A 130,405-nucleotide genomic window follows, 5' to 3' on the forward strand; every position below is an offset into this window, starting at 1 on the left:
GCAGCCCATAGGATACAGCAGCGTCTGCTGCCGATGCTCCTATTCAACGGAGCGACGGCAGCAGATCGTTGCTGTATCTGTTGCTTGTTTTTCAACATGTTGAAAAAACAAGCGACTGCAACGATCAGCCGACATGAACGATGTCGGCTGATCGTTGCACTCTATTCCACGGGACGATTATTGTTGACGACTTTCGTTCCGTGGAATAGGGCCTTTAGACGAACCCGAGCGTGCGTAAAGATTCTGTTACCCAGGGCTTAAAGTTCCCGTTACCCGGGGACAACCAGACATTCAAACATCCAAAAGAAAAAGGTTTCCAGCACTTAAATCCTTTTAAAAAATGTTTCTTTATTCAGAAAGAATTTATTGCTTTTAAAGACATACAAAGTGCTTTCTTGCTAGTTTTTCAAAAGCATTTTGGCTATCTTGTAGCCTTGATTAAGATAGCCAAAACGCATTTAGCAAACAAGCAAGAACACAATTTGTATGTCTTTTAATATAATGGTTGGAGTACTGGAAATCCTCTAGTTTTAAAGAGAACCTGGAGATACCAAGAAGATGAACAGACCAAGAATGGGGTCCAGGAATATGTCAGGATCAAAACCATGGAATATCATGAGTTCTGTTTACACTGGGGTGCAGAGTCTATGAGATCCCTCGTCTTCACAGTTAACCTCCACAAGGATGATTCCCAGGTTGTGGTCCCCAGGATTGTCACAAATTGGCACTCCGTTGCAATGGTGATGACAGAACAGCAACAAGACCAAACTAGAGGTGGAGACAGCTAGGAGTCAGGGCAGGGATAGTATGAGGACAATTCAACAGACAAGGCAGGACCAAGGCCAAAAAAAATAAAGCGGACCAGGAACGAGGGAACTTGGGCAGCATCCACAGGAAAAGGGCATTCAAAACTCGATTAGGAACTTTTATTGGCTGACACTAGGTCAAGGAATAAGAGAAGTTGTTGGGTTTAAATAGCAGACAATGACAATATCACAAGAGACAGCTCAATGCTCAGAAGCAGTAGAAGTTAACCATTACCCTGCTAGAGTCTATATGAGAATGGAGACAGAACAGGTGTTAATAAAAAAAAAAAAGATCATTCCAAACCAGGATAAAATGGCATCCCGCCAGTGACATGAATGTTAACTGCCAGTTGCCTAGCAATGTGGCGCAACTGCCAAAAGGATTCCGCAGGAGAAACTGGAGCATGAAGCAGTGAGAAAAACAGCTCCAAAAGCGCTGTTTATGGCACTTTGATCCTAATTTTTCTAATATTACAATCAAATCTGAAAAATAAAAAATACTCATAAAGAATTGTTTCATGTTTCAGCCATATCTTTGCTCTTCCTTGTTTGGCTGTAAGACAATTGACTGCAGAAGGAACCTATTCCCCCTGCACTGTGTGCAATGAGAGAATAATGATGGTAAGTCCTACCCACTGACTAAGGGCCCTATTACATTGAGCAATAATCAGCCGAAGCACGGCGATTTGGCCAATTATCGCTCTGTGTAATGAAGAAAACGATCAGCTGATGAAATGATCATCAAAACTGATCATTTCTACCTTCCTCTCTACGCTCCCTGACGTTCTGCTAGGTTCCACCCGCTACTTGCACTGCCTGAAGGCCGCTCAGCTAATCACCGGGATAGCAACCCGACACTGTCCTGGTGATTGGCTGAGTGCCCTGTGACTTCACACAATGCCAGGAGCAGGCCGAAGCTAGAAGGATGTCAAGGAGTGTTGAGAGGTATGTAGAAGTTTTATTTTTACAAGGGCTGCATAGACATTGCCACTGATGTATTTGAAAAAATATTTAGTGAGATAAGCCCTACAAGCCTAACCATGTTAGTAAAGATGAAAATACCCCTTTAACAATTAAAGGAGAAGTCCAGCAAAATTTTTTATTAAAGTATTGTATTGCCCTCCAAAAGTTATACAAATCACCAATATACACTTGTTACGGGAAATTCTTATAAAGTGCTTTTTTCCCTGCACTTACCACTGCATCAAGGCTTCACTTCCTGGATAACAAGGTGATGTCACAACCCGACTCCCAGAGCTGCTGGAGAGGATGATGGCAGGGGGACACTGAGGGACACAGGGCAGTGGAGGGACACTGAGCATCCCTCTGCCATCATCCTCTCCAGCAGTCACAGCCAGCACAGCTCTGGAAGTCGGGTCATGACATCACCATTTTATCCAGGAAGTAAAGCTCAAGGAAGCGACCGGGGGACCGGGAACCAGAGCAGAGGACAGCAGACCCCAGTGCTGGAGCCGGGGAGGTAAGTGCCTGTTGTATGTTCAGCCACCTCCTCTCTGGCTATTTAAAAAAAAAAAATAATAATAATATATTTTAGCATGGCCTAAAGAAGGGTACAATGTAGAGTTATAAGAAAAGATGTTTTGTCACTATTACTTTATGTATCATAAACAATTTCTTACACACATCGGCAGAAGTGACAGTTCTTTTTTAATTCCTCATATAGCTGAATAAAGAACATATTATTGTATTGTTTTTTTTTTACAATGTTAAGAGTTACTGAGTGTCAGGTTGTTGTCTTAAATATGTACTACCCCCTTTCAGAAATAACATTTCCACAATGTACTGTAAAGCATGCTGAACAATTACAATAAGATTTATTATATAGAAAAAAGTAATCGCCCCTCGGGCTGGATATGGTTAAACTATTTCTCCACATACTGGATTATTATTGATGCGATGTTGTATCTATACACAAGCTCAGGCTCAGGTTGTATAACAAAAGGCCCCATTGTTGTTAGAAGTAGGTGAATGACAGAACAACAGTTCTCATTGTTTTGTGCAAAGAACACTTTGTCAGGTGATCTGTGCTGGATTGTCACATAGGAACATCCTTTAGAAGAGGAATGAATTTCTTTGGCAATGCTAAGTTTTGGGATTGGCACTATTTATATTGCAGAAATGCTGGAAGCATAATGACACATTACTATATGTATAACCCTTACATTAAAGCTGCCCCATAGACCTCATCAACAACATTTACAGAATACAAAAAACACCAAACGGGTCAAGGCAAAAAAATCAGTGCTTGTATTCTGTATTTTCATGTATGTCTATAATTCTTTTTCTTCTTTCAATGCTTCACCCATTGTAGCTTTCAGTAACACCTTTATAAGAAGTCAGATGACCAACTGCTGTTGACAAGCCGCTATGAAGGCTCCTACTTAGAAATAAAAAAAAGTTAGGATGACACAGATATCTAAAGCCATAGATAGATAAGATTTTTAAGAATTTTAATACCTCCCAATGATTCACAACTGATAATGCCCTTCTATATGTAGTAGCATAACCTTTGTAACAAGATAGACAGGTGTAGTGAGCCTACTAGGTCATTTACAAATGTAACTTGAAGTTTACCTGTCGTTGTAACTTTCAAAATCTAAATCAATAGTAGATTTGATATATAGCAAGTTTGCAATTTACATTCATTATTATTTTTTTTTAGTTATGATGGAAAACACGGCACTTCCTGTTTTCTGACTGTTTTTGTCAGGATGGTATCTCTGCAGAGCATTATGCGTCCCTCTGCTCGTGCTGTTCGGCCGAGAAGGCACTGATTTTCTTGTATCCTGTTTCTGTGTTTTGTTTTGCTGTGTGTGAACTCTGGTTTATTGCTCACCTGGGTTGGGAGACACACCCGACTTCACCTGCTGAGTTCTGTCTGGCCATGTCATGGTTAATCTGTGTTTTGGTTCTGCTGTGACTGACAGGTCTTCCTGCCAGTGGATCTGTTTTGTTCTCAGCTGTCTGTGCTTGGAGATCAGGGGGATGGTCCAATTATTTTCTGGATCAGAGCCCTGGTCTCCTATATAACTACCTCAGTCTTGGATATCATTGCTGGTTATTGACTTAGTCTCTGCCTGCTTGTGGATTCTGTTTCTTTGCATCTCCTGACTACTGCTTTGTGTTCTGACTATCCTTGCTAGCCGCCTGCCCCTGACCATATCGCTTGTTTGTTGACTCTGATTATAGGATTGTGATTTTGTACTGTGCTGCCTGATTGTTGTGACCCGGACTGTCGACTATTCTTTATTGTGTTTTGTCTGTCTGTCTTGTCTTTGTGTCCCACCTAGCCAGTGCAGGGACTGCCGCCCAGTTGCTCGCCGCCATCTTAGGGCGGATTGTGGCAAGTAGGTAGAGGACAGTGGGCGGGGCTGAGCTTAGGGCTCACTGTCTTGTCTTGTCCTGCTGTCCGGATCCTAACAGTTTTTTTCTCAAAGAGACAGAAAACAGGACGTCCTGTGTATCCCAGACCAACTGAGCACCCACAGAGAGAAGGCAGTCATGTGACTAATGGACACTGAGCCGTGACTCTGTACTGGCCAGAATTCCTGTGTTTAGTCTGTTTTTTTTCAACCAGCACAAGTCCGAAAATCTGCCTTCAGGAGACTGGACCTGGATTTCTGGTAAGTATAGCTTTGTTTTACAGCATGCTAACAACAACAAAAAATAATAATAAATGTATATTGCAAACTTGCTTTATATCACATCTAGTGTCAATTTTGATTTTGAAAGTTATAATGACGGAGTAGTCATACCAAAGATTGGCACTTAAATAGAGACTAGACCAAATTATGCATGCATCAAGGCAGGTGGATTCAGTCATTAAAAAAATAGCTGGACGGAGGTCAGGACAGGCAGCAAATAGTAAAGAACTGTGAAATATTTAAGCCAGGTCAGTAACAGTAGCATCATCAGCATAAGCATAAGGTACCTTGGGATTTTTGGGGTCAGTTTCATTCAGTGTACATGGCCCTTTAGGAGTCTGGGAGCAGGCACATATGCGCTATCCACAACCAGAGTAGTGGCAATGTAGGATGAGAGCAGAAGCTAGAAGGAGAAGGAGCTAGTGCTTCATTCCTATCTGCATTCGGCTCATCAGGCTGTAGGCTTTGAAGTCTGCTCCGCTCCCTGCCATCCCTTCCCGGGTGCTGGGAAAAGATAGATCCAGTCCTGGGGAACAGGGAGAAGTTTCCCAGGACCTGGGGAGGAACAGCAGGGAGCGGAGCAGACTTTAAAGAACTTTGTTCCTACCGTAGCTTTGCTCATCTCTAATGTCAGAGGTATACACTCCTTTTCTGTAGAATTATGAATTCTGCACTTACTGTAAAGGATGTTCATGTGGTTAGATTAATTGAGATATTACAGATCAGTTGCCTTGCAAAATAAATGAAGCAATAAACACACTTCCCATTTCAAATAAAAGTGGAAGTCTACAGAATGTGCAGAATTGATATACTTTGTATCAGCTAGTACAGTCGTGGGAAAAGTCATTATCTAGAGGTAACAAAAAAACACATGATACGTTTCAATTTGGAGAGAGAAAAAAAAGGAAATTTGCACAAAACAGATGAACATTTCCAAATGTTTCCAATGTATCTTTTGCATGCCATCAGAACAGAATTGAAGATGACTCTAGGTATTGATTGGTCGATCTGAAAGGTGATGATGCATGCAAGTGTGTTACAGACATACCATAAACTGGTATTACCCTCCAGATCTTCTTAGATGGGAGACACACACACATAATAGTGTTAAGCAAACTTGCTGATCTGTTCGGGTTTGGCAACGTTCTCCAAAATCTTAGGGCTTGGAGTTTCAGTGACCTATGGTTGTATCCATGTTTTTCAAGACTCCCTAAGATGGCATCCAACTTCTTCAGCCACCAGGAGTGAAATGCCAGGCATTCAGGTTCAGAAAACGTTCAGTTCAACAAGTCCGCTCAACACTAGTCCTGAACTGTACTGCTATCCTCACTTAACCCCTTTGGGCACTTGCCGATTTTGTTGGACAGAAGAAGCTTGCTGTTGGCCTTCAGTTAATGGATGGTTTTGTTTTTTTCTCACATGGAACGTCTCCCAATATCAATACTTTGCTTTCTGTTCTTTTACACACCATTAATCTAATAATGTGATTATAGATGACTGGCAACTCTAGGCCATTGATGTATCATTAGTAATATATTAGGGTTTCTAGGTATAATCCCATTACCCTCGCATGTAGAACCTATGGAAAGGGGTCCCTGCACAGGTTTTCAACACCCATACTGCAATGGATGCAGACAACCTGGTCTATCAAAGTCCTTATTTGAGCCATATGATCCACCTCTATGGTACATATGCTTCTGTTGCCATAAGGTATGTTCACTCTTTTACTGATTTTAGTGTTTAGTGACAATTTAGAAACTTTTTCTTATACTATTATTAACATTTAGGGATATTTATGCCTACATCCTCACATTGTTACTAAGGAAACTTTGTTGAACATGAGAAGTGGTCTAAGTAGGTCACTATTAAAGGGGTTATCCAGCGAAAATAATTTTCTTTCAAATTACCTGGTTTCAGAAAGTTATATAGATTTGTATTTAGTTCTATTTAAAAATCTCCAGTCTTCCCATACTTATCAGCTGCTGGATGTCCTCCAGGAAGTGGTGGATTCTTTTCAGTCTGACACAGTGCTCTCTGCTGACATCTCTGTCCGATACAGGAACTGACCAGAGCAGCCAATCCCAATAGAAAACCCCTACTGCTCTGGGCAGTTCCTGTCTGGGACAGAAGTGGCAGCAAAGAGCACTGAACCAGACTGAAAAGAACTGGAGAGTACTGGAAGAGATTTTTAAATCAAAGTAAATTACAAATCTATATAACTTTCTGAAAACCAGTTGATTTAAAAGAAAAAGTTTTTTTGCTGGATAATGACTTTAAATGTTTCAAAACTTAAAAAAAACCCCACACATGTGCAAAGATAGTTCACCATGAATAAATTATTTTAAAGATGATAACTAAATAGATCATTATTGTGGTCTTTTTATACAAGGTCTTTTTATACAAGGTTGTGTCAGTAGCATATACAATGATACCGTTATACAGGTATATGTGTATTATTATTTTCATGTATCCTTTATTTGCTGTAGCTTGTTACTAGTATATGTGCCTCATGCTAAGCGATCAGCTATGGTGTAGTCCTCATGCTGCCTGATATATATTAGACAGATAGAAATGTGATAGATAGATAGATAGATAGATAGATAGATAGATAGATAGATTAGATTTTGAAAGAAAAAGACCACTGGGTCCATCTAGTTTGCCCTTTTAGTATTTCCCTTCTTCTTATGTTAGAATGGATATATGTTTATCCCAGGCAGGTTTACATTCAGTTATTGTAGATTTACCAACCACATCTGCTGGAACTGTGTTCCAAGCATCTACTACTCTTTTAGTAAAGTAATATTCTCTCATGTTGCTTCTAATCTTTCCCCCAACTTATCTCTGACTGTCCTCTTGTTCTTGAGTTCAGTTTTTTTTCCCCTAAAAACACTTTCCTCCTTATTTAGTCTTAAATGACAAATAGATTTTTACACATCACTGCCATTAAATGAAATTTCTTGAAAGTTTTTTTTTTGTTAAATACTAAATACTGTTTACCAATCACTCTCCCAATGAATGAAGTACTATAACAAGTAGTAAAATAAGCATAATGCATATCAAAATCATTGTGCAGCTTGTGAATACTGCTTGTACATGGGATATTGTGGGCTATTGATTTTGATTCATGTTTCCTTAGCAGTGAGTTAATTATTCTTTACAGAAAACGATTATACTAAGATCTGACAGAATTCATGGCCCTGGAGGTTCTAATGAGGGCAAGGGCAATATACAACTATATTATTTCTTAACCATTTTTATGGAATGTTATTGATCATAATCATGTAGTTAGCAATCTGAAAATCTGAATCAGGGCCGTTTCTAGCACCGTGCAGGCCGGGCCACTGCACGGGGCGCTGACAGCTAGGGGGCGCCCTCCCCCTCCTCACTCAGCAGCAGTTACATTGTGCACAGGGAAGCAGGCCCGGACTTCAGAGCGCCCCCACACACAGTACCTGGCTCCTGGGGGCTCCTTTGTGGCCTGTGACTAAAGGGAAGAGGATAGAGGCAGCAAGGACTCCTCCACATTCCCCCACGGCTCTACAGAGCATCCAGCACAGGCAGCAGCTCCTGTGTGATGGCGTCTCCTCCCCCGACCCGGCCTGGACACAGATGAAGAGAAGCTTCCTATAAGTGCTGCTGCTGTCTGGAAGGAGGGGGGGGTCACTGTGGGGGATCAGCAGTGCAGTGTTGGGGTGTATGTGATTGTGGGGGAGCAGGGTGATGGGCAGCTTCATACCTCACAGTCTGTACTTTATCTATCTTCCTTCTAACTTCCTTTCCCCTTAGCTCACAAGGCTCTGCAGCTTCAATCAGGAGGAGGGGGTGGGGAGGGTTAGTGGCATAGGACCTCTGCCTGGTGATTTAACCCTTCCTAGACTGCACCCTGCTACAAAAAGTTACTCCACTATATTTGTGTGTAAAGAGTCCACTGTGCAAAGGTATGTGTGATGAGCTATGGTATGTATAGTGTGCTGTGTATGTGTGATGAGCTATGGTATGTATAGTGTGCTGTGTATGTGTAATGAGCTATGGTATGTATAGTGTGCTGTGTATGTGTGATAAACTATGGTATGTATAGTGTGCTGTGTATGTGTGATGAGCTATGGTATGTATAGTGTGCTGTGTATGTGTGATAAACTATGGTATGTATAGTGTGCTGTGTATGTGTGATGAGCTATGGTATGTATAGTGTGCTATGTATGTGTGATGAGCTATGGTATGTATAGTGTGCTGTGTATGTGTGATGAGCTATGGTATGTATAGTGTGCTGTGTATGTGTGATATCCTATGTTATGTATAGTGTGCTGTGTATGTTCTATGTATGTGTGATATCCTATGGTATGTATAGTGTGCTGTGTATGCTGTATGTATGTGTGATATCCTATGTTATGTATAGTGTGCTGTGTATGTGTGATATCCTATGGTATGTATAGTGTGCTGCTATGCTCTACATACTGCCTCCCAGAGGGTCACACAATAATATATACCGCCTCACAGAGGGTCACACAATAATATATACCGCCTCCCAGAGGGTCACACAATAATATATACCGCCTCCCAGAGGGTCATACAGTAATATATACCGCCTCACAGAGGGTCACACAATAATATATACCGCCTCCCAGAGGGTCACACAATAATATATACCGCCTCCCAGAGGGTCACACAATAATATATACCGCCTCACAGAGGGTCACACAATAATATATACCGCCTCACAAAGGGTCACACAGTAATATATACCGCCTCCCAGAGGGTCATATAGTAATATATACCGCCTCACAGAGGGTCACACAGTAATATATACCGCCTCCCAGAGGGCAATACAGTAATATATACCGCCTCCCAGAGGGTCACACAGTAATATATACCGCCTCCCAGAGGGTCACACAGTAATATATACCGCCTCACAGAGGGTCACACAATAATATATACTGCCTCCCAGAGGGTCACACAGTAATATATACCGCCTCACAGAGGGTCACACAATAATATATACCGCCTCACAGAGGGTCACACAGTAATATATACCGCCTCCCAGAGGGTCATACAGTAATATATACCGCCTCCCAGAGGGTCACACAATAATATATACCGCCTCACAGAGGGTCACACAATAATATATACCGCCTCCCAGAGGGTCACACAATAATATATACCGCCTCCCAGAGGGTCACACAGTAATATATACCGCCTCCCAGAGGGTCATACAGTAATACACAAGATATACCGCCTCACAGAGGGTCACACAGTAATATATACCACCTCACAGAGGGTCACACAGTAATACACAAGATATACCGCCTCACAGAGAGTCACACAATAGTATATACCGCCTCACAGAGAGTCACACAATAGTATATACCGCCTCACAGAGGGTCACACAACAGTATATATCGCCTCACAGAGGGTCACACAACAGTATATACAGCCTCACAGAGGGTCACACAATAATATACAAGATATACCGGGGGGGGGGGGGGGGGCGCTATATTTCAGAGTCGCCCTGTTGCCAAAATGGCCTAGAAACTGCCCTGGTCTGAATATCTTTTTGTACACCTTGGTCTAGAATTTTTCAAGGCATTTGGGTTGTTTGGAATAGTAGTTGTGGTTAGTGATTTGCTGAGTTCTGCGGTTGGTTTGTGCAGCTGATTTGTTGTACTAATTTCTGTGCCAGAAATCTTCTCCTGAGGCTGTGTTCACACCTAGCGTTTAATTGGCGTTAATTAGCACTATTTTTCTTTAAATTTGCAAACAGGTAACACAGGCATACTGTGGGAATGTTACAAATGCTTGAGTTGTGAATAATATTTTAAGGGGCTTTTCACTGCCAAACAATGGCACCTGCATCGTTCCTGAAAATGTTTTAGGGTGGGTTCACACATAACAGATCTGCAGCAGAATTCACGCTGCGAGTTTGCAGCAAAATCCGCTGAGGAGCCTTCCCTGTCACTTTCAATGAGCTTAAATACTCGCAGCAGGACTGTCATCCCTCTGTGAGTATGTAAAAGTCAGCCCCCTTAACCCCCAAGACCCAGTACATACATTACCTGCTCCATGCTCCGGCTTGCTTCAGGGGCTCCCAACGTCGTAACGTCCCGCTCAGCCAATTAATGTGCTGCGGTGGGGGCAGCGCACTGATCGGCTGAGTGCCAAGAAACGCCAGAAGCCCCCGAAGCAAGCCGGAGCGCAGATCCGGTAATGTATGTACTGGGTCTTTGGGGTTTAGGGGGCTGACAATCCTGCTGCGAGTACAGTATGTAAGCTCAATGAAAGTGACAGGGAAGGATCCGCAGCCGATTTAGCTGTGAACTCGCTGCGTGAAATCTGCTGCAAATTTGTTACATGTGAACCCACCCTAAAGAGGTATTTGGGTATCAGAAAAAACAGATTTAAATAAAACTATTACCCCACACTAATATAGTGTTGTCACGAACTGTGCTTCAGCACATTTTTTCTTAAACTTCCCTTGTCAGGATGTTGTATAGTCCTTTTATATTCAATGTGCTAGTGTCTCAGCTGCTCCCCAGATTCTTCTTATCCCCTGAGACAACACATTTGGGGGGGGTGGAATTTATCAAATTGTTTTAAATGGAAGATGGTTTATATTATGCCTTTTGCCATTAGAGAGCTTTACCCTGCACTAAATTTATCGAAATTGCACATAAATTTTAAGTAAGCGAGTGGCTGTGCTATTTCACCCTGCAACGCATTTAGGTAAGAGCAGTTAATGCCACGAATTCTGCTGCACTGTTCTAGGTTTCCTTAGGGGTCTCCCTGATGCCTTTACCCACTAAGTTAGGCCTGTGTTTCTGACACTAATAGGCTGATTGGAATAGCCACGGGTGCAGATACTTCTCAGTTGAGTACCTAAGCGTTCTCACCTCTCACCTCGCTCCCCAGCAGCTTCTTCCTCAGCCCGGTTCTTCAGTACACAGCAGCTACTTCCTGCTGCTGCGCGGCGGCGACGCCTCCACTCTCTTTCCTCCCAGGTCCTCACAGGCGCATCACGGAAGTGACGTCAGCCGCTGGGGGCCTGGCATAGGTTTCTGCAGACGTGCCTGCGCGCGACACATCTGCTGTGCACCGTGGGGCAAAGAGACCTCAAAGGACGCAGCTCTTGGGGGGATCAGGCGGCCATGGTGGCACATGCTCCCCTGCCCACCCCTCACATGGAAGAGGCTGAGAGAATAGCGCGGTGGCCGGCCGCCGCAGAGGGCCGACCTACTGATTGGTAATCTGGACAGCCCACCGGGCATTTGCCCGGTGAGCCGGGTTACCGAACTGGGCCTGGCAGGGGACAGCGAAGCCAGGCAGGTAGGTGCATGTTGTTATGTTCAGCCACCTCCTCCCCAGCTGTTTTGAAAAAAAAAGTCAGAGCCCACTCTTCTCCTTTAATCCTTTAACCCATTTAAAATTATTTATTCAAATAGGCAAAACATTGCTGTCTGCCACTTTGATGCCAGTTTTTGTATCCAAAACCAGTTAAAACCAGGCTGGACTCCATTGGGTTTACTGATGGATGCCTCTCTGTGTGCTGGCAGTGTGTGATTAGTGACCTAAAGTCAATTATCCTTCAAAATCACAATATTAGGTGCCACTTTGATGCCCACTTCTGTGCCCACTGTTTGGATTTTTAGGCTGATTTCACATGCATTCCCCTCAGGGCACTTATAGTCAGTTTAGAACTTGTATTCAGTTTATCAATACAACTTGTCGTTTGCAAGGAGATAGAAAGCAAAAAAAGTTTTCCTGTGAAAAAAAACCTGATGAATAAGAAACCAACTTTAGCCCTGAATTAAAAAAAAAACTTGGCAAATAAGAAATCAACTTGTTTCCAAAATCCTGTAAAGGATGTTCATGTGGTTAGATTAATTGAGATATTACAGATCAGTTGCCTTGCAAAATAAATGAAGCAATAAACACACTTCCCATTTCAAATAAAAGTGGAAGTCTACAGAATGTGCAGAATTGATATACTTTGTATCAGCTAGTACAGTCGTGGGAAAAGTCATTATCTAGAGGTAACAAAAAAACACATGATACGTTTCAATTTGGAGAGAGAAAAAAAAGGAAATTTGCACAAAACAGATGAACATTTCCAAATGTTTCCAATGTATCTTTTGCATGCCATCAGAACAGAATTGAAGATGACTCTAGGTATTGATTGGTCGATCTGAAAGGTGATGATGCATGCAAGTGTGTTACAGACATACCATAAACTGGTATTACCCTCCAGATCTTCTTAGATGGGAGACACACACACATAATAGTGTTAAGCAAACTTGCTGATCTGTTCGGGTTTGGCAACGTTCTCCAAAATCTTAGGGCTTGGAGTTTCAGTGACCTATGGTTGTATCCATGTTTTTCAAGACTCCCTAAGATGGCATCCAACTTCTTCAGCCACCAGGAGTGAAATGCCAGGCATTCAGGTTCAGAAAACGTTCAGTTCAACAAGTCCGCTCAACACTAGTCCTGAACTGTACTGCTATCCTCACTTAACCCCTTTGGGCACTTGCCGATTTTGTTGGACAGAAGAAGCTTGCTGTTGGCCTTCAGTTAATGGATGGTTTTGTTTTTTTCTCACATGGAACGTCTCCCAATATCAATACTTTGCTTTCTGTTCTTTTACACACCATTAATCTAATAATGTGATTATAGATGACTGGCAACTCTAGGCCATTGATGTATCATTAGTAATATATTAGGGTTTCTAGGTATAATCCCATTACCCTCGCATGTAGAACCTATGGAAAGGGGTCCCTGCACAGGTTTTCAACACCCATACTGCAATGGATGCAGACAACCTGGTCTATCAAAGTCCTTATTTGAGCCATATGATCCACCTCTATGGTACATATGCTTCTGTTGCCATAAGGTATGTTCACTCTTTTACTGATTTTAGTGTTTAGTGACAATTTAGAAACTTTTTCTTATACTATTATTAACATTTAGGGATATTTTATGCCTACATCCTCACATTGTTACTAAGGAAACTTTGTTGAACATGAGAAGTGGTCTAAGTAGGTCACTATTAAAGGGGTTATCCAGCGAAAATAATTTTCTTTCAAATTACCTGGTTTCAGAAAGTTATATAGATTTGTATTTAGTTCTATTTAAAAATCTCCAGTCTTCCCATACTTATCAGCTGCTGGATGTCCTCCAGGAAGTGGTGGATTCTTTTCAGTCTGACACAGTGCTCTCTGCTGACATCTCTGTCCGATACAGGAACTGACCAGAGCAGCCAATCCCAATAGAAAACCCCTACTGCTCTGGGCAGTTCCTGTCTGGGACAGAAGTGGCAGCAAAGAGCACTGAACCAGACTGAAAAGAACTGGAGAGTACTGGAAGAGATTTTTAAATCAAAGTAAATTACAAATCTATATAACTTTCTGAAAACCAGTTGATTTAAAAGAAAAAGTTTTTTTGCTGGATAATGACTTTAAATGTTTCAAAACTTTAAAAAAAAAACACACATGTGCAAAGATAGTTCACCATGAATAAATTATTTTAAAGATGATAACTAAATAGATCATTATTGTGGTCTTTTTATACAAGGTCTTTTTATACAAGGTTGTGTCAGTAGCATATACAATGATACCGTTATACAGGTATATGTGTATTATTATTTTCATGTATCCTTTATTTGCTGTAGCTTGTTACTAGTATATGTGCCTCATGCTAAGCGATCAGCTATGGTGTAGTCCTCATGCTGCCTGATATATATTAGACAGATAGAAATGTGATAGATAGATAGATAGATAGATAGATAGATAGATAGATTAGATTTTGAAAGAAAAAGACCACTGGGTCCATCTAGTTTGCCCTTTTAGTATTTCCCTTCTTCTTATGTTAGAATGGATATATGTTTATCCCAGGCAGGTTTACATTCAGTTATTGTAGATTTACCAACCACATCTGCTGGAACTGTGTTCCAAGCATCTACTACTCTTTTAGTAAAGTAATATTCTCTCATGTTGCTTCTAATCTTTCCCCCAACTTATCTCTGACTGTCCTCTTGTTCTTGAGTTCAGTTTTTTTTCCCCTAAAAACACTTTCCTCCTTATTTAGTCTTAAATGACAAATAGATTTTTACACATCACTGCCATTAAATGAAATTTCTTGAAAGTTTTTTTTTTTGTTAAATACTAAATACTGTTTACCAATCACTCTCCCAATGAATGAAGTACTATAACAAGTAGTAAAATAAGCATAATGCATATCAAAATCATTGTGCAGCTTGTGAATACTGCTTGTACATGGGATATTGTGGGCTATTGATTTTGATTCATGTTTCCTTAGCAGTGAGTTAATTATTCTTTACAGAAAACGATTATACTAAGATCTGACAGAATTCATGGCCCTGGAGGTTCTAATGAGGGCAAGGGCAATATACAACTATATTATTTCTTAACCATTTTTATGGAATGTTATTGATCATAATCATGTAGTTAGCAATCTGAAAATCTGAATCAGGGCCGTTTCTAGCACCGTGCAGGCCGGGCCACTGCACGGGGCGCTGACAGCTAGGGGGCGCCCTCCCCCTCCTCACTCAGCAGCAGTTACATTGTGCACAGGGAAGCAGGCCCGGACTTCAGAGCGCCCCCACACACAGTACCTGGCTCCTGGGGGCTCCTTTGTGGCCTGTGACTAAAGGGAAGAGGATAGAGGCAGCAAGGACTCCTCCACATTCCCCCACGGCTCTACAGAGCATCCAGCACAGGCAGCAGCTCCTGTGTGATGGCGTCTCCTCCCCCGACCCGGCCTGGACACAGATGAAGAGAAGCTTCCTATAAGTGCTGCTGCTGTCTGGAAGGAGGGGGGGGTCACTGTGGGGGATCAGCAGTGCAGTGTTGGGGTGTATGTGATTGTGGGGGAGCAGGGTGATGGGCAGCTTCATACCTCACAGTCTGTACTTTATCTATCTTCCTTCTAACTTCCTTTCCCCTTAGCTCACAAGGCTCTGCAGCTTCAATCAGGAGGAGGGGGTGGGGAGGGTTAGTGGCATAGGACCTCTGCCTGGTGATTTAACCCTTCCTAGACTGCACCCTGCTACAAAAAGTTACTCCACTATATTTGTGTGTAAAGAGTCCACTGTGCAAAGGTATGTGTGATGAGCTATGGTATGTATAGTGTGCTGTGTATGTGTGATGAGCTATGGTATGTATAGTGTGCTGTGTATGTGTAATGAGCTATGGTATGTATAGTGTGCTGTGTATGTGTGATAAACTATGGTATGTATAGTGTGCTGTGTATGTGTGATGAGCTATGGTATGTATAGTGTGCTGTGTATGTGTGATAAACTATGGTATGTATAGTGTGCTGTGTATGTGTGATGAGCTATGGTATGTATAGTGTGCTATGTATGTGTGATGAGCTATGGTATGTATAGTGTGCTGTGTATGTGTGATGAGCTATGGTATGTATAGTGTGCTGTGTATGTGTGATATCCTATGTTATGTATAGTGTGCTGTGTATGTTCTATGTATGTGTGATATCCTATGGTATGTATAGTGTGCTGTGTATGCTGTATGTATGTGTGATATCCTATGTTATGTATAGTGTGCTGTGTATGTGTGATATCCTATGGTATGTATAGTGTGCTGCTATGCTCTACATACTGCCTCCCAGAGGGTCACACAATAATATATACCGCCTCACAGAGGGTCACACAATAATATATACCGCCTCCCAGAGGGTCACACAATAATATATACCGCCTCCCAGAGGGTCATACAGTAATATATACCGCCTCACAGAGGGTCACACAATAATATATACCGCCTCCCAGAGGGTCACACATTAATATATACCGCCTCACAGAGGGTCACACAATAATATATACCGCCTCACAGAGGGTCACACAATAATATATACCGCCTCACAAAGGGTCACACAGTAATATATACCGCCTCCCAGAGGGTCATATAGTAATATATACCGCCTCACAGAGGGTCACACAGTAATATATACCGCCTCCCAGAGGGCAATACAGTAATATATACCGCCTCCCAGAGGGTCACACAGTAATATATACCGCCTCCCAGAGGGTCACACAGTAATATATACCGCCTCACAGAGGGTCACACAATAATATATACTGCCTCCCAGAGGGTCACACAGTAATATATACCGCCTCACAGAGGGTCACACAATAATATATACCGCCTCACAGAGGGTCACACAGTAATATATACCGCCTCCCAGAGGGTCATACAGTAATATATACCGCCTCCCAGAGGGTCACACAATAATATATACCGCCTCACAGAGGGTCACACAATAATATATACCGCCTCCCAGAGGGTCACACAATAATATATACCGCCTCCCAGAGGGTCACACAGTAATATATACCGCCTCCCAGAGGGTCATACAGTAATACACAAGATATACCGCCTCACAGAGGGTCACACAGTAATATATACCACCTCACAGAGGGTCACACAGTAATACACAAGATATACCGCCTCACAGAGAGTCACACAATAGTATATACCGCCTCACAGAGAGTCACACAATAGTATATACCGCCTCACAGAGGGTCACACAACAGTATATATCGCCTCACAGAGGGTCACACAACAGTATATACAGCCTCACAGAGGGTCACACAATAATATACAAGATATACCGGGGGGGGGGGGGGGGGGCGCTATATTTCAGAGTCGCCCTGTTGCCAAAATGGCCTAGAAACTGCCCTGGTCTGAATATCTTTTTGTACACCTTGGTCTAGAATTTTTCAAGGCATTTGGGTTGTTTGGAATAGTAGTTGTGGTTAGTGATTTGCTGAGTTCTGCGGTTGGTTTGTGCAGCTGATTTGTTGTACTAATTTCTGTGCCAGAAATCTTCTCCTGAGGCTGTGTTCACACCTAGCGTTTAATTGGCGTTAATTAGCACTATTTTTCTTTAAATTTGCAAACAGGTAACACAGGCATACTGTGGGAATGTTACAAATGCTTGAGTTGTGAATAATATTTTAAGGGGCTTTTCACTGCCAAACAATGGCACCTGCATCGTTCCTGAAAATGTTTTAGGGTGGGTTCACACATAACAGATCTGCAGCAGAATTCACGCTGCGAGTTTGCAGCAAAATCCGCTGAGGAGCCTTCCCTGTCACTTTCAATGAGCTTAAATACTCGCAGCAGGACTGTCATCCCTCTGTGAGTATGTAAAAGTCAGCCCCCTTAACCCCCAAGACCCAGTACATACATTACCTGCTCCATGCTCCGGCTTGCTTCAGGGGCTCCCAACGTCGTAACGTCCCGCTCAGCCAATTAATGTGCTGCGGTGGGGCAGCGCACTGATCGGCTGAGTGCCAAGAAACGCCAGAAGCCCCCGAAGCAAGCCGGAGCGCAGATCCGGTAATGTATGTACTGGGTCTTTGGGGTTTAGGGGGCTGACAATCCTGCTGCGAGTACAGTATGTAAGCTCAATGAAAGTGACAGGGAAGGATCCGCAGCCGATTTAGCTGTGAACTCGCTGCGTGAAATCTGCTGCAAATTTGTTACATGTGAACCCACCCTAAAGAGGTATTTGGGTATCAGAAAAAACAGATTTAAATAAAACTATTACCCCACACTAATATAGTGTTGTCACGAACTGTGCTTCAGCACATTTTTTCTTAAACTTCCCTTGTCAGGATGTTGTATAGTCCTTTTATATTCAATGTGCTAGTGTCTCAGCTGCTCCCCAGATTCTTCTTATCCCCTGAGACAACACATTTGGGGGGGGTGGAATTTATCAAAATTGTTTTAAATGGAAGATGGTTTATATTATGCCTTTTGCCATTAGAGAGCTTTACCCTGCACTAAATTTATCGAAATTGCACATAAATTTTAAGTAAGCGAGTGGCTGTGCTATTTCACCCTGCAACGCATTTAGGTAAGAGCAGTTAATGCCACGAATTCTGCTGCACTGTTCTAGGTTTCCTTAGGGGTCTCCCTGATGCCTTTACCCACTAAGTTAGGCCTGTGTTTCTGACACTAATAGGCTGATTGGAATAGCCACGGGTGCAGATACTTCTCAGTTGAGTACCTAAGCGTTCTCACCTCTCACCTCGCTCCCCAGCAGCTTCTTCCTCAGCCCGGTTCTTCAGTACACAGCAGCTACTTCCTGCTGCTGCGCGGCGGCGACGCCTCCACTCTCTTTCCTCCCAGGTCCTCACAGGCGCATCACGGAAGTGACGTCAGCCGCTGGGGGCCTGGCATAGGTTTCTGCAGACGTGCCTGCGCGCGACACATCTGCTGTGCACCGTGGGGCAAAGAGACCTCAAAGGACGCAGCTCTTGGGGGGATCAGGCGGCCATGGTGGCACATGCTCCCCTGCCCACCCCTCACATGGAAGAGGCTGAGAGAATAGCGCGGTGGCCGGCCGCCGCAGAGGGCCGACCTACTGATTGGTAATCTGGACAGCCCACCGGGCATTTGCCCGGTGAGCCGGGTTACCGAACTGGGCCTGGCAGGGGACAGCGAAGCCAGGCAGGTAGGTGCATGTTGTTATGTTCAGCCACCTCCTCCCCAGCTGTTTTGAAAAAAAAAGTCAGAGCCCACTCTTCTCCTTTAATCCTTTAACCCATTTAAAATTATTTATTCAAATAGGCAAAACATTGCTGTCTGCCACTTTGATGCCAGTTTTTGTATCCAAAACCAGTTAAAACCAGGCTGGACTCCATTGGGTTTACTGATGGATGCCTCTCTGTGTGCTGGCAGTGTGTGATTAGTGACCTAAAGTCAATTATCCTTCAAAATCACAATATTAGGTGCCACTTTGATGCCCACTTCTGTGCCCACTGTTTGGATTTTTAGGCTGATTTCACATGCATTCCCCTCAGGGCACTTATAGTCAGTTTAGAACTTGTATTCAGTTTATCAATACAACTTGTCGTTTGCAAGGAGATAGAAAGCAAAAAAAGTTTTCCTGTGAAAAAAAACCTGATGAATAAGAAACCAACTTTAGCCCTGAATTAAAAAAAAAACTTGGCAAATAAGAAATCAACTTGTTTCCAAAATCCTTTTCTTGTATTCTACTTGTGCCTAAGACATCCCAGAGGTACTGAGAGGGTTAATGTGGGCTCTCCAGCTGACAGGAGGAGGCAGCCTTGCAGGCAGGGTTACTGTCAGTGTGGGACGTGCTGCAGTTACATTGCCACTCACTACAGTGTGTAAGTGAAGTCACTCAGCAAAAGCAGGAAAGGAGGCAGCTCATAGAAAGAAAGGGGCAAGAAGATTAGAGAAAGTGCCCCCGGATCTGAGGAGACAGCCCACAGCTGCCCTACAATCAGGAGACACACCGAAGCAAGGCTCTGACCAGTACGGGATGTAACTCCAGGAACAGCTATGGCTTATACCAGGAGCAGGGCATAGTGCCAGCCTGTGGGACTACAACACAGGTGAGTGTATACCATAGTGACGGGGCTGGGCAGCACACTGCAGCTGGGGGGCAGTAACAGGCTAGGAGGGGTAGAAGTGACAATATGAGATATCCAGAGACTAAACGCACGCTATCTCCCTATTCCTAGTACTGCCCTACCCGGAATTCAACAGGACACAGAGCTGGAACCTGTATAGCAGCCTTTCCAGAAACTACACCGTCCTGTCAGGTACACTGGGGCGAAACTGTGCCACCAAAGTAGTGCCCTTGTAGTGGGTGCAGGTGCCAAACTAAAGAGCGGCATAGTCTAAGGGTCTATTTACACAGAAAGATTATCTGACAGATTATCTGCCAAAGATTTGAAGCCAAAGCCAGGAACAGACTATAATCAGAGAACAGGTCATAAAAAAAATACCTGAGATTTCTTCTCTTTTTAAATCCATTCCTGGTTTTGGCTTCAAATCTTTGGCAGATAATCTGTCAGATAGTCTTTCTGTGTAAATGGACCCTTATATACTGTAGGTGCAGGAAGAGCTCTCCTAGTGAAACCAACTTACAACTTTGTGTAACTTAATAAAACAGATGGCAAACTATGGACGGTGAGATATGGCGTCCCTATTGTAACACCACAAATCGTTTTATTCTCAATCATTAATCTAAAGGCAGCTACCAGTCTGTAATATGTTGACAGCTGTGGATTATCACCTGTAGCGTGAGATACTGGACATATCATGGTTAGGCACTACTGCCGGCGGGGGATATCATATGTGCAGGTGCACAGGAGCCCAGTGTTAGACGGATAAGTTCACCACTATCTAGACAGTAACCAAGCTTCCTATTGTCTATTAGATTACCTGTTAATGATTGTCTAGCAGCGACGACAGGTAAAGTCTGCCAGAGGAAATTGTCTGGAATATGGCGCAAGGACTATGGCTGGAAGGGACCTCCCACCTCATTCTCCTCTATACTAATACATAACAGGGGGGGTCACATACATTCACCTTTGCTGCCTTCTATTCTACTATAATATATATAAATATTAATGACCAGAGAGATTGGAACATGTAACATCCATGTTTGTTTTACCCCATACCGACATAGAGTCTGTTGTTTACTCCATAACTACAGTCTGAAAAGAAAAAGAAAAAAGAATACATTACTTCCTCATTGCAAGACAAAGGGGTCAACATTTTCAACTTAAATGGTTACAAAAGGTTAGATTCTTATTTTATCAGACCTGTGAGAAAAATGTAAGTCAGTGGCATTTTAGTGATCAGAGGGGATCCTGGCACCTAGACCGCCACCGCTTAGAACTTCTATCATGTAACTATGACTTTTGAAAATGTTTTGAAAAAATAATAGTTACCATTATGCATAAGATAATTGGTTTAGTGTGAGCTACAAAAGAAGAGCAATTAAATACTGTCCTTCTATATCTATTATAGTCATTGTGCCTCATAGCCAAATAATGTACATGTCAAACCGTTATCAATAATAATATAGAAATACAGTGGTGCCTTGGATTACGAGCATAATTCGTTCCGGGACCGTGCTTGTAATTCAAATCCACTCTTAAACCAAAGCAAATTCTCCCATAAGAAATCACTGATATGTAGACAATTGGTTCCACAATTCAAAAATAATGATTTTATATTCTGAACAACATGTAGAACAGATGAAACAAACATTTAGAAACAGCTGAATATGTGATATTATAAGTTACTGTACAGTATAGCAATCAGCATGTGAAGTATAATGTATAGTAAGTGCATAAACCTGAAAAACAGCCGCAGGTTGTAGATACAGGATGGAGCTGCAGATCCCCATAATGCAGTAGTGTAGTACAACAGGCTAGAATAAAGAATCAGGGCTGCTGTCAGAGGACTGTGTGGTCACATGACAGCAATGGGGAAGGGGGTGTGTTCAGCATGGACCAATCAGGAAGTGAGAATCACAGAGCTGTACAGGAGGACAGAGACAGTGTGAATGGCAGGTACATTATAGCAGCAGTGTGGATGGCTGAGTGTAAGTGCAGGCATATTATAGCAGCAGTGTGTATAGCTGCATGTAAGAACAGGCAAATTATAGCAGCAGTGTGTATAGCTGAGTGTAAGTGCAGGCACATTATAGCAGCAGTGTGTATAGCTAAGTGTAAGTGCAGGCACGTTATAGCAGGAATAGAGGGGATGGGAAACACATGGCCTCATAGAGATTGCAGGAAGCATGGCATATGTGGGCACATAAATGCAGCACTCTCTGGCCGGGGAGAGAGGGGTTACAGCTATGGAGAGATCACCTCCACAGTCCTGTCCCCTGATGCAAGCCCCAGCCTGAAGTGGATCTGCTATGATGTGGAAGGTGAGGGAGACTTCCTGGGTCAGAGTACAGGGCTGTAGACCACACTATGCAGACCATGCCCCTCCCCCACTCCTGCTCCCACCCAGTACAGGGAGCTCTTAAACCAAAGCAATGCTCTTAAACCAAGTCACAATTTTGAAAAACTGTGAGCTCTTCTTGCAAAACGCTCTCAATCCAAGTTACTCTTAAACCAAGGTACCACTGTATGTCCGATAGTATTGTAAATGGCCATTTATAGAAAGGTACCAGTCGAAACTTTTTGAATGGTTTCCCAGTTAATAGTAGGCCTGTCACTGAAAAAATGTGACTAAAATCCTTCAGCTTTTATATAGTTTCAAGTCTATGCAAATTTATCAGATACATGTTCAACACAGTTCTAAGAAGCTTTATCATACTCGAGGCAACTTATTCTTACAATCATGTATCAGAAAGTGGATTTTCTAAAACTGGGTGTACAGGGATCTGGGTGTACAGAGGCTAAGGGTCCTATTGGACGAACTGATTTTTCATTTTTGCCGATTAATGTTAAATGATTGCAAACACGCACTTTTGGGAACGACCCGAAATCTTTCACTATAATACATGGAACTATAGTCCCGAGGTACAAACGTAATAACAATTGTTTACTCCTCCTGATCGCTGGTCTTTTTACACGGGTCAATTATCAGGTAAATCCGCGCTTTTAGGAAAGCTACTTAACGATAATCGTCCCACATAAAAGAGCCTTAACGGCATAATGTGGTCATAAAGAAAATATATTAAACATCCTATGTTTACCAGTCTGAGCTCCCCTGGTGTCCTGCTGGGGTGTCGCCAGCTGTCCCCTGCTACCTGCAGTCACGCCACTTCCGAGACAGACTAATCTCCAGAGTGACAGCCGGCTCAGCCAATGACTGATTAAGATGGGACAGCACAGAGGTCTGTGATTGGCTAAGCAGGCTGTCACTGCCAAGTAAAGTTTGTCTCAGAAGTAGAGTGTCTGTAGTCAGCTGGATACACCGCAGCAGGACACCGTGGGAGTGCAGAGAGGTAAGAATAAGATGTTTTTTATTTTCTATATGACCGCAGCTATGCAGGAAATATTTACAAACACCAGACAACCCCTTTAAGGAACACCCTGCTCTTTATCCTTTACTGCACAAGTAGGTTTACTAAAGGACCATTCCTATGTGACAGTCCCCAGAATAGTCACATTTTGGGGACAGTAGTGCTGGTCAGGAATGGACCCAAAAGAGGTCAATCAAACACAATGAGTCAGAAGCAGAACCCCAGTTACAGACAGACTGTTGGACAGGGCAGGAGCAAGGTCAGGAACAAAGGCAAGGTCAGGGTAAGGATCAGTCAGGAACAGTAGCAAAGGAAACAAGAGCCAGGACAGAAATAAGCCTAAACAACAGACAAGGAAGCCTCCTATTAAATAGGTTGCAAGGTTGGACATCATCTTTAGCCATTGGCAACCTCAGCAACTGAGCGCTCAAGTGGATTTCAAACAGCAGAGCTGCACTGCAAACCAGCATGATTGTGGTGGAGACCTTGAGCTGTAGAAAAAGAGGAAATGTCTGGTTACCCATCAGAATGTGGCAGTGGAACCAAGCAAGGGAAGCACAACCGTTGTATCACTGCCTGCTGCAGATGGCAATAGAGTAAAAAAAAAAAAAAAAAAAAAAGCCTCTTGCTAATTTCTGGCATTTGTAAAGTGAAGAACTAAGTATTATTCCGCCAGGGGCAGTAGCTCTTGAGGTAGAAGTGCAAAAAAGTATGCATAAAATGCATCAGATATGGAAAGCAGGGTAAGAGTATGCACCTTTTTTTACCGCTAGTGTGAACTGGGTTTTTCTTGTCTTAGTCCACCCTTCTGAAGGATTACAACCTCCTCCCCCCTCCCCCAACACGCTCAATAGGGAAATGTTTGCTTTTGCTGATACTATGAAAACCATGTTTACCTTACATTACCTTGGTTATTGAAGCTGACATTGCTTACGTTGGGGATGTAGATCTGAGTTTGTGTTTATAAAGCACAAAATATTAAGAAAACTATTTTTTCATACACTCTGAGTATTCTTTATTAGTTATAAGAGTATCAGAAACAACTAGATGTGCATTTCCAGGAGAAAATATACAGTGCTCGAAAAGTGCGTCCTTTTAACAATAAACTTCCCTTTAAGAGAAACTAGAGTCACTGTCGTATTTTTTTTTTTTGGCAGAAATCAATAGTACAGGCGATTTTAAGAAACTTTGTAATTGGGTTTATTAGCCAAATCTGCCATTATCTGCATGTAAAAAGCCTTTTCCCAGGTCCCCCCCTCCTTCCTCTTTTTCATCCACTCTGAAAAATCTGAAAATTGTGACTTGTTGCAGGAGTCGTCCCCTGTCTGCTCTAGGGAGAGGGGAGGGGGCAGGAGGAAGGAGGGAGTTAGCCGGCAGCAGAAAGCAGATAACAGAGGATTACAGGCACGGAGCTGGGTGACAGCTGTAATCTGAGCTCAGACAGGTCACTGGTGACTGTCACAGGAGATATCCCGTGAGGGATTTGTAGATTAACTCTTTGTTGTCCTGTTTTGGTCTTTTCTTTAGCTCTCCCCATAGGAGAACAATGAAGACAGGGGGGAGAGCTTCAAACTGCTTTTTCATGATAAAAATGCATTTTTCGGATAATAAACCCAATTACAAAGTTTCTTAAAATCGCCTGGACTATTGATTTCTGCAAAAAAAAATTTCACGACAGTGACACTTTAACCCTTGATAGCCTCCCTTTAAAAGCAACATTGGTACCATCCCTTCAAGAGCAACATTAGTGCTGTCCATTTAAGAGCAACTTACAGTATGTACTATTCCTTTAAAAGCGACTAATTAACTGTCATTTTAAGAGCAACTTATGTACCATCCCTTTAAGAGTGACTTTGGTACTGCCCCTTGAAGAGTGACTTTGGTACTGTCTCTTTAAGAGCTACTTTGGTACTCTCTCTCTTTAAGAGTGACTTCGGTATAATCACTCTAAGAGCAAATTTGGTACCGACCCCTTGACAGTGACATCCATAGAGGCATAATAATGGTAAAGAAAATTTTAGATTTTTTGAAAATGTTTGAATTATGGAAATCTGTATTTATGTCAGTGAGGCAAAAATATAAGGATCTGCCATCTTCTATTGGCCAATAGGGCACATGTCAGTGTGTGGATGTTGTCAGGCATTGAATAAAAGACCTGCGAGTTACTATTGGCTGCTATTCAGCTATTCAGCTATTTGCATATGTGCTATAATTGGCTGGTTAGGGCTGCTGTGTGCTATTTGAATTTTTCCATTTATTTCCAAGGGAAATATTTCGTTTTTAAACATACATTTCTTAAAAATTACAAATCTGGTCAAAACAAAAAATACTTAGCACACCTGTTACAGCCGAGGGCTTCAAAACACAGTTTGAATGGAGTCTGGGTACAAAGTGGTTCGGGCTGTATTCATTGCAGGAAATTAGCTGTAAGAAGAAGAAAAAGAAAGAATATGGATTACAATATAGTGCTTTTTAAAGCACTAGGTTTTTGAGGTTTCTATGACATATTCTATTGTAGCAAAAACAGCTCTACAAAATCTGTACTGGAAGGTGGAGGATAAGACTTGCATCCATGTTACCACCAAAAGTCTCAGCCCAACCTTGATGACTTTACACAATGTAGACCTTCCCTCTACACTGGTAAATGAGAGCTACCACCTGACTGAAGCCATGGTTTTATTATATAAAATTTTTTTTGTCTGTTGTTAACCTCTTATGTAACCTCCTGTAATAAGTTGGATTACATTAGGAGGACCGTTATGTTTGTCATGGTAGGTGACTATTGCCTTTTCTTTTATCTAGTTCCAACATTTTTGCCCTGCGGCAACCAACTCAATATGCAACATAACTGACATAGTTTAGTTTCTGTTTAGTGATGTACTGAAAAGAATTACAGGGCATGCAGAGGCATGTGAATGGGGAGCTTTAAGAAAACTGGTGCCAGTAATGGTGGTAATCTAATAATACTATTTAGAGTTGTGTATATTGCTGTCCTGCAGTCTGCACATTTAGTTAAAGCAATAATGTAATTTAACAAAACTTTTGACGTGTCAGGATTTGGGTGTTCAGACCCCTTGCTTAAAAGACCGGGAGGAAGCACCCAGCTTGCTGTCCTCCCTAACTGGACTTACTATAAAATCTGTCCCCTACATGAAGAGCAGCAAGCTGGGGAGAGAAACACTCAGTCTAGCACTTCTCCCAACCTAATCTAGAGATCAGTGAAGGTCAGAACACCCAGACACCAACTAATCAAAACTTTTGAGTGCAAGTGTTATTGCCTTTCCATTGAACTCTATTGAGTTTAGCTACTTTGGTCACAAGACCAATTTTCCCAAAAGGTAAATCTTGTTGTGACTGTTAAAGGGGTACTCCAGGGAAAAGCTTTTTCCCAGTAATTGAAGCACATTACAAAGTTATATAACTTTGTAATATGCTTCAATCACCTATCTGCTCTCCTTCCCTATCTTTTCCACCCTCAACCCCCCACCAGGAAATGAAGTAAACTATTTCTTATCTAATGACTGTTGTCCCCAGGCTGCTCTGTGGCAGCCATTTTGTGACAATGACATCATCAAAAGGGAGGCGGGTCTAAGCCCTGTTAAGCCAGCCTCCCTTTGTCAGATGACTCAGGTTGCTCAGCTCTGATTGGCTGAACAAGCTGTAAGCCATCTAATAGTTTTACAGAGTCAGACATCACAGGAGACAAAGTGCCTCATGGGAAAGCCCAAACCAGGAATTAAAGAAAATGAAGACACAAACTGGGGGTTCAGGGAGCTGCAAACAGCGGGAAATTCAAACAGAGAGAGACTCCGGAGGGATGGTAAATGTAAAAACTATGGTTGATTGATATTTTTTTTTTTTATCAGCGCCGGAGTACCCCTTTTAGGTCCTATACACTTTACACTTATGTTGGCCAAACCTGGAGTAGGCCCCTTTATTCTCAAAGAGATACAGTAAGTCACCACATAGTTACATGGAAACATTGCTGTTCATTCCATCCTAAATATTGTTACTAAACAAGTTAAACAGAAGGGGGCCCAGTACTGACCCTTGGGGTGCACCACTTATTACCAGGGACCATTCGGAGTAGGAATCATTGTCCACCACTCTCTGGGTACGATTATTAAGCCAGTTTTCAATCCAGTTACACACTAAACTTTCCAAACCCATATACCTTAACTTACCCATCAGACGCCCATAAGAGACTGTGTCAAATACTTTCGCAAAATCCAGGAACACTACAGTATATCCACAGCCGAGCCCCCATCCAGGCTTCTACTCACCTCTTCATAGAAACATATTAGGTTGGTTTGACAGCTTCGATCCTTAGTAAAACCATGCAGGCAATCACTTATAAAACTATTACCCACTACATATTCCTGGATGTAGTCCCTTATAAGCCCCTCAAATAGTTTGCCTACCATGGACGTTAAGCTTACCGGTCCATAGTTACCTGGGGAAGACCTAGAGCCCTTTTTGAATATTGGCACTACATTTGCCTTATGCCAGTCCCTCAGTACAATACAATACCAGTCTCAAAAGAATTGCTGAATATTTCGTACAAGGGTAAAAAGAAAAAAAAACCCCAGAACTGAGTTCTTTTATCCTCCACTTATCCTGTGCATACATAATAAATGCTTTTAGTGGGGAAATCCCTGTAGGATGTATCACTATTTACAGCAAATCTACAATATAGTTCAATATTTTTTGTTTGCTCAATATAATAAATGCAAGATTACCCATCTACCCCAGTGTATGTAGGTAATGTCACAAAGATATTTTCTGTTTAGACAAAAATTGAAAATGCCATGTATTTGTTGTAACTTATACAAATGCATTGATTGCCACATTACATGCAACTCCGTGCAGATGGTACATGGGATTTCTTGGCTGTTACAACATAAAATGTTGGATCACTGTAGCCCAAGCCTTACAAAAGGTGTCTCAAGAGTGATATATGGATAATCGTGGCCAGTAGTTGGACAAGGTATAGAGAGTTCTACAATATAAATAGTTATAATTAGTTTTTAGTTTGTATAGTATATGTATGTATGTATGTAGTAATAATAATAATAATAATAATAATTTAGGCATCATAATACAAGTCTAAGTGTTGACCCATAATTACATTTATTGTCAGTAGTCGCCACTATAATTGCATACAGTGCTTATCGAGCACTCAAGTCACCTTCATAAAGTGCAAACTGTCTGTGGCTTTTTTTTATCATGAAAAATTAGGATTTGAAGATGAGAAAACAGAAATGTGACAAGAAAATAGTTGCAATTGTTCTGTTGAATTCTACAGGAAGTATTAAAATAAATGTGAGAAAAAGCCATTCTGTGCAGGGGCAGACAATGAACAAAAAGGTGAGAACCTCTGTATAACCACAGTCATTTACACTTCATATCATATATTTAATACAATATTGTGAATGATAGTTGAGAAGAAGACTAGCAGCACTGTAAGAATATTTTAGGGAAACAAAAGAAATCTATGGGACGTCTCTTGAAATTAGTCACGTTTGGAAACTACAAATAGATTGCATCATGGGTTTGCATAATAGAGTACAACACATTAAGAAATGCCTGTACTAGTTTCCTTCTGTATCTACGTGACATGAAAGCCACAAATTCCTGGAAGCCCACTCATCATCACCCCTATAGTGTCTTTTCATTTCAGCATCTAGTAAAATGATGGTGGATTTGCCATCCTACAATAGAGAATTGTTCTTTGGTTGTGCTGAATTAGGAAAGTCAGTAGAAAATTAAGAATGTTGTAATATAAAGAAATGAAAAAGCTGAATTTTGGCCTGGCCTAATCTTAAGGAGGTTGCCCATCAAGAGAAAACTTTTTCTATATAGCTGTAGCTATATAGAAAATAATAGAGCATATGCTTACTTCTCTGCACTAACTACCCCCCCCCCCCCCTTTTTTTTTTTTTTTTCCTGCTGTGGCAGCTCCGGTGTCCCCACAGACTGCAGCCACCACAACTTCCGAGATGAACTCATCTCAGCAGTGACAGCCCGCTCAGCCAATCAATGATTGGGATGGGACTAAGCCACGTGATTGGCTGAGCGGGCTGTCACTGCTAAGATGTGTCCGTCTCAGAAGTAGTAGCAGCTGCAGTCAATGGAGGACACCAGAGATGCCGCAGCAGGATACTGGGGGAGTGCACAGAGGTAAGTGTTTTGCAGTTTTAGTGAAGGGCTCTCACAGACACTTGGCCTTAGCTCTTTTCCCCAGGGAGAGAGAGAGACATCTGAGCACCTAGCAGACTTTTATAAGGCCATCGCACCTGAGTCCTGATTACTCTGCCTCAGAACTCTAAAACCTGGACTGTCTAGCACCAGACCTTGCATACATTCTGATAAAACTTGGAGAAATATATACTCCATCTACAACCTCTGCACCTTGTCTGTTACAATAGAAAAACATTTCTCTCGCTGAACAACTCCTTTAAAAACAGTAAATCTATAGTTAATGCGTGCTGTATGTATGCTGTCCACTTTGATTTTAATATTATCGATCCAGCGATCCGTTTAGTTTCCCATTGCGCTGCTCATGCTTCCGCATTTCAGAAAGTGGGTGGGCCTTTTTTTTATTAACATCATTTGCCTTAGATCAGTTAGATTACTTAGCTGCAGCAGTGTACAGGGGCGTGTACAGGAGCATAAACAGGGGCGTGTATGGCCTCTGGCCAATCAGCATTCATCTACCCTGGGCCAGTCGGTGCAGAGCAGAGGGACAACTGACATCTCTTCCTGTATTTGGTCTCATTATTTCTGTTATTAAAGACCAAATGGCCTTAGTGACGAAGCCTCAACTGCAGTTTTTCATTGAGTGAGACACCTAGTGGCTGAATTTATAGCAATGTATTTCATATAGAAAACAGGCAAAACAATTTATAAATTGATAAGGTGACTAGATACGAGCGGGGAAGTAGTCATGGTGGGCGGCTCCCCGCTCGTATCTAGTCACTGCGCTCTGCCTGTCAGCGCGCTCGGCGGGATGATTGGCAGGCAGAGAGGCCAGTAACGGACCTCTCTGCCTGTCAATCATCCCCTCTAAGCGCGCTGACAGGCAGAGCGCAGTGACTAGATACGAGCGGGGAGCCGCCCACCATGACTACTTCCCCGCTCGTATCTAGTCACGAGCCGGGGAATAAAAGTCATTTTCTCCGTTATAAAGCACCTGCTGCGGCCGCGGATGGTACGTGTCGGGGCCGCTCCAGGTGCTTTATACAACGCTCAAGGGAACCATATCAGCCCAAACGGGCTGATTGGTTCCCTTTAACATTGGCTTCTTTGTTACTTTTCTATATGGCCCGTACTGGATCTAACAGATCCTTGCGATTTATGCTGGATTCTCATCACATGTGAGGTATCAGTCAGTGATATGTAATTTTGCTCCTAAAAACTTAAAGGGGTTATCCAGCCCTACAAAAACATGGCCACTTTTCCCCCTACTGTTGTCTCCAGTTCAGGTGCGGTTTGCAATTAAGCTCTATTTACTTCAATGGAACTGAGTTTCAAAACCTCACCCAATCTCCCTATGTACCTTGCAGTGCGGATACTGGCCACCTCTCCTCCATGCTGTGCCATCCTGCATTGTATGCTGAACAGTGATTCTTTCCATAAGATGGCCAAGCATGGTGAAACAGGTGACCATGTCCCTCCGTTTTGATTGTGTCACGGCCGCGGCGGCGTCCCGTGCTCCGGGCCGCCGCCGCGACCTCCCTCCATCCCATGCAGCTGCCGGGGTCCCGGTGCAAGGACCCGGCGCTGCTACATGTTCGGCCCCGGGGGGCGCCTTACCTGGTCCCGCTCCTGCCTCTGTCTGTGCCGGCCGGCGCGCGCGTCCCCGCCTCCTAGGGCGCGTGCGCGCCGGCTGTCTCAGATTTAAAGGGCCAGTCCGCACCTAATTGGTAGTTGCACCCAATCACTCCCCTATAAATCCCAGCATGCCCTGTCCCTGGTGTTGGAGCCTCTACATGCTTCCCATAGCGTTTGGCCCAGCTCCCTGTTGTTCCTGATTCCCGTCCGTTACCTGGTTCCTAGTCCCTGTTCCTGATTCCTATCCGCCACCTTGTCCCTAGTCCTTGTTCCTGGTTCCTGTTCCCCTGCATCACCATTGCTCCTGTGTATTGCCTGTCACCTGCGGTTACGTCCACTGACCTCTGCAGCACCATCTCCTGCCTACTGCTCCTGCCACGCCTCGCCTGCCGTCACCAGCAACCAAGCCAGGGGTAGCGACCTGGGGGTCGCCTGCCGCAGCAAGTCCATCCCGCCTTGCGGCGGGCTCTGGTGAAAACCAGCGGCCCCTTAGACTCCGCTCCCTGGGGAGGTTAGTGCCATCGCTGGTGACGGTCCAGTGGATCCACTAGTCCAGGCGTTACAGTAGGCTCCAACCATGGATCCCGGCGAGGTGCCTGATATCCGCGAGGTAGCCCGAGTGGTCGCCCTACAGGCTCAACAGATTCAGCAACAGTCACAGCTGATTCAACAACTGACTGCAGCCGTTCAGCAGCATACCACAGCTCAGCAGTCATCACCTCCGGCAGCCTCTTCAAAACTACGACTGGCTCTCCCAAGTAAATATGGAGGTGACCCCAAGTTGTGCAGAGGATTCCTGACCCAATGCACTATGTATATCGAACTTTTAAGCAGTCAGTTTGCCACCGAGCGCTCTAAAGTGGCTTTCATTATCAGCCTATTGGAGGGATGAGCTCTGGCCTGGGCCACGCCACTATGGGACCGTAATGATCCGGTTGCTGCCAATTTTCGAATCTTCCTGGACGAGTTCCGCTCTGACTTTGAGGAACCTGCCCGTGCGTCTTCGGCTGAGACTGCTATTCTCAATCTATCCCAAGGTACTTCCTCCGTTGGTGATTACGCCATCCAGTTCCGCACCCTGGCTGCGGAACTAGACTGGAATGAGGCCGCTCTGATTGCCACCTTTAAAAAGGGCCTGTCCAGCCAAGTGAAGGATGTGCTCGCTGCCCGGGACCTGCCTACCTCCTTGAACGAACTTATCCTACTGGCTACCAGAGTCTACACCAGGTTTTCCGAGAGAGAGGAGGAGGTCCGGCAAGGACGGCGTCTGAGTCTGCTCCGTCGCCATCCTCGGCTGGCACCGGTGTTCCAGAATCCCGTTGCTCCTATGTCCCAGCCGCTTCCAGAAGTTCCTATGCAGGTGGAACGTGTTCGCCTGACGACTGATGAGAGGAACCGTCGTCTGGACCAGAATCTCTGCCTCTATTGCGGTGGCGCGGATCACTATCGGCAGAGATGTCCCCAACGCCCTCAGCGTCCGGGAAACGCTCGCACCTAGGTCCGGTGGGAGAGGCCTCCCTAGGTGTGAATGCCACCTCTCCAAGGTTGACTATGCCCGTCTCCATCCAGACACCCTCTGGGCAAGTTTTCCAGACTACTGCCCTCATCGACTCTGGCTCTGCTGGCAGTTTCATCTCTGCTTCGTTGGTCCAAAGATGGCGGCTACCCGTGACCCAGCTAGCCCAACCCCGGTCTATCTCTTCGGTTACGGGGGAGGTTCTTACCGAAGCGGTGTACAGCCAGACGGCACCCTTAGTCCTCCAGGTGGGAGCCTTACATCAGGAGAGGATCTCCTTCTATGTCTTGCGCCATTCCTCTTCCAACCTCCTGCTGGGTCTTCCTTGGCTGCAACTCCATACCCCTAGGCTGGACTGGAGAACTGGGGAGGTTCTCAGCTGGGGCCAGGACTGTCATAACCGGTGTCTGAGATCTCCTCAATCCAAGTGCTCTACAAGGTCACCTGCTAATGTCAAGCCTCTATCCGGGCTACCAGAGGACTACCAAGACTTTGTCGATGTTTTCTCGGCCAAAGAGGCGGACTCACTACCACCTCATCGAGCCTATGATTGCCCTATAGACCTTCTTCCAGGGGCTTCTCCTCCACGTGGTCGAGTATACCCTCTCTCTGTGCCCGAGACTGAAGCCATGTCCTCCTACATCCAGGAGAACTTACAAAAGGGCTTCATCCGTAAATCCACGTCCCCAGCTGGCGCTGGATTTTTCTTTGTCCAGAAGAAGGACGGTTCCCTCCGCCCATGCATAGACTATCGGGGCTTGAATAAGGTGACTGTTAAGAACCGCTATCCTCTTCCGCTTATTCCTGAACTATTCGACCGTCTTCGTGGAGCTAAGATCTTCTCCAAGCTGGATCTCAGGGGAGCGTATAACTTGGTCCGTATTCGTAAAGGAGACGAATGGAAGACCGCTTTCAACACCAGAGATGGGCACTACGAATATCTGGTCATGCCATTCGGCCTATGCAATGCCCCAGCGGTCTTCCAGGAATTCGTGAACGACATCTTCCGAGACCTCCTCTATGTCTGCGTCATTGTCTATTTGGACGACATTTTGGTCTTCTCCCCGGACCAGCAGACTCATGTGGCACAAGTGCGTCAGGTCCTACGAAGACTACGGGCCAACCATCTATACGCCAAGCTAGAGAAGTGTGTTTTTCATCAGCACAGTCTTCCATTTCTTGGCTATATCGTTTCCGACCAGGGTCTACAAATGGATCCAGCCAAGCTCGCAGCTGTCCTTCAATGGCCACGCCCTGTGGGACTTAGAGCCATCCAACGTTTCCTTGGCTTCGCCAACTATTATCGGCAATTCATCCGTCACTTCTCTACCCTGGTCGCACCCATAGTGGCTCTCACAAAAAAGAAGGCGGACCCCAGAAGTTGGCCTCCAGAGGCCGAACAAGCCTCCAATAGCCTCAAGTCTGCCTTTGCCTCTGCTCCTGCTCTGGTCCGCCCGGATGTCTCCAGGCCGTTTTCTCTCGAGGTCGACGCTTCTTCTGTGGGCGCAGGAGCCGTTCTCTCGCAAAGGGACACATCTGGCAAGACCAGAACCTGCGGGTTCTTCTCTAAGACTTTCTCCCCTGCCGAGAGGAACTATACCATTGGGGACCGTGAACTCCTGGCCATTAAGTTGGCACTGGAGGAGTGGCGTCATCTATTAGAGGGGGCTAAACACCCTGTTAACATCTACACGGACCACAAGAACCTCCTCTACCTCCAATCGGCTCAACGCCTCAATCCCAGGCAGGCTCGGTGGTCCCTCTTCTTCTCTCGGTTCAACTATACCATCCACTTCCGTCCAGCCGAGAAGAATCTGAAGGCCGATGCATTATCCCGAGCATCCGATGTCATGGGGCAAGAGGAATCTCCTCGTCACATAATACCTCCCGACCGCCTAGTGCCAGTTGCCACTTCTGCTCTGCAGAGACTGCCTCCCGGGAAGACTTATGTGCGCCCCGCACTCCGTAAACGCATCTTGAAGTGGGGGCATTCCTCTTTGGTAGCCGGGCATCCAGGAGTCCAAAAGACCGGGCAATTGATCTCCCGTCACTACTGGTGGCCCAATCTCCTCCAGGATGTCAAGGATTTTGTGGCTTCCTGTGCAGTCTGTGCCAGGAATAAATCTCCCCGTCTAAGACCTGCCGGCCTACTATTGCCCTTGCCAGTCCCGGATCATCCCTGGCACCACATTGGGATGGATTTCATCACAGACCTACCTCCATCTGCGGGCAATACTGTTATTTGGGTGGTGACGGACCGCTTCTCTAAAATGGCTCACTTCGTGGCCCTTCCTGGTCTGCCCTCTGCTCCTCGTCTGGCTCAGTTGTTCTTCCGACACATCTTTCGCCTGCATGGACTTCCTCTTCACATTGTGTCCGACCGAGGCTCTCAATTTGTCTCTAAATTTTGGCGTGCCCTATGCTCGCAACTCCAAGTGAAGCTGGACTTCTCATCGGCCTATCATCCTCAAACTAACGGGCAAGTGGAGAGAGTCAATCAGATTCTGGGTAACTACCTACGCCATTTTGTTTCCAGCCGCCAAGACAACTGGTCCGATCTACTCCCATGGGCAGAATTCTCATATAACCATTTGGACTCGACTTCCACAGGCAAGTCCCCTTTCTATGTGGTCTACGGGCATCATCCTCGTCCTCCTCTGCCTCTCTCTCCATCCTCTGAAGTCCCAGCCGTGGAGGAGTTGTTATCTGACCTGCAATCGATCTGGGAACAAACTCGACAGTCCTTACTCAAAGCCTCCGAGCGCATGAAGGACCAGGCTGATAAGAAGAGGAGACCTGCCACGAATTTTCTCCCAGGTGACAAAGTCTGGCTCTCGGCCAAATATGTCCGACTCAAGATCCCCAGCTACAAGTTGGGCCCTCGATTCCTCGGTCCTTTCTCGGTGCTAAGACGCATCAACCCTGTCACCTACAAACTCCGCCTACCCCCCACTATGCGGATTCCGAACTCCTTCCATGTTTCCCTCTTAAAACCAGTGGTCCTGAACCGGTTCTCCGATAGGTCTTCATTCTCTGCTCCACAAGCCGTCTCTGACGACGTCTACGCTGTTAAGGACATTCTGGCCATGAAGACTGTCAGAGGGAGAAGGTTCTTCCTGGTGGACTGGAAAGGATTTGGTCCTGAGGAGAGGTCCTGGGAACCCGAGGCTAACATCCTGGACCAAGATCTCATCAAGAGGTTCCTGCAGGTTAGAAAGAGGGGGAGGCCAAAGGGGGGGGGGGGGGTACTATCACGGCCGCGGCGGCGTCCCGTGCTCCGGGCCGCCGCCGCGACCTCCCTCCATCCCATGCAGCTGCCGGGGTCCCGGTGCAGGGACCCGGCGCTGCTACATGTTCGGCCCCGGGGGGCGCCTTACCTGGTCCCGCTCCTGCCTCCGTCTGTGCCGGCCGGCGCGCGCGTCCCCGCCGCCGAGGGCGCGCGCGCGCCGGCTGTCTCAGGTTTAAAGGGCCAGTCCGCACCTAATTGGTAGTTGCACCCAATCACTCCCCTATAAATCCCAGCATGACCTGTCCCTGGTGTTGGAGCCTCTACATGCTTCCCATAGCGTTTGGCCCAGCTCCCTGTTGTTCCTGATTCCCGTCCGTTACCTGGTTCCTAGTCCCTGTTCCTGATTCCTATCCGCCACCTTGTCCCTAGTCCTTGTTCCTGGTTCCTGTTCCCCTGCATCACCATTGCTCCTGTGTATTGCCTGTCACCTGCGGTTACGTCCACTGACCTCTGCAGCACCATCTCCTGCCTACTGCTCCTGCCACGCCTCGCCTGCCGTCACCAGCAACCAAGCCAGGGGTAGCGACCTGGGGGTCGCCTGCCGCAGCAAGTCGATCCCGCCTTGCGGCGGGCTCTGGTGAAAACCAGCGGCCCCTTAGACTCCGCTCCCTGGGGAGGTTAGTGCCATCGCTGGTGACGGTCCAGTGGATCCACTAGTCCAGGCGTTACAGATTGTAGCTCTATGAGTTACACAAAGAGCTAATGTCAGTATATACAGTGAGTACACTTACTAATACTGTACACTGAGCAATTTTACTAGAAAGTGGCCAATAACTAATAACATGTCAGACATGTTTTTTGTGTATGGTTTTTCAGCCATGCATTAAAGCAATATAATATTTGCAGTAACAGTATGGCAAAACATACTGATTGGCTGAGCGGGATGTGAAAATGCCAGGAGCCCCGAAGCAAGCCGGAGCGGGGAGCAGGTGATGTATACGCTCCGGCGGCGGGGGGTTAACAGGGCGGGCTGCGGACATACTCACAGCAGGATGTGCATCCCGAGTAATGTGTAATGTGCGAGTTTGTCTGCCCATAAGTGTACAGGGATCCGCAGCGGATCCGTTACGTGTAAACGCACCCTAAAGAGTTTACTGACATTTTTCCTGAAACATTTCTGTGTCCTTGATCAGTTTCCTGGCTTACATAAAACATGAACGTACTGCACGTGCCATGTCCACAGCATTGTTGTGGACATGGCATTGTCATATACAGTAGTGTACTATCACTATGGATGCAGCATCATTGCATATAGTATAAGGAACAGCAGAGATCACTTGAAGAGGACAGAAGAAGTATTTAGAAAAAAAAAATATTGCAAAGCATTCTAATGTATATTATTACTATGTTAGCTGGGTTCTTGACAATTGGCAAGATCCTAAATCCTAGATGAGAAAAGTTAGAAAAATGGCATAGAAATATGTGTTATAATACTCATCATTATTAATAAAAGCATACCCTATAGAGGAGGGTCTAGTGTGTAATTCTAGAGATCTCTCCTTCCTCTAAATATATTCTGTAGTGTCTATAAATCATTTAGTTGGGGATTTTAAAGTGTCTTCTCCGGTTCTTTAATCAGACCAGTAAATTGTCCCAAAAAATGAGTCATTGTAAGAGGAAACAGACTTCCAGTGATGGATAATCCTTTGCAGCCAAACGCCTATCATGCACTAAAAATACCATAAATCTACAGGCCTGCAATGAAGGTGGAATTCCCCAATCTTTTGCTCCCTTTCTCCTTTTTATCAAGATAAAAGCAATGATTTGTATATACTTCACTCTTCTACATCCACTGACTACACCTGCAGCTGAACTTTCAGACAAACATTGTGGCTTTACATGAAGTCTTAAGTAGGTGAGATACTACTTTTAGCTCATGGGAAACCGAACAGGTTACACTGCATTCCTCAAGTGTCAGTCAGCAGACCAGTGATCATGGCGTCTTGTGGTAATGCTCTGCCTTATTGTATTTGTAGACATTCACTGGTAGTTTAGCGCAGTGCTTCTCAATCTGTGGGCAGGTCTCACTACTGTGGTGCCCCCTAGTTAGAGGTGATGGACAACTGGGGAAGGAGATTTCACAAAAATGACTGTATACTGCACAGGGCACAGGCCTTTCGCTGGCTTCAACAAACTCTGATTTAGGAGACAAATGAAAGGAGTGAGCAATAAAAATTGACGCAGAGATGATGGTGCTGCGGTCCTTTTTTTGAACCGTAGCCCGCTTCCCGTACACGGTGTCGGTCTATACCTGGGCACCGGCCCGTCCAGAAGCACTGGAGGCAGTCCCACCCGCCCCCAGTGTAACGAAACCCCCTCACAGAGGGGAGGTTTTTTTTTGTCAAACTGGGGGTGGGCGGGCCCTCCTCAAGTGTTCCCACCCTCCTCCAGTGTTCAAGGCTGGGCCAATGCCGGGAAAAGACCAACGGCGTGCATGAGAATCGGGCAGCAGTTCACAACGGACTGTGACACCGGCATCCCTTTGCCGGCACTGGTCTATTCATATCAGCGATGTAGCTGATGGTATATTCGCTTTAAAATTTGGGATGGTCTTCCACTATGATGGTGGGCTCCAGGCTTTTCCTTGATCGGTCTGTTGAGGCCCAGGCATCACTTTGGTCTGTTTGTTGTGGCTCCAGTACATAAATCTCTGGTTTAGAATTGGTGCCCACCTTTGTGAAGCATATTTGGGGAAACAATTGGGGAAGCAGAATTGACAGAAATTATATGAAAAACAAACTTGTCTATGTTTGCACTAATTCAACAGGTAGGCAATTTTTTAAGTCAAGCAAAAACTCCATTCTAAAACATTGTAGAATTTCCAGGAAACCAGTTATTAAACCAACTGGGAACAGGAAAACTAGTCAAGTGGGCGGTCTCAGATGGCTGCTTCCTGGGGATCATTGACAGGTCTCTTGCAAGAATCACTATATCAATCAAGACCGGTAGGGCAGGGAACAGTAATGTTCCAGAGTTTGTTGGGATACGGTTTCTGTTTCATGATGAGCGTGGTTCTGGCAGCGAGACACAACTGACAGGTTTCGATTAACTAAGTGTTTCTCAATGCATGGTGCATTAACTCGTAGTATACAAGCTTTGCTCTTGTTTGGCAATAGTGATCTGTCACAGATGGGTACTGTGGTGCAGAATTCTGTAGAGACTTACATTAAGAACAGATCGCTGATTTTTAATATTTAATATTTTGTCTGGTCATTGTGACTTCTCATTACAGAATGCTTTGCAATACGTTGATCAGGCATGTTGAACTCTGGCTGCCATGCCAGCATTTTTGGCCCGCTGAGGAAATCAATCGATTTTCTTTAATTGGTCTGCAGGACATTGCAGCAGATTATAATATGGGTGGTCTGGACGTCCACCTGGACCTCCCATATTATAATCTTCTAGGCATCAGGCAGTTTTAAGTCTGCAGCCTAGAAGTAAATGAATCATGTCCCAGCACAGGCAGTGTGGTGACGCCATCACAAGTGGGAAACACAAAAAGTAGGGTGGGCACCACCTATCATCAAAATCAAAATAAATGTGGGTGCAGCCGACTACCCCATATATGAAACAATGAGAATGGAGAGAGGGACAGGAGAAAAATGGGGCAAAAAAGTCCGGCGCACACCAGAAATAACTACAGATCATGTGTCTTGCATCCGATCATGTGACTATACTTACCCGGCGTCTATGTGATCATGTGTTTACAACCCGATCATGTGACCATGCTTACCCGGCGTCAGTATGTTATTATGTCATCACGCCACGGGCTGTTTTTTTCCAGCTACGGGGCGTGCGCAGCCGCAGATTCCACTTCCGGACGCCGTATACTCTGGCGCCATGTCACCCATTGATGGATTAGGACTTCTTGCAGGTATATATACCAGCTATCAGCTACATCGTACTTGACTCCTGACGAAGCCGCAATGTAGCGGCGATACGCGTGAAGAATCTTGTCTGCTACTGGGGGACGTGTTATCGTTGTGGGCATGATACATCCATTATACAGGACCGTATGAGCACTTTCGTATTTTGTGTCATTTCTATACTCCCCGTTTGAGTCCCATATTTTGTGGGTCCATCTGGCCTGCATCATAGTAGCAGTGCGGTTCACCTTTATTATAGGTGCTGCAGTGTTTCTTCCCCCCTATGGGGTTTTAGATGTTTTTAACTTTTGCCGGTTTTCAATAAAGTTTATTATTACTGTAGTTATTTCTGGTGTGCGCCTGACTTTTTTGCCCCATTTTTCTCCTGTCCCTCTCTCCATTCTCACGCCATCACAAGTAGCATCGGTGCATCCTTCAGCCACATGAGCTGCATTGTGAGTGCCAGGATAGGTAAGTTCAGCACAGGCTGGGGTGGGGGGCAAAATTAGGGGAATTAACTGTTTGTAGGGGCACTATTGTGGCACTTTTGGGGGAATTAACTATTTGTGGGAATTTTCTGCCATAGAGGCGCCAGCATACTAGGCCGCAGCCCAGCCATCCCCATAGGATGGTAGTATGTGTGCAATAGGTGGTATGTGCAGCAGTGACGTGAACGCTTCCCTACTTAAACTTTCCTATCCTATACTTGCCCTGTACCATCCTTTCCTTTACTTGTCATGTCATAGCTATTTATGATATAATTTATCATAGTGCATAGCGGCGGAAGACACACACCACTTTGACACTTTGTGCAAGGAACACGATACACCACTCTGACAGTGCCAGGAATGGCGCATGCAATGCTTCAATAAACATGAAGATTGGCCCGCGACTTTGTTTGTAAGGCTGAAAAAAGTTCATGTCCATCCAGCCTATTACCTTATCGTTCTATAGCCAATAATTTTTCTTACTTGATAATTTCCCTGATCCCACATTCTTCTATTTATTTACAGAGAACCAGTAAACCTGTCAGGAGGTGAAGAAGGAATCTGCACGTTATAATTATGGGCTTTGCAACTGAATTTAGTTGTCCCAATGGGCACAGTGCTTTGCTGCGCCTGCAAGACTCTGAACTGAAACTGATGGAATGTATGAGAAAGTGGATGATACAGCGTTCGAAGAGTGACAAAGAGTATGCCTCACAGCTTCACCAGATGTTCACTCTGATCGAGAAGCTGGATCAGTCTCCAGTGTCGGGTTTGTCAGAGAACTCAAGTCAGCTGAGTCAGGTAACATCTACTACAGTGAACGGCCCTTGACTGAACCATAAGCCTTTGCCAAATTGTAAATCAGATCTAAGAAGTGTTAGTGGTGGGAAGCTGTTCAGTTTTAAAACATGACACATTCACTTTTACATTGTCTTGAAAGTAGCTGAAACTTTTTTCATGCTCTGTTCCCATTATTGATATAAGCGTTGTAAGATACAGTATGTCAGTCATTGTGTAACACATGAATGAGCCATTGGTTAACATTGGAATCAGTTCTTATTTAGTGTAATTACTTGAACGTAATGTGTCATCAGAAAATGGGCTATTGTTTATGCTGAACATATTTTTTCTGAATATTTTGTTGTTTTTTTTTGTTTTTGTTTTAATTTTCCTGTCTTTATTCTAAAATAATTCTGAAAATCTTGCAGTCATGGTTCTGACCACAAGGCCTGTAAATAAGCTGATACTTCTTATTCTGTAGACTAATTACTGTCCAGTAGTGTCCTCATTATCATCGCAGTCAGGGTTACAATAAAAGGTGACACTAGTATATAGATAAGATATGACTGGGACATTCACAATAGCTGATGTTCAGATATTCGCACAGGTTACAATGCATGCCTAAAAAAATGTCCCAAACTGTGTCTTTGTTCATAGAGCATGCTGTAATTTATATATCGAAAGGCTGACCCATAATAATGTTCAAAATATGAAATTAAAACATTTACAGTCAGAAAATATTTAGATTTTGGGATAACCCCTATAACACCATGTATATTATATAGCTCATAATGGTGTATTCCAAACTGATGGAATAATGTGGCAGAAAACCAGAGCATTGCTGCAACACAGCATAAATCCACAAGCATTGACTGGGCTGTACAGTGGATTTTTGGCTACAGTGGATTAATGTGGCTACTGTTTGCCATATTCTTCTTCCCCGTGTGAATACACCCTCCAAGGGAAACTATCAGCAGGTTAAAAGAATCTAATGTAATGTTGTCTTCTATATCCTTTATTTGATTGAAATGATATGTAAACTAACTATATAAACTTTAAAATGAAAACAAATATATTCATGCACATGACTGCAGAGGCAGAAACATACTGGAGGGTGGCCATATTGGACACTTAGTTTTTCTGAAGTGGGTGTATAGGCAGTACAGCTGGGTGTGATTTATGGCATCCGCAATAAATCATAGCTAATAGGTGGAGAAAATCTCAATTATTACAGAAGGGATAGATTATAGCCCCTTCCCCGCAGATCAACGAGTTACATGCATTACGCTGACAGGCATTGAACATTGTAATAAAGTAGTATTGCAGTATATTTTTTAAGCAATCAACTGTCTACATCAGTCATGTCAAACTCTGGCCCGTGGTGCTATTATTTTTAGCCCACCAGGCAATTCAGAGTTTGAATTACATCTGGCTCTCCATGGCTACAATATAATAGACTTTGTGGGAGGGCTGGCTACGATATGAGACTATTAGGGAGGGCTTGCTACCATAAAAGAGACTATGGGGTAGGGCTGGCTACTATTTGGCCACTCCCAGGAGGACTGGCTTATATGTCGGGCATTATTGGTTGGGATGGCTACTATATGGGGCAATATTTGGGGGTTGGCTATTACATGGGTTGGGGTTTAATCATATCATAGCAGTTTAACATGTCATTTATCATAGTGCACAGCGCTGGGAGACTTACACCTCTGACAGTGCTAGGCCTGCGCCATTCGCACCTCAATAATTATCAAGGTTGGCTCGCGACTTTGTCCAATATCTGTCAGGGATGCGGCAACTCCTCCTCATGTCAGGCAGCCGCCGGTGTCCGAGTACAGGGACCCGGCGCTGCGGCTAGTTCGGCCTCTGAGGGTGCCTTACCTCGCCCCGCCTTCTGTCTCCATCTGTCCCGGCCGGCGCGCGCGTCCCCACCGGCTGTCTCAGATTTAAAGGGCCAGTCCGCCCCTAATTGGTAGTTGCACATAATCACTCCCTATAAATGCCAGCATGCCCTGTCCTTCGTGTTGGAGCCGCTACATGCTTCCCATAGCGTTTTGGCCCAGCTCCCCATTGTTCCTGCCCGCTGCCCTTGTCCGTTGTTCCTGTCTGTTGCCCTTGTCCATAGTTCCTGTCCATTGTCTCTGGCACCTGCGGTTACACCTAAGACTACTGTCTGCACCTTCTCCTGCCTACTGCTTCTGCTCACCTTGCCCGCCGTCACCAGCAAACCAAGCCAGGGGTAGCGACCTGGGGGTCGCCTGCCGCAGCAAGCCCATGCCGCCTTGCAGCGGGCTCTGGTGAAAACCAGCGGCCCCTTAGACTCCGCTCTCTGGTGCGGTTTATGCCATCGCTGGTGACGGTACAGAGGATCCACTACCCCAGTCGTGACAATATTTAAATTTTGTCCCACTGTGTATTTGAGTTTGACACCCCTATTCTACATGGTCAGGTCACAAAACTCTTTTGAGTTAAAGAACATATTCTATGTACCCCAGAAAGTAAACAATGAAAAATATCTCATATAATAGAAAGGGAAAATATATAATGTTGAATACTGTAAAAACTGTTGAAAACTGTAAAAACTGCAAGAATAGTTGAAGAATTGATTTTTTTTGTTTCTTTTCCTAAAAATTATTGTGTTTTTTTTTTTTAAATAAATTGTATGTACCCCTAAACTTTATGGGGAGATTTATCAAACATGGGGTAAAGTGAAACTGGCTCAGTTGCCCCTAGCAACCAATCAGATTTCACCTTTCATTCCTCACAGACTCTTTGGAAAATGAAAGGTGGAATCTGATGTTTGATAAATCTCCCCCTATATGTCTACAGTGATGGAAAAAATTTAAAAGTTATAATGAGGCCTGACACAGCCACTTCCTGTATGTTCACACTGGCAGAAACTGTAGCAAAAAACTTCCCAAAGACTTCTAAAAAATGCATGGTTTCCTTTGGTATCAATGTGAAATGTTCAAAGAGACCAAGTGGTTTTCAAAAAAAGAAGTGGCATGTTACTTTTTTGAGCAGTTTCACTTCTTCTTCCATGTCCCCTTTTCTCCATGGCCAGTTTCACACATGTGCCATGCTCACCACCTACGGGTCTATGTGCTCATGGATGCACATATACAAACTACCATCTAGAGACGGATATTTGTATGTGAAATGCAAGTACACAGTATGGCTCCCACCTTCAAAATTGTGAACAGATTTATGACACAAATGTCTGGACCACTGGGATGTGTTTGGTTCTGTGGGAGAACTGGCCATACATACATTGTCCCTGTCCATTGACCTCTCTGAGATACACAGAAACAATCAATATACAACCCTGAGCAACTCTGAGTGGAATTGTCACTTGAGATACTGTCACAATCTTTACTCTCACTTCATCAGTGGACAGTGTCACCTAGGTGGGGCTTCACAGCGGTTGGGCCCCATTTCCAGGCTTTTTTTTTAGAGCAGATAGAATGCACAGACAAGTGTTATACAGGTATATATTACATGTGCAGAATTGAAGCTTGTGGTTGGTATGGAGAACCAAACATAGAGTAAGGGGGTGACAATATCACTATAAACCTGTGCTTGAAGCCTCCATCTTTGTTCAAGCCAAACCCATACCCTGCACTGACAGATAGTCCAGTAAGGAAAGAATCTAACTGGGTGACAGGCCAACAGCAGATGTGACCCCCTATATTAATATGGGGGCATTATTGTGGTGATGGAGGGTTGTACATTTTTTTTCTAAATACTGGAGGATATGTTTTTCCTTTGTGTGTTCTTTAATAAAGCCTACAACAAATCTCAAAGTAAGATTATCAAAAAAGTGGAGTGGTGGAGGAGCTCGCAGATGGTTGGTTACATAACCATCTACTTTATCCTCAGTGTGGATGAATCCATTTTTGCCATGTTCTACCGGTAAAATAGCTGGTGACCCTGGTGTCTGTCTATCTGTAGGAAATTTACAGGATGATTCACCATGTTCATAAGTCATCCAAGGTTACCAAACCACCTGAGGCTACAGTGATAGATTGTCTCCAGTCACTTTAGGCTGGTCGTTCATGACATGATTCAGCATCCCGGTCATACAGATGGATAAGAAATGGATGTTTTGTGAAGATCATGCTTCTTTTATAGTATACATAATGGAATAATGCATTGGAAAGTCATCTTTTATGTTTTTTACATAGAAAAGGATGCACCACTAGTGTAATCTATCAGGCCTATGGGTATGACCTTAATGCAGGCCCGCTTCTGCCATGAGGCGGAATGAGCCTTCCACCTCAGGCGGCAGATTTTGCGGTCCTGCAGGGGGCGGCATTATGTCCCCCCTGCTGTCCTTTTTGTTAAGTATCACTTAACAAAAATGACAGCGGCCGCTCACCTGTCCCGTCGCCTGCGCTCTCCGCTGTCTCCACATCCCGTCAGGTCCCGCGTCACCCTGCAGCTGTCATCGAGCTCCAGGCTGTGGTGAGTGCCCGGGGTCGGTGGGGGACGCCCCGCTCACCCCACTCACTCACCACAGCCTGGAGGTCCGTGAGAGCTGCAGGGTGACGTCGCGGAACCTGACGGGATGTGGAGACAGCGGAGAGCGCGGGCTGGCTGGCTGCAGCGTGGGACAGGTGACAGCTGGCTGGGGGTTGGGGGGGGGGGCAGGGAGGTTTGCCTCAGGCGGCAGAGACCCCAGAATCGGCCCTGCCTTAATGAACACTTTATTGACTTCCGTCACTGGATTTGTGTGTTTATTTGTAATGTCTTACACTCTTTGAGGTTTGGCACTATTTCTTCTTTATCCCACAATTCTCTGAAATTGATACTTTGTGTTAGTATACCTTAAATGCTTCTTATGCTGACAATGCAGCTTGTAAACTCATGGAATGCCATGGTTATACTAACGCTTATTTCTTAACTCTTCAGTTAGATGAGGTTACAGGACAGAACCGCTAAATTTAGAAAAATTTCACTCAGCAAAATAAGTGAGGTCAGGATAACAGAGCTGTAGAACACTAGCTGCTTTCCATACTAATGCAAAAATGCAAAGTTAGCATATTAACAAAGTAAAACAAATGGACAGGTATTGCCATGACTGCTATGCAAAAGCAAACACTACAATGTAGCAATACTCTCCAAGAGCTAAGAAACACGTAGATGTGTAATATTTAGGTTTTTACATTGAATTTCTATTAAATTTACTATATTTATAAATATGAGGTTCATAGTGCCTATTTTGATTAAAGAGGAGTGTCAGGTAATCTTTCAGGATAAGCTGTCATGTGTGTAGCAAGTAGACATGAGCGAATCTACAGTAGGAACAAAGCAAAGCGCTTTGTTCCTATCTGCGTTCTGCTCATCAGGCTGTGGGCTTTGAAGTCTGCTCCGCTCTGTGCCGCTCCTCCCCAGGTGCTGTGAAAAGATGGATCCAGTCCTGGGAAACTGGGAGAAGTTTATATCTTTATACATGTTTTAATATGCAGCAGCAGAAGTACAGAGGACTCTATAGAGCACTACTGAATAGGCTAAGCTGTAAATAAAGATATGATGTAAAATCTAATATGCATTGTAAGCCTTTGTATTGTCCATCCAACCACTTCCTCCTCCTCTCCCCATCCCCCCTCCCTCTCCTCTCTATAGACTTTCAGGAATAGCATGTAACCGGAGCCCTTAGATGGATTATTTATTTATTGAAAGTTTGTTCAAACAACAGTAACCGTTTAAACTAGGTGAGCGGACCTGATCCGACAAGGCGACCTCACTCCAATGAGTAAATCTCAATTTCAATATATACAAAGTACTAATGTGTTTGTATTCTGTACTATATATACAATACTATACCGTTTGAGAACAGCACCCAAAATGCCTTGAAAAAGGGGTCACTATGAATAATGGATGGTGGGCTATGTTCCCACTGAGTAAAAATATCGGGTAAGGTGGCCATCTTGTAACATAGATGGCTGCAAATAATGATCATTATCATTATGAGCTGCTGTCTATTTAACGAGACGTCGCCATCCGATGATATTTTTACTTAGTGGACTGAAAATCCATCACAGGAAATCTGGTCTGGATAATGGGTGAAAGGTGGTCTTTCACTATAAATCAGTATAGATAACAATATGTATTCCCCTTCCTCAATTCATAAGGGAAGGCAATGTAGCCAGCTATTGTATTTTGATTGTAAATAAGGTGTCACTATTGAACTTGACTTCCCAGCATTCATTGAGATGGGTGCAAATTAAGCATGCTTGAATCCAATCGTACAGCATTTGAATAACAGTGGCTGCAGCCCTAGGGAGTCCTGGAAAACATGGAACGGCCTATGGCTGTATCAATGCTTTCCATGCAGCCTTAGGGCTGCATCCAACTTTTTTAGCCACTGTTATTTAAACGCAGAACAATCAGACTCAAGCATGCTCCAGTTGTACTCATCTTTAGTCAACAGGTCTCTTGAGGTTGGGAGGGAGACGACTCCTTTACAGTGGTTGACTGCCAGGGTGTCCTAAGAGAGTAAAGTGCGGACACTATAGGATGATCAGATGACATACATTAGTTCTGAGATTTAATATTGATGACAGCAGAAGCTCTTAGGCAGCTGCTTGTTGATCCAGAAAGTGATGGTTGTAAAAGCTTGTACATTAAAGGCTGAACTTACAAGATAAGGCTGGGTTCACACTATGTATATTTGAGGCTGTATTTGGTCCTCATGTCAGGTCCTCATAGCAACCAAAACCAGGAGTGGATTGAAAACACAGAAAGGATCTGTTCACACAATGTTGAAATTGAGTGGATGGCCGCCATATAACAGTAAATAACGGCCATTATTTCAAAACCGTTGTTTTAAAATAACAGCAAATATTTACCGTTATATGGCGGCCATCCACTCAATTACAACATTATGTGAACAGAGCCTTTCTGTGTTTTCAATCCACTCCTGGTTTTGGTTGCTATACAGCCTCACAAATACAGCCTCAAATATACATAGTGTGAACCCAGCCCCCAGGCCGCACACAGGTATTATACATAAGCATTCTTGCGTACAGTTAGGTTTCTTAAATGTGGTGTCTTGTTATATGTAGATGGTTTTACGAGACCAGGCCCAGGGTGTTAATGCTGCATCTGTAACCCCAATAGCTTTGTCCCGGTCATGCTAGGAGCATCACTGTGCAAGGAAATTCAATCAAGGAACTGCAGCACTAAACCAGCCAGGATCTGACCTATCACCAACTGGTAGCATATCCTAGTAATTTGCTACCACTTAATGGGGTGAGAATAATTCTTTAAGTACAGGTCCTCTAATGCATAGAGACTGTTTCATTTCAGTTCAGAACAGCTTGTATGAATTCCTTTACGTAATCTATTTCCTTCTACTGGAAGTTATTTGTAATCACCTATTACTCATCTGCTAGAATAGCTGTTATATTACTGATGAGTTTGCCCTGCCAGTTCAGCGTGACTTTGAATTTTATATTTCACTCTTGAAATGTCCTCTACGCCTCTGTTCAAGTCTTACAATAATTCTTACTGTCTTTTTTTTTCATGTAATACCGAGGCCATATTCATCCTAGATACTGGAGAAAGTTAACAATTATGAGATCAGATGGCATAAGCATGCTTGTTTTCCCCTTTATACGCCTCCCCCCTTCTGATCCATTAACAATTCCAAGTACTTGATGACTACTTAAAAGCATTGTCTGAGGGAACACGAGCACATCGCTGCCAGTGAACGTTGACTCACAAGCACTTGGCACATGAATTCACTGTGACTTACTCTACACTCATCTGTAACTCTTAGTGCTACAATTTTTACTTTTAATGAATGAGCTCTAATTTTTGGATGAAATTGATATTTGTGTTTCCTGCTGAGTCAATGTTATGACCAGTTCTGGTAAAGAATGAGTGTTTCATGGGTTTTAACCCTTTGAGGACCAGGCCCAAAATGACCCAGTGGACCGCGCAAATTTTAATCTTAGTGTTTCTGTTTTTCCCTCCTCCCCTTCTAAGAGCTCTAGCACTTACAGTTTTCTATCTACAAGCCATGTAAGGGCTTATTTGTTACAGGAATAGTTGTACTGTGTAATGGCGTCTTTTATTTTACCATAACATGTATGACGGAATTCCAAATATATTATTTATGAAGATATAAATAGGTGAAATCGCAAAAAAGAATGCAATATGGTAACGTTTGGGGGGTTCCTGTGTCTACGTAATGCACTATATGGTAAAAGCGACATGATACCATTATTCTATAGGTCAGCCTGAACACAACCACATGCAGGTTTACACAGATTCTCTAATGTTATATATATTTTTTAAATGAAATCCTTTTTTTTGGCAATTAATTATAAATAAAATGGGACTATTGTGACGCTTATAACGGTTTTATTTTTTCACCTATGAGGCTGTATGTGGTGTCATTTTTTCCGCCATGATCTCTAGTTTTTATTAATACCATATTTGTGAAGATCGGACGTTTTGATCACTTTTTATAATTTTTTTTTCTATATAATGTAACATAAAATCGGTAATCCGCGCACTTTTTTCCCTCTTTTCGTGTACGCTGTTTACCGTTCGCAATGACGCTTGCTATATTTTAATAGATCGGACAATTACGCACGCTACAGTATATTATATGTTTATTTGTTTATTGATTTTTATATGTTTTATTTATATAATGGAAAGGGGGGTGATTTCAACTTTTATTGGGGGAGGGGTTTTGGGGTAGTGTGTTAGTGTTTTTAACTTTTTTTTTTTTACACATTTGAAGTCCCTTTGGGGGACTTTTACATACACTACTTGGATTTTTACACTGATGATTGCTATGCCATAGGCATAGCATTGATCAGTGTTATCGGCGATCTGCTCATTGAGCCTGCCTGTGCAGGCTCAGTGTAGCAGATCGCCGATCGGACCGCACGGAGGCAGGTAAGAGACCTCCGGCAGTCCGTTTTACTGATCGGGACCCCCGCAGTCACACTGCGGGGTCCCGATCGGTAAGTGACAGGGGACTCCCCCTGTCACTTACACTTAAACGCCGCGATCGCGGCGTTTAAGGAGTTAGTGACACGCGGCAGCGCGATCGCTGCAGCGTGTCATTGCCGGTGAGGTCCCGGCTGCTGATTGCAGCCAGCCCCCACCTGCTATGAAGCGCGCTCCGCTCCGGAGCACGCTTCATAGCGGGAGAAACACCCAGGGCGTACAGTTACGCCCTAGGTCGTCTGGGGACAGACTTCCATGGCGTAACTATACGCCCTGGGTCGTCTAGGGGTTAAAGATTATTTTACTGAAACCTTCAGCGCGCATTAAATGTCTTAAGGTCAAAAGAAAGAAAAGTTCAAATGAAAAGTAAAAGAAAACTTGATTTGCACCTCGTAGTTCATAGTTATATAGTTAATAAGGTTGAATATAGACAAAAGTCCACCAAGTTCAAGCTAGAGAGACCCTACTGTGCTGACCCAGAGGAAGGTAAAAACCCCTATGAGGCAGATAACAATTGCCCCATCACAGGGAGTAAATTTCTTCCCAACTCCAATAGCAATCAGAATAAATCCTTGGATCAGCGTCCTATCACATCTAAAGTCAAGTTTGTTCATTTCCGGCCTCCATGTGTGGCTTCTTTTACAGTCTTCTTCTTTGCTTGGATGTTTTGAGGAATGATCTTTTCTAAACTTTTGGTGGTTTATTGTCTCGTCGACTTCCCCTAAAGTAGGCTATAAGTGCTTCATTGACACATTACAACAAGAAAATTGCTTTGCATTGTTTTTAAAGTGTACCTGTCGTTATAACTTTCAAAATCTTCTGACTGTTTCCTGATTTTTGAGAAAAAAAGAGTCAGAAAACAGGAAGTGCCGTGTTTTCCATGATAACTAAAAAAATAAATAATTAATGTAAATTGCAAACTTGCTTTATATCACATCTACTGTTGGTTTAGATTTTGAAAGTTATAACGACAGTGACACTTCAAGTTATTGTGTAAGCCTTGTCTTGGACTTTGGACTGTGCGGAGGAAAAAATAAAGACTTGTTGCCATTCAGGCCATTGGGATGTTGGTCTGAATTTACCACGATAAAAAGTTGACTTTAAAGCACCAATGTCATTATCGGCCTTTGCGGACGATAATCGTTCTGTGTAATGGAAGGCAATGATCAACCGACATGAACAATGTCGGCTGATCATTGCAGTCATTTGTCTTTCAGCATTGTTGAAAGACAAACAACTCATACAGCAACGATCTGCTGCCGACAATCCGTGCCGTCACTCTAGCGATCACCCGGGCAGCTTTTTTGCAAACTCCAGGCGGGCTTTGATGTGTCTGTTACTTAGGAGAAGCTTCTTTCTGGACACTCTACCATGAAGCTTTGAGTGCTGCAGTGAAGATTGACCTTCTGGAAGATTCTTCATCTGCACACAGAGTCTCTGGAGCTCAACCAGAGTGACCATTTGGTTCTAATATATATATATATATATATATATATATATATATATATATATATATATATATATAATTTCTGCAGCGGAGCTCTCCACCACTGAATCCTGCCTGCCTCAGTGTGCCATAGCCTGTCTGTGAGAGGGCTCGCATGCCTCCGCTCCAATCACTGAGTAAAACCACCCACTAGACTACTTAGCCAGAATGAGCAGATATTTACATTAGGGATAGTCCGAAACTGCCGAGGTTCGGGTTCGTATGAACCCGAATGCTCGGCAGCAGATTCCCGCTGTCTGGCCGCTCCATGCAGCAGGTGGATACAGCGGGAGGACCGCCTGGAAAACTGGGATACAGCCTATGGCTATGGCTGTATCCCAGTTTTCCAGGCGGTCCTCCCACTGTATCCACCCTCTCTACGGAGCGGGCAGACAGCGGGAATCATTCCCGAGAGTTCGGGTTCGTACGAACCCGAACCAAGCTCGGTTCGGACCATCCCTAATTTACATGTATAAATACCAAGTTATCCTGGAACTTTTCACATAAAACTATATATCAGTCTGCTCAGCTCTGCGCTATAGCATACTGCATTTTCAACATGACATGTTCCCTTTATACCAGAAATTAATCACCTGTCTCTATTTTGTCATCTTTTCCAAACTATTTTGCATTTGCAGGCCTGGTCTACAATGGTTACCCAGACAGAGAACCTGAGTCACATATTACGGAACCATTCAGACGCTCTAAATTCCGGACCTCTGAAGAAGCTCACTGATCTCATTCGGGAAAAACAGCAGCTGAAAAAGTCATATACTGAACAGTGGCAACTTCTCAACCAGGATTATTTGAAGGTAACTTATTCCATGTGCTTGGAAATTCATGTCAATATATAGTTGTTATTATCTGATGGGAGAAATGAATTTCCATAGAGTGATTAGTAGGCTGGCATTATACTGGTGTAATGTGCTGGCACCAGGAAAGGCCTGATCCTCTTTCCAGAAGCTTGAATATCAACATCATTCTATTCAAGTGTGTTTTATAAGTCCTATACACATAATGATTGCAGTGTTCCTAATAATCTGGAATTTCCGAAAGGTTCATGTAAAAGAATAGCACTGCAGATAGATACTTGATTCATTGTCAGGTGTAAGGTTGTATACTTTAGTGATCGTAGCTTGCTGTATTAGGGTAAGTGCCCACTGAGGAATCTGGGCTGATCACCTGCCGCAGATTACGCAGCTTGTCCCTGTCTGCATCTTCACCTGGGCCAAATATGGGCCAAATATGCACATTCTGTGCACAGGCAGATTCCACCGTCCGCTCGAAGAATGAGCAGGTTCATTCGTCTATGGCACAGGCGGAGATACGCGTGGCCAAGAGCTGGGGTGAGCTGTGCTATGTGCGGCGGGTGATCCGCCCGGATTCCTCAGTGTGCACTTACCCTTAGCCAGGAGTATTAGAGTAACAATTCACTGGGCTTCCAGATCCTCAGATCTCAATATTATTAAGCATCTTTTGGAATTTTCTGTAAAAACAAGTAGTCTCCAACCAGTGCCTCCATAACAATAAAACAATACCCACCATTAATTTTAGCAGTACCTGAGTTATGTCGTTTAACATACAATATGTAAAATTTATTATGTAGGGTGCATGCACCACTGTGATCAGGAGCTGTAACCAGGGAGAGAGCATGGTTGCAGTCATGCCCATCCACTTAATGCCGATTCTAGATTTTCCACCCCATTGCGAGGCACCATGCTAACCACCCGCCCAAACCTCCCACCCTCCAATCGGGATGACCCCCGCCCACCCCGGGTGCTCACCAAAGGGCAGAGTGGAGGCAGTTGATGAGAGTTGTTGGGTTGGGAGTGAATACTGCATTGCATATTCTTACCATTTTCCAGAGTTGCCTTCCGGGGGTCCCTTTTTTTGTTGTTTGTGGGGTCTCTGTGTTGTGTCTGTGTTGTGTTTATGTTGTGCGTCACTGACCCACTGACCCAACAATGTCTAGGTATTTTATTTTCATGTATTAATAAAGCAATTTATATTTTCCCAAAAATGCATCTCCTTCTGTGTTTTATGTATTTGTTAGCGTTGGAATGATTTATCTATTTATTCATTACCTAATTTATTATGGTTTCAGCCTGAATACAGGTGTACATTTTTACAACCGCTGTGCAGCAGGCGCAGGTTCCCCCGCATTTACTAAGAGAATGTACTGTGTGTTTCTAGATAGAGAGTAAAGCTAGTGTTGTATAAGTTGTGGATGTGTAGGTCATAGTATCATAAAGTGTTGCAGTCATTTCTATACACATGGAGCATCCCAAGGTCCACAGCACAGGGATCAATTATCTGTAATCTGCCTTACAGGACAATGGAAAGGAAGTATTTAACAATTCCATATTACTTGTACACATATAACAGTTATGTCTAGCCAGTTCTTTTCACCAGAGCCAGACAACACTGATGTGTACTTTGTGTACCTCTCCATCCATCTAAAGCCAGACACAGACACAGACATCAGACATGCAACAACACAACTGTTTGTCATTGGAGAAACAAGACGAAGAGACATGAGGGCCAGACACGTGAACAAACCTGAAGACAGTATTCTGAATAATGGTGATTGGGGCTCATTCATATGCTGGGTTTACACAGAGCGATAATTCACCCAATCGTACGATTAACGATTTCGAAGTAACGATTTTTTTTTTATAACGGTCAGCGTTTAGACGGAACAATATATTGTACGGAAAAATCGTTTTGCGAACGTTTTGCACATAGGTAAAATCGGTGAACGACTGTTTACACGGAACGATCTGCAAATTTTTTGCGAACGACGATTTGAGAACATGTTCAAAGATCAAAATGAACGATTTCTCGCTCGTCGTTTGATCGTTCACTGCGTTTACACGTACGATTATTGTTCAAATTCGATTGTTATCGTGCAAATTCGCACGATAATCGTTCCATGTAAACGCAGCAATAGTCAAATCAATTGTGGTTATAAATCATTTTAAAAGTCCACAACATATGGTTTCATTCTTGCAGCAAAATATGATGACTAATTCTCTTTTTAAGCTTTTTAATTTTTAAAAATGGCTTCTAACTATAATACACCTTTGGCTTTTCGTCCCTTAGACAACCCAACAGGAGACTGAAAACCTGAAAAGTCAGTATCGTAGTAAAGTAAAAGATACTGTACAAGCTAAGAAAAAGTACCAGGAGGCAAATAAAGGTAACAATGCTGAAAATGGAAAACATTCAAAACCTATAAGGTATTTATAATTTAGGCTATGTTCAGACTACATAAGTTCTGCAGAAATCACGGTCATTGTTACAATGGCCGTGATTTCTGCGGTACTTACGTATTGCTGCAGGCTGAGGGAATCCCAGACAGAATGTATACACAAAATGCGTACTTTTCGTCTGAAAATGGCCAGATGCAAATAAATCTATTGCAAATGGCCACTTTGCGAATAAATATTTGCATCTGGCCATTTTCCTCCGGGTACGCCAGGGGGGCAGGGAGGGGGTGTGGAGGGGGCAGAACGGGGGGGCGCGGACTCAGGGTCCGCTTAATTCATTATTTTTTTCGCCAAAAAATTGTCAGGAAACCTACTCCAGCTCTGGCATAGGTTTCCTGGCTCGCGCACTGGTGCGCACGAGATTTATGTAGAGGCAGTGCGCCTCTACATAAATCTCCATACTGTCAGAGCCCCATAGTAAACACTCCGGCCTGGATCCCTAGCGGCACCGTAGAAAACTGACATGTCACACAATGGAGCGTGCAGCTCCGGCCGCATGCTCCATTGTGTGCTGTGGGGAGTACTGATGCGGCGCGCACTGATGCGCCCGCATCAGAACTCAGCGGCGCAAAAGATCATTTGGCCGGTACTGCAGTACTGGCCGTGATGATCTTTTCTGACACAGGCCGTTCCGTGACCCCGCCAGGTCACGGAACATCCGGTCTCATACTACGTGTGACCATAGCCTTATACTGTAGACTACATTCACTTTGGCTCCCAGTCTGAACAGGGTCGGTAGGTTAAGATTGAACTCCCCTTTAAAAAATAAGTGTATGTATTCTTAAAGAAAATTTGCTGCAAGGAGTGACATCAGGTGGCATAGCATGTTGTTCACACAGAAGAAACCTTAACCAGAATTCTAATACATGCCCTTAGTTTTATGCCGCAGATGCCAACTAACCTCTTACTGTGTCTTCTTCTTGAGTTCAGTTTTTTACTAAAAACTCTATGCAATTTAGATGACTGGCCAGCCCAGCCGAAAATTGTTGGGTTGACAATAATCAAATATGTATTGCATTTTAAGAATGGCTTATCAATGCAGAATAGAAGAAACAAATCCACAGCCACAGCTATGCAATATCATATCAATTGTGCTCATGTGCAAGACCAGGTAGTAAATGAGCATAATGCAGTTCAGGTACAATGTAAGTACCAGCCTCTTCCACTGAATAGAGCTCATAGCTGTACTGCTGATGTTTATCAGTATTTGATTGTATGCCAAAAGTCCCTTCTGTTAAAGTGTTCCAAAGGTTTTGTTGGAAGCAGAGCTGTATGCATGCACATATGCTCCCATGTCTGCAGTAAAACAATAACCTGGAGTACCAATGCAAAATCGATAACAGTGCTCCTCTGCGTTCCATGTGCCATCTATAACTTGAAGCATGGTTGCAGAATCTGTAGCAACCTCCCCCTCTCCCTGCTTTCCATGTACAAATTATACTACTGGTACAGTGTACAGGGGATCTCTGTGTGTAGCAGGGCACTGGTGTGTGTGGCAGCGAAGATTTGTGCTGCATGCAGATGCCCTGCTACACACAGAGATCCATTGCACAGTCCAAGAAATTGTGTGTGTGTGTGTGTGTGTGTGTGTGTGTGTGTGTGTGTGTTAGTGCTCAAATAGAGTTGAACTGGGCAAATACAGATGTTACGGCAAGCTCTGCTGCCTTGCTGCCAGCTACCTATTATTTGGTGTGTAGCAACTTGTGTCTAAAACAAAGCTTATCTCTAGTGCAGGAGACTAGACATTCACTTTATAGTTGTGATCACAGAAAGAAAAATCTTTGCAGATGATTACTATATTGGAATATCATATAACCAGCAAGCACAATTTAAAGCCTTTCATGTCCCTTCAAGGTATGAGAAGAATTCCTGGAGAGAGAGAAGGGGGGAGAATTCTTTCAGAGAAATGCAAAAAATGTTACTCCTATTGAGCTTTATCTTGCTGGTTATCACAAACCCTTTATTACTGTGTCTTTCCCAGACAAAGATCGAGACAAAACTAAGGAAAAGTATGTGAAGAACACTTGGAAACTACACACTCTCCACAACCAGTATATCTTGGCTATCAACGCAGCAAAACTGCACCATGAGCAGCACTACAATCTGAGCCTGCCCAACCTACATGAGTCCTTGCAGAGCCTCCAGGAGAAGATGGTGTCCATCCTGTAGGCATATATTATTTTATTTTTAAGTTGTGTCAACTTAAAGGAGAAGTCGAACATTTTGAAAAGCCGGCAGGGGCAAGGGGGAATTTAATAACAAGTAGGAACTTAACTTCCTTCGTTCCCGCAGTGAGTGGCGGAATTGGCTTTGGCTCTGCTGCCTACATTACGACCCGGCTGATTGACAGCCCGTTTAGCCAGTCAGTGACTGGGGCAGGATGCTGCTCCATTCACTGATTGGCTGATTGGCCAGTCCATCAGCCGGGCATTTCCCCCTGTCCCCTGAGTCGTGACGTCATTATTAATCGTGGGGAAATTACTTCCAGTGGGGATCCGGAGGCTGGTCCCGCCGCTCATCACAGGCACAGGGAGAGGTACATGTGCACAAATTATAAAATTCACCCCTCCCCATGCCAGCTGCTGAATTTTCAAAGTGGCCGGACTTCTCCTTTGATATTTTAATGGTATAGTATATGTATAGTATAGTATATTTATTTATATGTTTTTCTTGTTTCTACCATTTTGGAATGCCTTACATTAGCGTTATATATAATATAATGCTGCATATAATAACATTTACAATTGGTCTGGAGTGAGTTTATGAGACCACCACAATCCCTTGACCCCTGGCATTATATCAGTGGGTGTAAACCAGGTGGCAGCTGTGTGAAAGTTGTGTCTTGTATCTGTTTTATACGATAGTAGATCTATAGAAAAAGTAAGTAATTCTTTTAAGATGGTTTAGAGAACCTATCTACATTAGTTATGTTGTTAGATGTTATTAGCAATGTTTGTGTCTTTCATTATTTAGCAAAGACATCATGCAAGAATACCACAGAATCACAAGTCTTGTGCAAGAGGAAATAGCAGCCGTTCACCAGGAGATACACAATGCGATAATAAATATCAATCCAAGCAGAGAGTATGACTACTTTATCCAGATGAACAGGTATCTATCCAGACACCAGACAGACCCATCACATATTGTTATTAGACCTGATACTGGGATTGATAGAATATAAGAGCGGTAAAATCAGTGCATTATTTAGTTTTTTAAGGGTGCATTCACATGTAACAAATTCACAGCGGATTTCACGCTGCAAGTTTTGGAGCAAATCCTCTGTGATGCTTGGTATAATTATAGTCTATGGCACTCCATTCTTAAAGGGGAATGATTGCATAGATCTCTATAAACTGTCAGTAAATGGAAACTTTTTGTATTACATTGAAAAGAATGTAAATCTAAATGTAAAGGGAGCGTCTTTCTGTTGATTTCATTCACGTATGTGGTTTAGGCTGAAATACAAGGTTTTGCGTTAGATAAGGTCTGAGGCCATGTTCACATTTAGTATAACACCAGCTGTTCTGGGACCTGGCCGGATCACAGAACAGCCGGTATCAGAGAAGATCATCTCGGCTGGTACTGCAGTACCGTCCGGATGATCTTCATTTCTTATTAACTTGGATGCGGGCGCATACAGGTGCGCCCGCATCTGAATTTACCACTGCACACAATGGAGAGTGTGGCTGAAGCCGTCCGCTCCATTGTGTAAACTGACTGATTCTCTGCGGCCGCTATTCATTGAATAGCAGCCGCAGAAAACTGACACGTCAGTTTTTTGTGTGGCCTCTTGCAATTCCGGTTAAGCCCTTGACGACATTGGGCGTAAGTATACGCCCCCGCAGGGTGTGCTTTAACGCAAACGGGGGTATACTTACGCCCGATGTTTCCCCGATCGCTGTGTGTTCACACACAGCGGTCGGGGAAGATGTATAGCAGGCCATCTCTGCTCGTCGGCACGGGGGGTGATTAACCCCTCCCGTGCCGACGATCGCTGCTATATGCTGATCAATACAGATCAGCATATAGCAGCTAAAAACAGCTTTCCGGGTCATCGGTGACCCGGAAAGCAATGGCGATTGGTGCTGTCCGAGATAGCACCAATTGCCATTAGTGTACTGGGGAAAGATGGCGCCGATGCCACCCCCACGATCACCGTGATAGGCCGGCCAGTACCGGCCGACCCATCATGGCGATCAAACTGTAAAAAAACTGTTTTGTTGGATTCTGCACCCCTCAGCTAGGTAGCTGAGGGGTGCAGAACAGGTGTGTGTGGTGCAGGTGTACCATACTCACCTGATCTGGGCGTCCGGAGCGAAGATCTGCGGTCCGCGCCGTCCTCGCGTCTTCTTCGCTTCACTTCCGGGTTCGGTCGTCCAGTGTCGGAAATCTTTGGAAACGCTTGGGTCCTCGGCGGGTCTCGGCAATCTCCGGCAGAGTCGCTCTACTGCCCCCTAGCGGCTGATCAGTGAATATCATTCACTGATCAGTTGCTTTGGGTTAAAAAGATTTTTTTTTTTTCCCAATTTTTTTTTTTCTTTTTTTGCGCCCTAACGCCGCTGAGTGCTGATCAGCATCGCATGTAAGTGCGCCGCTGATCAGCAACTCCTCCTTTTTGGCGTAGGGGCGTTTTTTCCCCCCTATATCCTACCGCCACTGTCTGCTGATAAGTGCCGCACATAAGTGCGGCATTTATCAGCAGCTCCTTTCTTGGCGTAGGGATATTTTTTCTTACTGTCAAAAAAACACGTAAAAAACACTACACTACACCACACTACATGGAATAAAGTTTTAGACTACACTACACCACTACACATTTACATACCCGATATACCAATCCCCGTATAAAGATGGCCCCCAGGGTGTTTTCGGCGTCGGACGCATACGTTATTATTGCCTCCGACACCGAAACAGCCAGTGAGGATGAATGGGGGGATCCTTCTTTCCTCCATTCATCCTCATCATCCAGTGACGTGTCTGGGGGTAGCGTAGCGTACGCTGCCCCCCAGACACGTCTTTTCCGCCAGTACCGTCCCAATAAGAGATCACGGTATGGCGTGAAATTCTACAAACTCTTTGAGCGTACCTCAGGGTACACTTACAGATTTAGGGTACGTGCACACTGTGGAATGGCGAAGGATAACCCTTTGTGCATTCCGCAGCTGGCACCCGCCGGTGAACTGATGGAGGCGAGCGTCTCCACCCGTGTCATAGACTCCATTCTATGCATGGGCGGATTCCGTCGTCCGTCCAAAGAATGAACACGTTCATTCTTTGGACAGAGGGCAGAATCCGCCCGTGCATATAATGGAGTGTGACACGAGCAGAGACGCGCGCCTCAATCAGTCCGCCGGCGGGTGCCAGCTGCGGAATGCACAAAGGGTTATCCTTCACCATTCCGCAGTGTGCACGTACCCTTAGAGTGTATGAAGGAAGGGACACCCAAATCCAGCCCCCAGATGCCCCCCCCATCCTCCGAGTTAGTGGGGAGATCGTTCGGGAACTGATCTTCCCACTGCTAAATAAAGGTTACCACCCGTACGGGGATAACTTTTATACCAGCACCCCCTCTTCCGGTCCCTCGCTGCCCGAGCTACTGTAGCTTGCGGCACGATCCGAAAATATCAGAAGCAGTAATAGAGCACTAATATTTAGCAGCCAAGGAGCGAACCCAGCGCTTCTGGATATGAAGGACCCCGTATCGCACCAGGGACAACATTTTCCAGGTGACGTCCCCCACACTGGAGAAAGGGAGACCCCAGAAGAAGTGCAGAGTGTGGAGTAACAGGGGGATCAGGAAGGACACCATTTTCCAGTGTGACATCTGTCCTGATCCCCCCGGCCTCTGCATACTGGATCGCTTCAGGGCGTACCACACGTCATCAGAGTTCTACATTATCTAAATTCTGTCCCTTATTCCTATTTCAGGGGTCACGTTGATCCAGGGACTATTCTAATTGCCATTATGGAGTCAGGAAGGAATTTTTCCCCTGTGATGAGGCTACTGTCGTCTGCCTCACGAGGGTTGAATTTGATGGACACCTGTCATTTTCAACCTTATAAACTAATAATTGGCCTAATACCCCCAAATAAATTAATAATTGTCCCTTTTCCCCAGCTAAATAGGTATGGCCGCCATTCCCATTAGAGGATACCATGATGCAATTACAAAGCCTCTGTGCGGCCAGGACAGTAGAAACCCCCCACAAGTGACCCCATTCTTGAAACTACACCCCATAAGGAATCTAACGAGGGGGGCAGTGGGGATATGGCCCCCTGGTGACAGCCACATTTGGGCCGTGAAAATGAAAAAAAATGTATTTTTTATTTTCATGGCACATGTTCCACTTATGTGCCCGTCACCAGTGGGGTCCATATGCTCACTGTACCCCCTTGTTGGATTCCTTATGGGGTGTAGTTTCCAGAATGGGGTCACTTGTGGGGGGTTTCTACTGTCCTTGCAGCACAGGAGCTTTTTAATTGCGACATGGCCTCCATCCTCCATTCCAGCCTCTAAATGGCGCTCTGTCCCTTTGGTGGCTTGCCCTCTGGGCATATGGCACATTATATCCACATGTGGGGTATTTTCGTACTCAGGGGAAATTACCCTACACGTTTTGTGTTCACTTTCTATTTAAATCAAGGCTAGACCAACATTTAGTGTAAAAAATGTTTAATTTTTACACTAAATCATTGATCTTGTCTTGATTTTTTCATTTTCACAAGGGGTTAAAAGATAAAAAAAACACTAAATGTGTAGAGCAATTTCCCCTGAGTACGGAAATACCCCACATGTGGACATAAAGCGCCATGCGGGTGCAGGGTAAGCCTCCAAAGGGAAGGAGCGCCATTTGGCTTTTTGAGGCTGGATTTGGCTGGAATGGATTTCGAGGGGCCATGTTGCATTTAAAAGGCCCCTGTGTTGCCAAGACAGTTGAACCCCCCCCCACAAGTGACCCCATTATGGAAACTACACCCCTCAGGGAATGTAACAAGGGGTGTAGTGAGCATATGGACCCCACTGGTGACGGGCACAAATGTGGAACAATATGGCGTGAAAATGAAATATTACATTTTTTACACTATAATGTTGGTTTAGCCTTAAATTTTTCATTTTCTCAAGGGGTTAAAAGAGAAAAAAACACACAAAATGTGTAGAGCAATTCCCCCTGAGTCCGTAAATACCCCACATGTGGACATAAAGCGCCATGTGGGCGCAGGGCAAGCCTCCGAAGGGAAAGAGCGCCATTTGGATTTTGCAGGCTGGATGTGGCCAGAATGGATGATGAACGCCATGTCGCATTTACAGAGCCCTCGTGCTGCCAAAACACTGGAAACCCCCCACAAGTGACCCCATTCTGGAAACTACACCCCTTAAGGAATCTAACAAGGGGTGCAGTGAAGATATGGACCCCTTGATGACGGCCACATTTGTGTCGTGAAATTTTTCCCTTTCACGTCACATTGTTCCACATTTGTGCCCGTCACCAGTGAGGTCCATATGCTTACTGAACTCCTTGTTAGATTCCTTGAGGGGTGTAGTTTCCAGAATGGGGTCACTTGTGGGGGGTTTCCAGTGTTTTGGCACGAGGGCTCTGTAAATGCGACATGACCCTTGAAATCCATTCCAGTAAAATCCAGCTTGCAAAGGCCAATTGGCGCTCCTTCCCTTTGGAGGCTCGTCCTGCGCCCGCTTGGCACTTTATGTCCACATGTGGGGTATTTCTGTACTCAGGAGAAATTGCGCTACATGTTTGGTGTTTTTTTTTCTTTTATCCCCTTGTAAAAATGAAAAATGAAGGCTAGAACAACATTTTAGTGTAAAAAATAGAATTTTTCCTTTTTTACACCACATTGTTCTGAAAATCTGCGAAGCACCTGTGGGGTCCAAATGCTCACCGCACCCCTAGTTACATTCCTTGAGGGGTGCAGTTTTGTAAATGGTGTCACTTTAGGGGTGTTTTTTAGGTTTTGGCACCCCAGAGCCTCTGCCAACCCGAAGTGGTACGGTCAAAAATGACCAAATATAACGGAGGCGTTGAAATTCACTAGGCGCTCCCTTATATCTGAGGCTTGTGGTTGCGTCAAATAGGGCAATAGGGCCACATATGGGGTATTTCTATAAACTGCAGAAACGGGGCAATCAATATTGGGGTGCATTTCTCTGCTAATAGGTTTATCATTATGAAAGATATTGGATTACAATAAAATCTCTGCACAGAAAATAAAAAATTTCAAATTTCTTACACACTTCGCTTTTATTTCTGTGACTCCCCTAAAGGGTTAAAAAACTTTCTGGATGTGCAGAGATTCTGGATTTGCAGAGTTTGGGGGGTGCAGTTTCAGAAATGGGGTGCTTTGTGAGGCTTTCTAACATACAGGCCCCTCAAATACACTTTGAACCTGAACAGGTCCCTAAAAATATCTGATTTTGAAATTTTACAGAAAATTTGGAAAATTGCTGCTAATGTTTAAAGCTTCCTATTGTCTAAAAAAAATTAAATATAGTTTAATAAATGCCGCCAACATAAAGTAGACATGTTGCTAATGCTATTTAATATATAATTTATGTGGCATAACCATTTTCTGTATAAGCAGAAAGGTTTCAAAGTTGGAAAAATGCATTTTTTCTAAATTTTTCACGTTATTTTGGTGTTTTTCATAAAGATTCGTTATGAGTATCGACTCCATTTTACCAGAAATGTAAAGTACAATATGTCACGAGAAAACAATCTCAGAATCAGCCCGAAGTTATTAATGAATCGAGTGACACTGGTCATATTCATAAAATTTGTCTCTGTCCTTAAGGCCATTTCAGGCTCTGTCCTTAAGGGGTTAAAGCATATACACTGTGTATACACTCCAAACTGGATTCCCTCTAGCTGCAGCACAATGTAAGTTAAGTATGAATCAAATTGGCAACAACGGCCGTGATTAATACTTAACTTATGTTGTGTGAACATAGCCTTAAAGGGTTTTACAGGATAGATGGATAGATAGATAGATAGACAGACAGACAGACAGACAGACAGACATAGATAGATAGATAGATAGATAGATAGATAGATAGATAGATAGATAGATAGATAGATAGATAGATAGGGATGGCCATCCATGTGTGATCAGTGGGAATCTGACCTCTGAGACCACCACCAAATAGCCTCCATGTGCCTGGCCTCTTTGCTGTTTGTACAAGCACTGTATGGGCTTGGGCCTTGTAATGTGGCTCGGCCATCTTCTTTGGAATGAAGACCTTAACCTTATTGATTAAATTAATAAAAACATTAAAGGGGTACTCCAGAGGAGAAAAAAAAATTTCAAAGCAACTGGTGTCAGAAAGTTATACAGGTTTGTAAATTACTTTGCTGTTTGCTGTATGTGTAGAAATAGATTCTGTTGCAACTCCTGCTCTAGTGGGAAGGATTTCTATAGAAAACATGTCTTAATGTACATATGTTGTTACACAGGTCACCTGCCAACCTGCCACCCATGACAACATTTGATACAAGTTTACTAGAGGAGACTGACAACCTTGAGGAAGAAGAACTCCAGCTAAATGATCTGACTATAGAGAATGTTCAGCATACGTATGTATGGGTGGGTTTTGTGTTGGTGTGTGTCTGGGTTTGGGTAAAGATGCATCTCAGTGTACAGTATCTGAATATTTCTTTATTCATGTGTGTGTAAGAACATGTTACCCCTTAGTAACCGCCAATCAGCTTTCTACCGTAAATACTGATGGGTCTTATTCTGATCCCATTGGCTTTTTAAGGTGGGATCAGAATAAGTAAATGCAGCACTCCTGCACAGCATCGCAGGAGATCAGCTGTCAATATGTCAAACACTACCCGAAGCGGAGATCCCCCCCCCCCACACACACAAAAAAAAAACAACAAACAAACAATAAAATGACATTATATTCCCCATTCAAAATAAACTGTTACATGACAGATTAAAAAACACAAACAAATGTACATGTTTGGTATCGTTATGTCCATAACCACCCTAGCTATAAAACTATGCAGCTATTTATACTGCATTGTGCACGCTGTAAAATTAAAAAAAAAACACCAGAATTGCTGTATTTTGTTAATCCCTCTCAGAAAAAAATGTCATAAAAGATATAAAATATTCATATATATGTAAAACTTGGTATCAATAAAAAACATACTTTTTACATTACAAAAAAAGTCCAAAACCAGCTCCATTACCCCAAAGATAAGAACACAATGGATCTATTTTTTGTCAGGAAGATAGTTTTTATTGTGCCAAAGGGGTAATAAATAAATAAAAAAACTGTACTAATCTGTTATCACTGTAATTGTATTGACCCAGAGAAAACATTTATTATGTTATTTTTACTTCTCGCTCAATAGCAGTTTTGATATAAAAAAAAGATATATAAATGATTTTTCCAATTTTTTAGTAAATGTTTAGTTTTTTAGTATGTGTTACAACATCATGGAGCTACAACCACATAAAGTGGGACAGGGCAGATTTTGTAAAAATTAGTTTGGTCATTAGGGCCCAAACTAGCTGCAGCGTAAAGGGATAAAATAAGGGATTTACTGAGATTATACCAATGCACTTAAAAGGAAACTATCAGCAGGTTAGAAATATCTATAGTGCACAGGGCGCTGAGGATAAAGGTAAGTTTCTTACCTCCATCCTTGGTGCCATTTCTGTGATATTAAAAGTTTAATCCCAATATAAATGTCATTTTGATGCACTGGGGGTGGGTCAAATGCCCCCAGTGCACCGATCCTCCCCCAGCTGGCCCATCCCCAGTGCACCAAAATTACATATTTGCTTATGAATCATTCTGTGCCCTATCAACTACCTGCTCATAGTTTCCCTTTAAAGGAAAATGACTCTAACCTACTGATATGTCTCTACTGCACAGGAGACATCGAGGAGGAAGGTATGCGTCTTATCTTCCTCCTCTCCACATCTCCGTTGCAGTCAGTCCCGTGCTCCACAATCTGGTGAGACCATTAGGAGCACTGGTTTTCCCCCATTACGTGCACTGTCCACCCCCATAGCACCGATCTGGCCCGTCCCTGGCCCTCCATTCATTATCATTAGAGAGGGGAGGGTCTGCCAGGGGCGGATCGGCGCTATGGGGATGGGAAGTGCTTCTAACGCTCCATGGTCCAGTGAGACCATGACTAACTGCACCAGAATGACACAGAGGAGGAAGGTAAGACACATACCTTCCTCCTCGGCATCTCCTGTGCAATAGGGACATATCAGCAGGTTAGATTCGTCTTTAACGTAGTTATGAGGTGAAAGCAGAAATTCCCTATAGTAATGTTATGTCTACCCAGTCTACAACCAAAGCAAGGAAGATTTTGTAGTAAATTGCATAAACTTAATTCTCCTATAACGTGTTGGCGATATACACACAGTGTAAACTGCATAATGAACATCCACTGACAAAATGAAATGTTACTCTGTGGCACATGGAAATGTTATTTTCATAATGGATGTTGATGTGCAAGAACAATGACGTATTCATTTTACCCTTACAAGCTGTAGAAACTGTAATTTGCAATGTAACTACTATTATCCCCACACTTCACCACACTCAACATATTACTGTCACACAAAACCAGTGTTTATATGTGCTGCTTGTCTCTCCTACTACATCATATCAGCTTTGCCCGGTCACTTACATCCCATTAGAGCATACCTTACTTTTCTGTGCAAAAGAACAATGACAAGCAGTGTATGTATTTTTGCTGTTTTTATAGGTTGACATCAGTGGAAGAAGAACTTGCAGTGGTCACAGAAACAGTTAATACTAAACAAGAAACCGTAAAAGAGCTGAAAACTGAAATTGCAACAGAAGAAAGAAGTAAAGTAGATCAGTAAGACGTCTCGTCTTGTATTTAGCAAAATCATGTCGTTTCAAAGGCTAGATCCTTGTTTGTAGACTTTATCATTGTCTGAAATCATATAGAAAAGAGGATCCTAGGAGTGCAGGATGAAAGTATAAAGAATGTATTTAATGTCTGTCACCATGGAGATGCTCAGTCTGCAATGGAGCCGGAGAAACAGAAGGATGGGAAATATTTAGGACCTGCTTTATCTTTTATTATAGATTAATTTGGTTATTGAGGGGATCTTTGAGACAATGTATCTTTTAGCTGACCTTCATTTTATACTTAGAATTCTTCATGCAATTTAGTATATGGCAACTCACATATCTGCCTGTCACTATCATGCCTGGAACAGTCATCAGCCAAAGACAGATGATAGACAGTATAAGATAAGTTCTGCAAAGTGTAATCTTTACTTGTGCTTCCCATAGCAAAATGTGAAGTGGGATGCCACTCACTACATAAAAAGCATATGATTATTTTCCTTTCCAATCTGTACCTAATAAATGCACACAGTATAGGTATAATATTCACAGCTTAGGGATAATGCACACAGTATAGGCATAATGTTCACAGCTTAGGGATAATGCACACAGTATAGGCATAATGTTCACAGCTTAGGGATAATGCACACAGTATAGGTATAATATTCACAGCTTAGGGATAATGCACACAGTATAGGCATAATGTTCACAGCTTAGGGATAATGCACACAGTATAGGTATAATATTCACAGCTTAGGGATAATGCACACAGTATAGGCATAATGTTCACAGCTTAGGGATAATGCACACAGTATAGGCATAATGTTCACAGCTTAGGGATAATGCACACAGTATAGGTATAATGTTCACAGCTTAGGGATAATGCACACAGTATAGGTATAATGTTCACAGCTTAGGGATAATGCACACAGTATAGGCATAATGTTAGCAGCTTAGGGATAATGCATCCAGGGAAGTCACTGAACATAGTTAAAGGAAAAGTCCCAAAAGACAGGAAGAGAGGGGTTCGTGAAAATTATATACTCACCTGTCCTTGTGCCTCCATTGTGCTGCACCTGGGTCCCACTGACTGAATTAATTTTCAGCTGGTGTCCCACCCCAGGCACTGATTGGCCAAGTGGGCAATCGCTCAGCCAGGTACATCAAGTTGAAGCTGGAAGAGCTGCAGTTCACCGGCGGCTATCAACGGCTGTGCAGTATTGAGCCCAGGACCTCAGCACTGCAAGGCAACAGTGATAACTATTGAGCCATCATGCCAAGTACATATAGTGCACAGTGGGTCCACCACTGACTATCATCATCTGTCCAAAAGAAAGGTGATGAGCATTGTTAGTGGGAGAACCCCTATGAGCAGGTTAGAGGAATCAGGCCTGCTGATAGCTCCCTAGTGGGAACAGGGCCTTGAGGATGAAGGTATGTCTGTTACCTTCATCCTTGGCACTGTTTCCATGCTGTTTATTCTAAAATTATCTGCCCAGTAAGCTGTTAGGAGCACTGGGGGCGGGGTACCACCCCTGAGCACTGATCCCGCCAACCCCCTCTATTGATATCTATTAGCACATAATCCTGTGCGGTCATCCACACACACACACACACACACAGGCACTGATTATCAATGGAGGGGATGGGCCAGATCGGTGCTTGCCCCCAGTGCTCCTAACAGCTTACTGGGCAGAGGATTTTACAGCTAACAGCACAGGAACAGTGCAGAGGATGAAGATAACAGACATACCTCCATCCTTAGTGCCCTGTGCTATAAGCAGGTTAGATTTGTCTATCCTGCTAATTTATGTGGTGTGGATATAACAGAGTCTGCGTTTGGGAGCTGGACGTTTGGGAGCTGGGACAATATTGTATCACAAGACTTTTTTCTAATTATAAATGTCCTAATGTTGCTCATGCTTAGGATAAGTATTGTATAAGCCAACAGTACATGACAACAATAGTAAGAAAGCTCTGTTCATTGTTTTATTTTTCAACAGAATTAGCCTCCTGGCCAAATGTCAGGCTCTTCAGGATGCCATTTTGCAGTATAACATGTCTCTGTGTAGCAAGGTCAAGCTCCAAGGTCAAAAAGATATACTGAAAAAGAAGATAAGTGAGCTTGGCACCAGAGATCCTCCTCCAGCACTTCAGCTACAGGACGATGGACAATCTATTTGCTCAATTGTGAGTTTTCTCTTTGTTTGTTTGTTTCATCTAATAATAACAATAAAACAAAACAGAAGAAAACTAATGAGCCAAATAAAATCCAAATAGTTTTCATTATAACAGTGCAAAATACAAATCAAGACCCCCCCCCCATCTATGCCCATAGATTTATGTAAGCCATATTCAGGTGTTTGGGACAGTCACATAAATTTCTGCAACAAATCTGCCACATGTATGAAAAGAATAGCTACATTAAGATTTTTATTACCTTCAGCAGCAGACACAAGCTGTTTTATGAAAAAATCTGTAGATGGAGCTAAATACTGCTGTGTAACCACAAAATCCTTTTGCAGCCCTCTATAGTATTATACATACATTTACCAGATCCTGATTTTTGTTTTATCCTTAAAGTGTACCTGTATTTAGGAAAAGCATTTGACATGTCCCAGGGACATGAAAAAAGAGATACAGAGTCCATAGTTTAATCAAATTCCAAGCTTTTATGTACATTTTCAGGTACAGCAAATGCAACATTTTCATCCCAAGGAGGGGGAGGGGTGCTTTATCAAGCACTGTTAACCCTGGTGGACAATTCTTTGGAGCTTCAATGTCACAGAGACTCGTCAAAAGTTTTGATTGGTTGTGGCTTGAGTGTTCAGACCAATCAGGAGAACCAGCGGGGAGACGACCGCACTACTGTGTACTCCTCCCCCCACTCCGTCAGTTGTTTGAGCAAGATAGCTCCATAGGCTTACATTATGTGGCTGCCCAGGTCACATGACACAGAGCCAAACGAGAACAAACAGAGTGCAGACTTCTTTGTTCTTCGTTTTCCTGATTGGTCATGGTTTGACCATTCAAAGCCCAACCGACCGAAACGTTAAAGATGTTTGTGTGACATCACCAAAGCAAGGATCCAACAGCACCTCTGGATCACAGTCCACAGAAATAGATATATTAGAGGATGTATGCAAGCAGGTCAGTTATCCCAGGAACTGACACTATAACATCAGGTCCGACAGCATCCAGGTAAGTATTTCAAAGCTTTATTGGAACATCCAGGTACTTATAGCATGCAACATTTCAACCAGCATACATACAAATGAGCACACAAATTAAACATATATGTATGTATGTGTGATAAAGACCACACTGGTCGAAACTTTGCTTGCTATATGTACCTGAAAGTTCCAATAAAGCCTTAAAATACTTACCTGGATGTTGTCGGACTCTGCCTTCACGCTATGTCTGTGTGACATGTTAAAGGTTTTTCCTAATGACAGGTACGCTTGTCACCGAACTCTCAGCAAACACTAATGTCATTCATAATTGTTGATTTACAGAATGTTATACTTGTTGGAACTTGTTTTGTTTCCTTATAGGACAGGGAGAGTACTCTAAATCAGACTCTGGAAAATATTAAGAATCACATTTCTGGGATATTTCGGCCCAAAATTTCTGTGAGTAATATTGATTTTATTTATATTCTTCTTAATTATAAAGTTACATATACGCTTACAAGTATTGTGTGCTCAGATCAGATCCTGTGCAGAGGACTATGAGGCATTTGGCTTCTATTACTAATATAATTGTAGAATTAAAGTGACACTGTTGTTTAAGAAAACTTTAGACATGTCACAGAGACATGTCAAAAGTTTTGATCATGCAAAAGGACGCTGGTTGACCTCAGGGAGATCAACCAAAACATGGCAGAGACACCATCATGTGTCTCGACATCAGTGTATCTAGGACATTGCCCCCTGGGAAATCAAATATGCAAAAAAACACTGCAGAGACACCATCACGTGTTTCGATGTCAGTGAGCTAGCCAGACCTTCCTCTGGGAAGGAACAACCAAGCCAAGGAATGTCTCCAGTCAAGGAAACCACCTAAGCAAGGTATCCATCCACAGACAGCTGTTTCGGGTGTTTGCCCCTCATCAGTGTGGAGTAGGATTCTGGCTAGTGGGAGCAATGACTAGTAAGTGCATGCAAAAGGACGCTGGTTGAACTCAGGGAGATCACCATCACGTGTCTCAATGTCAGTGTATCTAGGACATTGCCCTTTGGGAAATCAAATATGCAAAAAAAAAAACACTGCAAAGCTAGTTTTGATCAGTCCGGATCGAAAGTTTTTCCAAATGATAGTGACACTTTAAGGTAAATGTGTTATGTACAAATAACAGCTAGGACTGGGGAAAAACATGTGGTCTAAACAGGAATTGGAACTAAACCACATAAGTTTGTGGTAAAAACATGTGTTTTTGCAGTGCACTTCTTAGCCGTGTGGGATGTGACTGCTATGTGTACAGGTACGCTACGGGTGAATGTACTCTAGCGAACTTACAGTTGGTTGAGCCGAACCCAAACCTGCATCCATTTTTTCCGGGCAGCAGTATTTAACGTCCAAGTGATCAGGTTCAGGTTCCGCCAAAGTTACCGTAAGGGTCCATTTACACAGAAAGATTATCTGACAGATTATCTGCCAAAGATTTGAAGCCAAAGCCAGAAACAGACTATAAACAGAGATCAGGTCAAAGGAAAGCCTGAGATGTGTCCACTTTTCAAATCCATTCCTGGCTTTGGCTTCAAATCTTTGGCAGATAATCTGTCAGATAATCTTCCTGTGTAAATGGACCCTAAGTCCACTATAATGCACATGCAGCAGAAAATCTGAGGCAAATTCATTGGATTTTGCAGCAGATCTATAACAGATTTCTCTCCTCTGCTTTGAAAGAGATGAAGTCCACAGTGAAAATCCACAACAGAAATTGACATGTTCTGAATTTTCACATGGGGAAGAACCTCATCCATTGCCGTGTACTCTAATCCACAGCAGATTTTCCATATACAGAGCTGCACAGAAAATCCACATTTTAGCTACAGGTACATGCCAGATTTCCCTTCTTGTGTCAGAACCTCAAACTAGCATAATATATGAAAAATACATATACATACAAAGGTATGTTCTGAATTCTTTCATTGATATTTACCTGACAGTGTCGCCAGCTCGGTAGGCAGTCAGGGGGTGACAGATAAAATGGGCAATTTGTAGTATTTTTTGGGAATTTTTATGCCTATTGCTGGGTTCACACTGCGTTTTTGCAGACCGTTGCATTTGTGTGAATCCATTTTGATCTGTTTTTCCATTGACTTCCATAATAAAAAAAATAAAAAAATTTATCAAAACGCATCCTTTTTTAGCGTACGCAAAAACGTTTTTGTGTGTGCTAAAAAAGTATGCGCTTTGATAGGTTTTTTTTATTATAGAGGTTAATGGGAAAACAGATCAAAATGAATTCACACAAATGCATCCGTTTTTTCATTTTTTTTTTTTTTGCAAAAAGGGATTAAAAAACAGGCTGCAAAAATGCAGTGTGAACCCAGCCTTAGACTGAGCTTACTGTATGTGGATAAGAAATGGCATGTACTCATCTGCCATATGAAGCAAAAACAGCTGCTGAGCAAATGGCTGAATAATATGATGGCCTTTAGACATAACCAGCTATTTCCCTAAGCAGGTCAAGAGCTGCACTATGGCCCTGAAATCATTTGACTTACTTTCACATCTGTTTTTGTTTTGGGTGACTATCAAAATTATCTCATAAACTGAGGGGTTTTCCACGATGACATAAACATCGCTCATATGGAAGGCAATGTAAACCATATCACACATACTCATATACCGAGCACAGGCTTTTAATGTATTTGCAGCAGGAACCACTGTTGTCTAGTATATAACAGGCAGGTCACTAGATGGCTGTCATAGTGCTCTGTCCTTGAGGAGAAAGGTGAACCATGGATGAAACCACTAGGAATAGAAATGAACGGTTCCTTGAGTGCTTGTTGACAGCAATGATTTGGTCAGTGACTGACAGGGTCTTATATTAGGCTAGACAGCTTTCAATGTGCGGTATACGCAGGAAACCCTTGGTGAGGCTTTATTCTCAGAACAAATCTTATAGAGCACTCAATGACATTATTGCTGTTATTACCTGTCTAATAAACTCCTATATACAGTATTTAGGCAATGAAATCAGGAAGAGAAGTATTATGGTGAGCTGCATGCAGAATCTTTCAGCATATGCACTGTTTATTTATATAGGACTCACCCCCAATCTAATGCCTTCAAATAGATTATGTATATAACCCTATTCTTCATACTGCAAAATTAATACAGACCCCAGAGACATACACAAAAATAAATCTAGACTCCAGACCAGGTCAAAATAATAAAGCTAAAATAAGATCAGATTCCAGAGGAAGTATAAAACTAAACAGACCAAGAATTTCTGGCCATTAGATACCTTATATTTGGTGGTTGTTGTTTTTTTTTTTTTTTTTTTTTTTTTTTATATTTTTCCACCTGCAACTTCTGTATGTCATGTTTAGTTGTCTCTGAGCTAGTGGGTGAAGATTCTCCCATACACTACACACTGATCCTGCCTTTCCTCTATATCTATGCCACACCTTCAAAAGCTGCAGCATAAAGGACATTATAGAGCAGTATTAAGCAGTATAAGCATAGGGGTATGGTATAACACTCACTGTAAGTTGTTGCAGCCTCTCCCTATGTTTCTGCTTATTTCTGTCTCACTACAACCTCTCCACCTTATTCCCCTTCCCTCACTATAAACATTTATAGGCAGCTGTAACGTGATAGTTCACTGAGCTGGAGATGGACTTTAGCCGATTTTTTTAGTGTGAATAGTGGCTTTAGGAGAAAAAGAAGAAGAAGGGAACTAGCCTAATCAAGTGGAGATAGGGGGAAATTTCTCTGATAAGATATATTACAAAGCATCTTACGTTCACTTGTACTTCTGGTTTATGCAGTTTGTTGAAAGTGTCTGTTTAAAGGAGTAGCTCACAAAAAAAATCTTTTAAATGAACTAGTGCCAGAGATTTGTAATTTACTTCTATTAAAAAATCTCCCAGTACAGAGTTGGCAGCAGAGAGCACTGTGTCAGACCACTGTGTTATATATATATATATATATATATATATATATATATATATATATACACATATATATATATATATATATATATATATATATATATATATATAACATACCACTGAAAAATATGATATAAAAAACTGCTGGATTCTCAGGGATCAGGGGCTGTTTTTACTATATCTATCCTGTAAGTATAGATGTACTGTAGGTTTTCCTAACCTATAAACATTTGTTAGATTAGAGAAGTTACAATATAAAGTTGCAGTAGTGAAGTTCGGTTGCTTTGATGTTGCTGTTCTGTCACAGCTGCATACAAGCTGCTGTACCTGGCTGTTTCATAATACGGGAATTTCCCTCCAGGATCCAACGTGTCACGCTACTTTTGGCCGTCATTGTATAGTTTTCTATATGTCTAGGCAATCTGTGACTCATGATGCCACTCTAGGCAATTTCCTCATTTTCTTCTCTCCTATACGGCTATTTACTCTTCCTCTAGGGTTTTTGATTAGCAAACTCTAAAGCAGAAGTGGCTGAATGTATATTTTTTTAACAATAACTTGTTGCTCATTGTTATCCGTATTATGTGGATTTATTTGATTTGACTTTGGCCCGTTAAAAGATTATTTTTTTTTATAAAATGGCAAATGAACAGAGAGACACGAAGCTGCTGGGATGAACGGACAGTAAAGATTTTGCACAGTACTGATTGGTTGATGAATTCAAAGTTACTTTTCTTCTAGAGGAAATAGACAGGTATGAGCTGCAAGTAGAACACAGATGGACAGAGGAGAAGAATTCAATACAACGGGAGAGGAACACTGCCATCTAATGGTTATATGAGTGCTTACTACTGATCTCGTTTTATATACAATACAGGGAAATCCAACTCAAAATGCTGAATTCACAATGCCTCCATTACCTTTACACATTTACTTTCTGGGGTCATACATAGTCTGAATAAGCTTCTCGACAGTTTGAATTGAGACTATGTTAACACACCCTTATAATGACAGACATTTCTATTGGACGCACATCACTTAATGATAAATACCGGCTGTTGTTTTAGAATATTTTGCCTTTTTATAATATTATTTTTAAAAGGACAGTTATTTATCGTTAAATACCGGCTGTCCAATAAAAACGGCCATCATTACAACTGTGTGTGAACATAGCCATAGGGCCCCATTCCACGGGACGATTATCGTTCAGATTATCGTTAAATCGTTCGAGTCTAAACGATAATCGTTTGTTTGAATAGCAGTTAACAATTAAAAACCGAACGAAAAATCGTTGATCGTTTAATTAGACCTCGACCTATTTTTATCATTGCTCATTCGCAAATCGTTTGCATTGAATAAGATGTTGTTCGGTCATTCGCAGTAGTGACGAACGCAACAGCGACAACAAGACAACCTCAAGAGCGATCATAAGTAACGATTATCGTTCCATGTAAATGGGTGAACAATTTCAGATCTTTCGCAATAGCGGTCGTTTGGATCGTTTATCGTTAACAATTATGCGAACGATAATCGTCCCGTGGAATAGGGCCCTTAGGGTATGCTGATTCATGCCAGATTTTTTGCTGCAGAAACCTGTTCTTCTCATGTGGATGCAACTGCTTCTGTAGTGCACAGGATTTCCCATCATGGGGAAGGATTTTTAATTTTGGCAACACAAATGTCACCATATCTATTATTGGATTTGTTACATCAGTAAGGAATTCCTCTCATATTGGTGACTTTGGCTCGGCAAGTCACATCTAACAAGTGACAAAATTTTTGTGTGCATTGTCTGCAGTTTGATGTAACACCAATTTGTTATAGGTGTGATATCAGCTGTAAAAAAAATTGCCAAATTGCAGAGCTACTTGCACTATAAGGAGATAACCCCTTCCCCATTCAACTTACCCTATTTGATGCAGAGGAAGAAGCTGTATAAAAAAATAGCCAGATTGCCGAGAGTGATCACAAGCGCGTGGCAGTTGTATGTGCTTACGTTGAGGTTAAAGGGGTTATCCAGCGCTACAAAAACATGGCCACTTTTCCCCCTACTGTTGTCTCCAGTTCAGGTGCAGTTTGCAATTAAGCTCAATTGACTTCAATGGAACTGAGTTTCAAAACCCCACCCAATCTGGAGACAACAGTAGGGGGAAAATGGCCATGTTTTTGTAGCGCTGGATAACCCCTCTAAAGCTGGCAAAATTGCATGCAATGACCTTGTTGTAGTCACAATGCAACATTGCAGGGTTCTGCAACCAAAGTCACTGAGTAGCCAGGTCCTGAATAGCCCTAAAAACGGACTCATCCGGCTCTATCTATATCTGTGCCCCAGAGAAACCATTGTAAGATTTGCAGGAACATAGCTTCTGGCTAAGGGCTGGTGATAAGATTTTATATGCTCTCTCATTTGCATGATGAAACAAAGACACATCACATCTACCCAATACCTGTTCCTCTTCTTACAATAGCTCCTATACTAAATGACCGTAGGTTATCTTCTGTGTGCAAATTCCAAACAAAGGAATTTTTTTTTATAAATGTATATCTGAAGTTGCTCATGTTTTCCTGAAGTTGAAACTCCGACCAACAAGAAGAGCAGACACATGAAATGAAATGACATCTCAGCTGGTCTCCCTTAACACCCAAATTGCTGCTGAGTATCCATATTTTAAAAATTGAATGAGTGACCTCAAGATAGGCCATTAATATTAGATCGACTGGGAACTATCTTTTTGCACCTACCTCGCAAATGAGGGTTGCCAATCATACTTAAATTGTTAAACAGTCCAAAAACTAGGGACTTTCTCCTGTGTCTGAAAAAAATGGATGGATCCATAATTTTAATTGAGTTGAAGGAACAAGTACAGATTATTGTAATTGTCCTAATTTCAATGTTCATAGTAAATGCTATTCGTTTTACTGTTCTAAACAAATATTACTTTATATTCTTTATCATTTTATAAGGGGTTTTTGTTATGTCCGCCAATTGTCCTTAAGGGTACAAACCCACACACCGTATACGCAGCAAATACGCAACAAATACGCAACAAATACGCAGCAGTTTGATGGTGAAGATTTAATGCTGAGTTCAGTTATTTAGATCTAATCTGCTGCGTTTTTGTTGCGTATTTGTTGCGTTTTTGCTGTGTATTCGCTGCGTATCGCAGCAGTAAATACGCTGTGTATACGGTGTGTGGGTTTATACCCTAAAAAGGAAAAAATCAAGTTGCCAACCCAAGTGGCAATCGGTTGTTCCGAGAAGCCGCAACTCTTGCTGAAACCTAGATAACCCCCTTAAGTTAGAAGTTTTGGTAGCAGATTAGATTAGTAGAATAGTGAATTGTTGGTAACACCCATATGCTAGATTTAACTGCATGAATTTTTACTGGATGCATTAGATCCAATGGGGGTCCTACACATTTACGACTTTAATCGTCCTGTGTAATTGCAGGCAACGATCGAAAAATCATTCGTGTATCGTGGATTTAGATCTGACCCTAAAATCATTGTTAACTGTTCGCTAATCGTTCTCTGTCATTCCACATTCGTTCACTGTAATTCCGCATACGTTCACTAATCGTTCAGTGTAATTCCAAATCGTTTGTTCTTTTGCTGGGATCAGATGGAGTAAGCGATCGTAGTAACAATCGTTGTAACGATCGTAACTAACAACTATCATTCTGTGTAATATGGTGAACGAGTTCAGGTTAACAATAAACAATCTCGTTTGCCATCGTTAATCATTATAAATCGCTTCGTCTAATAGGACCTCTATCCAGAACTTCTGGATTAGCAGTGGATTTGAACGCTAATCTAGAAGTGCCCGTTGTGACAGGGACACTTTAGATACCCCTAATTCGTACACTAGGACAATAGCGATTGGGTTAATTTGGCATCAAATTAGGGTACTGGAGGGGACAGACTGCTTTTCATCTATTCCACAGTGCTGGGGAATGATATAGGGAGGGGCAAAGATCATTATCCCTATGTTTAGCAGGGGACTATGGTAAATTATTAATTGGGATATTTTGGCCGCCAAACTTTCTATGGTGACTCCAGAGGGGATACTGATCCTCTGTGAACCTTGGTAAGTTGGGTCAAGTTGGGGGGCGGCTTGATTATATTTCCAAATGGTGGACATCCCCAACCCTCCTCGATGGTGAAGAGCTAATAGAGTAGATGAATTTGTATTATAAATAATGATAAAAGGCACGATTGTGACCCCCAGATAAGCCAATATATACTTGTTCCAAATGAAATAAAAATGTAGTTGGGATAGTTTAACAGGATATTCAAAAGAAGTTTGATGATAAGAACCATTTTAGTGTATCTTAATGTGTTTTTGTGCAATTTACTTTCTGTTGGACTATTTTGTTGGTCATGAAATGCATTTGTGAATGAATAAGAGGTAGACATATTCATAATACTTTCATATCCTTTGTTTTGTACAGCTACCACCTCTTTTACCATTGGTTCCAGAAGTTCAAAAGCCCCTTAGTCAACAGAATTGGTACCATGGTGCCATTCCACGAACTGAGGTCCTAGGATTGTTAACTAACAATGGTGATTTCCTTGTTCGTGAGAGCCAAGGGAAACAAGAATACGTGCTGTCTGTACTGTGGGATGGCACGCCAAGGCATTTCATCATTCAGTGTATAGACGTAAGTCTCGAGGTTTACATAAAATGTCATTTCCCTATTTCTGTGCTTTCACAAGGATTTGTTAACCCTTTCACCTTTTTTACTTTACGTCTGCAGTAATGGAAACAGTTCTGTGCTCATGCATTGTATATAGACCATCATCCTCCCTAAATGTAATTCAATCCTCAGCACCCAGATCCTGACCGAATAAAACTTTTGACTTGTCTCTATGACAAGTCAAACCTTTTTTTTTTTAAAGACAGTAACACTGTCATGACCTTAACTTCGCTAGATGCATTCTGAACTAACTAACTAGTACCCTAGTGAGCTTGTTGACTAATTGATTTATCATGAAGTAGAAAGAAGGTCATCAGTGTAGTCACATTCCCTAATACACAGTAAGGTTTGAAGAGTCGAAAATTGAAAGAGAAAAAAAAACAGTGCTGCCCCTAGCAATTATACCACAGCCATCATTTTTCTAAGGTGGGCTGGGAAAAGAAGCTAGCATTTGATTGATTATACCAATTAATTCCCTGTTCATCTAAAAGTACAGATGTCTCATAATCTGGCACTTGTCCAGGCCCCATAATACAAACTGAATAAAGTTTACTGTATAAGTGTACAAGTTTAATACTTCAACTTTTTACACTTAAAATAAAAAATCTCATATTAGACCACAGTTGCTATAATGTGCGGATCTTATTAAAACAAGGACTGACTTTTTCTTAAATTTGTATTTAAAAGAATCTTTACAGACTCGAAGGAGAAGCCTTTCCTACCATCCCATTGTTAATTGACAATTTTCTGAAGACTAAGCAAGTGGTCACCAAGAAGAGTGGCGTCATATTAAATAAAGCTATTGTAAAGGTAATGTGGAGAAAATAAAGGTAGCCCACAATCATTATGACCAAGCACACAATTTCACTGGAGCAGCCACTGCAGCAGAAAGTTGGTATTACATGGTCAGATCCTTCAGGGTTGAAACAGCCCATTCATAGGGGCTTTCCTCGCTGGCTTGTTCAGGCATATGGACATTTTTGTCAACTTTTTCTCATAAAACATTTTCCTCCCATGGTCTTTTATAGCACATTAGGTCAACAGCTTATTAGAAATCAACAAATGCTTGTTAAAAGAACGGCCACTTAAACATCTATGGGGCCATTCGCTTTTATTATTGTCAACAGCACATCCCCTGTTTCATTTTTAGGCCTACAGAAAAGAAGCAGTGAGCCAACAAATGAGCTTGCTTCGGGCCTTCCACAGTGAGGGTACATGCCCATTACGGATTCTGAGGGGAGAACTTAAAGTGGATTCTGCCACAGACCCTCGCTTGAAGATTCACCCGTCCCATATTCGCTATTCTATGCTCAGGCAGGTTCCGCCATCTACCCAAAGAATGTCAATGGAGTACTCATTTAAGAGTCTCCAATGATTGCCCCCTCAGTGGAGACTCTTAAATAAGTACTCTATTGGATTTTTTTCACTGACCTCCCTGACCTTAGTGATTGCTGTGTTTTGTCGGATGGCGAAATCTGCCTGAGCAGATAGGATGGGTGGAACTTCAAGTGGTTGCGTGCGGCAGAATCCATGTGAAGTTCTCAGCTCGGAATCCGTAGTGTACACATACCCTAATCCTTCTTTTTAACTGATAATTAACCCATATAAAAGGACCTACAACCCCGCCCATGCCCAACTTTGGTGGACATTTTCTAGCTCCATTAGGGCGCTCTACAGCCATATCTCTCTGCCAGCTACACTGAATGTATCTCCTTGGCACTGTGTATGGTATAAGTGGATAGTTCACTAGGCATAACCTTCTTTAAATAAATAAATGAATAGCCATTCTCCTATCACACTTTACATTATATTTTTTATTTTAAATGTGTCCAGGCATTAATGCGATAAATTGTGTTTTCCTAGTTATACCATAGTAACAGCTGTTTCCTCCATTAACTATTTTAGATATCTTTATCCCAGGTTATTCTCTAGCTGTTGCCCAAATTTCCAATGGATCTATTAAAGCAGAGAATGAAGGAACATGCTTTATTTTTTATTTTTCACTTGATATGTTCGATTCACTTGTTCCATTTCACTGACAGCTGTTAGAGCCCTTAACAAATGACCATACAGCTCGGAAACGTCTCATTGTGCTTTAATATGCATGAGATCACTTTCTTCCTACAACTGTGTTTAACATCACCAGCCTGGATATGTCACAAAAATTTACTGGTAGCAAGGGAAAATCTTAAAATGATTTGAAGACATGCAGATGTGCTTAAGTGTGAACTATATTTTACATGTGAGTGAGGCAGATTAGCTTTGGTACGCTGAATTTAGTACAGGCATACATTTATTAATGGCTCCTATTAATATCTTACAATGATTTTTTATGTTCAGTGACAAAAATAAAACTTTAGTATTGGCAGAGAAATACTAGAAATGCAGCATTACTTATAGATACTTTTATTATAGTGATTCATTGTCTTAAGTAAAGCAATTTCTAAATTCTTTATTGCTTTTTTATATTACTATACTAATTTATCGCTTTTGATCCATTGAAAGGTGAAACGACCTACAGTATATGGGTGCAGCTGATTTACTTAGTATCAGACACAGACAACTGTGGCCCCCTGCAAAGTTTTAGCAGACTTCCCAGCTAGGAAATTGTTGGATTGTGTCCAGGAATATCCTTTAGTATCTATTGTCCCCTATTGCATAGGCTGCATAGCGTAACATCCCTGGTAGTCTAGAGTAGTAAAGGTGTTAATAGTACCACCCCTTGTGATCTTCAACTCTAATAGAAGGGAAGAGGTTAGGCCTCTGTATGGTACATCTGATACAGCCAAATAGCAAAAACTAATTATCAAAATGTCATACACCGTATGCCGATTACCACTGAAGACCCATCTGGTCTATGATAATATCAGAGTCAGGTTTTTTCAACATCACCTCTCCTGACTTGGACATTCAACATCACTAGCAGCCATGTGGTGTAAATGTGAGGAGCCACATTGTGTACTATTCAGTGCATGAGCCCAGACTGTCCAAATATAACTATTGCATGCGCAGTCAAACAATAAAACTGGGCACAGCACTCTGTACTGTGCATGTCTGGGGACTACAGTGCAACAGTACATGTGTGATCTTCACAGGAGGCTTCTAGTGATGTAGATAGGCCTGAGGTTGTCAGCCAAGCCTGGAGGGGCAGGTTGAATTCCTGACTCCATGACTCTTCATAATACTGCCTACTCCCAGATTACTTTTATGTCATAATTTGTATACAGCGCATAATGTTTTAAAAGGTCAATTTGCAATTTAGCAGCACCAGATTTATAAATGTTGGTTCAATAAGGCAGGGGGGATTAGACCTCAGGTCCAATATCCCAGGTTATAGGGGATTAGACTTTAGGTCTCAGACCTGCTGTGATCAAGAGATATAGCTAGGCAGAGATCACGGTAGCAGCACGATCCATTCACCAGACGCTCGCTAATTCTGACAATGTAGCCTCTTAGACTATAATGGGGCCAAACTGTCGGAATTGACGAGCGGACAGGGAGTGGATGGCGCTGCTGCCACACTCTCTCCTTGGCTATATAACATGATGAATGAGAATCACCCATATGGATCCCTTTATAGTTTTGTAAGAAAACTGGTATTTTAGGTTTTATAGTCCTTTAAGACGAAAAATGATGCTCGTCTACGATGGCATGTTTTTTTCTTGTGAGGTTACTCAACATTCCTTACATGATATTAATGCGTATTCTGCCATTACTCATAAATCCCATTAGCCTATTCAGAATCATTATATGACTTGTTAATATATTTTTATATGCATTACATTAATAATTCAACCTTCTGATCTCTTCCATGCCCTTGCTAGTGTACAGGAAATTGCTTTCTTGAGTAGAAGCAATTCAAATGTAGAGTTGTGAACTTTTGAATATGCACATTTTATTATATATTTGCATACATTTTACATTGTTCTGATGAAATTCTTCAGAATCATATTTTATACTGCTAATTATCAATCCTCCAACATGAAGGTGATATATGGGAAGAAAATATATAAAATTACTGTCTGGTTGTTTTTCAGCATTAAAGACTACAGCCATTAGATATTGCTTAGACAATTAGCAAGAGATACAGACCTGTTATGGATCGCTCCTGACCTTCCTTTTTCATGGTGGCTATCCATCTTGGATAATTGCCAGCAAATTGGTTACTCTCTGCCTCAGTAGTGTTATCTATAGGCAGCATGGTGGCCCAGGGGTTACCCTGTGCTGCAGCACTGCTGTCCTTTGCTTGAATCCCACCAAGGACAACATCTTACTGGAGTTCTGCATCTTAAACCCACAGGGAGATTGTACAATATGTTCTCCATAGTATCATCCTAGACTAGTAAATGAGCTCTGATCTGCTAGATTGACGCTTGTTTACTGAGTATATTATACAGTCAATACTTGAAAACAAGGGCTGCACGGACATAGTTAGCGATGTCCATGCAGCCCTTATTTTAAAAATGAAGTTTATGCATTACCTCTCTACTCTCCCTGGTGTTTCTATTTGCTTCTCCTTGCTCCCGATGCAACTTCAGAACGTGTCTGGAAAGTGACAGGCCGCTCAGCCAATCACTGGCTGTGGCGCTCCCACCCTAGCCAGTGATTGGCTGAGCCAATCACCAAACAGGTAACGTGGAGTGGACATTGCCTGATTGTTTTTGTCCACTCCGTGTTACCTGTTTGATGAAGGAATAAAGCATCTGAATTTTTGCTACAATTGGTGAGTGCCACATCCATTTTTTCTATGCATTGGATTTTGCAAAAGCACTATTTTATATGTTTAAGCACCGTCAGTAAAATGCTCCATTTGGCCACTATTCATACGTGACTTTCTGATCTTCAAGCGTTTATTGTTGGGAAGGGCCGAGGATTCTCTTTGTGGTGATAATTACCCTACAGATCTACCTATACTATAATGTAAAGGCATAGATAACACATCCTGATGTGTCATGCCACATGACAAGCTCAGCCCCCTACAGTTTTGCCGCTTACATAGGGATTAGCCATGTGGAAATATGGAGTGCTGGTGTCACTCTCATACTCTTAATGAACTATTCCCCTTTACTGAGACAAGCAATGACAGCCAATAGCACTCAGTATCTAGATATAGCAAGAATAGGAATGAGATATTGACTTATCTTTCAGGAGATTTACTTATATATCATTTCATTCTCCCTAATTCATTATCTTTTCGTTTCCTTTAGTCAACCACAAGAAATATTGCTTGATCATCCTTTGTAATGAGTCACGATCTATTGGTTGTTTAGTAGAATCATTAAGCCTCACAATGATAAAATGTGTTTTCCTTCTAAATGCGTTGTTTTCTCTCTCGTCAGTATATAAAATGTTGCAATGTGAAATTAAAATTATAATTTACAACTGCTGGTAGAATGTCAGGGAATTAAAAAAAACCTAAAGATATCAGACCAGAATAAGATAGTAATATTCAGAGATGTAGCTCTACAATGTATCCTCAGATGGCGTTCCGATATAATAATATTTACTCTTATTTTCTTCCAAAACAGGATAAATGGGTGCTGGAGCATGAAGAAGTTATCTTAGGAGAAAGGATTGGACGGGTGTGTAACACAAAGCTTTTTAATTTCGTTCTAACTCATTAGAATACATCATATCAATGGCAGCTACTAATAACGCTGCACTGGAACAAAGCAAACAGCAAAAGAATAAACAAAAGCTTAATTAAAACAACAGGATTCAATTAAATGTGTTATATCAAAAACTTTATCAAGTGTAAAGCTTATTACTGAGCCCATTGTGGAATTAATTATTTGAAAAGTACATCTTCCCATTGGTGCCCAAATATATAAAAATCCTAGAGATATAGGGAGGATTGATCACACTGGCGCTTGGCGTACACTGGCAAAAAGTTGCAGATTTTTGTACAAAGAAGAGCTGGTGTAGATTTCTAAAAGAGTGCAACAGGGCTGCCTCTGATTCACCAGATTTATTGAGAGGCATGCACCTCTGGATCATGAGACTGGGGATAATTCTTCCCTCCCCCATAGTGTATTGCATGCTCCCCATGTTAAAGGAGAAGTCTTTTTTATAAAAGTATTGTATTGCGTTTCTAGCAACACTCCTGGCTCATAATCAGCAAGTGTAAAAGACCCTTTAGAGATATTACAGGGCAATATCCAAGATTCTTTTGTTGTTATTAATTTCTGGTTGTTATTTCTCATACAGGGTAATTTTGGGGAGGTATTCAGTGGACGCCTTCGTGCTGACAACACACCAGTTGCGGTTAAAACTTGTAGGGAAACTTTGCCACCAGACTTAAAGGACAAGTTTCTGTCTGAAGCCAGGTAAGGACAATGATTGCTGTTGTTCTAACTGTATAGAATTTAATTAGATTTTCCTTTATAGACACAAAGCAGTGTTCCAGGCAAGTTGTTCCTTTTCCCTTTTCCACGTCTATTAATTTCCTTCAATTGCTATAGCCTTACTGACACATCCAGGCAGCGCTCATTGATCTGACACAGTAACAGCATGTAGAGTCATTAGGTGCTGAGATTACAGTCACTGGACACTTTAATATTGATTCATTTTTCACCAGTGCCATATAGACTTGAACAGGCTGTCAGGTCTGGGTCTGTACAAAAACACATTGCTGCTCCTGGAAAATGGCATAAGACACATATAACAAAGGTTTCCGCCAGTGTTTGTCATCTAACATCTACTCCTCCTGTCAAGCAAGTTACTATTTAACCAAATGAGAAGAAATAGGGAACCAGAACACATGGCATGTAAATAGCAATCCCAGCAGCTCGCCATGTAATGTATGGAGGAACTAATGCAATATTAGACCCTTATTTTCATATCTTCTAGCACCAGCTTCTGCTTTCCTTTCTGTGCATTTGAAAAGATATTTTTTTGTAACATAAACAAGTTTGACAGATGTCATCCAAAGGTAGATATGTGTTAAAAATTTGATCTGCAGTTATTTATTAGTTAGTATAGTGTACTGAGAGTTGGGTTGTCTTGATGGCAATTTATTGGCTATGTTCCCTTGACATTTTTACATCTGTCATTTATCTGTCTGGCTGCCCGTCAGTGCAATGACGGCTGTTGGTATATTATTCTAGTTTGGGATTACTAATTGCCCTTCGGGTGTGTCTTTAATTGAAAAGTCCATTGAATTTAATAGTAAGAACAGTGAAAAAAGAAAAACTGTGTGTGAGCAATTAAAAAATAACGGTGCAAAAGACATCTGAAAATAATTGGCATGATCATTATTTTGATGGCCACCCAGGCAACATCCGTTCTTTTATACATTGTGTGCATTGGATATCCATCATTCCAATGACGTCAATGCATTGCAGTCATTGAAGTCAATTAAATTGAGGCAATAACGGATGGCTTTTTAAATAGAAAAAGCGGATGCCTTTTCTGTTTTTTGTATATAGTGTGAACATAGTCTCAAAGTGCAGTTTTGGAATTGTTTAGAATTGCACTGTAAAGGGAAACTAACAGCAGGTTAAAACCTGCTATTAGGTTCCCATAAAACTGGGACCATGAGAATGAAGGTAGTTTTCAATCCTGTTTTCTATTAATCTGTAAGTCAGTTTGGTGCATGTGGGAGCTACTACAGGCCTTAGTGCACCGATCCACCCACTGTCAATATCCAGCCCTTTGCAGTGATGAGTAACCAGAGTGCCATCACTGCAGAGCACCACCACTGCAGAGCACCACCACAGTATTCATTCCATAGGCCGGGCTGAGGGGCTGGATTGGTGCACTGAGGGCTAAAGTATTGCCCCCAGTACACCAAACAGACTAATTAACATTTTAATAAAAAACAGGATTGAAAGGACAACTTTGTAATGTGGTTAAATACCCGGTCTGGCCCCCATTCCGCCACTTTCGGACCCCCCCCCCCCCGGAAGTTAAAGAAATTATACTTATTACTTACATGGCTTACAGCTTGCTCAGCCCTGATTGGCTGAGCTTGTTGGAAGCCATGTTATGCGCTCCAGCCAATGAAAAGGCTGCCGGTGCACAAGCGCACTGGCAGCCTTTTCCATCCCCTGGACCCGGAAGACGGCGGACGGCCTTGACGGAGAGGCGGACGGCGGACGATTCGAGTGGCGATCGTCACCGGAGTGATGGTGTCTGTGTGGGTCTGTGTTGTTTTTTTTTTGGGGGGGGGGGGGGGTCCCGCGGGAGTTGTCCTCTAACGAAAACAGGACTAATGGTAAAGGTAAGAAAATTATCTGCATTTTCAGCGAGTAAGATAATTCATTCTCAGCATCTTCGGCCTTATGGGAGCATAATAGCAGGTTAGAGTCTTCTAATCTGCTCTTAGTTTCCCTTTAAAGAGTCTCTCAGGGGCATTAGTGTTACATTGTTTTACAAGCTATGGCAGGAGGTAACAACAAAATGAAATATTCGTATAGACTTTCAATGGGGTGTGAGCTGGACCTTCTGTTATAAATGGGTAGAGTGAAGGTGTATTACCAGTGCACTACCTGGTTTGCACCTAGATACCAGACAATTATAAGGACAATAATGGTAGGCTCTCCCTTCAAGATTGTGTATATACAGTAGTAATATTCATATATATAGTTAGTAAATGTGTGATACCTGACACATATATAATCTTAGCATTAGAGATGAGTGAACCTTGAGCATGCTCGATTTAATACGAACCCGGGCATTCAGCATTTGATTAGCGGTGGCTGCTGAAGTTGGATAAAGCTCTAAGGTTGTCTGGAAAACATGGATATAGTCATTGGCTGTATCCATGTTTTCCAGACAACCTTAGATCTTTAGCTAACTTTAGCAGCCACCGCTAATCAAATGCCGAACACTCGGGTTCGGATAAAATCGAGCATGCTCGAGGTTCGCTCATCTCTACTTAGCATACATTAAAAACATTAAAAACAAATAGATTCAAACCATAAAATGATATAATTTAGTAATATAGTGTATGTAGTGTAGTTTATATTGAACTTTATATTGAACATACATAGAACTTGTCTTTCATATAGTTGTGTGTATTTATACACTTGCGGCTTTGCAGGGCCCTTGCTTTGGTGTCTTATTTTTAACCGTTTGTTGTACATAGTTAATTGTGCATTCCTTATGCTGTGCTTGGAAATGGTTAATCAATACTTGTCCATCTTATAGAATTGGTTCATTATTCGAGATGAGCGAACCTCGAGCATGCTCAAGTCCATCCGAACCCGATCGTTCACCATTTGATTAGCGGTGGCTGCTGAAGTTGGATAAAGCTCCAAGGTTGTCTGGAAAACGTAGATACAGCCAATGACTATATCCATGTTTTCCACATTGCCTAAGGGCTTTATCCAACTTCAGCAGCCACCGCTAATCAAATGCCGAACGACCGGGTTCGGATGGACTGAAGCATGCTCAAGGTTCGCTCATCTTTATTTATTATGTCTGTCTGCGTATCAATCGCAGAAATTTTTTGTCTCCATAGTTTCAAACATGATCCTTGTTGATAATATTAATTGAGATCTTTTATAACTCGTTTTAATAATGATATTTTAGTTGTTACTTAGTATACATAGTAAATGGTGGATATCCACCTCTCACCGGTCCTGTGGTTGGCTTTTTGTTTCCTCCTTGAGGCCCGCTGGGTCTCTGCATCTGCAGAGCCAACCACAAGTTAAGGGAATTTACATAGCTTACTGTCTGGCTGTGTTTGCCCTTACCTCTGTGGTCTTAGCAGCTCTTTCTCTTCCACATATTACTGTATGTACTTCCATGTCAACTTTTACATATTTGTCAGAATGCCCATCAGGGAAGTTTCAAACATGTAAACAAAAAGTGCAGTCTGCTCATATTTTCCATTGTCACGGCCGCGGCGGTGTCCCGTGCTCCGGGCCGCCGCCGCGACCTCCCTCTGCCCCATGCAGCCGCCGGGGTCCTTGTGCAGGGACCCGGCGCTGCTACCTGTTCAGCCCTGGGGGGGCGCCTTACCTCGCCCCGCTCCTGTCTCCATCTGTGCCGGCCGGGGCGCACGTCCCCGCCTCCTAGGGCGCGCGCGCCGGCTGTCTCAGATTTAAAGGGCCAGTCCACCCCTAATTGGTTAGTTGCATTAATCACTCGCTATATATTCCAGCCCTGCCCCACTACAGGTGTTGGAGCCTCTGCATGCTTCCCATAGCGTTTGGCCCAGCTCCCTGTTGTTCCTGTCCTTAGTCCTTGTTCCTTGTTCCTGTCCGCAGTCCTTGTCCCTAGTTCCTGCCCCCTGCCTTCCCATTGTTCCTGAGTCCTGTCTGCCACCTGCGATCACGCCTACAGACCTCAGCCAGCACTATCTCCTGCCTACTGCTCCTGCCACGCCTTGCCTGCCGTCACTAGCAACCAAGCCAGGGGTAGCGACCTGGGGGTCGCCTGCCGCAGCAAGTCCAACCTGCCTTGCAGCGGGCTCTGGTGAAAACCAGCAGCCCCTTAGACTCCGCTCCCTGGTGAGGTTAGTGCCATCGCTAGTGACGGTTCAGTGGATCCACTACTCCAGGCGTTACAGTAGGCTCCAACCATGGATCCCGGCGAGGTGCCTGATCTCCGTGACGTAGCCAGAGTGGTCGCTCAACAGGCTCAACAAATCCAGCAACAGTCGCAGCAGATCCAGCAACTGACTGCCGCCTTACAGCAGCATACTACAGCTCAGCGCTCACCACCTCCTGCAGCCTCTTCGAGACTTCGACTGGCTCTCCCAAGTAAATATGGAAGCGATCCCAAGTTGTGCAGGGGATTCCTGACTCAATGCACCATGCATATTGAACTTTTAAGTAGTCAGTTTCCCACCGAGCACTCTAAAGTGGCTTTCATCATCAGCCTATTGGAGGGTAGAGCTCTGGCCTGGGCCACGCTGCTGTGGGACCGAGATGATCCTGTTGCTGCCAATCTCCGAACCTTCCTGGCCGAGTTTCGCTCCGTCTTTGAGGAACCTGCCCGTGCTTCAGCTGAGACTGCTCTCCTCAACCTCTCTTAAGGGAGCTCCTCTGTTGGTGACTACGCCATCCAGTTCCGCACCCTGGCAGCTGAATCAGACTGGAATGAGGCCCAGGGCCGGCCTTAGGGTAAATGGCGCCCTGTGCGAAACCTTTCTTTCGGCGCCCCCCCCCCCCCCCCCCCCCGACACCTTTAAAGTAACATAAAGCTTCCTGCCCTCCAGACAACACCCATCACCCGACCCCCCTGCCATGCACACAACTACCCACGCCAAAAACACAACTACCTTACCCCTCAGCCATACACACAACTACTCTGCCCCCCAGCCATAAATGCAACTACCCCTCCGCCATTCACACATCTACCCCCTCCAGCCATACACACAATAACCACCCCCAGCCCCCAAACAACTACCACCCTCAGCTCCCCAAACTACCACCCCAGCCCCCCACACAGCTACCCACAAATACACACAGACAGACACACAGTACATGCAGACACACACATAAGCCTCCACGCCAAGGGTCTATTCATACAAGGGCCGGTACACTAAGGATTTTCTGCAGGTTTGAGTGCATAAAATCTGCAGTCTATCAGCAAAGTGGAAATGAAACTTAAAGGGAAACAATCAACCCAATTGGGCGATATGGTTCCCAGGAGCGCTGTATAAAGCTCCTGCAGCAGCCGCGGCACTTACTGGCCGCGGCTGCTGCAAAAGCTTTATACCAGAGAAAAACACGTTTTATTCTCTTGGTGCGTGACAGGCAGAGGCAGGGAGGTAGTCACCTGGGTGGCTCACCGTCTGTGTCTAGTCACCACTCTCTGCCTGTCAGCACGCTCGGAGGGATGATTGACAGGAAGAGAGGTATGTTACTGGCCTCTCCTGCCTCCGCCCAGATGACTACCTTCCCGCTTCTGCCTGTTGTGCGCCTGGGGAATATAACTCATTTTTCTCCAGTATAAATATTCTGCAGCAACTGCGGCCGGTATGTCCTGCGGCTGCTGCAGGAGCTTCATACAGCGCTCCTGGGAACCATATCAGCTCAATTGGGCTAATTGGTTCTCTTTAAATGTCTTCTTCTATGTACACACAGACACACGCCAAAGCTATGCACACACACAGACACATGACAGAGCTATGTACACACACACACACACACACACACACACATGACAGAGCTATCTATACACACACACACACGCCAGAGCTATGTACACACACAGACACATGACAGAGCTATGTACACACACACACACACACACACACACGACAGAGCTATCTATACACACACACACACGCCAGAGCTATGTACACACAAACACACATGACAGAGCTATCTATACAAACACACACACACACATGACAGAGCTATGTACACACACACACATGCCAGAGCTCTGTACACACACAGACACACACACATGACAGAGCTATGTACACACACAGACACACACACATGACAGAGCTATGTACACACACATACACGCCAAAGCTATGTACACACACACACTCATGACAGAGCTATCTATACACACACACACACGACAGAGCTATCTATACACACACAGACACATGACAGAGCTATGTACACAGACACATGACAGAGCTATGTACACACACACACAGACACGCCGGAGCTATGTACACACACACACACGCCAGAGCTATGTACACACACAGACACACACACATGACAGAGCTATGTACACACACACACACAGACACGCCGGAGCTATGTACACACACACACACACCAGAGCTATGTACACACACAGACACACACACATGACAGAGCTATGTATACACACACACACACACACGCCAGAGCTATGTACACACACACACGCCAGAGCTATGTACACACACACACATGACAGAGCTATGTATACACACACACACACGCCAGAGCTATGTACACACACACACACGCCAGAGCTATGTACACACACACACACACATGACAGAGCTATGTACACACACACACACATGACAGAGCTATGTATACACACACACAGACACGCCGGAGCTATGTACACACACACAGACACGACAGAGCTATGTATACACACAGACACACACACGCCAGAGCTATGTACACACACACATGACAGAGCTATGTACACACACACACATGACAGAGCTATGTACACACACACATACACGCCAGAGCTATGTACACACACACACTCATGACAGAGCTATGTATACACACACACACACGCCAGAGCTATGTACACACACACACGACAGAGCTATGTATACACACACACGACAGAGCTATGTATACACACACACACGCCAGAGCTATGTACACACACACATGACAGAGCTATGTATACACACACACACACACACGCCAGAGCTATGTACACACACACACATGACAGAGCTATGTACACACACACACACGACAGAGCTATGTATACACACACACAGACACGCCGGAGCTATGTACACACACACACAGACACGACAGAGCTATGTATACACACAGACACACACACGCCAGAGCTATGTACACACACACATGACAGAGCTATGTACACACACACACACACATACACGCCAGAGCTATGTACACACACGACAGAGCTATGTATACACACACACACGACAGAGCTATATACACACACACGCCAGAGCTATGTACACACACACAGACACGACAGAGCTATGTATACACACAGACACACACACGCCAGAGCTATGTACACACACACATGACAGAGCTATGTACACACACACACATGACAGAGCTATGTACACACACACATACACGCCAGAGCTATGTACACACACACACTCATGACAGAGCTATGTATACACACACACACACGCCAGAGCTATGTACACACACACACATGACAGAGCTATGTATACACACACACACACGCCAGAGCTATGTATACACACACACACACATGACAGAGCTATGTATACACACACACGCCAGAGCTATGTATACACACACACACATGACAGAGCTATGTATACACACACACGCCAGAGCTATGTATACACACACACACACACACACGCCAGAGCTATGTACACACACACACGACAGAGCTATGTATACACACACACACACACGCCAGAGCTATGTACACACACACATGACAGAGCTATGTACACACACACACACATACACGCCAGAGCTATGTACACACACACGACAGAGCTATGTATACACACACACACGACAGAGCTATATACACACACACACGCCAGAGCTATGTACACACACACACACACGCCAGAGCTATGTACACACACACACATGACAGAGCTATGTATACACACACACACACATGACAGAGCTATGTATACACACACACGCCAGAGCTATGTATACACACACACACACATGACAGAGCTATGTATACACACACACGCCAGAGCTATGTACACACACACATGACAGAGCTATGTATACACACACACGCCAGAGCTATGTATACACACACACACATGACAGAGCTATGTATACACACACACGCCAGAGCTATGTATACACACACACACATGACAGAGCTATGTATACACACACACACACGACAGAGCTATGTACACACACACACACACACACGCCAGAGCTATGTACACACACACACATGACAGAGCTATGTATACACACACACGCCAGAGCTATGTATACACACACACACACACACATGACAGAGCTATGTATACACACACACGCCAGAGCTATGTATACACACACACACACATGACAGAGCTATGTATACACACACACGCCAGAGCTATGTACACACACACATGACAGAGCTATGTATACACACACGCCAGAGCTATGTATACACACACACACACATGACAGAGCTATGTATACACACACACGCCAGAGCTATGTATACACACACACACATGACAGAGCTATGTATACACACACACACACACGCCAGAGCTATGTATACACACACACACACACATGACAGAGCTATGTACACACACACACACATGACAGAGCTATGTACACACACACACACATGACAGAGCTATGTACACACACACACACGACAGAGCTATGTACACACACACACACACACACACACATGACAGTGCTATGTACACACACACACACATGCGAAGCTATGTACACACACACACACACACACACACACGACAGAGCTATGTACACACACACACACCGGAGCTATGTACACACACACAGACACGACAGAGCTATGTACACACACACACACAGACACATGACAGAGCTATGTACACACAGACACACACATGACAGAGCTATGTACACACACACAGAGCTATGTACACACAGACACACACACACACACACAGAGCTATGTACACACAGAGACACACACAGAGACAGGCCCATCACACAGACATTCACAGACACTTACTTTTCAAGCTGGCCTCGGCTCCAGGCCTGCACTTATCTCCATCTTCCTCTCCTCATGACTTTGCAGCCTGCAGGCCTTCCCCCTTACCTTCTGCACCGACTGCAGAGCTGTATAAAGGAGGGGGCAGACATCACTGCAGGGGGAGGGGGACCAGGACAGAGAAGAGGGGGCCACAGCTCTTCACTGTATCTTCTGTGGTATGTCCAGCCTGGGAGCTGCTGAGAGGGAGGGGGGGCATCCACGGAGAGTGCAGGAGGGGGAGGGAGGATGGAGCCGGTCTCTTCCCTATGTCTGGCAACTGCTGGAGCCTCCTCAATCCAGCAGGGGCCCTCAGCAAGCCCACCAGGCATGAAAGAGGGCAGGCGGCCAGCTGGAAGGGCGCTCCAGCAGACAGGCAGCACATCTAACGTCCATAGATGTGCAGTGCAGCTCTCTGTCTGCCAGAGCGCCCCCTAGCTGGCCGGGAGTGAGGCGCCCTGTGCAAGTGCACAGGTCGCACACCCCAAAGGCCGGCCCTGATGAGGCCGCTCTAATAGCCACCTTCAAGAAGGGCCTATCCAGTCGGGTGAAAGACGTGCTCTCTGCCCGCGACCTCCCTACATCTCTGAACGATCTAATCCTACTGGCTACCAGAGTCGACAACCGATTTTCGGAGAGAGATGAGGAGGTCCGGCAAGAACAGCGACTAAGCCTGCCCCGTCGCCATCACCGCCTAGCACCGGTTTTCCAGAATCCTGTTGCTCCTGTACCCCAGTCGACTCCTGAGGTTCCAATGCAAGTAGTTCGCCTGACTCCTCATGAGAGGGCTCGCCGGCTGAATCTCTGTCTCTATTGCGGTGACTCTGATCACTTCCGGCAGAGATGTCCCCAACGTCCTCAGTGCCCGGGAAACACTGGCACCTAGGTCCGGTAGGAGAGGCCTCCCTAGGTGTGAATGCCACCTCTCCAAGATTGTCTATGGCAGTTTCCATCCAGACACCCTCAGGACAAATTCACCAGACTACTGCCTTCATCGACTCTGGGTCTGCGGGCAGTTTCATTGCAGCTACCTTGGTCCAAAGATGGCGGCTACCCGTGATCCAGCTAGCCCGACCCCTGTCTATCTCCTCGGTCACGGGCGAGACTCTAGTCCTCCAGGTGGGCGCTTTACATCAGGAGAAGATCTCCTTCTACATCTTGCGCCATTCTTCCGACATCCTGCTGGGTCTACCTTGGCTGCAATTACATACCCCTAAGCTAGACTGGAGAACCGGGGAGATTCTCAGTTGGGGTCTGGACTGTCCTAACCGGTGTCTGAAGCTTCCTCAGCCCAAGTGCTCTGTGACGTCACCTGACTCCGTCAAGCCTCTACCCGGCCTACCGGCAGAATACCAAGACTTGGCTGACTTCTTTTCTGCCAAAGAGGCGGACTCTCTACCCCCTCACCGGACATATGATTGTCCCATAGACCTCCTTCCTGGAACTTCTCCTCCACGATGTCGGGTGTACCCTCTCTCCGTGCCCGAGACTGAGGCTATGTCTTCCTACATCCAGGAGAACCTACAGAAGGGTTTCATTCACAAATCCACGTCCCCTGCTGGCGCAGGATTCTTCTTTGTGCAGAAGAGGGACGGTTCTCTTCGCCCATGCATAGACTACAGGGACCTAAATAAGGTGACAGTCAAGAACCGTTATCCTCTTTCACTTATCCCTGAACTATTCGACCGTCTCTGTGGAGCCAAGATCTTCTCTAAGTTGGACCTCAGGGGAGCGTACAATTTAATCCGTATTCGTGAAGGAGACGAATGGAAGACCGCTTTCAACACCAGAGAATTTTCCAGGAATTCGTTAACGACATCTTCCGAGACCTCCTCTATGTCTGCGTCATTGTGTATCTTGACGACATTTTGGTCTTCTCCCCTGAGCAGCAGACTCACGTGACACAAGTACGTCAGGTCCTACGAAGACTACGGGCCAATCATCTGTACGCCAAGCTAGAGAAGTGCGTTTTCCATCAGCGCAGTCTTCCGTTTCTTGGGAATACCGTCTCCGACCAGGGTCTACAAATGGATCCGGCCAAGCTCTCAGCTGTTCTCCAGTGGCCACGTCCTGTGGGACTTAGAGCTATCCAACGCCTCCAAGGATTTGCCAACCACTATCGGCAGTTCATCCCACACTTCTCTACCCTGGTCGCACTAAGAAGAAGGCGGGTCCCAGGCATTGGCCACCTGAGGCCGAGCAAGCCTTCACTAGCCTAAAGTCAGCCTTTGCTTCTGATTCTGCTCCTGCGCTAGTTCGCCCAGATGCCACCAAGCCCATTGTTCCTGAGTCCTGTCCGCCACCTGCGATCATGCCTACAGACCTCAGCCTGCACCATCTCCTGCCTACTGCTCCTGCCACGCCTCGCCTGCCGTCACTAGCAACCAAGCCAGGGGTAGCGACCTGGGGGTCGCCTGCCGCAGCAAGTCCATCCCGCCTTGCGGCGGGCTCTGGTGAAAACCAGCGGCCCCTTAGACTCCGCTCCCTGGTGAGGTTAGTGCCATCGCTAGTGACGGTTCAGTGGATCCACTACTCCAGGCGTTACATCCACAGAAGCCAAATGTAAGGTAAATGAGAGCAAAAGGAGTAAAATTTTGTAAGACGCACAATGCGCGTCTTAAAAAATGTTGCTCCAATTTACCTTGAACTTGGCTTCTATGGAAAATATGAGCAGATTGGTATAAAACAAGCACTGCCACAGTCAGCAGGTATAGGGAACTCATTTGGCTTGAGTCTGAACACCAAGAGCCCAACTTTTGAAAATTTTTGAGGTCATTAAAGCATGTTACAAGTAAAGTAACAAGGTTGTGTGGATGACCAATAGCAACAATAAAAGAAGAGGTTCTAAAATGTCTACCATGTACTGGGGGTAAGGAAGAAGTTCACTATAAATCCTCCTCCAGTGCCTGATTTATCATGATTTACGCCTGCAGAAATCTATGTCGGCACTGGAGCAGCAGTAGTTTTCTGTGCCTGCCATGCAGCAGCCACAGATCCATTGGATTTACTGCCTCTTACTAAATCAAATGTAGGGTATGGGGGAGAGGTTTTTATGTAAGACTGAGGTACAGCTACACTGCTATTGATAAATTCCCCCCCATATTTTTTTTGTGACTACCATAATAGATTGTGTGAAAACGTTTCCAGCACACTTACATGGCGTCCAAAATGGCTCACTATAGATAAAGGGAACCAATCACCAAAATTTAGGGTAATACAGCATAAAAAAGTTTAGTGCAATGTTTTCTTACAGGTGTCTAAAGTGCTTCACATCCCATGCTTTTGTCCAAAAACATAGTTTAATCGTTACCGGTTCTATGCTTATTAGACCTAACCGGGGTGGTTTGTAGGTGTGATTACCAATGGGGAGCCTGCATTGTCACTGAGGAAGCCATGGGGCGGTGACGCTGCAAGCATGATTACAGAGGATTTCCTTAACAGGTTATTAGCATATAGGGCAGGGAAAGATTAAAACAAATACGCCGCCAGGTACATCACTTTGGGTTTTTTACATAAACAGACCTGCGCCAGCACAGGGATGCCGGTGGCACGGTCCTTTTTTTGAACTGTCCCCGTGTGACAATCTCCCCTCTGTGACACGGTTCCATTAGAATTAATGGAGCCGCGTCACAGAGAGGAGGAGAAATCGTCACACGGGACCCCCAGTGCTTCGGGACAGGATGGTTCTCGGGAATAGACTTGCTCCGTGTGCGGAAACCGCGTGGCAGTTCACCACCGGCATTTCCACACCGCAACTGGTTTGCTCATGTAAAAAAACCAAAGTGATGTACCTGGTGGTGCATTCGCTTTAAACTATTGTTTTGGGGCACAAGCATTGGATGTGAAACACTTAAGACACATGTAAGGAAAATCGTTTCTTTGCTACATTTTTACCCAAATTGTTGTTGATTGGTTCCCTGTCCAGTCTTACGGTAGGATAGGCAACTCTAATGTAACATTTACAGTACAATAAAGAAATGTATACATGTATTTTTTAGATAGATAAACAGGAAATAAAAGTTTCATCAATTTCCTATACTTTGTTTTGCGGACTCTGATATATCGTTCAAGCTCACACTGAAAATAGAAGGCCTGTTAAACTAATATTTCAGATTTGATGCAGAACTTCTGGCTCAGTCCAAGTGTTCTGCTCATGTCCTAGGAAATAGTAAACTTGAAGCATGGAATTATTCTAGACCAGGAATGCTTGAGTCACTTAGGTGAAATTTCCTCTCATGCCAGTGAATTTAAAGTTCTCCTTTGCTTTTATACATATTTTAACACAACAGTTTATTGTGCAATTTGGCAGGGTTTAGATGGAGTCACTATTTCCTTATATCCTGTACACCCTGAAAAGGGAATATTTAAAACAACATAAGTACCTGTCCTCAAAGTTTGGACATTTAACAGTATTAGCATTGCCAGGCAAAGTATATATGTCAGTGTCTTGTCCTGGGTACATTGTAGTATCAGTCCATCAACAATGAACATTAAACAAACACAGTACCCCAAACCTCCCACCTCCCCTATCTCACGGACTGACTCCCCACCCTTCCAAAGCATACTACCATAACCTGCTCTCTGGTCACCTCCTAGTTTGTATGTTCTTTAGGCACAACTGAGGTATATGTGACACAGTAGATTTTTTACTTCAGTCTCAAGTGTAGAACAGATTTACTTTGATCACCAAGTCCAGTAGGCCAGTGGCTTTTATTCTGCATCCACACCTACACACCAGTTCACACTTGGGCTATCCAAACCTCAAACGCAGTGCCTGTTTGTCAGGGGGTGGGTTACAACACCACTCCTTGCCAAGTGACCCTACACCCATGCAGCAGCCACCCCAAGCTACCCCGGGGTACAGCACCAGCAGGGGGCGTAACTAGAAATGGCTGGGCCCCATAGCAAACTTTTGATTGGGCCCCCCGACTGACCACTAAATTGTCAAGTATAGTCATAACTACATAACTGCAAGCGCTGATCAGGCGTGCTTACAGTTAAAGAGACATTTGCAAAACCAGCTCAGCCACTAGGTGCTGCAAATGATGATGGCTCAGGGGGCCCAGTGTATTGCAGGAGCAGGCCATGGGGCCCCCCCTGATGCGGCTGGCCCCATAGCAGCCACTATGGCTGCTATAGGGGTAGTTACGCCCCTGGGCACCAGCACACACTTTCCCCAGCGCATTCTATTGATCATGAGCACATTTAACTGATTAGAAGCATAATAGCCTAAGATCACCATGCACAATGCCAGGCGTCAGCCGGAGTGCTGTACAATAGTGTGGACACTGGAATATTGTATTTGTTCTCCAGAATAATGTTTTGCATTTCACTATTTGGCAGCATAATGCCCTGGGAATGTTACATACCAGCATGCTTTGTGTCTACTCTGAAACTTGGTGGAGGAATAATAATAATAATATTGGTATGAGATTTTTTTTTTTAGGAATTGGGCAAGAGTCCTTATTTCCAGTAAAGAGAAATCTTAATGTTTCAGCATACTAAAATATTTTGGACAATTTCTTGCTTCTAACTTTGTGGCAACAGTTTGGGTTCGTCCCTCTTCTGTTCCATCATGACTGTGCCCCAGTGCACAATGCAAGGGCCGTAAATGCAAGGTTGGGGGAGCTCTGACCTGAACCCAATCCATCACCTTTGGGATGAACAGATGCACTGACTGCAGAACACACCTTCTCATCCAATAAGCGCCCAACTTGTTTGCATTTATTTTTGGACAAATTAACACAAATTCCTATTGACACATTCCAGGATCTTGTGAAAAGCCACAAAGATTCCATATTAACACATAGAATTTGGAAAATTATATTCAACAAGCTCATATAGGTATATAAATGTGTGATAGTTAATGACATATTAGTAAAATATTTTGTTAAAGTGATTTCAAGAACTGTTTCAATTTGCTGTTTTATTTTGTATGAATATCGCTGGTTGTACTTGTCATCTAATCTACATCACAATTTGTCTTTTTTCACAGAATTTTGAAGCAATATAGTCATCCTAACATTGTCAAACTAATAGGAGTTTGTACTCAGAAACATCCAATTTACATTGTCATGGAGTTAGTACAGGGTGAGTATAATGACATTCTTATTTCACAAAAGACGCTGCATGTAAACTAGAAGTTACAGTGCCATCATGTGGCAGAAGGTGGTAATATTCACTATGATAATAGGCGCAGTTTTGGGGATTGTTCAGGCATATTCTCCCCAACAAAAGTGACACCAGACAGGGGAAGAAATACTGGATGGTCAGGTTGCTGAAAAGAAATGTTTGACATCCAAAAAGTATTGCGCACAGTTGTTATTCGTCATCTTGCAGCCGTCTTTTGATAGTTACGCCTGCAAATAATAATCGTGATCATTATTTGCGGCCATAATTATCAAAAGATGGGCATCTTCTGCGGTGAAAATGGAGGCCACAAAAGAACAGTGTGTGAATATAGCCTTAGCCTTGTTTACTGGGCCTATTACACTGCCCGATAATCATTTAGCAAGGGCTGCATGGACATCGTTACCGCTAATACTTGAACTGCAAGTGTCATAGCCCTTTGTGATGCTGTCAGTTCAGAACATTAGACCTCCGGCCGGGGAAGAACTTGTGGCCGTAATGCAGAGGCAGAAGTATTAGCGACCACTTTCACATGGCAGTAATTTGGATTTTGCCTCAGTATTTTGAATCCATAACACAGAAGAGCTGCAATTTTTTCAGTTTCATTTCTTCTCGGTGTGAGTTCCATACAGATTCTGGCTTAAACATAGTGATGCAAATAAAAAATTTTAAAAAAGTGAAAGTGGCTTAAAAAAATGTTCTCTGTAGGTTAGTAAATAGCTATGTAGTATGATAGTAAAAAAAAGTAGTAAAAAATAGTGCTTTTTATTTTGTGCCAGTTTTAGTTATTTGTCTATGTATACACAAATACATCTGGATACTCTTTGGATATGATTATTCACATAATGTGGTAACAAAATGTAAAGTAAGCTTAACCCAAACAGAACTAAAAGTAGTTAATACTTTTAGAAAGATGTGTCTAGTGTACGAGAAATACCTTAAAGTTGCAGCTTTTCAGTGTTCACTCCAAATGATCAAGGAGAGTACTCACACGGATGCAGACTTTGCTTTCACTTGTTTTTCTTTAATCGGTATCGCGTACAGGACAAATTCAAATGCTCACAGGCTGGCGTGTTCCACTCTCAGTCCAAACCATCCAACCTCGCGGCGGACGTTTCGGAGGACAGGCTCCTCCTTCCTCATGCGCTATTTACTATTTATTGTTTAGAACTAAAAGTAGCACATTGTTGGGATTCTAGTGCCCTCGGGTGTCCCCCTAAGCACCCATTTTTGAGTGTGGCTGGTCAGAGCTAAGCAGGTGCATCATCCGCTTACCTTTGTACATTGTACAATGTTTGCTTGACTGTTCTGTAGTGTATATAAGGGAGCAGCGGGCCATTACAGGGGGTTTAGGAGGAAACTGAAAACTGTTGCTAGGTTACAGACCACCACTCTGCTCTAAAACCAATGGTCCATGCCTATTTTTCTTTAATAATTTATATAAAATGTCGCACACCATACGACTTGCAGCTTCTACATTCATGTCATTGTTAATCCTGTTTTTCTATGGTTGTCAATGAAATCTGATTACACATAAAACCAGCAGCGGTCAGGCTGTTTATATATATATAGAAGGAGGCAACTTTGCTAAATGAATGTATTTGCAAAAATATTTAACTTAACAAGTCCTTAAAATATAGTAATTTTAGCTGAGATTGGAAGACCCTTAAGGCTTACTTGGCTCATTCCTTCTTGTGATAGCATTATAAATATATACATTTTGCACTTCAGTACATGAAGTGTTGCAGACAGCTGCAGTAACCTTGTTCTTCTGTAGGTGGAGACTTCTTGACATTTTTACGGAATGACGGCCCGAGACTGAAAACAAAGGAGCTCATCAGGATGTCAGAGAATGCAGCAGCTGGAATGGAATACTTGGAAAGCAAACATTGCATTCACAGGTACAGGCCCAGGGGTTATTGTCATGGTATCTCATACACCTAGGCTCAGTATATCAGGAAAAATGAATGAGGCTTAGCTTCACATAATCACTTGGTAGATATAGCGATTGAGTTATTCTGCATTGTACCTTACATAGAAAGAAGTTTTTATAACAAGTAAACAATAAATAGTAATCACTGACAAGTATTCCATATGCATCCATGCTAAGGCCATGTTCATACTATGAATGAACATCGACCGTTGTTAGACACAATGGCCAATGTGCCTGATGTTCACATGGATACTATGGTATCTGCCTGATGAACATCACTTTATTTGAATTGGAATGCGGGCACATTCGGGTGTGCCCACACTCCAATTAGCCATAGGCCACAATGTAAAGTACGATCGGGAGCCATGTAAGGCCATGTTCAAACTCTCTAAAACACCTGCCATTTTGTGAGCCGGCCGGGTCACAGAACAGCCGGTGTTACTGAAGATCATCCCGGCTGGTACTGCAGTACTGGCTGGATGATCTTCACTTCTGATGAATTGGGATGCGGGTGCATCCATGTGCGCCCGCATCCCAATTCACCGTTGCACACAATGGTGCGGGCAGCCGGAGCTGCATGCCCCATTGTGTGCATTGACATGTCTTCTGCACCCGCTATTCAATGAATAGCGGCCGCAGAAAACTGACATGTCAGTTTTTTGTGCAGCCGCTAGTGATCCCAACCGGAGCGTATACAATGTGTATACACTCCGGTCGGGATTCCCTTTAGCTGCAGCACAATGTAAGTTAAGTATTAATCACGGCCGTTGTTGCAAATCGGCAACAACGGCTGTCATTAATACTTAACGTACGTTGTGTGAACATAGCCTAATGCTGCAGCGTCATTAAACAACAGCCGTTATTTAACCATCCATCTGCTTGTCTGAAAGAAACAAGTAATCCTCCAGAAATCTCAGAAAATATACCATGGAAGTAGACTACAGCATACGTATCATAAAGTCAGTCCATATAGCTGCAATGGGGCCCTTGGCAAGAGAGGCACCTGCCGCTTCCCTACTGGGTGGTAAGAAAACATGCATGGTTCTCTATAGCATTATATTAGGGGAGCGATTATGATCTTTACCCCCATATTTATATACACACAGACAGAAGAACTTTCTTTTCTCTGATTTTTTTTTTTAATATTGTTAGAGGGATAAAGTAGGGAAGAAAATCTATGACTCCATAATAATCTATGGGTTTGTAAGGGATTCTTTATACTTTTTTGTTTAATAAACTGAATATGGTTAGTAAGGATTCTCTTTTTTCATGATAGTTTTATGTACTAGTTAGATATAGTCAGAACTTACCAATGTAACAGCAGCGTATAAAAACTTGTCAGAAAACGAAATTCAACCCATTCAAATGTACATGTTCATACCTACAGTAGATTAGTAACTCCTATGTGTTTGTTCTATGAAAGTTTTAAATCTTTACTTGTACAAGGCCCACTACATCCATTGGAAAGTTGAGGTATGGATACATCACACTTTATCTACAGAATCTACCTCCCTCTCTTTTCAGACTTCCTGACACAAAAAGTACCTGCTCAGCCAATCACTGAATGAGGCAGGTCACAAATGTGGCCTGTGATTGGCTGAGTGAGCATTTCTGTGTGTCAAGGCATCACCAGGAAGTAAGTAGCATGGACTGGGCACCAACAGAATGGCTGCAACAGGGGATTACACAGACTGTATTATTTTTTAGCCGAGTATGAGCACTATTAAACTGGACAAGTCTTGTTTAATAAGTAATAGGCATGTGAAAAGTAATTGTAAAATAAGGGAATGGCAACAGTTACTTTAGCATTTTCTGTGTGCATTTTGGTAAACCTTATGTGACAACAATTCAGAGTTGTTAATGGGCATATCTTTTTTCAGGGTGTACTGCAGATACACCCGCTTAATATGTGACAAGCATACTCTATGAACGTGTCTGAAAGAGAGTCAAATATGTGACAGAAGGCCACCCTCAGAATTCCTGTATTCCTAGCAGAAATATACACTGTAAACATACTCTTAGAAAAAAACATCCTTTTTAGAGGTGCACATGATAGAACCAGCTCATCACAGGGTAAGGAAGAGGTTAATTATAACATCTCTAAGCTAAAGGGTTAATCATTAGATCCCTGGTGGCCTGGGTAGTGAAGGAGTTAACTCTTAGTAGCTCCTGTATTGAAGGTGGCAGAATTCTCTGTATCTCTCTGATCACTGCCACCCTTTTTCTGCACAATCCTAAGACACGACATGAGGAGAGCTCAGGTGCAAAGAAATTCAGAATTACCTACTGGCCAATCACACAGCAGGGTGGGCAAGTAATAGTGGCTATGTGATTGCCTGATGGGAATGATGTAGAGTCTGTGTAATATCAGAGGAGAGTGGGAGTAGGAAGAGGAGGCAGGAAAGCAGAGCACTTGCTCTAAAATATCCCCATGCCCTCTGTGCAGTATAATAGTCTGCCCAGGCAATACATCTGCCCTTACTAGCTTCGGTGTATTACATGTCTCATTTGCACATCTTGTAAGGAAATATAATTTGTGGAGAATTACTACTTCGCTCCTTTGCCAGCCCACCGATTGATTTTTCCCAGACTTCAATGACTTGATACAGACAAGCAAGCTAGGGGGAGAATCAATCAATAGTTCTTTAAAGAACGACTACAAATGCATCAACAAAAGTAGAGCATGCATACTCTGATTAATGGATGTTTGCAGGAGTAAAAGAACACCCAATACCTTCCGTTTTACAGGTACTTGGCATGTCTAAACCAATGATAAAGTATGTGCCTACAGCAACATGACACGGTTGGATAGGCAGACTGATGTATACTTCTGTGCTAGAACTTCACCTGATTTAACCTACCAGAACGTTTTTTTCCATAAGCCGATAGCTATGGTCCTTTCAAAGCATAAATATCAGTGAACAGTTTGTCTTTATAAGAGGTGCACATACGACATAGAGGGTCCCAAAGCAAAGCGGTACCCTCTCTTCAAGGACCCTGTAGCTGTTTAGTGGTGTGCCTCTATGACATACACAATGTTAGCATTTTTTATGCATGTATCTGAAATTTTACTTTCAGCGCCAACATGTTCTGTAGCACTGTACACAGATTCTGATGGTCCCTAGTGGGGACACACATTTGATCTTCCCTGCTTTCATGCTAGGGTCAATTTTATAGGAGGCCAAATAACTGTATTTGGTGGTGTTAAAAGAGATCTGTGCAATTAAAAATAGAACATACAAACTCTTTACAGGTATTTTTTTTATTGGCTTTTACCATAGGACCAGAGGCATAGCTAGGATTCAGGGGGCCCCATAGCAAAAAACTGTACACATACCCACCTGGCCCGGGATGCAGTCCCCAGACGTTACTTTTTTCTCCCAGCTCTGAAGCGCACGAGTGATGATACAGTTAAAGGGCCAGATGCCAGTCCGTGCCTGCGCGTCCCCTTAGTGCACGGGCTCCATAGCAGTGGCGTAGTCTGCCTTCATGGTAGCTTCACGGTAGCTACGCCACTGCATAGGCCATACATATGTGTTGCCAGTCAACTGTGCTTTTTACTAAGCATGGGGACATAGAGACATGTCTGAAGTTTTGATCAGTGGATATCCAGGTGCTCAGACCCCCACAGATCATTAAGTCGAAAGGGAGAAGCACGAATGCAGTCTCTCCTTGCTTTAAAAAAGTTTTCCAGACTGAAATGAATGATAGCCTGATAAGCCATCATTCATTTCAGCCCAGAAAAATGGCCCTGATCAATGTGATGTGTGGGTGCCACTACTGTCCGGATAGACTATCGCTCATTTCAGCCAAGAAAAACACTTTAACATGGACTGTATGGAAAATATATAAGGCAGTCTGCAGAGAAAAAGTAGGGAGCCAGGACAGACAGCCTTGACAAGCCTTTAGAAAGACCCTGATGGGTCAAAATGTTGGGTCGAAATGATGCTTGAATAAATGTTTACTGAACTTTGCTGTCGGATCACATTGCCTTCGATGAATCGGCATTTACAGTTTAAGTCACTGCTGAAAACGTGATACTCTGCAACAGGGTTGCAGTTAGGAAGGTGTCACTTCCATCATTAATATGTAAGAGTAGGTGTGCAGGTGTGCACAAGCTCTGTGCTGTTTCACAATGCATGTGGGGGGAAAAGAAGTGTAATCACCATGAACTAGGTCACCCCAGCATGGGCTGAGCACCAGCATGGGAGGCCACTCTGGTAACTATCTATTCCCATGATCCTTAGCTCCAAATGTAAGTGCACTGCCTGTCCGTTATCATATGATGACTGCCACACTGTGTCCTATAGTAGGTGTTTATGGTGTCAATTATTTTATCCTTTATTCTGAATGCAGGGATCTTGCAGCACGAAACTGTCTTGTGACTGAAAAAAATGTCTTAAAGATCAGTGACTTTGGCATGTCAAGAGAAGAGGCAGATGGAGTATACTCATCCACTGGAGGGATGAAACAGATTCCTGTTAAATGGACAGCACCAGAAGCTCTTAACTATGGTACTTCTTTACATTAGCACTATGCTTGTTTCTTCACAGTGTTAGGGTACCTGCACACTGTGGAATGGTGACGGATAACCCATCGTGCATTCCACAGCTCACACCCGCTGGCGGACTGAGGCGGCTGTGCGCATCTCCGCCCGTGTCATAGACTCCATTCTATGCACGGGCGGATTCCTTCATCCTTCCAAAGAATGAACGTGTGCACGTACCCTAAGGGTCCTTTTACACGGCCTGACATGGGGCCATGCAAGGACACAAATGAGCTCCCATCAGCGGCATCAAGTCCAGATCCTTGTATCGTTTATGTGGCCATGGAAACTGACAGCTCAGATATGTGTATAGCTGTGCACTGCTGTGTGACCAGTCGTAGAGTAGGAATCCAATAGTGTACAACAACTACATGCTAGGGAAACTATTTTCTCCATCTAATTGATATAAACGTATAATTATTCCAGGGCGATACAGTTCAGAAAGTGACATCTGGAGTTTTGGAGTTTTACTTTGGGAAGCATTTTCTCTTGGTGCAGTGCCATATACATCTATGACCAACCAGCAAACTAGAGAAGCTATAGAACAAGGTAAGTTTCTGCATCTATCATAAGGATGCAAAATTCGGCAAAAAATACATCTCAAATAAAGGTGCCCTCCAAACTGTCAGATAAAACTAACACAGGCCTATGGTGAGTCATTCCATATCACAGCACTTCCATTTCTTGTCTGTCCAACTTTGATCACCACTGTGCAGGTTAAATTTAGGTACCTTGTGTGTACTGATCTTGATCACGTTCTATAGCCTTCTTTTATCCAGAGCTGCATACAGAACCCTGCTGAGTTTTTCTTCATTCTAAGCTCACATCTCCAGGCAGCTCTTCCTAAAGCAGGGCTTAGTGTGTTGATGTGTATTCTAGAAAGTGTAGCTTTTACATCAGGCACTGCACAACAATCTCACCAGGTAAGATGATACAAGTCTCGTAGAACCAACAGACTTGGCCAGATTGAATATGAACAGTCCATAATATAAAAATTGATATAAAACTCCTTCAATGACAGCTAAACTTCTGTGTTAATGAATTAAAGCGACTCTGTACCCACAATCTGTCCTCCAAATCACTTGTACATTCGGATAGCTGCTTTTAATCCAAGATCTGTCCTGGGATCCGTTCGGCAGGTGATGCAGTTATTGTCCTAAAAAACAATTTTACTCTTGCAGCCCTGTGTCAAATTGGCGTGGCCTAGAGTTTGTGTGAAATAGGATTGCGATACCCCTCCACCCCTCCTTCCCGCCCTCCTCAACATTAGGAATGCCCCTAGAACATTCTCTCCTATTCCTCACCTGTTTGAACACTGCACAGGTGCCTTAACGATCCAGTCCATGTGCAGTGTTCACATAGGTGAGGAATAGGAGAAAATGTTCCAGGGGCATTCCTAATGGAGCAGAGGGGAGGAGGGATGGATGGGCGTTGCAATCCTAGAGCATGGGTACTCTAGGCCAGTGCTTCTCAATTCCAGTCCTCAGGCCTCACCAACAGGTCATGTTTTGAGGATTTCCTTAGTATTTCACACGTGCATCCGGTATTAGCACAGGTGTTCTTTGTATGGGAAATCCTCAAAACATGACCTTGTGGTGAGGACTGAGGACTGGAATTGAGAAGCACTGCTCTAGGCCATGCCAATTTGACACAGGGCTGCAAGTTTAAAAGTAGTTTTTTAGGACAATAACTGCATCACCTGCCGAACAGACCCCAGGACAGATCTTGGATTAAAAGCAGCTGGTACAAGTGGTTTGGGGGGGTCAGATTGTGGGTACAGAGTCACTTTAACTATACAATCCTGTTCTCTTTTGTTGACTTACAGTGATATTTTAGTTAAAATGGTTCAATATTATATGTTTCTGAAATCGATTTCCTTGTTATCACAGGGATCCGGCTGCCGACCCCCGAGATGTGTCCAGATGATATCTATAATCTGATGCTGCGGTGCTGGGAATATGATCCGAGAAAACGTCCAAACTTTGGCACTGTGCACCAGGAACTTACCAGTATCCGCAAGAGACATCGATAAGGCCCTTGGCTAATAGACTATGTAGAAGGGAGGGATGCAATATCATCTTATTGGTGGTTATCTGGTGGGGCTTGTTCTATGGTCCTATAGGACATAAAGAACAGGGGCGTTAATACTGCTCTGTATAGAGAAATTATAAAGCTCACTCTTCTCATGGTGAAGCATGTCGCCAGACATTTCCTTGTTAGCATAGCAGCGTCTATGAAACTTTTCTTTAGCCGTTCGGCTCATCAGCCCTGCATTTCTGAAACCTTTCTTATACCAACATAGCAGAATGATAAAAGGTCACATTGTATATCCTGCATCAGGATTACGTTGTCATAAATGCAAGAGATAATGATGTTGTATATGGTGCACACACACACATTTATGTATCGGAGCGGAGTTTGTCGTTGAGCACAATTCATCTTGATGTCACAATATGCTATTTATGGCTGTACAAAGGACTGCATTACCTAAACTCATAGAGGTATTATGGTGCACATACAATGCAGTGAATTTACATATTCAGCTCTACTGCATCTCTGGTTAATGCACAAGGTATGAATAAAAACATTTTTATTAACTCTATGCATATTGAAGAAAAACATATATTTGAAGTACTCCATCTTTATTCCATCGTATTGAGTTTCAATAAATATTGGTAACTGATATTGCTTTCTATATGACTATGCTGTTTTCAATCAAAATAACCATTTTATTTAAAAATCTACCAATGTGAAATCTTATTTAAAGGGGTATTCCAGAAACATACTTGTTATTATCTATTCAGTCTTTTCCCCCCCAGTTCTGAGCTGCTGCTTTCTGCTTAAGACACAAAAAACAGGGTGTGAGCCTTTTTCTCTGCCTCCCCCTCCCTTCTGAGACAGCTGATGTAAACAAGTCCCTGGCTGGCTTTATCTGCAACTTTGTAGCTTCTTTGTAATGCTGGGAGGGTTCATCTGAGGTCAAGTGCTGAAATCACTGTGAATAATCCTCCCTGCATCACAAAGTTGCAGATAGGGACTTCTTTACATCAGCTGACTATGAAGGGTGGGGGGATGAAGAAAACAGGGTTTTTTTCTTCAGCAGAAAGCAGCAGCTCAGAACTGAGGGAAGGAGACTGAATAGATAATAACAAGTATGAAAGGAATTGTTAGTCTCACCATGGGCAGCAACATATGTTATGTTACATTTGAGCTGAGTACCTCTTTAATTTTGAGTTGGTATATGTAGCATAATTTTGCAGGGCTCTAGAAGATAGAGCAGAACCCCTTTACATCTTGACATTAACATGGATATCAAGCTCAACCATTATCCTGGAGTATGAGATGGAGCTCCTTTCTGGTTGGATGTCATTGAGAAACAGCACCACCGTTCGTTATAGATTGGTACTGGTATTGCAGCTCAACTCTATTCAGTTGAATTGACATGACCTTCAGGTCCTAAATATCAAAACTGAGTGAAAAAAACAACAACTTTGTTTCTTATGTAACCAGAATTCAGAACTCTGCTTTTATTTTGTTCTAGAAATGGTTGCTGTGGTTAGGGCCACTTTTTGTACTGGATAGTTTTGATAAATAAAACCTTCTCTTTTAATCCCTTTAAACGCAGACCTATACTGCACCATGAGTGATAAGTATAAATATAGAAATTCTTATTGTGAGCATGTACCTTTTTTCTATTGCTACATTGTGCAATTGATAAAATCTAAATACTTACTAGAAAATGTAATCAGCCTGCTCCAGTGAACACAAGATATCTGTATACAACACCTGCGCTCCCCGAGCAGAGAGAGGAGGGGCTGTCACTACATGCCAACATGCTGTCATCACTTATCTCCACTGGAGGATTCAGCCACTATAAATGACATCATAAATTTGGCTGATGATGCCGGGGAGGGCAGCTATAGGGAACTTCTATCTGGGATTAGAAAAAAAATCAGGTCTACTCTTCTTCCTCAGAAATTGTGGCACGCATGTTTGTGGACTGTGTCTGATATTGCATCTCAGTCCCATATAATAGGAAGAAACTGTAGTAGCTTTAAAAGCTCATTGACAAGAGTGGAACTGTTTCTGGAGTTTCTGGGAGTAAAGAAAAAGCAGAACTTTTTTTTCTAGTGCTTTAACCCCTTCACGACCAAGAACGTAACTGTACGTCCTCGGTCGGGTAGGGGAGTCCAGAGCGGGGCTGCGCGGAGAACCCATTCTGAACTGCCGCAATCCTGGTTGTTATTAATAGCCCGGGACTGCGGCTATTAGCGGGCGCGATCTAAACTGCTCTTTAGCCCCATCCCTGGTGTCTAGTGGGCAGATCACCTCCCCCCCCCTGCAATCGCGGAGGGACGATCCATTTAACTTACCCAGCCTCAGCTTCGGAATGACGTTTTCATCACAACAGTGGAATTTCTAGGATGCAGGAATGACAAGATGTAATGACACTTGAATTCCAATGTCAGATGAGTGAATATACAGTAGTAAAGAAGCGAAGCGCATGACTGCGCTCAGCTGTCGGCATTTAGGCTCCTCCGTTTGAACTCCACTCCGGGTGCCAGGAAAAGTTTCCCAGGACTGCATTCATTGTTTCCAGGCTCCCGAAGTGGAGTTCAAAAGGAGCAGCCTAATTGCTGAGGACCGAGTGCAATGATGCGCTTTGCTCCTTTACTACTGTAGATTTACTCATCTCTAATTCCAATGTCACTGAAAATTTAGAAGATGCATCTGATACCGGCAAGATGACATTGTTACCAGTGCATCATTGCACCACATAGGTTGTTAACATTTACTCCCTAATGTGTAAAACCTGCTGCTATTATTATGAATTTAATCATCATTTTGTCCACTAGTCACCAACCCCAAATCCTACTGTAAGAACTTTACTAATATAAAGGGATTATTCCATAATAAAAACTGTCCTCAAGCAAACTGAACTGAGATGCTGGTGGGAATAACAGATATTCCCACCAGCATCTTACCCTAGACGGAGATAGACGGAGATATCCGAGGTGAGAATGAGGCCGCAGAACGAGGCCGGGATACAGAACGAGGCCGCGATACAGAACGAGGCCGGGCAACAGTGCGCGAAAGCCAACACCACGAGGACGCGCTGCAAGAGCCTCTCCAGCCCAGACCGAAGTGATCACAACTGGCAGCCTCCGCAGGAGGGAGAGAGCCACGACAGCAGCCATCACCTCGATTGGGACGGGTGAGCGGCGTCACAGACGCCATCCTTTATACATAAAGCGCAATAAGTGTGACTTAACCTGGCCATCATCGAGTGTCTCGCTGTACCAGGTACCGGGAACTGTGAGACGCACGAACACTAGAAGGACTATAAGTCCAATATTAACTGTGACCTAAAAATCAAAATGATCTGAGGTCTAAAATAACACTTCTAATAACACATTGAACTAATGCTCATTGGCCAGTACCCAGCGGTATTACATTGACTTTTCAACTATCATTTTTTTCCAATTCCGTACTTCCACGGCTATCTTTTACGATTTATATGATGTACATGATGTTTTAAAACCAAGATTTTCACTCATTTTATTTATATATTTATATATTTTTATTATATACTCTGATGTTATCATTATTTATATTGCTATTGTATTCCTTTATTAATTAAAATTGTTATATGTAAAGGTTGGGACTTCTTGCTGTCTAGAGGACTAAATTCTATATGTTTTCCTACTGTTTATTTTTGGCCCATTTCTAGGTAAGGGCTTTTTTAGTTATACCTCGACCCATTTAGTTACTGAGACTGTGAGCTGCACCTATACATTTCTTTCTCCATTGACTAATTTTTTTTGTTATCTGGCTTACCTTGTCCCATATAAATGTATGGTTTGCATATGTGATGGTAACTGCCAATTACAGATTGAACAATATCGCACCCACCTGTTACCAGTTTATGTTGCAGTGTGCACCAGAGCAAGTATTCAGTATACCATAAGTTTATTGTTTTCCACATACCCGATTTTACATAGAGGCGGGGACATAACACTGTGCAGTGGCCCCCTTGTAGGAATCAGGATATAACAAGAAGGGGTAGGTTCTGGATTGGGACTACCCTTCTAAGGACAACTCACCATAGAAGTAGGTAAGTCTGTGAATTTGTCTTGATGGCGGAACTGGACTTAACCACTGAGGTCTGTGGTATGCCTTCTGAGCAGGTGCTGTAGGGGATCAGGGCAATGTTTTTCTCTTAGAACACCTAGACTCAGTTTAAAAAGAAATTTCCATACTGAATTGTCCCTTTGAGTATTGTATCTTTCCAATTATAAAAGCTTAAATTGCTTTCATCCCAATACTGTGATTTCTAGGATGCAGGAAAGATGAAGATGAAATGACACGATTCTCATCTGAATTCCAACGTCACTGAAACCTGAGAAGATGCATCTAATAAGATGACATTGTTACCAGTACATCATTGCTCTACACAGGTTGTTAACATTTACCTCCTAATGTGTAAAACCTGCAGCTATTATTATGAATCGAATCATCATTTGATCCACCAGTCGCCAACCCCAAATCCTACTGTAAAAATCTTACTAATATTAAGGGATTATTCCATAATAAAAAATAAAAAAAAAATATTAAAGCTAACCAGATACTTTGTAGAAAAGACATGGTGTTACATGTATTGGGCTCTTTGCTGCATAAAACTAATATGAGTGATCACAAAAGGACTTGCCACAGGAGGACCATTTTTATTATGTTTAAAGAACATTGTGTTCTGCTCCGGCGAGCAAGATGAGTGAGAACATTCTATAATAAGATACATTACCATAATATAAAAGAAAAAGAGGGACTGTGAAACCTAGTAAATAGACCAGAGACTAAAACAGCTCCATAATAGAAAATAAACACAACAAAGATAACCAAACCAAGGTCTGGAATGTATAGCCTGAATGAGCGAGAGGTAATGGGAACTTTCAGGTTTATCACAGTAATAGGTATGTCAATGGACATGTCAGTGTCAATCTATCTAGAAACCTCTAAGGATGACAAAGTGAAGACCATATTATTTTTATGGACAATGGATCATTCTGGATCATGTTGGCAAACTTCTATGTATCCAGTATCCAACATAGTATCAGAGTTTATATAATATCCTTATATCAAGTAGGTGTAGAAAAAGACCAGTAGAGCAATGTGTCCAGAAAGCAGTTGTGTCTCTGTAGCAGATGAAACCTGGACTATAGAAAAACATAGAAACAATGGGAGAACTTATAGAGAGGAATGGGGGAAGCAATAGTGTTAAGGCCGTATTACAGAGAATAAGGCTATGTTCACACAACGTTTTTTCAGCACCATTTAAAATGACGTCCGTTATTTTGAGTCTAAAACAACGGATGTTATTGCAATGACTGGTGTTTGTACATTATTTTAGTTTGGGATTACTAATTGGCCATTGGGTGTGTCTTAATTGAAAAATCCATTGAATTTAATAGTAAAGACGGAGAAAGAATGGTGAAAAAAGGAAAACTGTGTGTGAACTACTAATAAAAAACGTCTGCTCTTTGCAAAAGACGTCCCAAAATAATGATCATGTTCATTATTTTGAAGTCTGCGGCAAAAACATCCGTTATTCAATACACTGTGTGCATTGGACGTCCGTCTTCATATTGACTTCAATGCCTTGCCATTGTAGTCAGTTAAATCGCGGCAAAAACTGACTTTTTTTTTATGAAAATCGTCCGCCTTTTCAATATTTTTGACGTTGTGTGAACATAGCCTGTGGGAGCAACGATTGGCTATAGCTACAGCTCTTTCTTTATTTAAAATATAATAAACATATATATTTACCTGCCTCAGCTCGCCCAGTGTTATGGCAAGACAAACACCCCGTGTAAGGCTGGGTTCGCACTGCGTTTTTGCAATCCGTTTTTTTTCATCCGTTTCTTGCAAAAAAATGGATGAAAAACAGATTGCAAAAAACAGATGCATTTGTGTGCATCCGTTTTGATCCGTTTGTCCATTGACTTCCATTATATAAAAAAAAAAGGATCCGTTTTTTTTTTTACGGACACAAAATCGTTTTTTTTGTCCGTTAAAAAAACGGATCCGTTAAACATATGCTGAAAACGCAGTGTGAACCCAGCCTAATAGGGTTTTTAGAAAGAAGGCCACAGTAAAGGATACATAATCTTTCCCATCAAAGAAATTAATGTTATATCTCTATGATATGCTGTGACCTACTGATCAAGGGGGTCCAATTTTCAGGACTAGCCCCCCAGCCTCCTAGAAAAGTATTAAACATAAATTTGAACATCAATTATAAGAGAAAAGCCTGCTTTACCATAGGAACCCACAAACAGTGTTTTTTTTAAATACCTCTGTATTTGTTTCAGTGACTAAATCTGACAATCTGACTAAATGTTCTGACTAGCAGGAGCTAAGCTAGCAGACATGTGCATTGACCAAAATCCGGGCTCAGACCGGTTTAGGGCCACCTCTTTCTACGTTAGCAGGAGTATTTCTCTCATTGGTGGAGAGAAATTATGTGACCAAATCACCTTACTTCCATACATGTGACACTGGGTGTGGTGAAGACACAGCACAAATGTTAACCCTTGCACTGACAACATACTTCAGTTTAAGCTGTAAGGGCGGGTTCAGACTGAGGAATTCTCGCGGAAAATGTCTGCGGAATTCCGTCAGCTGTCTGCCCGCACCGGCACACGCTTTTCCGCCGGCTCCAAAGACACCATTCTATGGGTCGGCGTATTCCGCGATCCGCTGAAAGAAGTGACATGAAACTTCTTTCAGCGTATAGCGGAATACGCCGGCCCACAGAATGGTGTCTATGGGGCCGGCGGAAAGGCGCCCAGATGTGCGGGCAGACAGCTGACGAAATTCCGCTGACATTGTCCGCAAGAATTCCTCAGTCTGAACTTGCCCTTAAGCAGTGTGTAAACAGTTACACAAACAAAGAATATACAATACCCAAACACTGTTTAGCGTGCAAAGCCAAATATTCCTCAGTCACAACCTTATACATACAGTAGCTGGGAAATGGATACAGGGACACTGCATATCCATATAGCTATAGGACATAAGTTAGAACATGTGATCCACTGGTTAACAGCCCAAGCATTGATTGTATTAACTGCTTTCATATATAATTAAAGGATGATTAACCCTGAGAGCATTTATAGGTATTTTTTGAATCAATTGTCTTTTGTTTTCTTCCAGTAGCACAGCCAGGGTATAAGGGTATCCTTAATAGGCTTATTGTTCGATCAGTGATTTACTGACAAGGCCTGAAGGCAGTGTATGTCTTACCCACAGATTTTCTTTCCTTGATGTTATGTCACTTTGAACTTAAACAACACCCTATACTATTAACTTTATACAGTAGCACAATTTGTAATGTTGTTATACAGTATGCCAGGGATTACCTAGGTGTGGGCTCCTACTGTGATGGCACAAAGAAGCATTTTTAAGCATAGTTACAACCAGTCTAAATGCATTCTCTAAGCAGAAAAATGCTAAAAAAAAAAAAAAAAGTATAATATTTAACACAATAAAATTATTGCAGACTTTTTTTTAATAAAAGTTGATGTCATTATCAACCAAAACCACATCTCTAGGGCCCACTTTTTATAATTGTGAATGATTGTATGCAGAATTAGATTTACACCTTAGGAAGCTGTAGGTACGGAGTGATACATTAGACACTGCCTATAAAGTACTCCACACCTTAAGTCATTAACTACTTTAACCGCTTCGTGCCCAATGCTAGAAATATATAACATGGCTGGCTGGGGCTGTGGTACTCGGGCAGTGCTGTGATGTTACTCATGACGCCAGTCCTGTGGTGTTGTACAGGTGTGATGTTGGTACCTGTGTTGGCCGGTTTGTTGTCCCCAAATGGTTGGTAACCTCTGGGAGTGTTGAGGATCCCTTGGGGCACTTGTCACGGTAACCTGAAGTAGTAGTAGAACCACCTGGAATGTTGGTACCACCACTCACAGAGAGGGGAAAAATAATCCAAGGTAAACAGTAGTGTGTGTGGGTATAGGTGCAGATAGAATAGACGGAGTCTCATGCGTTAAGTATAAAATTAGAACACTTTACTGAACAACGTTGAACCAGTGTTTTGTCGAAATAGGTGCTTGTAGTAGTAAGTGCTTTTTGAACTGATGGAAGAGGAGAGGAGTTATTACTACGGTATATAGTAAAGAGACAGATTGTAATAATTTACTATTAAGGAATAGTTGCCATACTCCATCTACATTCAAAGGTATACCAAAAAGTCAGTTTACAAGAGCCCGTAGAATTTGTAGCAATGATAGTGAATACAATAAGACAAAAGAAAAAATGGTAGAGAAATTTGTGAACAGAGAATATAGACGAGAAGAGGTGGAAAAAACGGGATGAAATTGTTAAGATATCCAGAGATGAGATAAGAAAGAAAAAAAACTGAAGGAAAAGAAAAAGAAGAGACAGGACTGTATTTTAGCACATACGATGGACATGCTAAATTAGTAAGGAGAGTTATCTCTAAATATTGGGGGATGCTAAAGAGTGACCCTAAATGTGCTAAAGTATTTCAGAAACCTTTGTCTATAGGAAAGGAAGATCAATAGCTAACCAATTAGTGAGAGCAGACATAAAGAAAAAGACCAAAACGAGAGAACAATTCTCGTGAGCAAAAAAATCTGGCACATTTGTGTGTCTATCGTGTGTTAGAATTACAATTATTATAAAAGGAGATATAGTTACCCACCCAATGCAGGGTAATAAAATACAACTTAAAGGATAGTTCTCATGTAATACACAGCAGGTAATCTATATGCTCAAATGTCCATGCGGTAAAGCATATGAGGGGCCAGACATCCAGGGCAGTGAAGGTCCGTGTGAACGAACACAAAACAGCTATACGCAACTATGCTAAAAGAAAAGAGGACAATAAGTTCGGAGAAACAGGTGTTGCTAGCCTTTTTTTTTGAGAATCAACATAATGAGAGTGAATTAAAATGGATGGTACTTGAACAGGTAGAAGGTGATGATCCCGAACAAGTTAGGGTTAAACTACTTAGAAGAGAGGTCTTTTGGATCCAGAAGCTGGGTACACTTAGCCCGAATGGGATGAATCAAAATTGCAATTTTAATGTATTTTTTATAACTCTGGTCATATAACATGTTATTTCTTACAAGGTTTCCCAACAGATGATTGCCTATTTATGTAAAAGTGACTGTAGTAGTCTAATATATATGAAAATTTATGTATGTCATCTGTTTGTTTTTAGTAATGTAGTCTTGCGAGATCTACTATGCTATGTATAGTGGTGGGAGCACTAACCGCGGCATGCGTGAAGAAGGGAGGAACACTCCTGAAACGTCCACCCGGCTGCGTGGTTACACGCCTATCTGTCCCCGGTGAAGCAAATGGTGGATCAAGAGCTCCGAGAGGAGTGAAATCGTATCCAGATACCAGATGCCGTCCACGTTATGAGCACTATGGGTGATGTTTTCTATGTACAACGTTATTTAAGTTGTTTGCAAAAGCAAAAGAAAAAGAAAGGATATTTTCTGTAAAAAATCCTAAAGAAGTTTCTTTGTAAGCGTGGTGAATTTCTGCTTAGACTGTGAGTTGGAGATTGGGAGTCTCCTATTTACACCCGCTACACACCCTAGTGCACTCAGCTAATCTGTTTCTATATAGAGGAGAGGAGTTGTCAGAAGAGCCCTGCCCAATGTAGAATATGTGCTCGGCCGGAACAGAAGCGTAGAGAAGAAGAAGTAAGTGATACTCGTATTCAGGTATAGACTATAGTCTGACTGCCTTCCTCCTCTAGTTGCGTAGAACCCCTCCTAGGTGAGTAGCACGAGGCCCAGTCATCGGTTATCTGGGTGTAGCAGGTTCCCGAGATTACCCAGTGGTTCTTCACTGCGCCGTAGGATACGTAGACCTATTCTTGGTAGCTTTATTCTACTGGGGTCAGTTCCTCTTGTTTCAGGAGACTGCCCCGCACAGCAACTGTGGTGGTTGCTTGCATAAGAAAAGTCACTCTGAGAGCTATCTTCTCACATATCTGTCAACTCTGGAAACCAACTAGAGACTCACTCACTTCCTCCATCAGTGTAACTCCTCCTACAGAGGCAAATCTAAATCCTCCTGTGAGTGGTGGGGCTGAGTGTGTGTGAGAGAAAGAAAGGACAGGATAGGATAAGAAAGAAAGACACCAGTGACTGGTCAGCATAGCATATAACAGTTAACCCTTTGACTCTACAGCCATGCATAAGAGACATAAAAACAGCAGTTGGGGAAAATAAGGTACTCCCACTTGTTAACCTGAGTGAAAACTTTACACAGGTGCCAAGGAACAACACACTGTGCTGGGACACCACAGGGGTTCCTGTGAACCACCATACATTCATGGTACAATTCAAGCAAGGTATAACATATTGCCTACAACCTACTGCAATGGTCAAGATTGGAAATAACTGAGATTCCAGCCATTTGACACCTAAAAGTAACCTTATTTACCATATTTACCTCCAAGAATACAGAATAAAACATGACTGAAAAAGATGAATCTACTCTAAAATGTTACAAAAAAAAACAGTGCTCAAACTGCAAAAAAAGAAAGCCCTTACAGCTCCATCAGTAGAAAAATATAAAAAGCATAGGCCAGAATATGGCAATCCATTTTGGGTTTTTATTGATGGTCCTTTATTGCATTTTTATTGTGTAAAAGTAATAAAATCTAAAAAGAAAAAAAAACATTTATTTCAATAATAATGATAATGTTACTGATACGTCATAATCATAATGATACTGATACGTAGATTAAAGCTGATGCCTTATTTATGCCACACAGTGAATAGATTTAAATTTGAAACTGTTCTTTCTATTTCCTCCCCAAAAAAGTTATGTGTACCCCCAAATGATGACATTTAATTCCTTTTGCAATAAACCAGCCTTTATATCCTTCTTGAAATAAAAAGGAAAAAAAAAAGATACACTCCTAAGGACCTACCCTGTTTCCCCGAGAATAAGACATCCTCTGAAAATAAGGCATAGTGGAGGATTTACAGGATAGCTTAAAATAAGGCATCCCTCGAAAGTAAGACCCCCACCGGTGATGGGGTGGTGGAAGGTGGTGAGTTGTCTGGTTATTCTGGTTTGGGATGACAACTACTGTACATCATCTAATAAATTTTCCTGAATTCCTGAATTCCTGAATTGAGTCTGAATTCTTCTTCATGGGAAAAAAAAGACATCCCCTGAAAAAAAGACAGGGGAAGATTTATCAAACTGGTGTAAAAGTAGAATTGTCTTAGTTGAACCAAGCAACCAATCAGATTCCACCTTTCATTTTCCAAAAGGACCTGTGATGAATGAAAAGTGGAATCTGATTGGTTGCTAGGGGCAACTAAGACGATTCTATTTTAAACCAGTTCAATAAATCTCCCCCTTAGCGCATCTTTGGGACCAAAAATAATATAAGACTGTCTTATTTTTGGGGAAACAAAGTAAAAAAAAAATCTGTTCTTATGGTGTCTTCAACTATCTCTGGCGACCCCGAGACATGACAGGAGGACACAGCATGGAGAGGTAAGCATCACATATTATTTTCTATATACCGAGGTACTAGGTGCTCACTTACCCAGCAGGTCGGGACGTCTAATACAGGCCTATGCTAAAGTAAAGACATTCAGGCTTTATATTTTTTAACTGTCGGCAGACATCCTTCAATTCGCAGACTATACGTGACTTATCACCTGCTAAAAAGAGCTGAGGCTAACAATGGGGAACTAGAATCTCCTATGGCTATTCTGCTCTATCGTCACATTTTTCTGGCTGCCTACACGAGTAATTCTGTTAATTGCAATATATTGGGAATTACTATATAGAACAAGTACAGAACATTGTGGCTTCTTGCCTAAGCTCTGATCTATCTTGCTCTATGCATTACCAGGATTGGGGATGAAAGAGTCAACCAAGAAACGTATCTATCAGCGACATAATTTTTCATTTGCCAATTAGCCTAATTCCCTGTAGGGCTCTTCCTTCTGTCTCAGGATTGATTACATCTTATGAAAATAACATAAATTTGTTTCTATTTGTTCTAGTCCAGTTATTTACTTGGATGAACAAATATTGTCACTCTGTTCATTATCAGATCTATTGCCAAGAGACAATGTGCTAATCCAAACAATAATAGCAACATTTTTTTTTTTTATTGTTCTGTGAAATGTGTGGCCTCTTAATGCTGCCGCCTGAGGGGGTCACCTAGTTTGACTCATTATAGAGCGGTTCCTGCTGTTTGCTTCCCTGTGGAGGTTTCCTCTATGCAGCCGATTCTCTGTGATCTTTCATTAGAGGCCGATTTCTCACAGTGTACTCGGAGATGAGTTAGACTCTTGTCACACTCGGTTATATTTAGTGTTTAAACACCTTCAGCACCAGGAACTGTTTAAGCACTAAGGGGCATGACACTGTCAGACTAACAGGGCACAGAACCACAAGAAAGCACTGAGGAATAGCTAGTGACGGGTGCTATTTTTGGGTCTCAGTATCAGCACTTTATTACTGCCATAGCTAAGATAGATTGTCTCCTCATCTCCAAGGCTTTAACCGTGATATATTCCAAGTCACAGCTTAATTCATTAATGAAATGTGTTATATTAGCCTCATCCCCATGGCTCTGTAGTTTCAGCTTTCATCGCTCTTTGTCTGGTGATTTTAACCTGTTCAAAGGTTTACATGTCATAGAAACAAACCATGCAGCTGCTTGGGGCCATGCTGGGAAGGGGCCTGGTTGTTCTCATCCCCTTTGCTATTAGGTCGTGAAAATCTAAGTATACGAAGTACAAAATGTATTATGTTCTCATGAATTCTTTATTTGTTCCATTGCATGTTCCTACAAATACGATTATCGATGCATGACAAATGTCAGGACAATAAGGACGTGCAGCCCCTATACACACACAGAAGTCAGGATCAGGCCCAAGGGTCTAGTCCAAGAGAATATGTCAAGGTCCAAATCACAAAGGCAGAAGGGATGGTACGGAAAGACAGCAACATTATATCCAGCAAGGGCTAGAGTGAGGCACAAAAGACCAGTTGTATATGACAGTAGACAACGGCCATCTGTTTAAATATGCTACTATGAGACAGCATAGAATAGAAGCAAGGTGCCTGATTGGCCCAATGTCTGCACTGTCTGATAGACTAATTAGCCCCATTGCCAGCGGGGCTGGCAGCCATAGCAAAGCAGCGACACTGTTGGAGCCGCAGAGGAGGCTGGAGATGCTGCTGGGTCTTGGGTATGTAAATTCCTTGCAACCAAATCAATGAGAGTTCATAGAGATGAGCAATTCTTTTCACACACGTATATGTCACTTGGAAGAAAAAATGACATACCAGCATGCTTACTATCAGTGATATTACTATAAGGGTCATACAGGTTGCAGCTGAGACTGGGTCCATAAATCAGAGGGACCCCCGGAGACCCACCTCACCTCTATAAGGTTGATTGCTTATGTCTGACCTGCAAAAACTTAGCCCTAGGCTTAGCAGTATGTAGAGCTCTGTGGGCAGCACTGACAGGGGCAAAGGTGTCACTTAGGTTAGAGGTCAGAGAAGTGAAGTCATAAAACAAGAGACTGCACTGACAGGAGCAGAGGAGATAAGAATTACAATGTGTTAACCCCTTCCTCTCACTTTTGATTATATAGATTGGATTTACTAATTATAGCTATAGCCAGGGCAAGATCCGCATTACGGCTCCCCGCTGATTTTGTCAGAGCCTCACCTCTTGTGGCATATGTGTGTGTGTGTGTGTGTGTGTATTCATTGGGGGCTGGGGTACAGCCTAGTGTTTGCATTGCAGGTTGTGAATCTTTAGCTATACCCTTGCTAAACCTATTCTCCCCTTCTCTCTTCATCCAATTCTCATTTTTCCTTTCACCCTGTAGTAAATCTGACATGTTATCTAAAGTTCCTCAAGTCAGTACAATTAACTTTTATTTTGACTATTTAAATTGCTCTATTACCATCCTTATAACACTTTTATTGTTTAGTCTATGGTCATTTTTTGCACCATGATCTGTACTTTCGGATTTTATGTGACTAAAATCAGCAAATTTGCACTTTTTCTTTTACTTATGCCATTTACCATGCAAAATCAGGAGAAAAAAAGGAAAAAAGACATGTACCCACAAAGAAGGCTGTACGTTCTGTATAAAATAATACAATCCCTTTATTAAACACAATGAAAATCAGACAGACTGGAGGGGACCCAAAACAATACCCAGGCTCCCCCGAACTCCCACTCTGATATCAATAATAAATATAAGATGCAATATATCCAACCCTACTGCATAAATAAATGTGCAAATCGTGATAAAGTGCAATGAGTATAATCCAAAAGGTGCTGTAATAATTCAACCAGACTGGGGGAGTTCAGAGACCCCACTCTATGGTGGTCACCCCATTTAAATGGTTAATTAGCCAGTGCAGCCATCAGGTAGTGCTGGCTAATAGCCACGGTCACCAGCGGCTATCTCTGTACACAGAGGACTCACGTTGTGAGCCCTCTGTATTTCCCTTTTTACCCATATGACCTTTCCCAACATCAAAATGGGTTAAATGGTTAGAGCGTATGTCCTATCAGGTACAGCAATTTTTTTAAATTTTACATTACTATGTCGTTGCCGGAGTGGTCATCCTGGTGGTGCGGTCCTTTCATTCAAAACGTCGTCCAGTTCCCTCGTTTTTGACTTGTGTATCAGCCCGGCTCTATGAACTGGAGGCCGGACCGGCACCCCCCTGTGTAATGATATCCCCATACAGTCACACTGGGGGGCGCCGGGCCTGTCTACAGTGCATAGAACCAGGCCAGTGCACAAGATGAAAACTGCACCAGGATGAACAAGCCGAGGCTGAAAGGGTAATGAAAAAAAAAAAAAAACTGTTCCTGAAGGTTCATTTGTTTTAATAAAGGAGTAGTCACCTCTGAAACATATTTGCCCCTAGCAACCAATCAGATTCCACCTTTCATTCCTCACAGACTCTTTAGAAAATGAAAGGTGGAATCTGATTGGTTGCTAGGGGCAACTGAGCCAGCTTCACTTTACACCATGTATGATAAATCTCCCCCGTGTCCTTCTGAGAAGTATTGATATTCATACTGTGCTTTTAAGACATGATGAAACAAATAAAGAATTCATAATCAAAGAATATTCATTGTACTTTAGTTTATTTCGACATTGGTATCGGAAAACAACATACACAGTGTACGTTATTAAAATTAGGTGGTGAGGACCTACCTAAGTATTTCCTCTATTCAGCATTGTAAGCCACATTCATGAGATGGTTTGCGGACAAGTCTCACAGCACAGATACAGTACATCAGCAACCTGTCTAAATTAGATGCTGACATATTTGTGCACATACAGGCACAGGCCCCATTAACTTCAATGTAGTCATCTAGTAGGGCATTTTTTCCAAATGTATACATAACCGCCATGATGCCCATGTCAGTGTGGTTAAACCCTCTCCCTCGGGACCCATTGTATTGTACGTATATCTCTGGCATCGAGGATGGCATCTGGTATTGCTAACCAGAACTAGAGAGGACTGGAAGCATAAAGATACGGTGCAGCTATGCTGAGCCCTTATACAGCATCTGAATTCAGCATTATAGCGCTATGTAGGTTAGGGGGGAGGCGTCTATTTAGTTGCAGTTTTCTAATAAATGAGGACAGAATAGGTTCATTATATAAATTAGAATAATAAGTAAAATTGCCTGAATTTTTCAATAAAATTTTTTATTCAGAATGACAGGTACACTTGAAGGTGTCATGCACATGCAGAAATATTATAGATGCAACAATAACTCCTACTTGTTGCCCAGAGGAAAGATTGCTCATTCATCAGCATTCACAGCAGAAAATTAACCTTTTCTGTATCATTTGTATGAATCACTGTTGTCTATTATTGAATCAGCTTAGAGAGCAGGGATTGTGCTGTCACACATAATAATTGGGTCTCATAGCAACCAATCACAGCACAGCTTTCTTTATTACACTGCCCTGATAAAATGAATGTTGAGCCCTGATTGGTTGCTTTTGAAAAAATAGTTGTTTTTTTTATCTAGATACTTTTAATGAATCAAGAAAAAAATTGTTTTTTTTCTGTCTTATAAGTAATTAATCGGTAGTCCATTGTGTAGCGGTGGTGATGTGTAACCTGTGGATAGCTTATCAGTAAATTTTGCCCAGAAAAACTCTTTAATGACATTATACTGCAATATCCACAAAGGTAATGTCACCAGCAATCTCTGCGACAGATCTGCAATCCTTATACCAATGAACGCAGAACCTCAGTTAAGTGCCATATACTTTGATATGCTGCAAGATTTGCCGCTAGCAAGAAGAGAGACCTCTGAAGATCAGAGAGATTTAAGATCTTCCAGATTCTGGAATACGTTCTCTGGTTGCTGGGCTTTCTGGCATTAGAGAGATAGTTAAATGACTTCTTCTTTAAAAAAAAAACCCTCGGTGAAGAAGGCGCAATTTACCAACCATGCTGTGAGAGGAAGTCTCTTGGAATCTTGCTCTCTAGAGCATTAACACGAAAAAGAACCATGCCCAATGGGGCCAATCTAAAAGAGGAAAACAGCTTTTGACCTTGTCCTGCTTCACCTTCTCCAGTCTTTTGCATGAAAGGAGTTGGGGGAAAAGCCTAGAGAAACATCTTCCTGGAGGAAACTGATTTACTGTCCAGAGCAAATAGTTGATGAGCAGAATTTCTGAAGCTTTGCATTGTCCCTCAAAGTAAACACATCTATCTGAAGGTTCAGATTCTGTTACCCCCGAAAAGGATGATGTCTCCTGAGCCAATCTGCTATTATGTTCAGGCTTCATATATACACTGCTGATATAGAACGAAGGTTGGCTTCTGTCTAAAGCTTTCTCAAGTAGAACACTGTGGCCATGTTGTCTCACTTGATCAGGGCCTCTTGGTGGAGAAGAACATGATGGAAATACATTATAGCCACTCTGGAGTTCTTTCCAATTAGATGACATGCGCCTCTCTGCTGGAGACCAACTCCTCTGTACCCAGCTGTTGCTGACATGAGCACACCAGGCCCAGGGTGAATCAGAGATATCCCCTTTTCTAGTCTATCCGAATGAAGCCACCATTGTAGATCTCAATGAGTGTTCTGAGAGATCAACAAAAGGACTGTCCAGTGAAGAATGAAGTCTGTTCCAATAAAAGAAAATATTTGCTTTGAGAGCTCATGTGTTGGCATGAGCCCAACTGACCGCATTTATCACAAAGGTGAGACACTCCAGATTTCACATTGCTGCTCTTATAGATGTCAAAGGGTTCTCAATTAGATACCAGACTTCACACTTGATCTATAATATTCTCTCTTGACACAGGGTCAGTGACATCTGATTTTTTTTTAGATGGAATGAAATGTGATTTTTTTTCCAGTTGATTGGGAAGCCATGATCCTGCCAGAGTTGAAGTGTGATCGGTAATAGAGACAACAGAAAACTCTCTCTCTCATCCTGGGACTTCTGCAATCCCTTTCAGACGGAGGATAGCTGTTAAAGGGGTTATCCAGCGCTATAAAAACATGGCCTGCTAAAGAGTGATATGTAGAGATTAGCGAACCTGGAGCATGCTCGAGTCGATCCGAACCCGAACTTTCGGCATTTGATTAGCGGTGGCTGCTGAACTTGGATAAAGCCCTAAGGCTATGTGGAAATCATGGATATAGTCATTGGCTGTATCCATGTTTTCCAGACAACCTTAGAGCTTTATCCAAGTTAAGCAGCCCCAGCTAATCAAATACCGAACGTTCGGGTTTGGATTGACTCGAACCCGGTTCGCTTATCTTTAGTAATATGCATCACTGAAATTTTAACTGCATTTTGGAATAAAGCACACTGCAACTGATCGGTGAGTGCCCTCAGCTTTCTCTTTCTCTTGTTTGGATAAAACACTCTGTTGTGAGGAGCACCTCCGTTGCAACTCTGCATAGTCCACATTAGATGTCCAGCTGATTGCACCTAAGCCCATGAAGGGAGTAGTGCCAGCGACCTCTTGAACAATCTTGTGTCCCATGTAAAAGTGACACCGATCAGCTGAGAATGGGGGAAAAGCTGATTGGGTCTTTAAAGTAGGTTTTCAAAAATTTATCATTGCTCGCCATACGTCATCCTGTGTAAACTGACATGAAATCTGACAGCACAGATATGTATATATGTGCTGTCAGTTTAGAGATCACAAGCAGCAGTGCATACCTACATTCTGATTGCTTGTTATCCAGCATTCAGTTCTCCCATCCTTCAGCGGCTAGCTGTATCTTTAGGCCCCGCCTCCTTTAGAATAATTGATAGCACTGGTCAACGGCCAGAAAGGTTTCTACATGAAAACAGACATGAAAATGATGTTCAAATTTTGAAATTGGCTCTAATTTTCAAGATATAGATGTACTTTCTATACTTCTCACAGCCTGTGATACAATACTGGGAAAAGTTTGCATCACCAGTATTGCATCATCAACTGGTATATTGCATCATCTTAGAATGACCAATATGGAAAAAAGGTATCAGGGTAAGGCTAGGTTCACACTGCGTTTTTGCAATGTGTTTTTTTGCAAAAAACATGAAAAAAAAACGTATGCATTTGTGTGCATCCGTTCTTCCATTGACTTCCATTAAAAAAAAAACGGCTCAAAATAGATCTGTTTTTTGACGGACACAAAAGTAGTGTCAGCTACGTTTTTGTGTCCGTAAAAAAAAAAAAAAACGTATCCGTTTTTTTTTTTTACAATGGAAGTCAATAGGAAAATGGATCAAAACAGATGCACACAAATGCATCCATTTTTTTCATCCTTTTTTTGCAAAAAACGGATGAAAAACGGATTGCAAAAACGCAGTGTGAACCTAGCCTCAATGGAACCCATCAATGCTTGCAGATTACTGTTGGACACTTATCAGAGACAATCCCATGTATAAATACAAAAGACATGCGTAAGTGCACCGAGAAGCCATTGAATAAGGACCTACATTCCAGAGTTCAATAAACATAATTAATTAGTAACAATTCTTAGATATGCCTGTAAATTGTAGTTGGTGTAAGTGCCCTATTACACCAACAGATTATCTGACAGATTTTTTTTAAAGCCAAAGCCAGGAACGGATTTGAAAAGAAGAGAAATCTCAGTCTTTCCTTTGGTACCTGTTCTCTGTTTATAGTCACTCCTGGCTTTGGCTCAAAAAAAAAAATCTGTCAGATAATCTGCTGGTGTAATAGGGCCCTTAGTTTCCTATGAATATATTTCAAAAGTTTCTGAACAGTAAACTTGCTTCCTTATGATTGCAGAAGTAATAAATATGTCGGCTATTATACTGTATTCTATACAATTCACAAAACAGTAACATGAGAACTCTTCCATATCATAGAAACTAGAGCCAATTCACATTTTTCCTTGTGATATTTGAATTCAGCACATAAAAATCATTAAGAAATTGATCATTTTATTTCGGAACCAAACAACTTTTGAAAATTTGTTGGCCAGTGTAGTCGGAGGAGGTGGGGTCTGAAGATGCAGTTGGCGAGAGAGATTGGTGATCTTTAAACTGACAGTGCAGATATATACATATCCCAGACCCCAATATATACATATGTGTGCTGTCAGTTTCCTGAGGAGCACAAACGATACAAGGATCATTCATGCTGCCTGGGCCCCTCGAGTTGTCATGCCGTCTAAAGGCACAGCACACAATCGCCATTTATCTGTTCATTTACGGATGACAAATCTATTAATTTAAAAAGGACCATAAGGGAAAATGACACAGGAATTCCACAGCACGTTTCATAGAAGGTAGCTTTCTTCTAGATCTCTGGTGATTTGGCTTAGCCATGTGCATAATGCCCCTATTCCACAGGTCGTTTAGAGGAGCAACCGAGCGCTCTCAGCGCTCCTTTGCTCCTCGTTCCCTGCTCGCTGCCGCCGCTATTCAACGCGGCTGCAGCGAGCGGGAGGGGGCGGCGGGGAGCTGCGGGGGGGCTGCCCGGGGGATTGCTGATCGTCTGGGCAGCCCATAGGATATAGCAGCGTCTGCTGCCGATGCTCCTATTCAACGGAGCAACAGCAGCAGATTGCTGCTATATCAGTCGCTTGTTTTTCAACATGTTGAAAAACAAGCGACTGCAACGATCAGCCGACATGAACGATGTCGGCTGATCGTTGCACTCTATTCCACCGGACGAATATCGTCCGTATCGGCCGATATCGGCCAAATACGAACGATAATCGTTCCGTGGAATAGGGCCTTAAGGCTCTAGTGACTGGATTTGCTGCCATGGAGGCTTTACAGACAAAAGAAGCTGCAGAGTCGGCGTTCTTAGCTATGGCCTCTGACTTCTTATCCATAGAAGTGAGAATTCCTCAGAAGTGAATGCAGAATTCTTGGATAGATTGTTCAATGTGAGATCCGCTTTGGGAGGCAATGCCCATGGTTCAGAGTTTTTAGGGTCAATTTTGTATATTGACTTAAATCTGGATCCTGCATCCACTCTTTTGTCGGGTTTATTCCAGTCCATCTGGAACCAGGTTTTGAGTAGAAGATGGCTAGGGAAATCACAGGCCGTGCAAGGAGGAAAACAGTATAAAACTGTTTAGCTTGTAGAAGAAAGACAATCAGCACAAACATCTTTCTGCTCATCCTAAGGTAAGCTAAGGGTTGATGGCTAGATACACAATCCCCATATCTTGGCTTTCCCTCCCCCTCTTCCCAGAACGATCCTAAGACTAAGGGCCGTATTGCATGACCTGATCGCTAATGCAATCAAGAAGATCGGCGCTCGCTTACTGAGCCTATTACACAGTTAGACAATTGTGCAGCAAGGGCTGTATATATATCACTAGCGATGTCCACCTTGTACATACCTCTCCGTGCTCCTTGCTTCTGCTTGGTCCTGCGGCCGCTGCTGGAACTTCAGAGCCAGTCTCTGAAGTGACAGGATGCTCAGCCAATCACTGGGTGACACAGGACAGTGCCGCGACCAGTGATTGGCTGAGTGGCCTGTCACTGCAGAGACTGGCTCAGAGGTTCCAGCAATGGCTGCGGGCAGAGGGCAGAAGCAAGAAAGACACCCGGGACACAGTCATCAGCCGTTGGCCACGCATCGGTATTAAACATAGTGATGTGCATCTGGCAGCCAATGATTTTTAGGCTGGAATAAACAACAACAATCAGCTGATCATCGTTTCATCAACTGATTGTTGTCTTTATTACTCACAGTGAGAATCTGCTAAATTGGCCTGATTTTGCAGATTATTGCTATGTGTAACAGGGCCCTAAGACATCTGCAAACATATAAAAAAGATCATCATGAGTGAAGACTCTATCGGCATAAATAAACCTCTAAAACTTACTTCAGGCGTCTGAAAATTTGGTGAGTGCTGTGTACCAATAAGAAAGAGGACACTTACCAGAAAGTAAGTGAAGTTACAGATTTGTAAATTACTTCTATTTAAAATTCTCAAGTCTTCCAGCACTTGTCAGTTGCTGTTTGTCCTGCAGGAAGTGGCATATTTTTTCCAGTCTGACACAGTGCTCTCTACTGCCCCCTCTGTCCATGACAGGAACTGTCCAGAGCAGGAGAGGTTTTCTATGGGGATTTGCATAGAGCATGGATGGGGAACCTTTGGCCCTCCAGCTGTTGCAAAACTACAATTCCCATCACACCTGGGCAGCCGAAGCTAAAGCTTCGGCTACCCAGGCATGATGGGAATTGTAGTTTTGCAACAGCTGGAGGGCCAATGGTTCCCCATCCCTGGCATAGAGGATGATAATAATCATAATAGCCGGGATCTCTCACTGCAATATACATGATATCAGGGATCACTGCAATGATGATGATGATAATAACAAAAATTTTAGGGGGGGAACACACCCAACACCAGATGCAGGATTTCCTGCATAACCTAAGGTAGGCATAC

At 43.0% G+C, this 130,405-nt stretch overlaps 1 protein-coding gene across 1 annotated transcript; it reads left to right on the forward strand.

Annotated features, from left to right (window-relative positions):
• The first annotated feature begins 19,631 nt into the window (after positions 1-19,631).
• On the forward strand, positions 19,632-109,083 carry FES (FES proto-oncogene, tyrosine kinase). Its single transcript, XM_069956652.1, has 19 exons — positions 19,632-19,862; positions 40,766-41,041; positions 52,115-52,288; positions 54,579-54,675; positions 56,727-56,910; positions 57,719-57,856; positions 64,216-64,335; positions 66,502-66,618; positions 68,618-68,804; positions 70,169-70,246; positions 78,193-78,402; positions 79,126-79,248; positions 83,967-84,020; positions 84,646-84,764; positions 99,788-99,882; positions 101,699-101,822; positions 106,211-106,368; positions 106,827-106,949; positions 108,290-109,083. The coding sequence occupies exons 2-19, from the start codon at positions 40,817-40,819 to the stop codon at positions 108,430-108,432; spliced, it is 2,469 nt and encodes an 822-aa protein (XP_069812753.1). The 5' UTR covers positions 19,632-19,862; positions 40,766-40,816; the 3' UTR covers positions 108,433-109,083.
• Positions 109,084-130,405: the final 21,322 nt, after the last annotated feature.

Source organism: Dendropsophus ebraccatus, chromosome 1, assembly GCF_027789765.1.
Source record: "Dendropsophus ebraccatus isolate aDenEbr1 chromosome 1, aDenEbr1.pat, whole genome shotgun sequence".
NCBI lineage: Eukaryota > Metazoa > Chordata > Amphibia > Anura > Hylidae > Dendropsophus > Dendropsophus ebraccatus.

Excerpts from the sequence above, each read along its gene's own strand:
- FES (XM_069956652.1), top strand. The coding sequence starts at position 40,817 with ATGGGCTTTGCAACTGAATTTAGTTGTCCCAATGGGCACAGTGCTTTG. Across the intron at positions 56,911-57,718 it reads GAGAAGATGGTGTCCATCCT|CAAAGACATCATGCAAGAAT; the intron begins GTAGGCATATAT and ends TTCATTATTTAG. Across the intron at positions 84,021-84,645 it reads TAGGAGAAAGGATTGGACGG|GGTAATTTTGGGGAGGTATT; the intron begins GTGTGTAACACA and ends TTTCTCATACAG.